General features: G+C 39.7%; 2 protein-coding genes across 2 annotated transcripts; both read left to right on the top strand.

The window, feature by feature from the left end:
- The first annotated feature begins 93,427 nt into the window (after positions 1–93,427).
- LOC145002777 (uncharacterized) lies at positions 93,428–94,498 on the top strand. The gene has a single exon (XM_078961975.1). The coding sequence runs from the start codon at positions 93,428–93,430 to the stop codon at positions 94,496–94,498; it is 1,071 nt and encodes a 356-aa protein (XP_078818101.1).
- A 61-nt stretch (positions 94,499–94,559) lies between these two features.
- Positions 94,560–95,487, top strand: LOC145002778 (uncharacterized). Its single transcript, XM_078961976.1, has 2 exons — positions 94,560–95,265; positions 95,402–95,487. The coding sequence occupies exons 1-2, from the start codon at positions 94,560–94,562 to the stop codon at positions 95,485–95,487; spliced, it is 792 nt and encodes a 263-aa protein (XP_078818102.1).
- Positions 95,488–144,179: the final 48,692 nt, after the last annotated feature.

The following is a 144,179-nucleotide window of genomic DNA, read 5'->3' on the forward strand; positions in this document are numbered from 1 at the left end:
GAATGCTCTGTAATGATTGTTGTAAAGTCTATATGACTTTGTGCATAATCATTACAAGAGGATTAATGCATACAAGTTTAGAATCTAACAGATTTCAGTAAATGGCATGAATTTGGAATTCTTGCATTTGCAGTAAGGATTTCGGAGTGTTAAAAGAGAATCATTGAATTTATGTTCAATTGATCTAGTTCACAAAGTAAAGATCATAGACAAACATAGTATGCGTACTTGGTGTATGGCATGACTAGTGTTTAGAAAAACATAGTCTACATGCTTGGAGCATGGGACAACTATTGTTTTAAATTCAAGAATAAAGTTGATAGCTGAAACAGTATACAATGAATAATGTGTAATCATATGGTGATAAATAAAAGGTGTTTTATTTATGTTAATAGGTTTTGATACCATATTGGATTCAATTATTATTGTGTTTCACTTTGCATGTTTTGACTTCCCGAATAAACTAGGTTATTCTTCCGGAATGACTAAGTTATTCAAACCATCCACAGTCGGCCATATGTTGGAAGTAGATATGAATTAAGACTGTCATGGGTTGGCTTGTAGAGGTCTAAGGTGTTGGACAAAGGGCTACAACACTCATGAGTGCTCATAAGTTCTAAGTATTGGATTCAACCCGTGCTCATTGGAATCACTTCATGGATTTTATCACGAGTGATCATGAGATGATAATATCTTATATTCTTCAAACCTAGAGATATGAGTTGTTACTATGAGTTGGTTGTACATTGATTGCACGAAAACGCATTTGGTAACTCGGTGCTATAAAACGTGCCTTTGTGTATGATTCAACAAGTAGTAGAACAAGCCATATGAGTCGAAGTTTATCCATTCCTTTTACCGTCGGGATAAAAGCGATATTTGTGGGCCCCTCGATGATTTGATGATGACAAATGGAAGTGCTCGGCCGGGCCAGGACTGATTTGATTTGTTCAATTAGTCAGTCGTCATAAATTGGAAATCAGGAAACAACAAATGGACAGAGAGAATGATTATAATCCATGTCTCAATCCATATGATATCTAGAATGGAGGAATATATGATCCCTTATCTAATGGACAAGTTCGTTGACAAGATCAGAGTTCGACAGCAGCCTTAAGAGCTATGATTGCCAGTTAGGTTTGATGTCATACACAATAATAGTTTTATACTTATCCAATTGGGAGACTGTTGGATTAATGTATAAGTTCATAACTATATTTGGTATGTACTTGACCCAACCCGGCATGGTCCATTTGGGTTGCACTTCACCGACACAATTTATATGGATAATCTTTTGAGAATAGTATGTTGTTGATTAATATTAATATATTATAAGTTCTAATATATTATTATGGAATCATATTATTTAATTAGTATTGATCAAGAATTAATTTATAATTAATTAAGTGATCAAAAGGAACTAATTAAATATGGACTCTTATATATATGGAATGGTCCAAGTTCATTTAGGTTGGGCTAAGCTTTCATGGATAGTCCATGGAGTGTTTAACCCATGGATCCTAGGAAATGAAAGGTCATGGGTATTAGGGTTTAACCCTAATCCTCCACACTATATAAAGATATCCTTGGTTGGTGAAATTGGCACTAGTGTGGGTACACTATGAAGGGCTAGCCAATTTCACTAGAGAGAACCAAGTATCCATATTATCTAAAGTCTTCCAAGTTGTTTTGGTGATTTGTGATTCCACTTGAGGCTTCCACACTATTGGGGCTAAGCTCTTAAAGCTTGAAGACATCAAGCTACATCAAAAGGTATGGCATCTAACTAGTATTTTGTAGTACAAGTGCTTCATAATATGCTAGTTAGGATTAAAGCCTTGGAAAGTTCTTATTTGCATGTATAATAGAGAAAACATAGATCCAAGGTTTATAGGGTTGCATGTACACCATAGGAGTGTTAGAATGCTCAAAACCCAACACTTGTGTCGTAACTTCTTAGTCTTACGGTCAACAATTGCCTCAGGCTCTTCGATCACCCTCTTATTCTCTTCCATCCTTAACTCCGAGATTGGAATTATGTCGAGAACTTCTCCCATGAATTTCCTCAAGTAACACACATGGAAGGTGTTATGAATACCATCGAGTTCTTTGGGAAATTCTAGCTTGTAAGATTGGTTCCCAATCTTCTTAAGAACTTTGAATGGTCCAATAAACCTTGGACTCAACTTTCCTCGTTTCCCGAATCGTATAAGTCCCTTCCACGGTGAGACTTTAAGCAGAACCGAATCCCCAACTTCGAAGGTTATCGGTCGTATTTTCTTGTCAACATAGCTCTTCTGACGGTCCTGGGCTGCTAACATCCTTTCCCTAATCACCTTCAACTTCTCAGCAGTCCCACGGACTATCTCGGGGCCCATAAACTGCTTCTCTCCAGCTTCAAGCGAACAAGACGGTGTACGAAACTTCTATCCAGACAAGGCTTGATAAGGTTCCATCTTGATGCTCGAGTGGAAACTGTTGTTGTAGGAAAATTCTACCAGAGGTAAGTGCTCGTCCCAATTCCCTTGGAACTCAAGGGTACATGCTCTTAGCATATCTTCCAGTGTTTGAATCATTCTTTCGCTCTGACCATCAGTTTGCGGATGATAAGTAGTACTCAAACACAACTTTGTACCCAACTCCTCTTGTAGACTCCTCCAAAACCTCGATGTGAAACGACTATCACGATCTGATACAATCGTAAGAGGTACACCGTGAAGTCTTATAGTTTCCTTCACGTAAGCATTTGCGAGCTTATCCATAGACCACTTCTCTTTGGCTTCTATGAAGTGTGCACTCTTAGTGAAACGATCCACGACTACCCAAATCATGTCGTGTCCGTTCTTCGTCCTGGGTTGTTTAGTCACAAAATCCATGGTGATGTCTTCCCATTTACCCATGGGTACAGGAAAAGGTTATAAACTCCCATATGGTTTCTGATGTTGTGCCTTAACTCTCGCACATGTTACACACTCAGCCACATACTTCGCAACATCGAGCTTCATCGTCGGCCACCAGTAGTAGGGTTTTAAGTCCCTGTACATCTTAGTGCTACCGGGATGAATTCAGTACATGGTCTTGTGTGCTTCTTCCATAAGAAGATCTCTTATTCCTCCCGTATTAGGTACCCAAATCCGATCTTGGAATACCTTCAATCCTCGACTGTTTGCACCGAACACTAACGTTTTGCCCAAACGTTCTTCCTTTCGGTCATTCTTCTCTAAAGCTTCTTCTTGAGCTTTCCTGATACTTTCCACAATCGTCAAGACGACTTCAATTCTCAATGCTCTTGGCCTTTTCCTTTCAAGGTTGACTTTCCGACTGATAGCATCAACAACAACATTTGCTTTACCTGGGTGGTAAAGTATTTCACAGTCATAGTCCTTCAGTAGTTCTAGCCAGCATCGTTGCCTCATGTTTAATTCTTTCTTATTAAAGAGATACTGGAGACTCTTATGATCAGTGAAAAGCTTGCACTTCGTGCCGTAGAGGTAATGCCTCCATATCATTAAGGCAAATACTACCACTGCCAACTCCAGATCATGAGTGGGGTAGTTCTTTTCATGCTCTTTCAATTGTAGAGATGTGTATGCTATCACCTTTTCTCTTTGGTTCAGAACACAACCCAACCCGACTCTAGATGCATCACTGTAAACCGCAAAGTCTTCAACTCCATGGGTAGAGAAAGTATCGGTGCTTCACATCACTTATTCTTTAGCTTCTCGAATGCCTCATCATGTTTCTCATTCCACTATATGTAGCTCCTTTGTGAGTCAAAGCTGTCACTGGATCAATTATCAAAGAAAAACCTTGGATAAGTCCTCGGTAATATCTGGCTAATCCTAGAAAGCTTCGAATCTCCGTGGGACTCTTTGGACATTCCTACTTCATTACAACTTCGATTTTTGTTGGGTTAACCATTATTCCCTCCTGGTTAACCACATGACCCAAGAATTGGACTTCTTGGATCCAAAAATCACACTTGGAGAACTTAGCGTAAAGCTTCTCCATCCTTAAAACTTCCAACACTTCCCGTAGATGCTTGCCATGCTCCTCTTGGCTTTTTGAGTAGACCAGAATGTCGTCGATGAACACTATCACAAATTTATCGAGCAATGGTTTACAAACCCTGTTCATCAAATCCATGAATGCTGCAGGAGCATTGGTTAGTCCTGATGGGTTTTGAGCATTCTAACACTTCCTAAGTGTACATGCAACCCTAATAACCTTGGATCTATGTTTGTCTAATTATCATGCAAAGTTGAATTCCAAGGTTATATTCCTATCTAGCATACATGGGCAACAATTTTAACTTAAAGTATAGATAGAATAACTTACCTTGTTGTTTGTGTTCCTTGAAACCTTGTGAGCCTAGCACCCCAAGTGTGATGCCTCAAATGCTTCACACAACACCAAATGCTCTTGGAAGAACTTATGAGAGAACACACACTTCTCAAAATCGGCCAAGCCCTCTTGTTTCTTAGTGTAGCCGATTTTAGGTAGAGAACATGTTTCTTATATAGTGTTGACACATCTAGGGTTACACCCTAATGTGTCATGACTTTTTATTTCCATGACCCATAGGTTTGTAACTCCCATGGAGCATCCATGGAGCATCCTATGGGTGGAACCCAACTTGATAGTCCATGGAGCCTTTTAGCCCACTATACAAGATATGGATGATTTACATAATCAACCCATATATTTAATTAGTTATCTTTTGATCACATAATTAATTCTAAATTAATTCTTGATCAAACTAATCAAATAATATTATTAATATATTAGAACTTATAATATATTAATAATCTCCAAGTGTTATTTCTCTCATTTAGTCTATCCAATTGCATGATGCCATGCAACCCAAATGGACCATGCCGGGTCGGGTCAAGTACATACCAGAAATAGTTATGGACTTAGACACCTTATCCAACAGTCTCCCACTTGGATAAATCTAATAACTATTACTGCAAATATGACTTTAGGAACCGATCGGCAATCGTAGCTCTTTACAAGGTTTCTCGAAACTGAGAAGATGATGGTACGCCATTTAAGATAAGTGATCATATAATCCTCTGTTCAAGATATCAGTCGGACAAATACATGGAACAATGTCTTACTTATTGTCCAACAGTTTGTTTCCCGATTTTCGATTTGTTTGACAAAGAACTTCATTGAACACATCAATTTAGTTCTGACCGGGCCCGGTACATAGGTCAAAACAAAATCATCGAGCGGCCCAGATATCAGCTTCTAATCCAAGAAGGAACAGATAAACTTTGACTCATATGTTTGTTCTACTACTCATTGAATTACACACAAGAGCGCGATTTATAACATTGAGTTACCAATGCATTTTTCGTACAATCATTGCATAACCAACTTGTAAGTAACAAATCATATCTCTAGGTTTAAAGACTTATATGATATTACCGTCTCACGATCACTCGAGATAGAATTCCATGAAGTGATTCCAGTGAGCGTGGGTTGAGTCCAATGCTCAGAACTTATGAGCACTCATGATTGTTGTAGCCTTGTCCAAGACCTCTACAACCAAACATGACAGTCTTGATTCATATCTACTTCCGACATATGACCGACTGTGGAGGTTTGAATAATATGTTATACCAAACAAAATTATTCTGGAAGTCAAAACATGCAAAAGAAATATAGTAAACGATCGACAAGAGATAGCAACACTTTACTCATAAATAAAACACTTTTATTCATCATCAGATGTCAATTACACTTTACAAATTTCGAGGTTATCTAACTACTAAATCTAATATCATCCTTCAGCCCTATGCTCCGAGCATGCTGGAGATGCTTAACCCGAGTCAGTCCCTTCGTGAGGGGATCTGCCGGATTCTCATCTGATGATACCCTCTTTGCCACGAGGAGTCCTTCTTCGATCCGATGTCTGATGAAATGGTATTTTCTGTCGATGTGTCTGGATCTCCCGTGATCCCTTGGTTCCTTGGCTAAGGCAACAGCACTTTCACTATCACAGAAAATTTCCATTGGCTCTTTAATAGCTGATACAACTCCAAGGTCTCCAATGAAGTTCCTCAGCCATAACGCCTCCTTTGCCGCCTCGCTAGCTGCAATATACTCTGATTCACAAGTAGAATCTGCCACTGTCTCTTGCTTGGAACTCTTCCAAGAAATTGCTCCTCCATTTAGGGTAAAGACCCAGCCCGACTGAGAGCGGAAGTTATCCCTATTAGTCTGGAAGCTAGCATCACTATACCTTACAACTCTCGAGTCATCACTCCCACCGAGGGTAAGGACCCAGTCCTTAGTCCTTCGTAGGTACTTGAGAATATTCTTTACCGCAGTCCAGTGTGCCTTGCCAGGGTTCCCCTGAAACCTGCTAACCATGTTCAGGGCAAAAGCTACATCAGGTCGAGTACACGTCATAGCATACATGATCGATCCTACAGCCGAAGCATAAGGTACTCGACTCATTTGTGCTATCTCAGCCTCAGTGCTAGGGCTTTGTGTCTTACTCAGTTTGGCGTTACTCTGGATGGGCAACTCTCCTTTCTTGGAGTCTTGCATACTGAATCTCTTCAACACCTTATCCAAGTAGGTACTTTGACTAAGTCCAATTAGTCTTTTACTCCGATCTCTCAAGATCCTTATCCCTAAAGTATAGGCAGCTTCACCAAGGTCCTTCATAGCGAAACACTTTCCAAGCCAGGACTTTACTTCCTGCAGGGTTGGAATGTCGTTTCCTATGGGTAGTATGTCATCCACATACAATACCAAAAAGCTAACTATACTCCCACTAGCCTTGACATACACACAAGATTCATCTTCACTCCTAGAAAAGCCAAATTCCTTGACCTTTTCATCAAAGCAAAGAATCCATCTGTGAGGTGCTTGCTTTAATCCATAAATGGACTTCTCAAGCTTACACACTCTATTAGGGTACTCGTTGCTGACAAAACCCTCTGGCTGACTCATGTAAACATCTTCAGCCAACTTTCCATTAGGAAAGCGGGTTTGACATCCATTTGCCAAATTTCATAGTAATGAAATGCGGCTATGGCTAATAGAACCCGAATAGACTTAATCTTGGCTACCGGAGAAAAGGTCTCATCATAATCCACTCCAGGAATTTGAGAGAAGCCCTTTGCAACCAGTCTAGCCTTATAAGTGTGTACTTTACCATCCATGTTGGTCTTCTTCTTGAAGACCCATTTGCACCCTACAGTCTTTCGACCTGGTACATTCTCAACCAAGTTCCAAACTTGATTGTCATACATGGATTGTATCTCGCTATCCATAGCCTCTTTCCATTTAGCAGACTCGGGGCCTGCCATGGCTTCCTCGTAGCTGTTAGGGTCATCTTGACTTACTAGTGTTCCATCACTAATAATTGTCTCACCTTCTTCAGTAATATGGAATCCATAGTAATGCTCAGGTGCATTTCTAACTCTCGTGGAACGCCTCAGAGGTACAGATTCGTCAATTGGCTCAACAGGAGTTTCCTCCTCAGGTTGAGGGCTAGAGTTTGAAGTTCCATCACCACTTGACTCTTGAATTTCTTCAAGATCAATTTGCCTCCCACTGTCTCCTTGGCTTATAACCTCTCTTTCTCGAAAGACTCCTCTTCTTGCTACAAAGACCACATTGTCACTAGGTCTGTAGAAGAGGTAACCAAAGGATTGTTGTGGGTAGCCGATGAAAATACACCTCTCGCTTCGAGGTTCGAGCTTATCATGAGTCTTGCGTCTCACGAAAGCCTCGCAACCCCAAATCTTGATGTGGTCTAGTTTAGGTACTTTACCAGTCCACATCTCGTGAGGAGTTTTGGCAACTTTCTTTGTAGGGACTAGATTAAGGATATGGGCGGCAGTCTCTAAGGCATACCCCCAGAATGAGATTGGTAGCGAAGCTCGACTCATCATGGAACGAACCATGTCCAACAAGGTTCGATTACGCCTCTCAGCCACACCATTCAACTGCGGTGTGCTGGGAGGTGTCATTTGTGAGACAATCCCACATTCCCTTAGATAGTCGAGGAACTCTGAACTAAGATACTCACCACCCCGATCGGATCGAAGCATCTTAATGTTCCTGCCCAATTGATTCTCGACTTCCTGTTTAAATTCCTTAAACTTCTCGAAAGTCTCTGACTTATGCTTGATTAAGTAGACATATCCATATTTACTGTAATCATCAGTAGAAGTCAAATAATAACGATTAGCATCCCTTGTGGCATGTTTGAATGGTCCACACACATCCGTGTGTATAAGGTCCAACAAACCTTCACCCCTTTCACACGAGCCAGTGAAGGGTGACTTTGTCATTTTTCCAAGTAAGCATGATTCACAACTATCATTTGACTTTAGGTCAAACGACTCCAAGACTCCATCTTTTTGGAGTTGGCCTATGCGTTTCTTGCTTATATATCCAAGACGACAATGCCATAATGATGCTTTATCCAAGTTATTATTATTAGTAGAATCAATACACAAAACATTATTTCCTAAGTTATCTACAACAGACACAGCTTCATACACACCATCACAAGGTAATGCTTTAAAATAAAGAACATTATTAAAGAAAGCATCAATAGAACCAACTTCATTATTAAATGAAAAGCTAAACCCTTGTTTGTACAAAGCATGAAAGGAAATAATATTTCTTGCCATTCCTGGCGAGTAACAACACTTATTCAAATCTAAACTAAACCCACTACTTAGCGATAAAGTATAAACTCCTATCTTGGTGACAGGTGTAACTTTCCTATTCCCCATGATTAAGTTTATTCTTCCTTGCTCCACATTCTCACTTCTTCCTAGTCCCTGCAAGTCACAACAAATATGAATACCGCAACCGGTATCATGGACCCAAGATTTCGAATGGGGTGAGTTATTAGAAATGATAGTGTAAATACCTGCATGGTTGGGTTTGACTTTCCCATCCTTCACATCCTGCTGGTACTTTGGGCAGTTCCGCTTCTAATGAGCTTTTTCATGGCAATAGAAGCATTCAGCCTCTTTTGGGTCAGAAGAAGGAGTAATGAAACCTTTCTTGGTTCCACTTGAAGAAGAGCCATCAAGGGTCCGAGCCTTGGTACCCTTCGAAGATCTCTTTCTCTTCCTCCCTCGACTTTGCCCGATTGCCAAAACCGGAGTTGAGTTTGGAGTAGGAGTGATAGCAACCGACTTCCCCTTAAGACCTGTTTCTGAGGTCTTGAGAAGTCCCTGAAGTTTGCTGAGGGTGACCTCTTCCTTGTTCATGTGATATGTCATGCGGAATTGATCATAGCACGATGGTAAGGAGTGCAAAATGATATCTATTGCAAGCTCCTCAGGGAAGTTCACATTAAGCTTCAGCAAACGATCCACATACCTTTGCATTTTTTGCATGTGGCTCGTGACGGAATCTCCGTCCTTCATCATGGTTGTTATCATGGAGCAGATGATTTCGTACCTCTCTTGTCGTGCACTTTGATAGTATCTTTCCATCAAATCTTGGTGCATTTCATAAGGGTAGAAATCCTCATAGGACTTTTGGAGTTCTGCTGTCATTGTGGCCAACATGATGCAAGCCACCTTGGTTGCATCTCTTTCATGAGTATGAAAGTCAGCGATCTCCTGGGGAGTTGCAGTGGACTCATCAATTTCCTTAAGCTCCTTGTCAAGGACATATTCTTTGTCCTCGTAGCGGGTAATCATCCTGATGTTTCTGATCCATTCATTAAAGTTGGATCCATCAAAGGTGACTTTCCCACACAAACTCATAACCATTAGGATTCGAGCCAGAAGCATTATTTGAAGACATCTGAAAGAGAAGAACAAGTTTAGTTTAGATTTAAGAGAGTCCTTAATAAAACACCCAAATGTAATATTAAGGCTAGGATCCCATCACAATATAATATAACTTAGAAGAGGTATGCCGTAATCTAAGCTATACTATATTTGAAAGGTAAGTGAATGACGATTCACCAATTTCCACCACGAAAACCGAAATATTAGATATTAGGTTTTATTGGATTTTTAGAAATTCCTAGTTCTTTGAGATTCAATGAACTTTTCAAAGGCATGTTTCAATCTCAAGAGTGCCCTCCAAGTTTTGTGACTGGGATACCGAGGATCACAAAACGAGGTGTGAAGTAACCATGCAAATCAGTAGGTACCCTTAAAGTTTATCACTCAATCGATGTGCCGGTAAACCACACACGCTCCACCGATACTATAATAAACCTTAAGTCACCCTTTACCTACCTTGTTAAGTCCAAGTTAGTGTGCCGGTTAACCACACACGCTCCACCAACGACTTAGACAAAGTGTAAAGTGTAATTTCATGGATTAGCACCTTATTCACATTTTCCTAAAGTAACTAAGATTGGGAATTTAATAAAACATTTAGTTACTTTATTATATTCATCATACTTTGAATGAGAATTTATAAGTCCTTGTCTTACCCGTTCGGCTAACGACCCTCCACCAGTCAAGCAAGCGGTGGGTGAGAGTAGACACCCATTAAGTCACCATTTTATAGGCAACAACCTTATACCCACCTTATAGACCGGCTTCATGAATGAGGCGTACTAGCGGTAAGACGACTTTATTCTTATACATATATATATATATATATATATATATATATATATATATATATATATATATATATATATATATAATTATTAAATCATCATAATATAAGTATAAGGGTTGAATTTTAACTTTTAAAATTCTAGGGGTTGGAACTTAAAGTTTTAACTTAACTTTACTTGTTCCAAAACTTGAGGGCAAGTTTTGTAACTTTCAAAACTTTTCATTTCTTGTAACTTATGAGTTTAATAGAGTAATAAAATGAAGACTCTTCATTTTTCTAACTCTTGTGTTTTTAATGGTTTTAATTCAAGTGTGACTCTTGGTTTTCCATAACTTAAGGATAAGTTATGGACTCCATTAAAACACATTATGATCAAGAATTAATCTACCACATAGGTTACAAATAATTCCTATGATCATCTAAAACATCATAAGAACAAGAACATGAATATGAACACAATCAAAAATTACATTTAAAACTTTGTAATTTTGATAACTAGTTGTTGTAAATGAATTAGCAAAGACATTACACCACCAAAAACAAGTTTTCAATTACCAAAACAATTTAGGGTAATGTTTCTAATTCATTTCCAGCAACTAAATCGAAATTCTGCAATCAGTCGACCCTACTCGCCGAGTGCATGAACTCACTCGCCGAGTTGGTTGAAGATACTCATGAAATCGACGAGTCCCCCCTATAGACTCGACGAGTCCATTCGCAGACAACAAGATTTCCGATTCTTTTTTCAACTTTTAAGCACAAATAAGAGCAAACAAGCCTAGGCTCTGATACCACTGATGGGTTTTGAGCATTCTAACACTTCCTAAGTGTACATGCAACCCTAATAACCTTGGATCTATGTTTGTCTAATTATCATGCAAAGTTGAATTCCAAGGTTATATTCCTATCTGGCATACATGGGGAACAATTTTAACTTAAAGTATAGATAGAATAACTTACCTTGTTGTTGTTTGTGTTCCTTGAAACCTTGTGAGCCTAGCACCCCAAGTGTGATGCCTCAAATGCTTCACACAACACCAAATGCTCTTGGAAGAACTTATGAGAGAACACACACTTCTCAAAATCGGCCAAGCCCTCTTGTTTCTTAGTGTAGTCGATTTTAGGTAGAGAACATGTTTCTTATATAGTGTTGACACATCTAGGGTTACACCCTAATGTGTCATGACTTTTTATTTCCATGACCCATGGGTTTGTAACTCCCATGGAGCATCCATGGAGCATCCTATGGGTGGAACCCAACTTGATAGTCCATGGAGCCTTTTAGCCCACTATACAAGATATGGATGATTTACATAATCAACCCGTATATTTAATTAGTTATCTTTTGATCACATAATTAATTCTTGATCAAACTAATCAAATAATATTATTAATATATTAGAACTTATAATATATTAATAATCTCCAAGTGTTATTTCTCTCATTTAGTCTATCCAATTGCATGATGCCATGCAACCCAAATGGACCATGCCGGGTCGGGTCAAGTACATACCAGAAATAGTTATGGACTTAGACACCTTATCCAACAGTCCAAATAACATAACCAAGAACTTGTAGTGTCCATATCTCGTTCTAAATGAAGTCTTCTCAATATCCTGCTCTCTTACCTTCAGTTGATGATATCCTGACCTAAGATCGATCTTGGAGAAGTAGCTCAGACCTTGCAGCTGATCGAATAGGTCATCAATCCTCGGTAATGGATACTTGTTCTTCACTGTTTCCTTGTTCAGCTCTCGGTAGTCTATACACATTCTCATACTTCCGTCCTTTTTCTTCATGAATAACACCGGAGCTCCCCAGGGTGATGAACTAGGTCGAATGAAACCGTTATCCAACAGCTCCTGAAGTTGCGTCATAAGCTCCTTCATCTCTGTCGGTGCTAATCGGTAAGGTGCTTTTGCTATCGGTGTTGTACCTGTTAACAAGTCTATCCGAAACTCTACTTGCCTATCAGGTGGTAACTCGGGAAGATCTTCGGGAAAGAATTCTGGGTAATCACATACAACCGGTATATTCTGCACCTCTTTCTTTTCTTTCTTAGCATCGATTACGAATGCCAAGTATGATGCACATCCTTTGGACACACATTTCCTGGCTTTCATCAGGGAGATGATTCCAGAATTCACTCTGCGTTTGTCCCCGTACACCATAAATGATTCCTTTTCGGGTGGGTTTACCCTTACTATCTTCTTTCGGCATAATATCTCAGCATCGTTGGCGCTAAGCCAATCCATACCCAAAACAGTGTCCAAACCGTTTACATTATGGGTAATAGTTCTTCATGGAATTCGTTTCTGTTTAGGTCGATGATGATGTTCCTAAAAAGAATACTAATAGGTATGAATTTGCCACTGGAAACTTCTAAAATCAAGGCATTATCAAGTTTTTCTACAGGCAATGCTAATTTCCCACTAAATTTATGCGATACAAAGGAGTAGTTGGCTCCGGAATCAAATAGTATATCTGCAGTCAAACCATTTACAAGAAAGGTACCTGAAGAGACGTCTGCTTCCTCCTTTGCGACCTCGAGCATCATTTGGAAGGCTCTCGCCTTTGGCTTCGGTGGTATGTTGGGTCTTCCTGTCTCCTTCTTCTTCGGGCAATCCTTTGAAATGTGCCCCTACTCGTTGCACTCATAACAGACCTTCTTAGTGAACGTGCATTCGTTGGCATAGTGCCCAGGCTTTCCATATTTGAAAGAAGTGACCCCTCCGTCACACTTCCCAGAGTGCTTCTTCTTGCACTTGTTGCACCACTTCACTTCTGGTCCTCCTCCCCTCAAACCAGATTTCGAGAATTTACTCTTCTTACCGGACCTCGAGGATCCGTCAAATTTCCTTTTCTCTCCCACCTCCGCTCTCTCCAGACCCTTCTCTCGTATCTGGGTCTCCACATTCTTTGCATCCCAGATGGCGGCTTTTAGAGTGGTAGTTTGCTTGACCATTGGATCGAAGTCCGCTGGTAATCCAAGGGCAAATTTGTTAACCTTGGAGAGTTCAGTTGGGACGAGGTGAGGAACAAGCTTCATTTTCTCAGTAAAGCTTGCAGTGTATTCAGTAACGCTCATTCTTCCCTTCTTCAGATTCTAGAACTCATTGTTGATCTCCAGAAGATCCTGCTCAGGCAGTATTGCATCTTCAACTGTACCAGAAAATCCTCCCACGACATCTTGCTTGTTTCACCTTTGGGTATTGAATCAGCTAGTAGCTTCCACCAACTTAGTACTCCAGATTTCAACAGAGGAACCGCGAGAGCGGTCTTCTGCCTGTTGCTACACTCGCAACTGTCAAACATTGTCTCCATCTCAGAGATCCAGTTCATGACTTCCATCGGTGTCGGGCTTCCAGATAGACTCGGTGGTTTGGATGCCATGAAATCCTTGTATTTTCATCCACGTCCGTTGTTTCCTCCATCCTGGTGGTTTTTCCTAACTATCAGTGGGTTTGCTTGACCAACAGTACCACTGCAGTTTCCTTCCTCAGTCTGCCCTTCGTTCAACTCGGGTTGTTCGATCTGAATAGTTGCTTCCTCTTGATTTTGTTGGAGCAAACACATGGTTTCCTCCATTTGACGATCCAACATCGCCTGGATCATCACTTGCACTCCGTCCATCGTTATTGGACCGGTAGCGGCTTCCACAACTGGTATTTGCTCAATCATTGGGGGTTGGTTTCTGTTCCCATTTGCATTCACGTTTCCGCTACGAGTCCTTTCCATCTTGATCTATACACCGAATAAGGTGAATTTAGATATTTATTTAGGACTGATGTTCAAATCATCCTTATCTCTCCGAAATGTTTACATGCTAGTTCTAATATCGTAGTCGTCCGTTGAGAATCCTAAACACATAAGGTTTCCAGATCTGGTCGGCAATAAACCATAGTTCCGAATAAATAACAGCATATAAGGCACAAAGTATTTAGCACATAAAAGCATTTTAGGCATAATTCCTAAAATAAGCTAGTGCTCACACCTCACAATCATTGCATAGCATTCTAAGTTTAAGTCTATAAATCCTACAAATTCCTAGTTCGCTTAAACTAATGCTCTGATACCAACTATGACATCCCCAAAATCATGGCTAGAAAAGATCGATTTTGTTTATGCTTTGTTTAAAAATCAGAGTAACATTTTAAATAAAAGGGTTGCGGAATTTGTCCCAAAACAAAATATGATAAAGATTTATCAAAAGCATTTCCATGGAAATGTATTTCATTAAAAGACTTGGGATGTCATGTTCGATACAGATCAAAAGTATAAACAATACAATATAATCCTTACTACATTATTTCGTATCTACAGGCCTATATCCGTAATCCCTCATCCAAAATATAACATCTATGCTCATGCGCCACTACCTGTAATTCAAGAAACTGAGTGGGTTAGTCTTGGGAGCCCGGTGAGCACATAGGGATTTCAACCTACAATAAATAAGTTTATTAATTTCATCAATCAATAATAACCCGATTACCCGTTCCCGTTATCCTCACTTTACGTCCCTAAACACCTATCATAAGGGACCTAGCCTAAGGATCATCATGGAGATGGACACCACTGATAAGGGGGTTCCTTAGCAATAAATGTCCTAAAGGCAACCATGTGGTGGATGGAGTACACCGGTGAACACATCGTTCACAAACACCTACATCTTGCGAGCCTGCCAATGTTCCACTGGACTGTCTAGAAGAGTCTGTGTTCGTCATCTATATTCCGCTAGATGACTGGATCAACAACAACAACATCGAGGCATCTCATCATTTTATAACACATCGTCTTATTACATCTACCCATGTTTTACCCCAACATTTTTGTAGATATAAAATACATATACAGTTTAAATAATTTAAAACTTGTATAAAAACATTCATCCTGCATAGATAGCAAGTTACAGATAATATGCACACATAGCACGTAATATATAAAATACTTCATATCTATGTGTAAGATGAAAGTGACTATGCACTCACCTAAAAAGGTGGTGATTCCAAACTCAGACAACGCTTCGCTTTTTAAAAAGAATTTCCTTCGACGAAACCTAGTATTATTACCACTAGAGTTTAGTCTATTATTCGCCGAGACTAATTAATAGTCTAGCTATTATTACTATTATATAGGCGTTAAAAAATAGTTATATAAACCATAATAATAGCTCAAGTATTTATTATAAGTTCCTAATAACGTTACTATAATCAAATAAAAGCTATATTAAAAATAGCGTAGGCGTAGCTCACTTACAGAGAGTTTTATAGAAAACCAGGCTTTGCTTGGAGCAGCATTTCTAAGCCGAAAAGCTCTTCTTCTTGGAGCCATCAAGCACTCCGGGGCTTCCGCTTCGTGCTAGGGAGGTTCCCTAGGCTTTTCGGAGGATTTCGGGGCTAGAGAGAGGTTTTAGAGAGAGAGTAAAGAGAAGAAAGAATGGGAAAGGTGTGAAGAAAATGAGGGTGGGAGAGGTGGTATTTATAGGGTGAAATGTGGCTAAACTTGGTGCCACATGTCACCATCTGGTGGCAAGCCTTGGGGAGAAAGCAATGACTAAGATTGTGTCACGTCACCCATTTTCGCATAGTACACTTACGACTTCTAAAATCCGTACCTTTCACATACGAGCTCCGTTTTTGAAGTTCTTTATATCCACGCATAGGTAAAAATAATATCTACAACTTTCATTTTGACTCCGTTGGATAATTCTTGACCGATCTTAAATTTAACAGTACGAGGAGATTATACTGTTAAATGTCTGCGTAAAATTCATAACTTCTACATACGAACTCTGTTTTCGTCTGTCTTTTTACCGTTGAGTTCCTATTAATGAGATATTAAATTCTTATTTAAGTCGCGTAAGCCAAAAACCGCTCGAACTAAAATTCGAGTTTCGGATCGTGCACTGCTAAGCCGAATCTTAGAAAAATCGTATATTCCTCATACGAAGTCAGATTTGGGCGTTCTTTTTATGGATGTTCTCGGTTTAACATATGCTACAACTTTGGTTTAGATCACTAAGGCTAAAAATTCCTTCATCGTAAATTCACTATTTACGTCTCCCGGTGCCGTGCCGGTTTTGCTGTAAAACTTCGGCGCGCCATAACTTCTTCGTTATAATTTGGATTTTGGCTTTCTCTATATCCCCAGAATCCTTGTTTCTACCACTACAAGTTTATATAAAGATATCGGGTTTATCTCATACTTTAATTTTGATGCTTATTTTTATTCTTTATTAATTATATATTTATAATTAAATAATAAACACATAATTCACATAATACTCAAATATTTCGTCTTTATTACTTCAAAAAGAGTTAGAATAGTTGATCTAGACTATTACATTGTCAAAAATGATTAGCCCTGAAACCCGGGCGTTACAAAGTACTAGTACATAAATTTGGAAAAATCGACATTTATAAGGCCTACAGTACATCAGTATAACGACCCTCCGTACAACGTGATCACTTAGACGTATGTCGGTCCTACATAATATAGAAAAGGGTAGCACAAATGCATACTCATGAACCTAGTCTATAAAAAGTGGTGAGTACAATGAATCCTACTCTCGACGAGTAGCCCACTGTGGTCCCTACGATGAATTAGAGGCGCCCTGCAGCTCAGCCAATCGATGCTTGGTGGTGAGTACTCTCTTCTTGAGAGCCACAGGTCTCTGCTGATATTCCATTACCTTCACTCACGCGATAGTAAGGTCCTCGATAAGTTGGTCCATGGGATTGTAATCCCTCTCAAGGTCTCGAGTCCGCGTGTCTGTGACCTCTACAACAACTCTCATCTCCAAAACACAGTTGGCTGTTGTGTGCGTCTGATCACCAATGTCCGAAATCCACCGGATCATGACGGGAAGGGATTGGTCAGCGGGTCCTCCATCTCTGAGGTCATAAAATCCTCGCTCCATACCAAAAGGTGGGAAATGCCTCTGATGTCGGCTCCATCTCTCGAGGTCGTCTGCCTAACGGGCTGTAGGGCCATTATATTCCCAACGATGTGTAGGTACTCTAGCCATGTGAGGAGGATCTATGACTTCGGACTACGTGTCCGACTCATCCACCTCCTCCTCATCCTCTTCTTCCTCTACTTCCTCCTCAAATTCTTCCTTCGGCTCTTCCTCTAGGATTTCCTTGGGATCCTCCTCAATCCATCTCCCGTTCCCCTGGTTGGGGAAGTAAGGATCTCCGGGAAGGTGGAATCCTGCCATGGAATCTGTACTAGAATATAAGAATAAGAAAATGCATGAAAGATTCATAAAATGCGAAAATACTCTTATGGTATTTTATTTCTTTATGTTTTGTCCTGAGATCCTTTTTGGTTTAAAATTGGTAAGTTTTGTATTTGTTGTCCACCCTGACCCCTCATAAACACATGTTGGTCATATTTTGAATAAATATATTTGATCAGGCTATATTTATCCCATATATGATTACATAACTATCTAGGTTTAATCACACTGTCCAATTCCTCTAAAAACTTTTCATTTGTTTCTTGTTATGACACTATTCCTAATGTGCATGGATGTATGTATACTTTTAAAAATAATTATACTTCTTAAAGTATACTTTTTGTCAGAGTGTTTTAGTCCCATTATATTTATAGTTGTATATATCTTGTATGGTAAGATATACTAGTTCACTATAAACAATGCTCTGATATCAATCTTGTAACACTGTAAATTTCAAAACAATTTTTTCGCATTTTATAAAAACATTATTCATTTAATATTCGTAAAAATACCCATGTTTTAAATACAATTCATGTCATACAAAAATCCCAAGATCTCATATCATAAAATCCCGTGTGTGTGTGTACTGATCAAGCCGGCGCCTTCCCACGGTCGTCACTAGTACCTGAAACAAATAACACCAGACACTGTAAGCACAAAGCTTAGCGAGTTCCCCAAAATACCAAATATAACACATATTAGCCACTCCAGGCTATAACTCTGTGGGTCCGTGCACCCAAACTCTGTGAACCCTCAGGTTCTAACTCTGTAAACATGTACAACATCTCCAATGGTTAAGGATATTCTGTTTCTTCTGGCAGGGATAGGTTAGGTGTGATGCATAAGTCTTACTTCAACGCTTGGAATGATGTATCTCACTTTTTACTTCAACAAATAGGGTACACCTTTCTGTGTTGGAGTGGTTAAGAGTTTGATGATTTTGGATGAAATTTCTGAATTGGTTTGCAATAATAGCCGGCGAAACCCAAGAATTGATAGGTTTTCTATAGGTGTCTTCAGTGTCGACCAATTCTCTATTGCTTCGACCTTATAAAGATCCACGTGTGTGTCTTCATCGTTCACTACATGACCAAAGGGAGAATGGTTTGACCGAAGGATATCAATACAAACTCTTAGTGATCCTATCGAGTCTTGAATACTGTCTTGGAAACATTATTCTCGTGAACTCGTAGCTGATGATGTCTTGACCTAAGGTCCATCTTTGAGGAGTATCTAGCTCCTAAATTTTATTGAAGAAGTCATCTACTCGGGAAAGAGGATATCGGATTTGACGGTCAACTCATTAAGTCGACTGGATGACTCCTGCATTTCTGCTGGGGAAAAAATGGTACGGAGATTTGGCTGCGAAGGTAGTTCCAGGGATTAAGTCGATACAAGACTCGACTTGACGTTCGGAAGGAATTCTCAGGAGCTCTTTGGGAAGATATCAGGAATACTACAGTTTTCGGGGATGCTCTAGAGGTCTTTAACTTCTTGTTTCTTGCTGATTGCATGGACTAGGAATACCTAACACTCCGTTTTGCATTAGTTTTCGAGTTTTGATACAGGAAATGATGCGAAGATTTGAGCTAAGCTTGACACCATATATCATGAGGGTCCGATCAGAGAGGAAATTGAGACGAATAGCTTTTCATAACAAAGTGTATCAGTATGATCATGACTCAACTAATACATGCCAAAGATATTAGCAAAGCTCTTTATTGAAACTAACATCAGGTCAATGAGGAAAGAATGATTACTCGAGGTAAGGATACAATTTAGAGATAAGTCGTTAGTGCATGCATTCTCACCTGTAACCATACTGATGGTAAATGTTTTGGTTATTAGACGAGGGCTATGTTTACGAAGATATTTGAATGAATGACTAATAAAACTTTCTTGATACTAGATTCGAAAAGGATGTGAGCATAAGAATTGTCGAAAAGAAATATACCCGCGGCGGTGGTGGGATCAGCGGTTGCCTCCTCTTGCCTTATAGCTAAAACCATCTCGGCGTTGTTGATGTTGTTGGTGGTTGTTTCTTTTGGGCAGTTTCACTTTAAATGACCGATCTCTCCACAACCATAGCAAGCTCGAGCAATACTCGATCCGGAAGCTTGATTGATTAGTGGGGCTAGTTTTCTGCAGGTTCGAGCGGAGTGGCCCTTTTTGCCACATCTTTTGCAAATCAACTCACGACATGGGCCAAGAATACGATGGTGATAACTGCACCTGTTGCACCAAGGGTGATTGCCAGCATACCCGGTGATCGCTGCTTGAGCTGTAGGCGCAACAACTGGAGTAGTGGTAGCTTGAACTGTAGACACAGCAACAGGAGTAGCGGCAGCTTGAACTGCTATAGTTTCATGCCTTTTGGAGGGTCCTTGGGAATTCTGACCCTTTCGTTTTTTCCAGAAAACCTTCTTACTCTTATTACGCTCGTTCTGATGCTCTTGAACATTTTCATGGTTTTGTGGGGTTGGTGATACTTCCTGATCCACTGAACTTGTTAGAGCACAAATATGTCACTATGGTAGTCACTGCAGCAAAAATAGCCAAGTGGAACATCACAGGGTCAATCGAGAAGGAGGTGGCGACGGAGGGTTGTTGTTACTTGAACTGGATCCTTTCTTCGAAGAAATTTTGATCGAAAGTGATTAGGAAAAAGAGGATGGTAAGTCCTCTGCATTAAATCAAGAGATATGAAACAAGGGATATATCTTTAAGACAAACATATAATTCTATTAAGCGATAGAGCATGAATGAATTATCAAGGCATATAAACTATCGCTAAAGGAATGATCGAGGGGCATCGCTTGAATGAGAATTTTCTACAACAAAGCTGGATCTAGAAATACTCCCATAGTATTTCATGATTTGTTGCAACGACGACTCGTTGTTTGGGGTATTTGAGTAAGTCTTAGGCATGCTGAACACCACAGTCACTCCCAGGCACATGTTGGCCGTGTCTCGAATGAATATAGTTGATCGGGCTATATTGACCCTAGACACGACTACATAGCTGCCTAGGTTTAAGCGCAACATACAACACCCATTTACTTATGTTTTATTCTACTTGTAGTTACGGATCTCGGTGGTTAGGTATACTTGTATGTTTTTTAAAATACTTATATTTTGAAGTATACTTTTAGTTCAGAGCACTTAGGCCCCTTAATGTTTATAGTCTTATACCATGTAACGTTTGGTATACTCAGTTCACTATAAACAAGGTATCTCATACCAATCTGTCACACCCTGAAACCGAAGGAGGAAACATCGCGGGGCGGAGGTGACTTCATGTGAATATCATAACTAATGTACATAGTAAGCGAAGTAAAACACAAAACATTACATTACATAGATTTCATTACATCTATTGAAAAGTAAAGTGTTACAAGTTTTCATAGATAGACAAGTTAAACAAAAGAAAGACGTGACTTCAATTAGCTCCATTTTCTACAAAAGGATGCAGGGTACCTGTTTAAGTAGAACCTGAGAATACAAGCATTTTAAAAATCAGCATAAAGCTGGTGAGTTCATAAGCGGTTTGTTTTTATGAAAATGTACAAGATTCCTTTTGGTTTCTGAAAATGTTACGACCCAAGAAAAATCACATATTTTCTTAAAAGTAATGTTTAGTTGTTCAGTTATGTTACACTGTTTTGGTTACGAAATTTTCCTAATGTGAAAGATGTGTACTGAAAACCTGATTAACCTTGTGAAGTGTGTGTTTGTTTACCAACCCAAAAATGTAATGTAAAAGATGTATACTGAAAGTCTGATTATTATAGTAAACTAATTCTTATGCTTATTAATTTACTATATCCATTATTACTAAAAAGTAAATTTATGTTATCCAAATTGCGAGTTCTATAACCATACTATAGACTAGATATGGCAAAGGAAGGCGAATATCACTATGACTTTTGTCACCCTTGAACCTTTCGGTTCGGCTGTAGCTAGCAGCCAGGTGCGGGATAGTCAGTCCCGTATAGATCTATACACTCAAGTCACGCTCTCTACCTAAGAGATTTTGGTTACAGAGGCGGTCCTCCACTCGCGTATCTCTGTGGAGTGTTCTCCGAGGACGTGTCTCCAAGTTATAGGAATAACAAATCTACAAAGACGATCCTCCACTCGCGTATCTTTGTGGAGTGTTACCGAGGACAAAATGATATACTAAGCTTCTAGTTCAATTTTCAAAGATTATGTTTTTAACTATTATAATGTGGAAAACCATTTGTGAAAATATAAGGTATAACAATTTATAACATTTTTCACACATACTATGATAATGAAATCTGCAAGTTCAAACGGTTATCTGATATGATTAATAGTGTTAAAAACATATGTAGTATTAAACACAACACATATAAAATAAGTTTTGAGTAAAAGTATTACTTGTACTTTGCTTGTATTCCCCCCCCCCCCCTGAAAACAGTGAAAAACATTGAAAAAGGATAGGGGTATGAACTCACCGGACGAGAAATGTGTCGACGCGGATGATAAACGTCGGATCAAGGCTTGAAAACATGCGAGGTTCCTATGTAATGTTAAATGATACAGAAATGTATCTAATTAGACTTTAAAACAGTAATCTCATACGATTATCAACTCCAAGATGCAAAAACACTTCAAATTAAGTGTTTGGAGTGACCCGGGTGACGTTTATGGACATGAATGGCTAGGATATGGAGCTTACTCTTCAAGAGTAAAATCTAAGGAGTGTTCATGGCCCTAAACACCACATCCCCATGAGTTTACAACCATAAACTCATGGTGGGGTGTTCTTATGTGCTAAATGGCCTTAAATCAATTTTGGGGTGATGTTAGGTTTGGTTTTAGGGCATTATCAAGGAATTAACTCAACCATATGGACTAATTGATGAGTTTACGGTAGTAAACTAAGTGTTTACGGCCGTAAACTCTCACCCACATCATTCTTAAATGTTTTGAAGGTCAATGATTTATCACAAGTGATTCTACTCAATTTTACAAGCCAAAGGGTGAGTTTAGGGCATCAAACAACCCATTTATAGGAGTTTACGGACCAGGAACCCATTCGTGGGGGGTTTACGGCCGTGAACTTCTTATGGAGTTGTTTTAATCAAGTTTAAGGTTCCTAACTTGCTTGTGGTTGCATCTAGACTTTATTCCAGGGCTTGTGAGGTGTGTAAGTTGCATTTTAACACCCAAAAAGGAGTTTACTCGCCATGAAAGGGTGTTTATGGCCCAAGCTTGTTCCTGGGTAGTAAACTCATGTTTACTCCCCAAATGTTGAGTTTAAGGTGTCCTAAGTCCAATCCAATAAGTCCTTAAGCCATATCTAAGCTCCAATGGTGATTTAGTAGGGTTTTGAGGCTCAAATACACCATTTATATGTGTTCACGGCCCAAGAGTGTTCTAGGGCCGTAAACACATGTTTGAGGTCCTAATTCATGAATTGAACTCGAAATTGAAGGCTAAGAATGATGTACTAGAAGCTAGGATGGTTACCTTGGTGTTTTGAAGCTTGAAATGGATGATTTTTAGACCTAAATCTTTGATTAAGGAGAGAGGTTAGAGAGAGAGAGTGAAAAGGCTCCAAATGAGTCTTAATTCACTTTAAGTATGGTTTGAATTTGATACACGGTGGAATTCTACCCGATACTGATGTTAACCGAGGCTTTTGGTCGTTCCCGATTAAGTTGTCGTTACCCGATATGGTCGAAACTAAATTTTTTCTAATTACTACTTTGGGACGTTTTCACATGTTTCCAACATGTTTGGATACTTACAAGGTCAAAATAAAAGTCTTAACTTAATTGACCTAATTCAAAGATGAAATCGGAACAATTCGCTTAAGACGAGTTTTACGGAATGGGTTGCGGCGATGGAAAAACTTCGGTTTGTCACACATCAGGTCTTGAAATCAAATTCTTAATACAAAATGTGACCTTTTCTCTACTCCAAGTTGGTATCTTCTTTCATATGAAGGATATCTCAAGATGGTATCACCCTTCTTAAAATCAATTTTAGCTATACCAAAAGTATCATCACTAAACTCTTCTTTCTGCAAACTAACTAGTTGTTTTGGCTTAGTAACTCTCATGTCATCAATCTAAATCTCCTTTTGATCCATAGAATTATGAATCAATACTTGCACTATTTTGGACAAACCACCATAGAAACGAACCACAACATCTTCTTGTCCCTCTACATAGCCATTCACAAGTTGGTAATCTTCCACAACAACCATTTTCCATAATTGATCATGAAAGATGCACCATATGGCCTTGGGTTATGAATTCCACCCATGTGTAATTATTTTTAGATGGTTAGCTAATACGTGCTCCTCTTTTGACCTATGCCACAAGCCATGCTTCAAACCTCCTATTTTTTGTTTTAACACTTATGAAAAGTGCAAATCATGGATGTAAGTATCTTTATGAGATAGGGTGTTGCTCAAAATGATCATCTCTTGGTCAATGTTCTTGAATTTGAAAAGGTAAAGGAAAATTGTCCATGTTAATGTAGGAGCAGTGATGCTTGAATAATTATGCGCTAGTTTATCCTACTGATGTAACTAATTATTACATAAAGTAGTGTACCTTCTTGAAAATAGCATAGCACAATAGACATGTATCGAACATAGGAAACGAAATGCTTAGCTGCGTTTTTATTTGCTACTAACTAAATTACTAATAAATTTATAAAAAGTGTTTTCTCTAGTTTTGCAAGACTAGAAACTTAATTAACTAAACTAAACTAACTAACTATCAACTATTAAGGCAAATATTAAAACTAAAAGCAAGAAACACAAAAGACAATTTAAACCAGATTAATTGAGAGTGTTTCGTTTAGCTTCGATTTACGTGCTATTATGGTTGATTTATGGAAGTGTAATGGATTATTATTTCTGTAACATCCGGATTTCCAAGTACGTTATTTATTCATTATTTTGGAGATTCTGAGAGAGACTCGGCGAGTCGATGCTTAAACTCACCGAGTAGAGTCGCGAATTTCCATCCGGGTTAATGACCGGACTCGGCGAGTCGACTAGTGGACTCGATGAGTCCACGCTGTTTAATGAAACCCTAATTTCTGGGGATCGAGACCTATTTAAAGGCCCTTATGGCCTTCATTTGCGGCTACCAGTTGATAGAGAGAAACCCCAGAGTGCGTGAACATTTTGAGAGAGAGAGAGAGAAAGCCATTTTTGATCCTTTTGTGGGTGTTTTTTGCAAGAAGAAGGTGGCCAAGGCAAGAGGAAACTGAAGAGGGTGCTAATCTGTGGTTTTTAGAGCTTAGGTACTTCATCTTGAGGTAAATATTCGATCCTTTTTAAGTTTTGGTGTAAGTTTTGAGAGTTAGGGTTTCTAGCCCCTTTTAGAGTATGATTTGTGAAGCAAATGGTCCCTTCTTGTGTTGAGGCCTCGAATCTGGATCCAAAGACGTCCAAAGACCTTAAATCCTTGATCTTTATTGAGTGTCTTTGAGAGATATGAGTTTTGGCTGGCATGTTGAGGCCATTTCTGATGGATTTTGAGCATTCTAACACTTCCTAAGTGTACATGCAACCCTAATAACCTTGGATCTATGTTTGTCTAATTATCATGCAAAGTTGAATTCCAAGGTTATATTCCTATCTAGCATACATGGGGAACAATTTTAACTTAAAGTATAGATAGAATAACTTACCTTGTTGTTGTTTGTGTTCCTTGAAACCTTGTGAGCCTAGCACCCCAAGTGTGATGCCTCAAATGCTTCACACAACACCAAATGCTCTTGGAAGAACTTATGAGAGAACACACACTTCTCAAAAATCGGCCAAGCCCTCTTGTTTCTTAGTGTAGCTGATTTTAGGTAGAGAACATGTTTCTTATATAGTGTTGACACATCTAGGGTTACACCCTAATGTGTCATGACTCTTCATTTTCATGACCCATGGGTTTGTAACTCCCATGGAGCATCCTATGGGTGGAACCCAACTTGCTAGTCCATGGAGCCTTTTAGCCCACTATACAAGATATGGATGATTTACATAATCAACCCATATATTTAATTAGTTATCTTTTGATCACATAATTAATTCTAAATTAATTCTTGATCAAACTAATTAAATAATATTATTAATATATTAGAATTTATAATATATTAATAATCTCCAAGTGTTACTTCTCTCATTTAGTCTATCCAATTGCACGGTGCCATGCAACCCAAATGGACCATGCCGGGTCGGGTCAAGTACATACCAGAAATAGTTATGGACTTAGACACCTTATCCAACAGTCTCCCACTTGGATAAGTCTAATAACTATTACTGCAAATATGACTTCAGGAACCGATCGGCAATCGTAGCTCTTTACAAGGTTTCTCGAAACTGAGAAGATGATGGTACGCCATTTAAGATAAGTGATCATATAATCCTCTGTTCTAGATATCAGTCGGACAAATACATGGAACAATGTCTTACTTATTGTCCAACAGTTTGTTTCCCGATTTCCGATTTGTTTGACAAAGAACTTCATTGAACACATCAATTTAGTTCTGACCGGGCCCGGTACATAGGTCAAAACATTATCATCGAGGGGCCTAGATATCAGCTTCTAATCCAAGAAGGAACAGATAAACTTCGACTCATATGTTTGTTCTACTACTCATTGAATTACACACAAGAGCGCGATTTATAACATCGAGTTACCAATGCGTTTTTCGTACAATCAATGCATAACCAACTTGTAAGTAACAAATCATATCTCTAGGTTTGAAGACTTATACGATATTACCGTCTCACGATCACTCGAGATAGAATTCCATGAAGTGATTCCAGTGAGCGTGGGTTGAGTCCAATGCTCAGAACTTTTGAGCACTCATGATTGTTGTAGCCTTGTCCAAGACCTCTACAACCAAACATGACAGTCTTGATTTATACCTACTTCTAACATATGACCGACTGTGGAGGTTTGAATAATATGTTATACCAAACAAAAATTATTCTGGAAGTCAAAACATGCAAAAGAAATATAGTAAATGATCGACAAGAGATAGCAAGACTTTACTCATAAATAAAACATTTTTATTCATCATCAGATGTAAATTACACTTTACAAATTTCGAGGTTATCTAACTACTAAATCTAATATCATCCTTCAGCCCTATGCTCCGAGCATGCTGGAGATGCTTAACCCGAGTTAGTCCCTTCGTGAGGGGATCTGCCGGATTCTCATCTGATGATACCCTCTTTGCCACGAGGAGTCCTTCTTCAATCCGATGTCTGATAAAATGGTATTTTCTGTCGATGTGTCTGGATCTCCCGTGATCCCTTGGTTCCTTGGCTAAGGCAACAACACTTTCACTATCACAGAAAATTTCCATTGGCTCTTTAATAGCTGGTACAACTCCAAGGTCTCCAATGAAGTTCCTCAACCATAACGCCTCCTTTGCCGCCTCGCTAGCTGCAATATACTCTAATTCACAAGTAGAATCTGCCACTGTCTCTTGCTTGGAACTCTTCCAAGAAATTGCTCCTCCATTTAGGGTAAAGACCCAGCCCGACTGAGAGCGGAAGTTATCCCTATCAGTCTGGAAGCTAGCATCACTATACCCTACAACTCTCAAGTCATCACTCCCACCGAGGGTAAGGACCCAGTCCTTAGTCCTTCGTAGGTACTTGAGAATATTCTTTACCGCAGTCCAGTGTGCCTTGCCAGGGTTCCCCTGAAACCTGCTAACCATGCTCAGGGCAAAAGCTACATCAGGTCGAGTACACGTCATAGCATACATGATCGATCCTACAGCCGAAGCATAAGGAACTCGACTCATTTGTGCTATCTCAGCCTCAGTGCTAGGGCTTTGTGTCTTACTTAGTTTGGCGTTACTCTGGATGGGCAACTCTCCTTTCTTGGAGTCATGCATGCTGAATCTCTTCAGCACCTTATCCAAGTAGGTACTTTGACTAAGTCCAATTAGTCTTTTACTCCGATCTCTCAAGATCCTTATCCCTAAAATATAGGCAGCTTCACCAAGGTCCTTCATAGCGAAACACTTTCCAAGCCAGGACTTTACTTCCTGCAGGGTTGGAATGTCGTTTCCTATGAGTAGTATGTCATCCACATACAATACCAAAAAGCTAACTATACTCCCACTAGCCTTGACATACACACAAGATTCATCTTCACTCCTAGAAAAGCCAAATTCCTTGACCTTTTCATCAAAGCAAAGATTCCATATGCGAGGTGCTTGCTTTAATCCATAAATGGACTTCTCAAGCTTACACACTCTATTGGGGTACTCGTTGCTGACAAAACCCTCTGGCTGACTCATGTAAACATCTTCAGCCAACTTTCCATTAAGGAAAGCGGTTTTGACATCCATTTGCCAAATTTCATAGTCATGAAATGCGGCTATGGCTAACAGAACCCGAATAGACTTAATCTTGGCTACCGGAGAAAAGGTCTCATCATAATCCACTCCAGGAATTTGAGAGAAGCCCTTTGCAACCAGTCTAGCCTTATAAGTGTGTACTTTACCATACATGTCGGTCTTCTTCTTGAAGACCCATTTGCACCCTACAGTCTTTCGACCTGGTGCATTCTCAACCAAGTTCCAAACTTGATTGTCATACATGGATTGTATCTCGCTATCCATAGCCTCTTTCCATTTAGCAGACTCGGGGCCTGCCATGGCTTCCTCGTAGCTGTTAGGGTCATCTTGACTTACTAGTGTTCCATCACTAATAATTGTCTCACCTTCTTCAGTAATATGGAATCCATAGTAATGCTTAGGTGCATTTCTAACTCTCGTGGAACGCCTCAGAGGTACAGATTCGTCAATTGGCTCAACAGGAGTTTCCTCCTCAGGTTGAGGGCTAGAGTTTGAAGTTCCATCACCACTTGACTCTTGAATTTCTTCAAGATCAATTTGCCTCCCACTGTCTCCTTGGCTTATAACCTCTCTTTCTCGAAAGACTCCTCTTCTTGCTACAAAGACCACATTGTCACTAGGTCTGTAGAAGAGGTAACCAAAGGATTGTTGTGGGTAGCCGATGAAAATACACCTCTCGCTTCGAGGTTCGAGCTTATCATGAGTCTTGCGTCTCACGAAAGCCTCGCAACCCCAAATCTTGATGTGGTCTAGTTTAGGTACTTTACCAGTCCACATCTCGTGAGGAGTTTTGGCAACTTTCTTTGTAGGGACTAGATTAAGGATATGGGCGGCAGTCTCTAAGGCATACCCCCAGAATGAGATTGGTAGCGAAGCTCAACTCATCATGGAACGAACCATGTCCAACAAGGTTCGATTACGCCTCTCAGCCACACCATTCAACTGCGGTGTGCTGGGAGGTGTCAATTGTGAGACAATCCCACATTCCCTTAGATAGTCGAGGAACTCTGAACTAAGATACTCACCACCCCGATTGGATTGAAGCATCTTAATGTTCCTGCCCAATTGATTCTCGACTTCCTGTTTAAATTCCTTAAACTTCTCGAAAGTCTCTGACTTATGCTTGATTAAGTAGACATATCCATATCTACTGTAATCATCAGTAAAAGTCAAATAATAACGATTAGCATCCCTTGTGGCATGTTTGAATGGTCCACACACATCCGTGTGTATAAGGTCCAGCAAACCTTCACCCCTTTCACACGAGCCAGTGAAGGGTGACTTTGTCATTTTTCCAAGTAAGCATGATTCGCAACTATCATTTGACTTTAGGTCAAACGACTCCAAGACTCCATATTTTTGGAGTTGGCCTATGCGTTTCTTGCTTATATGTCCAAGACGACAATGCCATAATGATGCTTTATCCAAGTTATTATTATTAGTAGAATCAATACACAAAACATTATTTCCTAAGTTATCTACAACAGACACAGCTTCATATACACCATCACAAGGTAATGCTTTAAAATAAAGAACATTATTAAAGAAAGCATCAATAGAACCAACTTCATTATTAAATGAAAAGCTAAACCCTTGTTTGTACAAAGCATGAAAGGAAATAATATTTCTTGCCATTCCTGGCGAGTAACAACACTTATTCAAATCTAAACTAAACCCACTACTTAGCGATAAAGTATAAACTCCTATCTTGGTGACAGGTGAAGCTTTCCTGTTCCCCATGGTCAAGTTTATTCTTCCTTGCTCCACATTCTCACTTCTTCTTAGTCCCTGCAAGTCACAACAAATATGAATACCACAACCGGTATCAAGGACCCAAGATTTAGAATGGGGTGAGTTATTAGAAATGATAGTGTAAATACCTGCATGGTTGGGTTTGACTTTCCCATCCTTCACATCCTGCTGGTACTTTGGGCAGTTCCGCTTCCAATGAGCTTTTTCATGGCAATAGAAGCATTCAGCCTCTTTTGGTTTAGAAGAAGGAGTAATGAAACCTTTCTTGGTTCCACTTGAAGAAGAGCCATCAAAGGTCCGAGCCTTGGTACCCTTCGAAGATCTCTTTCTCTTCCTCCCTCGACTTTGCCCGATTGCCAAAACCGGAGTTGAGTTTGGAGTAGGAGTGATAGCAACCGACTTCCCCTTAAGACCTGTTTCTGCGGTCTTGAGAAGTCCCTGAGGTTTGCTGAGGGTGACCTCTTCCTTGTTCATGTGATATGTCATGCGGAATTGATCATAGCACGATGGTAAGGAGTGCAAAATGATATCTATTGCAAGCTCCTCAGGGAAGTTCACATTAAGCTTCAGCAAACGATCCACATACCTTTGCATTTTCTGCATGTGGCTCGTGACGGAATCTCCGTCCTTCATCATGGTTGTTATCATGGAGCAGATGATTTCGTACCTCTCTTGTCGTGCACTTTGATGGTATCTTTCCATCAAATCTTGGTGCATTTCATAAGGGTAGAAATCCTAATAAGACTTTTGGAGTTCAGCTGTCATTGTGGCCAACATGATGCAAGCCACCTTGGTTGCATCTCTTTCATGAGTATGAAAGTTAGCGATCTCCTAGGGAGTTGCAGTGGACTCATCAATTTCCTTAAGCTCCTTGTCAAGGACATATTCTTTGTCCTCGTAGCGGGTAATCATCCTGATGTTTCTGATCCATTCATTGAAGTTGGATCCATCAAAGGTGACTTTCCCACACAGACTCATAAGAGTAAAGGAGCCATTAGGATTCGAGCCAGAAGCATTATTTGAAGACATCTGAAAGAGAAGAACAAGTTTAGTATAGATTTAAGAGAGTCCTTAATAAAACACCCAAATGTAATATTAAGGCTAGGATCCAATCACAATATAATATAACTTAGAAGAGGTATGCCGTAATCTAAGCTATACTATATTTGAAAGGTAGGTGAATGACGATTCACCAATTTCCACCACGAAAACCGAAATATTAGATATTAGGTTTTGTGACAACCCGAAATTTCCATTTGTACGAACATTATCTATTCAATAGGAGCTAGTCCAATTTCTATAAATTTCAGACTTGTCCGAACAAGTTTGTGTACATTAGGGTTTACGTTTCTGGACGTATCCGGAGAATGGATGCTCCTATAATCGTGAAACTTGAACATTGTAAGTTCCACAATGTGATAGTCCGACTTCCGGAATAAAAATATTTTCTGTCAAAATATTCCAGGACTATAAATAGTTTTCTGAACTAAATTAATTCATTATTTACAATTCCAACTAGAGAAAAGCCAATTCTCTCTGACGGATCTTCGGGTTTTCATCCCGGATTGTGAGTCTACTTTCCTAAACATGTTTTAATACTTGTTATATGCTTTATAACATCATTTATATGTCCAAAATCAACAAAGTTAGAGGAGTTTACGGCCAAAGAACTCTTGGGCCGTAAACCCCTTTTTAAGGGACAAAATTGCCCTAACTTGCCTCCTTGAACCTTAGGACTTTAACCACTAGTACTTGTGCTTGTTTTGGACTTGAAAACACTTCAAAATGATAGACTTTTAGGAGTTTACGGCCAAGGAAAGGATCTTGGGCCGTAAACCCCTCTTTCTTGGGTTAAAAATCATTCCAAGCACACCTTAGGCCTTAAGACAATTTACCTTGCATACTTGGGACTAGAATGGAGAGTATAACACATCAAAACCACTCCTTGAAAGGAGTTTACGGCCAATGAACATATCTTGGGCCGTAAACTCCAAGTGATGCCCTAAATGTGTGCATCTTGTCCCCATTAGCCTTAGATAAATTCATGGAAGCCATCCTTGATGTTTAAGAGCCTCAAATCAATTAAAATCCAAGAGTTTACGGCCGTAAACTCTAGGGTGAGAGGACTTTAGGCCGAAAACTCCACTATGGAGTATACTAGAGCCTTAAACTACTTCATGTGTTATTCCAACGAAGCTAGGAGTGTTCTAGGATCAAGATAGCACCATAAAACAACCAAAACCACCCTTTGAGGAGTTCACGGCCATAAACCCATGAGTTTACAGTCGTAAACTCCAAGGTGTGGGGTCTGTTGGGTGGTGAACTCCTATACAAGGCCATTTGATGTTTCAAACCCTTTTGCCTTGTCCCGTAGCCACTTAGATGCAACCATTTGAACCCTAAACACTCATAAAAGTGTTTACATGTTTCCTAAGTGTCTTAACTTATTAATTTAAGTTATTATTTGTCTAATTAGTTATATATATGCTTATTATATGATAACTAGGCTCGAACGTGTGAACAAGTCTCCGTTTGACACTTAGCACGGTACCCGATACATCAATTCAAACGACTCACCACAAGTGAGTTCATACCCTTTGAATCAACCTTTGAAATGATTTTAAATGTTTTAAATACTTTATGGGAGGGATACAAGTCAAATACTTATAGTTATTGCTTCAATCACATGTGATTGCATTTAATCACATGTGATTAATAACTGGGAAAACAACGATTTTTACTACTGTTCAAACTGTTTCACTTCAAATGTTTTACAAACTCTTTCTACTTATCAAATACTTTTATTAAACTTTGTTTTACTTCTTATAAATTGCATGCCCATATATGTATATATATAAGTAATGCTTAAAAGGCTTAGGAAGGCCATCCGCCCTATTTCCTTTTCGCGCACTGAGATGTGGTCTGGTGGGACTTCCGGTGACCATCCGAAGGTCGTTTCAACATTAGTTATATATCATATATACATGTATAGACATAAAAGTACTTCCATGTTCATATTTATCAGTACATCAATAGTTAGTTACCATCGGGGTAACACAATACATATACATATACTAGAAACAATACATATACATATACTAGAAACAATACATATACAATGATACTAGAAACAATACATATACATATACTAGAAACAATACATATACAATGATGCTAGAAACAATACATATACATATACTAGCAACAATACATATACAATGATACTAGAAACAATACATATACAATGATACTAGAAACAATACATATACATATACTAGAAACAATACATATACAATGATGCTAGAAACAATACATATACATATGCTAGAAACAATACATATACAATGATGCTAGAAACAATACATATACAATGATGCTAGAAACAATGCATATACATATACTAGAACAAGAAGCAGTACATATACATGAATACTTTATTATTGTGATTTAAATCGGAGCATGACTTAACTGTCATGGCTCGAGTTGTAGCCAGAATTCTCTTGAAGGGAGAGCGTGAGTTTGCGTATAGATCTATACTGGATTGACAATCCTACACCTTGCTGCTAGCTACAGCCGGACCTGCAGGTCTGCGGGTGCCAAACGTCATTCCGTTATTACGACCATTCATTTGTCGTTGTTACTAGTCGATAGTATGGTGCAATTTATCACATAATGCCTTAATATAAATCCGGTTTAAGGTAGTTAGTACCACAGTAGTTCTTATAATACAAGGCTACAGTACTACATTAATTTACCCATTACATATTTTTAGTGATAACCTCACTTAAACGTTTATGTACAAACTATATTTTGTTAAATGATAGTTACATTTGGGAAATTACACACTTTTACATCAAACGAACATACCAAAACAGTTAAGCCTTGGTAGAAGGCTTCTTTAATAGAAAATATAGGTTTTTCTGAGAGATTCAAACTTTTACAAACAATTGCAAACTTTTACATACATTTTACAAACTTATACTTGATACATGTTCAAACATTTTTGAATGACAAATACAGACACTAAAATACTTATGAACTCACCAGCTTAATGCTGATAAACTCTTTCAAAATAACTTGTATTCTCAGGTCGTCAGTAGACAGGTACCGAGGCCAGCTTTTGAGAAGATGGAGCGCATTCAAGACTCATCTTATTATTTTGATATACGTTATTTTTGGTGTCTACAATGTACAGAACACACTTGTATTAAAATTATATATTTAATGCAATGGATGATGTTGTTTGCTTATTTACATTTACTGTGTTGTGATACTTACATGACGTCCTCCGCCCCAGAACGTTTCCGCCGTTCTTGGTTTTGGGGTGTGACAGATTGGTATCAGAGCATTGTTTATAGTGAATCAAGTATATCAACCCATAAAAGATATACTAAACTATAAACCCATTTGGGATTAAAACACTCTGACCAAGAGTCTATACTTAAAATACTAAAATATTTAATTAAGTATACTAGTCTACATTCATACTAAAACCAGTGTCACAACGACAAGAACAGAAGTATTACGATTGTTAAATATCACAGGTAAGCTCGGGGATATATGGTCAGTCCTGGGAATGGCATAGCCTGATCAACTATGCTGGTCCGAGGAGTGATTAGCATATGCCCTAGAATGGTTGTGATGTGTTAACAAGTCTAAAAACTTACCAACAATACCACAAGAAGATTCAATAGAACCTAAACTTAAAATACTATAGGTGTATTTTGTACTACCAACTACTTGTATACTATATCTTTATACCTCTCCTCTCGCGTAGATTTTAATGGCTGGATTCCATCACGGCGACCCGTACTTTCCAAATGAAGGCAACGCAGGATGGCTCGAAGCAGAGTCTGACGATGAACACCCAATCCCGTTGGATGATCATCAAGCTAAAGGCTTCTCAGATGGATCAGACTCTGAGCCTGAAGTCAACAACCTACCTCCCGTAGGTCAAGCCCCGAACAACAACCCTCGACCAGCTTTTCTAGGTCCCACTCCCTTATGGGTAGATAACTTGAATCGCTGGAGTGACGAACAGGGTCAACCCTTACCATACTTTGGGGACCGAACCTTTTACAACGTCAGCGATGGCGGCTCTGCTGACCGAGCTCTACCTGTCCTTATCCGTAGGATATCTCGTAATGTCGAGCAAGGTCGAGCAGCCATCGACCGGGTCGTGGAGATTGATGCCAACACTGGTGTCAACACAGTCCGCATTCGCCTTCTCGAAGAAGATATGGAACGGACCCGGAGAACCAATGAAACTCTGCAACAACGTCTGGTTGCCTCTCAAGCTGAGGTCATGGAACTTTGAGCTCGTCAAAGGGCTCATGAACGACACCTTCAAGAGGTGGTACGTCAAATGAGAGACCTCAGGGTTCTCCCGAGGAATACTCATCGCCGTTAAATGATGTCTAGTACATCATTATCTTTTGGGTTAAGGATTTGTCTTTTAACATCTGTGCTCTAAGTAGCACTTATCTGTAAAATATTCCTAACTTTCAGTACTCTAATTAGGAATCTAGGAACTGTCAAACTTTCCGTATGGTATGATGTAAGACCTACTGTTAGGTCAATTTTCATTGAACTCGTTACATCAGTAATACCAGTATTATTGACAACTACCTACTCTGTGGGATAAATCTTTACATTTGGATTTCCCTACACATCTTTCTAGTTGTGAACACAAACACTTATTCAATTGTTGGGCTATGGTTAGTTAGTCCATGTGTCATTCGCACATTACTCACAAATTGATTCTTACCACTTTTCTCATCTTTATAAACTTATAGTTGAAAGATGCCTCCTCGTAAATCTCCCAGGACTAGGAATAATCTTGTACCTCCACCGCCTCCTCCACCTGCGGTCATCGATACTGTAGCTCTGAACGCTGCCGTAGCTGCAGCAGTGGCAACTGCCATGGCTCAGTATCACTCATCAGATGCTAGCAGAGGTGGAACCCCGGTTAACTCCATTCCGGTTGAAACTCCTATGTGCTCGAGAGAGTGCTCTTACAAGGATTTCACCAACTGTAAGCCGAAACCCTTTCATGGGACCCGCGGAGTCATTGCTCTTTCGCAATGGTTCGAGAAGACTGAATCGGTCTTCGAAATTTGTTCTTGCCCTGCTGCGTGCAAAGTTAAATATGCCGCATGCACCTTCGAAGGGAAGGCACTGGCGTGGTGGAACAGCCACGTTAAATCTCTAACTCTCGTCGTGGCCAACGACATAGGCTGGGATACGATGAAGGACCTCATGATTGAGGAATACTGCCCGAGGGGCGAGATCCAGAAATTGGAACAGGAGCTTTGGAGCCTGACCATGAAGGGCACCAACATTATCGCTTACACTGCCCGGTTTAGCGAACTGGTGGCCCTCTGCCCTAACATGGTTCCCACTGAAGGGAAGAAGATTGAAAGGTATGTATGGGGGCTAGTGCCTCCTTACCAGGGGAATGTCTTAGCATCCAACCCTGCTACCTTCGACAGTGCCAAGCGACTGGCACAGCGGCTCATTGACCATGGTGTCAAAACCCCTACAACCACAACAACCCTAGCCATCTCAGAACCATCCAAACCCGCTGACTCCAAGCGGAAGTTCTAGGATGACAAGAAAAGGCAGCGAGCTGCCAAGAAGCAGCAAATTGTGGCTGTACATGCCGCAGTAACCCCTGCTACTACTGCACCAACGAAGCAGTATGCTGGAAGTTTGCCGAAGTGCAACAAATGCAACTTCCACCACAACGGCCCCTGCCGTGAAATGCAGTGCTCTAACTGCAACAGGAAAGGACACACCATCCGTTTCTGTAAATTCCCGGTGCAACCGATCACGCAAGTCCCTGGCTCTAGCGCGAGCCCAACTTGCTATGGATGTGGCGAAACAGGCTACTATAAGAGGGACTACCCCAAAGCGAGAAATGCTGGAGGACCAGGGAGGGTACTAGCTATAGGCCACGGGGAAGTAGTCGCTGACCCGACAGTGGTGACTGGTACGTTCCTCCTTGATAACTCCTATGCATGCATTCTGTTCGATAGTGGAACGGAGCGAAGCTTCGTAAACCACAAATTTGCTCGCATGCTTAAACCACAACCACACGCACTTAAAGAACAATTCACAGTAGAAATGGCTAACGGCAAAACAGAAAATACCAGTAGCATATACTTGGGATGTATCCTAACCCTAGATAACCATTCATTCCCAATCGACCTCATGCCGGTCTCAATAAAAAGTTTCGACGTCATCATCGGCATGGATTGGTTGAGCCTTCATCGCGCCGACATCATGTGCTTCGAGAAAGCAGTCCGACTAAACCTTCCGTCTAACGAAACTCTTATAGTCTACGGCGACAAACCTGGTGCGAGTCTTCGCATTATATCAAGTATTCAAGCACAGAAATATCTGCGCAAAGAATACCACGCATTCCTTGCTCACGTCGTCGACACAAACCTCGAAACGAAAGAACTCAAGAACATTCCAGTAGTGAGCGACTTTCTCGACATTTTCCCAGAAGAACTACCTGGATTACTTCCGCAACGACAGGTCGAGTTCCGTATCGACTTAGTTCCAGGAGCTACCCCAGTAGCCAAGTCGCCCTACCGATTAGCACCAGCAGAGATGCAGGAATTATCTGGTCAACTTAACGAACTACTCAGCAAGGGCTTCATAAGACCAAGCTTCTCACCTTGGGGAGCACCGGTCTTGTTCGTTAAGAAGAAAGATGGATCATTCCGTATGTGTATCGACTACAGAGAACTCAACAAACTGACGGTCAAAAATCGTTATCCTCTACCTCGCATAGACGATCTATTTGACCAACTGCAAGGGGCGAACTATTTCTCCAAAATTGATCTAAGATCCGGATATCACCAGTTACGAGTGCTAGAGGAGGATGTTCCAAAGACAGCCTTCCGAACTCGTTACGGACACTACGAGTTCGTGGTGATGCCATTCGGATTGACCAACGCGCCAGCAGTTTTCATGGACCTGATGAACAGAGTATGCCGACCTTACTTGGATCAGTTCGTCATCGTTTTCATTGATGACATCCTGATCTACTCCCGAAGTAAGGAAGAGCATGGCGATCACCTCCGACTAGTTTTAGGAACTTTACGAATGGAGAAACTCTATGCGAAGTTCTCGAAATGTGAATTTTGGATCCGAAGAGTCGAATTCTTAGAACACGTGCTAAGCGAAGAGGGAATCCACGTGGACCCATCCAAAATTAAAGCCATTGAGAACTGGTCAGCACCGAAGACGCCGACAGAAATTCGTCAATTTCTAGGTCTTGCTGGTTACTACCGCAGATTCATTCAAAACTTCTCCCGAATAGCGAAACCTCTTACAACCCTGACCCAGAAAGGCGTGGCCTTTGACTGGGAAGAGAAACAAGAAAGAGCGTTCCAAACGCTCAAACGAGCCTTGTGCACCGCGCCAATACTATCTCTCCCCAAAGGGATAGAAGACTTCGTGGTCTATTGCGATGCATCGAACCAAGGGCTCGAGTGTGTTCTGATGCAACGAGGTAAGGTCATCGCCTACGCCTCCCGACAGTTGAAGACACACGAAGTTAACTATACGACACACGATCTTGAACTGGGAGCAGTGGTGTTTGCTCTGAAGATCTGGAGACATTACTTGTATGGAACGAAGAGCACTATCTTTACCGACCACAAGAGTTTACAACACATATTCGATCAGAAGGAGCTCAACATGAGACAACGACGGTGGGTCGAGCTACTCAGTGATTATGAGTGCGATATTCGTTATCATCCGAGTAAAGCCAACGTAGTAGCAGACGCCCTGAGTCGGAAAGAATATTCTGGTCGCAAGGTCAAGTCATTATCAATAACCATCCATTCACACTTGTCTAACCAAATTCAGGTGGCCCAACTTGAAGCCATGAAACCTGAAAATGTGACGAGTGAATCCCTTAGAGGAATGGACAAGAGTTTAGAAGCCAAGGGTGACGGAGCCTTATACTTCATGGATCGGATCTGGACACCGAAACACGGTGGTTTCCGAAACTTAGTCATGACCGAGGCGCACAACACTCGGTATTCCGTCCACCCAGGTTCAGATAAGATGTATCTGGATCTTAAAAAGCTATACTGGTGGCCTAATATGAAAGCAGAGATTGCTACCTTCGTAAGTAAATGCCTTACTTGCGCAAAGGTAAAGGTCGAGTACCAGAAGCCCTCTGGTTTACTGCAACAACCAGAGATTCCAGAATGGAAGTGGGAGCGGATCACTATGGACTTCATAACCAAGTTGCCCAAGACAACGGGTGGACTTGATACCATATGGGTCATCGTTGATAGATTGACCAAGTCTGCACACTTCCTGCCTATCAAAGAAACCGACAAGATGGAGAAACTTATGAGAACATACATTAGGGAAATCGTACGACTACATGGTGTACCTATATCCATTATCTCCGATCGACATAGTAGGTTCACCTCAAGATTCTGGCAAACAGTGCAACATTCCCTAGGAACAAGGCTGGACATGAGCACAGCCTACCATCCACAGACTGACGGACAGAGTGAGAGGACGATCCAGACTTTAGAAGATATGTTGCGTGCTTGTGTAATTGACTTTGGAAAAGCGTGGGATACTCATTTACCCCTTGTCGAATTTTCCTACAACAACAGTTATCACACGAGCATAAAAGCAGCACCATTTGAAGCTCTCTACGGCCGAAAGTGCAGATCCCCTCTGTGCTGGGCTGAGGTGGGTGATACCCAATTAGCTAGAGGGCAAGCTTCCGACAATACTCTCACTGGTCCGGAAATCATTCGGGAAACGATAGAGAATATCGTTCAGATTCGTGAACGGTTGAAAGCCTCTAGAGACCGACAAAAGAGCTACGCTGATAAACGCAGAAAACCTTTGGAATTTCAGGTGGGAGACCGAGTCCTTCTCAAAGTCTCACCCTGGAAAGGCTTGATACGCTTCGGTAAGCGTGGGAAGCTTAATCCTAGGTACATAGGGCCTTTCGAGATTCTCGCAAGAGTCGGCCCCGTAGCTTACAAACTTGATCTACCCGACACACTTCGTAACGTACATCCTACATTCCACGTATCTAACTTGAAAAAGTGTCTGTCCGACGAGACTCTCGTAATCCCACTCGACGAGATCGTGATCAACGAGAGCCTCAACTTCGTGGAAGAACCTGTAGAGATCATGGACCGTGAGGTCAAGCAGACGAAGCAAAGCCGTATCCTTATCGTGAAGGTTCGCTGGAACGCCAAGCAAGGACCATAATTCACTTGGGAACGCGAGGATCAGATGAAACTGAAATATCCTCATCTTTTCGCCTAGTTATTTGTAACTTCTTATTTGCTTAAATTCTAATTTCGGGACGAAATTCCTTCTAACGGGGGGATGATGTGACAACCCGAAATTTCCATTTGTACGAACATTATCTATTCAATAGGAGCTAGTCCAATTTCTATAAATTTCAGACTTGTCCGAACAAGTTTGTGTACATTAGGGTTTACGTTTCTGGACGTATCCGGAGAATGGATGCTCCTGTAATCGTGAAACTTGAACATTGTAAGTTTCACAATGTGATAGTCCGACTTCCGGAATAAAAATATTTTCTGTCAAAATATTCCAGGACTATAAATAGCTTTCTGAACTAAATTAATTCATTATTTACAATTCCAACTAGAGAAAAGCCAATTCTCTCTGACGGATCTTCGGGTTTTCATCCCGGATTGTGAGTCTACTTTCCTAAACGTGTTTTAATACTTGTTATATGCTTTATAACATCATTTATATGTCCAAAATCAACAAAGTTAGAGGAGTTTACGGCCAAAGAACTCTTGGGCCGTAAACCCCTTTTTAAGGGACAAAATTGCCCTAACTTGCCTCCTTGAACCTTAGGACTTTAACCACTAGTACTTGTGCTTGTTTTGGACTTGAAAACACTTCAAAATGATAGACTTTTAGGAGTTTACGGCCAAGGAAAGGATCTTGGGCCGTAAACCCCTCTTTCTTGGGTTAAAAATCATTCCAAGCACACCTTAGGCCTTAAGACAATTTACCTTGCATACTTGGGACTAGAATGGAGAGTAGAACACATCAAAACCACTCCTTGAAAGGAGTTTACGGCCAGTGAACATATCTTGGGCCGTAAACTCCAAGTGATGCCCTAAATGTGTGCATCTTGTCCCCATTAGCCTTAGATAAATTCATGGAAGCCATCCTTGATGTTTAAGAGCCTCAAATCAATTAAAATCCAAGAGTTTACGGCCGTAAACTCTAGGGTGAGAGGACTTTAGGCCGAAAACTCCACTATGGAGTATACTAGAGCCTTAAACTACTTCATGTGTTATTCCAACAAAGCTAGGAGTGTTCTAGGATCAAGATAGCACCATAAAACAACCAAAACCACCCTTTGAGGAGTTCACGGCCATAAACCCATGAGTTTATGGCCGTAAACTCCAAGGTGTGGGGTTTGTTGGGTGGTGAACTCCTATACAAGGCCATTTGATGTTTCAAACCCTTTTACCTTGTCCCGTAGCCACTTAGATGCAACCATTTGAACCCTAAACACTCATAAAAGTGTTTACATGTTTCCTAAGTGTCTTAACTTATTAATTTAAGTTATTATTTGTCTAATTAGTTATATATATGCTTATTATATGATAACTAGGCTCGAACGTGTGAACAAGTCTCCGTTTGACACTTAGCACGGTACCCGATACATCAATTCAAACGACTCACCACAAGTGAGTTCATACCCCTTGAATCAACCTTTGAAATGATTTTAAATGTTTTAAATACTTTATGGGGGGGGGGATACAAGTCAAATACTTATAGTTATTGCTTCAATTACATGTGATTGCATTTAATCACATGTGATTAATAACTGGGAAAACAACGATTTTTACTACTGTTCAAAGTGTTTTATCAAATTGTTTCACTTCAAATGTTTTACAAACTCATTCTACTTATCAAATACTTTTATTAAACTTTGTTTTACTTCTTATAAATTGCATGCCCATATATGTATATATATATATATATAAGTAATGCTTAAAAGGCTTAGGAAGGCCATCCGCCCTATTTCCTTTTCGCGCACTGAGATGTGGTCTGGTGGGACTTTGGGTGACCATCCGAAGGTCGTTTCAACATTAGTTATATATCATATATACATGTATAGACATAAAAGTACTTCCATGTTCATATTTATCAGTATATCAATAGTTAGTTACCATCGGGGTAACACAATACATATACATATACTAGAAACAATACATATACATATATACTAGAAACAATACATATACAATGATACTAGAAACAATACATATACATATACTAGAAACAATACATATACAATAATGCTAGAAACAATACATATACATATACTAGAAACAATACATATACAATGATACTAGAAACAATACATATACAATGATACTAGAAACAATACATATACATATACTAGAAACAATACATATACAATGATGCTAGAAACAATACATATACATATGCTAGAAACAATACATATACAATGATGCTAGAAACAATACATATACAATGATGCTAGAAACAATGCATATACATATACTAGAACAAGAAGCAGTACATATACATGAATACTTTATTATTGTGATTTAAATCGGAGCATGACTTAACTGTCATGGCTCGAGTTGTAGCCAGAATTCTCTTGAAGGGAGAGCGTGAGTTTGCGTATAGATCTATACTGGATTGACAATCCTACACCTTGCTGCTAGCTACAGCCGGACCTGCAGGTCTGCGGGTGCCAAACGTCATTCCGTTATTACGACCATTCATTTGTCGTTGTTACTAGTCAATAGTATGGTGCAATTTATCACGTAATGCCTTAATATAAATCCGGTTTAAGGTAGTTAGTACCACAGTAGTTCTTATAATACAAGGCTACAGTACTACATTAATTTACCCATTACATATTTTTAGTGATAACCTCACTTAAACGTTTATGTACAAACTATATTTTGTTAAATGATAGTTACATTTGGGAAATTACACACTTTTACATCAAACGAACATACCAAAATAGTTAAGCCTTGGTAGAAGGCTTCTTTAATAGAAAATATAGGTTTTTCTGAGAGATTCAAACTTTTACAAACAATTGCAAACTTTTACATACATTTTACAAACTTATACTTGATACATGTTCAAACATTTTTGAATGACAAATACAGACAATAAAATACTTATGAACTCACCAGCTTAATGCTGATAAACTCTTTCAAAATAACTTGTATTCTCAAGTCGTCAGTAGACAGGTACCGAGGCCAGCTTTTGAGAAGATGGAGCGCATTCAAGACTCATCTTATTATTTTGATATACGTTATTTTTGGTGTCTACAATGTACAGAACACACTTGTATTGAAATTATACATTTAATGAAATGGATGATGTTGTTTGCTTATTTACATTTACTGTGTTGTGATACTTACATGACGTCCTCCGCCCCAGAACGTTTCCGCCGTTCTTGGTTTTGGGGTGTGACAGGTTTTATTGGATTTTTAGAAATTCCTAGATTCTTTGAGATTCAATGAACTTTTCAAAGGCATGTTTCAATCTCGAGGGTGCCCTCCAAGTTTTGTGACTGGGATACCGAGGATCACAAAACGAGGTGTGAAGTAACCATGCAAATCACTTGGTACCCTTAAAGTTTATCACTCAATCGATGTGCCGGTAAACCACACACGCTCCACCGATACTATAATAAACCTTAAGTCACCCTTTACCTACCTTGTTAAGTCCAAGTTAGTGTGCCGGTTAACCACACACGCTCCACCAACGACTTAGACAAAGTGTAAAGTGTAATTTCATGGATTAGCACCTTATTCACATTTGCCTAAAGTAACTAAGATTGGGAATTTAATAAAACATTTTAGTTACTTTATAATATTCATCATACTTTGAATGAGAGTTTATATGTCCTTGTCTTACCCGTTCGGCTAACGACCCTCCACCAGTCAAGCAAGCGGTGGGTGAGAGTAGACACCCATTAAGTCACCATTTTATAGGCAACAACCTTATACCCACCTTATAGACCGGCTTCGTGAATGTGGCGTACTAACGGTAAGACGACTTTATTCTTATACATATATATAATTATTAAATCATCATAATATAAGTATAAGGGTTGAATTTTAACTTTTAAAATTCTAGGGGTTGGAACTTAAAGTTTTAACTTAACTTTTCTTGTTCCAAAACTTGAGGGCAAGTTTTGTAACTTTCAAAACTTTTCATTTCTTGTAACTTATGAGTTTAATAGAGTAATAAAATGAAGACTCTTCATTTTTCTAACTCTTGTGTTTGTTTTAATGGTTTTAATTCAAGTGTGACTCTTGGTTTTCCATAACTTGAGGACAAGTTATGGACTCCATTAAAACACATTATGATCAAGAATTAATCCACCACATAGGTTACAAATAATTCCTATGATCATCTAAAACATCATAAGAACAAGAACATGAATATGAACACAATCAAAAATTACATTTAAAACTTTGTAATTTTGATAACTAGTTGTTGTAAATGAATTAGCAAAGACATTTCACCACCAAAAACAAGTTTTCAATTACCAAAACAGTTTAGGGTAATGTTTCTAATTCATTCCCAGCAACTAAATCGAAATTCTGCAATCAGTCGACCCTACTCACCGAGTGCATGAACTCACTCGCCGAGTTGGTTGAAGATACTCATGAACTCGACGAGTCCCCCCTATAGACTCGACGAGTCCATTCGCAGACAGCAAGATTTTCGATTCTTTTTCAACTTTTAAGCACAAATAAAAAGCAAACAAGCCTAGGCTCTGATACCACTGATGGCTTTTGAGCATTCTAACACTTCCTAAGTGTACATGCAACCCTAATAACCTTGGATCTATGTTTGTCTAATTATCATGCAAAGTTGAATTCCAAGGTTATATTCCTATCTAGCATACATGGGGAAAATTTTTAACTTAAAGTATAGATAGAATAACTTACCTTGTTGTTGTTTGTGTTCCTTGAAACCTTGTGAGCCTAGCACCCCAAGTGTGATGCCTCAAATGCTTCACACAACACCAAATGCTCTTGGAAGAACTTATGAGAGAACACACACTTCTCAAAAATCGGCCAAGCCCTCTTGTTTCTTAGTGTAGCCGATTTTAGGTAGAGAACATGTTTCTTATATAGTGTTGACACATCTAGGGTTACACCCTAATGTGTCATGACTCTTCATTTTCATGACCCATGGGTTTGTAACTCCCATGGAGCATCCATGGAGCATCCTATGGGTGGAACCCAACTTGATAGTCCATGGAGCCTTTTAGCCCACTATACAAGATATGGATGATTTACATAATCAACCCATATATTTAATTAGTTATCTTTTGATCACATAATTAATTCTAAATTAATTCTTGATCAAACTAATTAAATAATATTATTAATATAGTAGAACTTATAATATATTAATAATCTCCAAGTGTTATTTCTCTCATTTAGTCTATCCAATTGCACGGTGCCATGCAACCCAAATGGATCATGCCGGGTCGGGTCAAGTACATACCAGAAATAGTTATGGAATTAGACACCTTATCCAACAATTTCATCAAATAGAGTCATAGGGTCTTTGCATGGGAATCAAAATCCAAACTGTACGTGTTTATTATGATCAATGAGGGCAGATATATGGGTTAGAGGAACAGATCTAACCTCAGGAGGTCATTTCTAAATAAGCACCACATGAACTCTCCGAGTCCCAAGAACAGACTCGGCGAGTAGGGCTACGATTTCCCGTAAGTCACTCAGTGAGTCACTTGTCGAGTTGGGGAAATGACTCGATGAGTTAGAAGGGGGTAAAGGATTACAGGTGGAACTCGCCGAGTTCATAATTGAACTCGACGAGTTGAGTTGGTGTGGCCCCATGATTCATGCCAATTGTAACCCATCGAGCAGGGGAAAGGCTCGACGTGTCATGAGAGGCTAGAGAGATAGTGGACACGTGTATACTCGCCGAGTCGCCCAAGTGGACTCGATGAGCCAGGTCAAAGTTTGATCGTTGACTTTGTTGACTTTTAGGGATTGGTCAACAATGGGGACTTTGAGTCAAGAGAGGGGTAAAATAGTCTTGTACCCTTCTGAGGGGGGCTAAGAGAGTGTTGGGTCTAGTCTCGAGAGATATATTTATGAGCGTATTTACTTTATGTGGTTAGGCAGAGGCTAGACTATACTGCTACCGAGTCAGGGATTTACCGAGACATCTGAGGTGAGTCTTCTCACTATACTTACCTTGAGTGGTAATTAGAGTTATGTGACAGAGTTATTGCATGCCATTTATGTGATGTGTTGCACTGCATTATTTCTATGCGAATTATGCCGTGTGTATACCAGAGTATATCAGAGTGAGAACTGGAAGGTTCACAAAGCTAGGACCAAAGGGTCCACATTGTTAGGGCCCAAGTGCCCGCAGAGTTATAGCCTCGAGTGGCTTGTATGAGATATGTGTGGTATTTTGGGGAACTCACTAAGCTTCGTGCTTACAGTGTTTTGTGTTATGTGTTACAGGTACTAGTGAGGAGCGCGGGAAGGCGCCGACATGATTCGTACACACCCATTGGAGTTTATTATAATATGATCTTGGGATTTTGTATTAAGATAATATTGATACGTTGTTTATGAAAGTAATTATGAATGAATTATTATGTTTTCGAAAAGCGAAAAATTGGTTGAAATTTTATGGTGTTACAAGTTGGTATCAGAGCCTTGGTTTGAGGGAATCAGATGCAACTACAGGCTTATCTGAACTCAAACTGAGGATTTGAGAAAATTTAGATAACAAAACAATTTTGAAAGAGTAAAAAGAGTTTTGAGACAAACAGAGCAGAGCCGTGTGTATGATCAGCGAGCGCCCGAACTGTGATTTCCCAAATTACCCTCCCGATAAGTGTTATAAGATATGTTATGCTATGCTATATGATGAGTTATGATATACACGCTAGAGTAGCCTAGGTATTCTTATTAGGACTAGAGTGGTTTGATATGTGATGCCTTAGTCTAGGAGTTTTGCTGCTAGGAATGCTCAAGAGTGTTTAGATAGCAATGAGGAGTTTATGAGAGATTTGCTAGTGAGTAGCATATGTTTAAAAAGAGTAGAGTACTTGGGATTTGGGACTATGGGAGGGAGACTTGGGATGGATGCTGATGCGGTGTGGACGGTAGTATTGGGCCCGTACTACTGAAGACACTAGGTCAGTGTGCAGACCAAGTAACAATCTTGGAGTACTAAGGAACAAGTAGGGTGGAGTCATCGAGTGTAGGTATACTCGAGCGAGTCTCTAATATTTTTATGTCGTATTTCAAAGGGAGATCATGGTTAGGATGTGCCACACACCAGGGAGTAGCAGTACTAGTGATGAGGAGATCCATAGGATCCTTCACGAGGAGGTGGCTGCGGCCATCAGGGCAGAGATACCAAAGATGTTTGGGTCTATCAAGACCACACTGATAGAGACATTTGACGAGAGATACACTGCTCTTTCTGAGGCTATGGTTTTTGTGGCCACTGCAGCCATGGTAGCAACTAGGCCTTAGGGTGGTGATGCGTTGCTATTGCGGGAGTTCAGCAACACAGCCACTGGAGTTTGATGGGACTCAGGACCCGACTGTAGCGATAAGGTGGATTTTAGACATCGAGGGGTGTTTCTTTACTTGCTCATCTCCAGAGCATTTGAGAGTCCGGTTCGCGTTGAACCAACATCGCTTGGGAGCGAAGGACTGGTGGAAGTTTGTGATGATGCATTACTCTACTGATGAGCTTTGCAGTGACCTGGGAGAGGTTCACTACTATGTTCCGAGAGGAGTACGTTCCCCAGGTAGAGAGGGAGCATTTGGCCTAGGAGTTTTTGACCCTCAAGCAGGGTACTGAGTTTGTTACAGTGATTATGAGGATGTTCCATGAGCGGGCGATGTTCTGCCCAGAGCACGTGTCCTCCGAGCAGGCACGTATGAGCCATTATTTAAGCATTTTGAGGAGAGATATACGAGATTTCATGGTGAACTCGACGTGCCGGACATATGCTGAGCTTCAGGAAAATGCCCGGAAGAGGGAGGTAGAGTTGGAGACCTAGGCTAGGGAGGAGGCTGAGTCTCAGGGGAGATATCAGCGACCGACACAGTCTCAAGTGGCAGCCAAGCAGGCCAAGCCCGCTGATTCAAGATCTGGGAGTCAGAAGGGTCGTGCTTGCGGCAAGTGCGACAAGAGCCACGATGGGGTATGTAGAGCGGGGTCTTGCTACAAATGTCGCAAGGAGGGGCATATAGCCAAGGCTTGCCCCAAGGGGTTTGCAGTATGTTCTCACTGCAACCAGACCGGACACCGGAAGGCAGAGTGTCCACAGTTGCGAGGGATAGCTCAGGGAGCATCTCAGGGATCTGCCCCTACTACAGTGAGAGCTACAGATAGTCCGGCCCATAAAGGCCGAGGCACCGAAGGCACGAGGGAGAGCCTTCCAGTTGACTACGGAAGAGGTCCGCGCAGCGCCCGATGTCATGACTGGTATGTATTCTTTCATGTATTTACTTTTATGTTGACATATTGTGCTTATATTATGATATGCGTAGGTACTTTTCTTGTGAGTTTTGTACCTGCCTTGGTGTTATTTGACTCGGGTGCAAGTCGGTCTTTTTTATCTTTGGCTTTTAGTCAGCACATCAGTATTAGTCGAGATGCATTGAGTCGGCCCCTGAGAGTTTCCATAGCTGACGAGAGAGTGGTGAATGCCATCGAGGTGATCCGTGGGTGTGTACTTGAGATTTTCGGCGTTGAGTTTCCGATCGATTTAGTTCCTATTGCGATAGGAGATGTCTGTGTCATCGTGGGTATGGACTGGATGAGCAACTTTGGAGCGGTTATTGACTGCGAGAGACAACTGGTGGCTATACGAGACCCTAGTGGGGGAGTTCTTACGGAGTACGATGAGGGTACGCATTCTGGGTCAGCATTTTGTTCAGCCGCTAGAGCGAGACAGAGTCTACAGCAGGGCGGTCCGGGATTTGTAGCATATGTGATGGATATGAGGGTTGATTCAGAGAGACCGAGGTCAGTTTATGAGGTTCTGATAGTGCGTGAGTTCCCAGATGTATTTCCGGAAGAGTTACCGGGTGTGCCTCCCGAGAGGCAGGTTGAGTTCAGTATCGATTTGGTTCCGAAGGCTGCGCCTATTGCCAAGGCGCCCTATCGCCTTGCGTCTCCAGAGATGCATGAGTTATCCTCACAGCCTCAGGAGCTGCTGGGGAAGGGGTTTATGTCACAACCCCAAACCGGAACGGCAGAAACGTTCGGGGGCAGATGACTTCATGTGGTAACGTAACAAATGAATACATACTAAAGAAAGCAATACAACCATCATATATATAATTGAAAGTTTACATTGTTTAAAAGAGTACATGTTCAAAACCAATTACAATATGATGTCAAAATATGGATTTAAACTAGTGCCGCAGCGTTCCTTCTTCAAAAGCTATTTAGTACCTGTATTTACTGAGTCCCTGGGACATACAAGTAGTTTTGAAAGAGTAGATCAGCATTTAAGCTGGTGAGTTTCATAAGTATTTAATGATAGTATGTGTATGAAAATGAAATGGTTCGTTTTTGTTTGTTAGTCTCTAGAAAATCCCATATTTCCTACTGGTATAAACGTAGCGTTAAATCAAGAACAATATATGTTAAAAAGTTGATGTTTTCCTATCTAAGAGTAGTGGTTAGAAGTTTTAAACTTATATCACAATTGGGTTTTTCATGCATAAAGCAAACGAATTTATGTACGTAAAAAAAACCTCCATTACATCTGAAAAACCCCGTAAATCAATGTGTTTTTAATACTCTATGTGAGTTTTATAACCATGCTATTGACAAGGAATGCCTATATACAACGTTCTTCAGGCGTTGGAATGTTCTGGCGTTTCTCAACCCAAATGGTGTACTGTAGCTAACAGTCAGGGTGCGGGGTTGTCAATCCCGTATAGATCTATACACAAACACCATGCTCCCCTTCTAAGGGATTCTGGTATATAATACAGGACTTGAAATGTGTACTCGAGCGTACGTGAAGTTTAATGTCTCACAAAACTTAGTATAAAACAGATTTACGTGTGAAAATGTTCGTTTGTTATTGTATATGAAAGTAGCTTCTTGAAATAGTATTTCAATATATGTAAAAGTTCGTAGTATTCACGTAAAACTATACCTATTATAGTTTCCTAAAAGTGCGTTTCGTTTGTATAATAAACCCTACTGAAAATGTTTACTTGTTATGAAAAGTATAGTTTTTGTTGTGCCAAAGCCGACACACATAAATATAGTATAACCAGAGTGTCTGATTTACATAAATACATAAATCATTTCTTATTTGAAAAGATAAAATGTTATCATGTTATAATTTGCATATTAAAGTTTCCCTATAATAGTTATAAATCACATATGATTCCGTTGATAAAACGCGTATAATGAAACTTTAGATAACACACAATAATAATCGAGTGTTTTAATTGTATCCCCCCCCCCTTAAAAGCATATAAAAGTACTTATAAAACATTTAAATGTGTGAATTATATGGGTATGAACTCACTTGAAAGATCGGAGAAGGCGGGATGAAAACCGGATAGAATTTCGACTCGAGAAAGCAGATTTTCTCGGGATTCTCGGGAATCTCGGGAGCACAAACGATCCTTGGGACTTGAGTAATGTGACCGGGACTTCGGGATAGCACGGCCACGAAAAACGAGGCAAAAACGCAAGAACGATGAGAGAGAATGGCCCTTATCTTCGGAACCCTCGCATCCCTTTTATAGGGAGTTTGAACTGCCTCCGTCCGCTTGGCATACGGGCGTATGCTGGGCGTACTTGTGCGTCACGCATGCGTGCATCCTTGACTGCCTCGGACCTCCGGATGGGACTGGACGTAGCTTTGCATAGGGTACGACGTGGATGATTCGAGGCCAAGGCCTTGAGTACGCTGGGCCTACCCGTGTACGCTGGGCGTACTCGGCGTGACTCAGCCTTCGGATAATACTGAAATTTTCATTAAAAGTTATATATTTAATATTTAATAAACTTCAAAAATTCATATCTTCTTCATACGAACTCCGTTTTCGATGTTCTTTATATCCACGCATAGGTGAGACTATATTCTACAACTTTCGTTTAGATTCCGTCGGCAAATTTTGAAATTATTTTTATTATTTATTTTTAAAAGGTCGTGGTAAGAAAATTTCTTTAAAAATTCATAACTTCATTATCTGACGTCTATTTTTGCCAGACTTTTTACTGTTGAAAAACCATTGTCGAGACCTTCGATTCTCATTTAGGTCATTCTAGTCAAAAGTTGCTTGATCTCTTTTTCGAGTTTTTAGTTGTCCGTTGCTAAGCCGAACTTGGAAAATTCATAACTTTCTTATACGAAGTCAGATTTGGGCGTTCTTTTTACGTACGATCACGGTTTATTGACATCTAACATAATAGGTAATTTAATTAGTGATTTTTGGATACTTTATTTTCGAAGTTAATTTCATTATAACGAGAGTGGTTACAATACTTGACTTTTTAAGTCGTTTACGTAGAGTTGAAATATCGGGTTGTCACGTCATCCCCCTGTTAGAGGGAATTTCGTCCCGAAATTTAAAGTAAGAAAGATACAAGTGAATCAGAGAAAAAGTTGTGGGTACTTTTGTTTCACCTGATCTTCGCATTCCCATGTGAATTCAGGTCCTCGCTTGGCGTTCCAGCAAACTTTCACGATGGGTATGCGACTTTGTTTCGTTTGTTTGACCTCTCGGTCCATGATTTCTACCGGTTCTTCCACGAAGTTGAGGCTCTCATTGATCTCGATCTTGTCGAGTGGGATAACAAGAGTCTCATCGGACATACACTTTTTCAAGTTCGATACGTGGAAGGTTGGGTGTATGTTACTAAGTTCACGTGGTAGATTAAGTTTCTAAGCTACAGGGCCGATTCTGGCGAGAATCTCGAAAGGCCCTATGTACCTTGGATTTAGCTTTCCATGCTTTCCAAAGCGTATTAAGCCTTTCCACGATGAGACTTTCAGTAAAACGCGATCTCCTACTTGGAATTCCAAAGGTTTTCTCCGTTGGTTAGCGTAGGTTTTCTGTCGGTCTCTAGATGCTTTCAACCGTTCACGAATCTGAACGATCTTCTATGTCGTTTCTCGTATGATTTCCGGACCGGTGAGAGTGTTTTCAGTATCTCGTCGTTTAGATAATTGTGTGTCGCCAACTTCGATCCAGCACAGAGGGGATCTGCACTTGCGGCCATAGAGGGCTTCAAATGGAGCAGCCTTTATGATCGTATGATAACTATTGTTGTATAAAAATTCGACAAGAGGTAAATGGATATCCCATGCCTTTCCAAAGTCAATCACATAGGCTCTCAGCATATCTTCCAAAGTTTGTATCGTTCTCTCACTTTTCCCATCTGTTTGTGGATGGTAGGCTGTACTCATGTTTAGTCTAGTCCCTAGGGAACTTTGTAGTGACTGCCAGAACCTTAATGTAAATCTACTATCTCTATTGGAGATAATGGACATCAGAACCCCATGTAATCGCACTATTTCCCTTATGTAAGTTCTTGTAAGTCTTTCCATCTCGTCAGTCTCCTTGATTGGTAGAAAATGCGCGGATTTGGTCCACCCGTTGTCTCGGGCAACTTGGTTATGAAATCCATAGTAATCCGTTCCCATTTCCATTCCGGTATCTCTGGTTCTTGTAGTAATCCTGAAGGTTTTTGGTACTCGACCTTAACCTTAGCGCAAGTAAGACATTTACTTACGAAGGTAGCAATCTCTGCTTTCATGTTAGGCCACTAGTACAGTTTCCTAAGATCCAGATACATTTTATCTAAACCTTGGTGAACGGAATACCTCGTGTTGTGTGCTTCGGTCATAACCACGCCTCTAAACCACCATGTCTCGGTGTCCAGATACGGTCCATGAGATAATAGGCTCCACCACCCTTGATTTCTAGATTCTTTTCCATTCCTCTCAGGGATTCACCCGTCACATGCTCGGGTTGTAAAGCTTCCAGTTGAGCCTCCTTAATTTGTGTGGATAAGTGGGAATGGATGGTCATATTTAGAGATTTGACTCTCCGACCAGTGTATTCTTTTCGACTGAGGGCGTCAGCTACCACATTGGCCTTGCCAGGATGATAACACATCTCGCATTCATAATCATTGAGTAACTCGACCCATCGTCATTGTCGCATGTTATTATCATAAATCATTGAGTAACTCGACCCATCGTCATCGTCATTAATAGTATAGCTATTATTATTATTATATAAGCGTTAAATAACACTCAATATAACTCATAATAATATCCCAATCAATTATTTTAAGGCCTTAATAATGTTACTATAATTAATTAGAAGCTATATTAAAACTAGCGTAGGCGTAGCTCACTTATAGCGGGTTTTTCGCAAAACCGGGCTTCGCTGGAGCAGCGTTTCCCTAGCTGAAATGCTCTTTTCTCGGAGCCGTCGGGTGCTCCGGAGCTTCCGCCTCGTGCTAGGGAGTTACCCTAGGCTTTAGGGGGTTAGGGAGGCTTAGTGAGAGAGTTTAGAGAGAGAAAGAAGGGCTTGAAGGTGTGAGAATGAATGGAACCCGGCACCTCTATTTATAGGGGAGAAATATGATGGACTTGCCGAGTCTGAGTCATGACTCGCCGAGTTGGTGCATGTGGCACCCTTCTGGTGGTGCCACGTGTCCAATTCTGGTGGTGCCACGTCACCCCCTATCGCGTATCAGCCTTCAAACTTAGAAAAATAATAACTTTTGCATACGAGGTCTGTTTTCGACGTTCTTTATATCCACGCGTAGGTAAAATCAAGATTTACAACTTTCGTTTAGACTCCGTCGGCTAATTCTCGACCGATCTCAAATTTAACAGTAGGAGGCGTTTAGACTATTAAATGACCGCGAAGAATTCATAACTCCTTCATACGGACTCCGTTTTCGTCTATCTTTTTACCGTTAAGTTCCTATTAATGAGATCTTCAACTCTCATTTAGGTCGCGTAAGCCAAAAACCGCTTGAACTAAAATTCAAGTTTCGGGCCGTGCACTACAAAGCCGAATCTTAGAAAAATCATAACTTCCTCATACGAAGTCAGATTTGGGCGTTCTTTTTATCGACGCTCTTAGTTTGACATATTCTACGACTTTCATTTAGATTGCTAAGGCTAAATCTCGCTCTATCGTAAATTCACTATTTACGCTTCCCGGTGCCATGCTGGTTCCGTCGCGAAACTTCGACGGGTCATAACTTCTTCGTTATAACTCGGATTTCCGCGTTCTTTATATGTATGGAAACCTCATGACATATATTACAACTTGGTTGAAATTATTTATTCTAAATAATATTTTGTCGAAAAGTCGTTTTTTGACCCCTATTACCTCTAATTTGACTAGCCCGGATTTGCGGGCGTTACAATTATATCCCCCTTAGGATGATTACATCCCGGAATCATCAACGAAACAGGGTCGTATAATGACTCCATGCGTTATCTCTTCATCCTAGGTAATAATTATAACTTCTACATTCCTTCAAGTTTATCTCTTAATCTCATTGACTGTAAGAGTATTCGATCGTGCACCTGCTCTCTACCACATGCTAGATTCCCAATTATGACCTTCAAGTCACAATCTCAATCCTTACTCGATACAAACTTGAGATGATTTCTTTTATTACTACTATGGATCGATGTGTCATATTCTAATGACCTATCATCGTATGTTGCAACACTTAGACTTAGGTCTCTTAGAGTTAAACAAGCTATGCCTTCCTTAATGTTCTAATGTGATATAATCACACTCTAACATTTGGCATTTCTAGCTACCAACTTCTTTAACAACGAGTGCGATACTTCTATTGATCGCTTTGATTTCAACCGTTTGGTTTAAGTCGGACGCTACATCAAACTTGGTTCTCTAAACCACGTAACCTACTCATCGTAGTCGGACTCAATGGGATATGACCACTAGGGTCGGGATAACAACAATCTTCTTAGTCATTACCGAAAGGATGGTAACGACACACTAGAATAAAACAAAATCAATTACTAGCTTCTTGGTAACCTTGTGACTTTCCCTGATCCAAGTGTGAGTCATATGCTTCCGGTAGTATAGGCCTCTACTACCATTCACACATACTCATACTCGTCCCAAGTATTGTCCCGCAGTTTCTCCAAGTCACCATACAAGAAAAACAACTTAACACATCAGATAACAAAACAAAGGTTTTATATTATTTCTTGAAACGATTACATAGGTGTTCAAGTTCACCCTAGGCTATGCCTCTAATAGGCTACATCATACAATACTATGGCTACTGCATAACTTGATCTTCGGATATGAAGTCCTCATCCTTGATTCCTCGCATGGTTTTCTGCTTCGTCGAGGATCATGTGAAATGCCCTTGGCCTTGGTGGCGTTTCTGGTCTTGCTGCTTTATTTTTCTTTGGGCAGTTCTTTGAAATATGCCCATCATTTCCACATTCGTAGCACTTCTTGTTGTTGAATGTACAATCTCTGGAATAGTGACCGGTCCTACCACACTTATAGCACGTCACTTCTCCATCGCATCTTCCGAAGTGCTTCTTCTTGCGCTTCTCACACCACTTGGCTTCATTCCTTCAGTCGTCCAGGTTAGACTTCGAGAACTTTCCCTTATTATCAGGTCTTGAGGATCCTTCCAACTTCCTCTTCTCACCAACTTCAAATTTCTCCAGACCCTTTTCTCTTATTTGGGTCTCAACATTCTTGGCTGCCCAGATGGCGGCTTTCAAAGTGGTTGCTTGTTTGACCATTGGACCAAAGTCTGCTGGTAATCCGTGGGCAAACTTATTGACCTTGGAGAGTTCAGTTGGAACTAAATAAGGAACAAGCTTCATTTTCTCCGTAAAACTTGCAGCATACTCGATGACACTCATCTTTCCCTTCTTTAGATTCTGAAACTCGTTGTTGATTTCCAGAAGATCCTATTTAGAGCAGTACTGCATTTTTAGCTGCACCAGAAAATCCTCCCATGACATTTTGCTCGCTTCTCCTTTGGGCATCGAATCAGCTAGTAGCTTCCACCAGCTTAGTACTCCAGATTTCAACAGAGGAACCGCGAGAGCGGTCTTTTTCCTGTTGTTACACTCACAACTCTCAAACATCGTCTCCATCTCGGAGATCCAGTTTATGACTTCTACCGGCGTCGGGCTTCCAGATAGACTCAGTGGTTTGGACGCCATGAAATCCTTGTATTTGCATCCATGTCCATCATTTCCTCCATCCTGGTGGTTTTGCCTAACTATTGTTGGGTTGGCTTGACCAACAGTCCCACTGTAGTTTCCCTCTTCAGTCTGCCCTTCGTTCAACTCGGGCTGTTCGATCCGAATGGTCGCTTCCTCTCGATTTTGCTGGAGCAAACGCCTAGTTTCCTCCATTTGACGATCCAACATCGCTTGGATCATCGCTTGCACTCCGGCCATTGAGATTGGCTCAGCAGCGGCTTCCATCACCGATATTTGCTCAATCACTAGGGTTTGGTTTTTGTTCCCATTTTCATTCACGTTTCCACTACGGGTTCTTGCCATCTTGATCTATACACCGAATAAGGTGAATCTAGATCTTTACATAGGATTGACGGTTAAATCATCCTTATCACTCAGAAACGTTTATATGCTAGTTCTAATATCGTAGTCGTACGTTTAGAATCCTAAACACACAAGGTTTCCAGATCCGGTCGGCAACAAACCATAGATCTGAACAACTAACAACATATCAGGCACAAGTATTTAGCACATAAAAGCATTTTAGGCATAATTCCTAAAATAAGCTAGTGCTCACACCTTACAATCATCGCTTAGCATTCTAAGTTTAAGTCTACAAATAAATCCATATTCCTAGTTCGCTTTAACTAATGCTCTGATACCAACTGTGACATCCCCAAAATCACGGCCAGAAAAGACCGATTTTGTTTATGCTTTATAAAAATCAGAGTACTTCATTTTATAAAAAGGTTGCGGAATTTGTTCCCAGAAAAACACGATAAATACGTTATTAAAACATTTTTGAAGAAACATATTTTTATTCATCTTAAAACGTTTGGGATGTCATCTTTAATACAGAAACATAAGCATAAACAGAACATACAATTATTTACACTAGTGATCTACATCTCTTTAAATCTCTCAGTGTAATGTCACTTCATATCGCCACCTGTGATGTAAATAAACTGAGTGGGTCAAGTTGGGAAACCTGGTGAGTACATAGGGTTTTCTACCCATAATAATATAGTTATTATGTTTAAACAATCAAACAATCAACCCAATTACCCATCCCCATTATCTTCTTTTAGTCTTCCCTAAAGATATTATCTCAAGGGTCATCTCATATATCATATTTACTTCTCATCTCCTTACATCGTATTTCCTTATATGATTGTTCCTACGAACTTTACCTAAGGATCATCACCTACATTGCATAGACAATACTAATCCGGGGATTACTCCCTCAATATGTGTCTAGCAAGAGTTAGGGTATCATCGCATGATTACGCAGCCACAACATCGCCTGGACTTGTAAATGATGATAAGGGTTAGTCTATCATCACATGAATACGTAGCCACAACATCGCCTGGACTCGTAATTCATAATAAGGGTTAGACTATCATAGCATGAATACGTAGTTACAACATCGCCTGAACTCTTAATTCATCACCTACAGGTTACTAGCCTGCTGGTGTTTCCACGGGGTTGTCTATGATAGTCCGTGGTTGCCATCTATAGTCTGGTAGATGACTACATCTCCAAATTGTCGGACAAGGTTGTAGTATCCTACATCACCGATTCATAATCACCTATCATCATCACCTTCCTATCATCACCTATCTCTCATTATTTTATTTCATCACCTACCAACTATTTCATCTACCCATGTTTTATCCCCTCATATTTGTAGATATAAAATAACTATACAATTTAAATCATTTAAAACATGTATAAATCATTCATCCAGCGTATACAACAAGTATTCAAACAATATGCACACATAGCACGTAATTTATATTAAAATACTTCATATCTATGTGTAAGATGAAAGGGACTATGCACTCACCTGATAGGTGGTGACTCAACACTCGGACAGCGCTTCGATACTCTCAACACAATTTCCTTCGATAAAACCTAGTATCAACACCACTAAGGTTTAGTCTAACGATAACCACGACTAATTAATAGTATAGCTATTATTATTATTATATAAGCGTTAAATAACACTCAATATAACTCATAATAATAGCCCAATCAATTATTTTAAGGCCTTAATAATGTTACTATAATTAATTAGAAGCTATATTAAAACTAGCGTAGGCGTAGCTCACTTACAGCGGGTTTTTCGCAAAACCGGGCTTCACTGGAGCAGCGTTTCCCTAGCTGAAATGCTCTTTTCTCGGAGCCGTCGGGCGCTCCGGAGCTTCCGCCTCGTGCTAGGGAGTTACCCTAGGCTTTAGGGGGTTAGGGAGGCTTAGTGAGAGAGTTTAGAGAGAGAAAGAAGGGCTTGAAGGTGTGAGAATGAATGGAACCCGGAACCTCTATTTATAGGGGAGAAATATGATGGACTTGCCGAGTCTGAGTCATGACTCGCCGAGTTGGTGCATGTGGCACCCTTCTGGTGGTGCCACGTGTCCAATTCTGGTGGTGCCACGTCACCCCCTATCGCGTATCAGCCTTCAAACTTAGAAAAATAATAACTTTCGCATACGAGGTCTGTTTTCGACGTTCTTTATATCCACGCGTAGGTAAAATCAAGATCTACAACTTTCGTTTAGACTCCGTCGGCTAATTCTCGACCGATCTCAAATTTAACAGTAGGAGGCGTTTAGACTATTAAATTACCGCGAAGAATTCATAACTCCTTCATATGGACTCCGTTTTTGTCTGTCTTTTTACCGTTGAGTTCCTATTAATGAGATCTTCAACTCTCATTTAGGTCGCGTAAGCCAAAAACCGCTCGAACTAAAATTCGAGTTTCGAGCCGTGCACTGCAAAGCCGAATCTTAGAAAAATCATAACTTCCTCATACGAAGTCAGATTTGGGCGTTCTTTTTATCAACACTCTTAGTTTGACATATTCTACGACTTTCATTTAGATTGCTAAGGCTAAATCTTGCTCTATCATAAATTCACTATTTACGCTTCCCGGTGCCGTGCCGGTTCCGTCGCGAAACTTCGACGGGTCATAACTTCTTCGTTATAACTCGGATTTCGGCGTTCTTTATATGTACGGAAACCTCGTGACATATACTACAACTTGGTTAAGATTATTTATTCTGAATAATCTTTTGTCGAAAAGTCGTTTTTGACCCCTATTGCCTCTAATTTGACTAGCCCCGATTTGCAGGCGTTACAGCCTGCCAGCGTTCCACTGGACTGTCTAGAAGAGTCTGTGGTCGTCATCTATACTCCGCTAGATGACTGGATCAAGAACAACAACATCGAGGCCTCTCATCATTTTATCACACATCGTATTATTACATCTACCCATGTTTTACCCCAACATTTTTGTAGATATGAAATACATATACAGTTTAAATCATTTAAAACTTGTATAAAAAGATTCATTCAGCATAGATAGCAAGTATACAGATAATATGCACACATAGCACGTAATATATAAAATACTTCATATCTATGTGTAAGATGAAAGTGACTATGCACTCACCTGAAAAGGTGGTGATTCCAAACTCAGACAACGCTTCGCTTCTTAAAAAGAATTTCCTTCGACGAAACCTAGTATTATTACCACTAGAGTTTAGTCTATTATTTGCCGAGACTAATTAATAGTCTAGCTATTATTACTATTATATAAGCATTAAAAAAAAATACTTATATAACCCATAATAATAGCCCAAGTATTTATTATAAGTTCCTAATAACGTTACTATAATTAAATAAAAGCTATATTAAAAATAGCGTGGGCGTAGCTCACTTACAACGGGTTTTATAGAAAACCAGGCTTTGCTTGGAGCAGCGTTTCCGAGCCGAAAAGCTCTTCTTCTTTGAGCGACCGAGCACTCCGGGGCTTCCACCTCGTGCTAGGGAGGTTCCCTAGGCTTTTCGGGGGATTTCGGGGCTAGAGAGAGGTTCTAGAGAGAGAGTAAAAAGAAGAAAGAATGAGAATGGTGTGAAGAAAATAAGGGTGGGAGAGGTGGTATTTATAGGGTGAAATGTGGCTGAACTTGGTGCTACATATCACCATCTGGTGGCAAGCCTTGGGGAGAAAGCAATGGCCAAGATTGTGCCACGTCACCCATTTTCGCACAGTACACTTACGACTTCTAAAATTCATAACTTTCACATAAGAGCTCCGTTTCTAACGTTATTTATATCCACGTGTAGGTAAAAATAAAATCTACAACTTTCATTTTGACTCCGTTGGCTAATTCTCGACCGATCTTAAATTTAACAGTACGAGGAGATTATACTGTTAAATGTCCGCGTAAAATTCATAACTTCTACATACGGACTCTGTTTTCATCTGTCTTTTTACTGTTGAGTTCCTATTAATGAGATATTTAATTCTCATTTAGGTCGCATAAGCCAAAAACCGCTCGAACTAAAATTCGAGTTTCGGGCGTGCACTACTAAGCCGAATCTTAGAAAAATCATATCTTCCTCATACGAAGCCAGATTGGGGCATTCTTTTTATGGATGTTCTTGTTTTAACATATGCTATAACTTTGGTTTAGATCACTAAGGCTGAAAAGTCCTTCATCGCAAATTCACTATTTACATCTCTCGGTGTCGTGCCAGTTTCGCCGTAAAACTTCGGCGAGCTATAACTTCTTTGTTATAATTCGGATTTTGGCGTTCTCTATATCCCCGGAATCCTTGTTTCGACCACTACAAGTTTTTATAAAGATATTGGGCTTATATCATACTTTAATTTTGATGCTTATTTTTATTCTTTATTAATTATACATTTATAATTACATAATAAGCACATAAATACACATAATTCACATAATACTCAAATATTTCATCTTTATTACTTCAAAAAGAGTTACAATAGTTGACCTAGACTATTACATTGTCAAAAATGCTTAGCCCTGAAACCCGGGCATTACAATTCTCTCCCCCTTAGGATAATTCCGTCCTGGAATCATGCATCAGCAAACATATGAGGATAACGACTCATCATATCATCCTCTGTTTGCCAAGTGAGATTCAGCCCATTCGAATGTTTCCATCAGACTAGCACTAAGTCTACCATCTTGTTGTTGGATTAATGTCTAAGTTCATAACTATATTTGGTATGTACTTGACCCGACCCGACATGGTCCATTTGGGTTGCACTTCACCGACACAATTTATATGGATAATCTTTTGATAATAGTATGTTGGTGATTAATATTAATATATTATAAGTTATAATATATTATTATGGAATCATATTATTTAATTAGTATTGATCAAGAATTAATTTATAATTAATTAAGTGATCAAAAGGAACTAATTAAATATGGACTCTTATATATATATGGAATGGGCCAAGTTCATTTAGGTTGGGCTAAGCTTTCATGGATAGTCCATGGAGTGTTTAACCCATGGATCCTAGGAAATGAAAGGTCATGGGTATTAGGGTTTAACCCTAATCCTCCACACTATATAAAGATGTCCTTGGTTGGTGAAATTGGCACTAGTGTGGGTACACTATGAAGGGCTAGCCAATTTCACTAGAGAGAACCAAGTATCCATATTCTCTAAAGTCTCCAAGGTGTTTTGGTGATTTGTGATTCCACTTGAGGCTTCCACACTATTGGGGCTAAGCTCTTAAAGCTTGAAGACATCAAGCTACATCAAAAGGTATGTCATCTAACTAGTACTTTGTAGTACAAGTGCTTCATAATATGCTAGTTAGGATTAAAGCCTTGGAAAGTTCTTATTTGCATGTATAATAGAGAAAACATAGATCCAAGGTTTATAGGGTTGCATGTACACCATAGGAGTGTTAGAATGCTCAAAACCCAACAGTGGTATCAGAGCCAGGTTTGTTTTCTTGTTATACTTGCAAAACTGCTTTAAAAAATCGAAATTGTTGCTGTCTGATCATCAGACTCGGCGAGTCCATCAGGAGACTCGGAGAGTCCATGCCTGAAAAATGATCAAAACGATCCAACTCGCCGAGTTGGAACCCAAGACATCATATTTTCGAGGTTTTTGGCTAGAAATGGACTAGGAACATTACCCTAAATTGTTTTTGAACTTATAAACTTGTTTTTGATGTGGTAATGTTCATGCTAATCCAATTTCAAAGATAATTGTCAATAGATTCATGTTTTGAATTAGTTTAGTGATTAGGCTAATTACATGAAAAAGTTTGATTTGAATTATCTTGTTCTTATGAGTTGCTTAGATTAATAGTAAAGTTGAGTGAAATAGTTGTTTTCAATCCAAATTAATCTAAGAGGTGATTCTAAAATGTGTTTTTGTAACTTGTCCTCAAGTTATATGAAAAGTCACATTTAAGTTTCATAAAACTCATAAAAGTTGGCAAAGGTTACAAAAATGAAGAGTCTTGTCTCATTGAATGGTTTTATGACTCCATAACTTGTCCTCAAGTTATGGAAGTTCAAGAGTCACTTCATTAAGTAATAAAATGTGTAACCTTAATTAATTAATTAATTCCATAAGTTACAAAATAAAGATAAGTTAATTCTTTTATTAGTTTAAAGTCTTCCATAACTTGTCCTTAAGTTATGGAAGTTGAAGAGTTTTTGCATTCAAACTACTTTAAACACATAAGTTATGAAATTAATTAGTTTTGAATAATTTCAAAACTTACCCTCAAGTTTTGGAATTTGAAAAGTGTTCTCTTATGAATACTTTAAATTCCAAGTCAGCCCTTAGAATTTTAAAAGTTAAAATTCAACCCTTATACTTTATAATATTATAAGTTAATAATATATATATATATATATATATATATATATATATATATATATATATATATATATATATATATATATATGTATGTATGTATAAGAGTAAAGTCAGTCTTACCACTAGTACGCCTCATTCACGAAGCCGGTCTTTAAGGTGGGTATAAGGTTGTTGCCTATAAAATGGCAACTTAATGGGTGTCCACTCTCACCCACCGCTTGCTTGACTGGTGGAGGGTCGTTAGCTGAACGGGTTTGACAGGACTATAATTCTCCCTTCATTAAAAGTATTAATGATAAATACTAAGTAACTAAACTCTTAAAAAAAATACCCAATCTTAGTTACTTAGGAAAAATGTGAATAAGGTGCTAATCAATGAAATTACACTTTGTACTTTGTTTAAGTCTGTTAGTGGAGCGTGTGTGGTTAACCGGCACACTAACTCGTATTTAACAAGGTAGGCAAAGGGTAACTTAATGTGTATCATAGTATCGATGGAGCGTGTGTGGTTAACCGACAAATCGATTGAGGGGTAAACACTTAAGGGTACCAGGTAATTTGCATGGTTACTTCACACGTTGTTTTGTGATCCTCGACATCCCAGTTACAAAACCTGAAGGGCACACTCGAGATTGAAACATGCCATTGAACAGTTCAATGAATCTCAAAGATCTAGGATTTTCAAAACCAATTAAAACCTAATAATACATTTCGTTTATCTTGGTGGAAATTGGTGAATCGTCATTCACCTACCTTCAAATATTTTATAGCTTGGATTACGGCATACCTCTTCTAAGTTATAAAATAGTTTGTTGGGTCCTAGCCTTAATATTTCATATTGGGTGTCATATTAAGGACTTTAAATCAACTATCTTGAATATCTCCCATAACATGTCTGGTTTAGACATTTATGATCTTCCCAAATCTCTTGAAACAAGCTTTCCTAAATGAAGATGATGTCCCTTGGAAATCATACTTCTTTCTCCTCCTCCAATTATTCTCCCTAAACCACAAGTTCTTGAAAAAGTTTAAGGTCAGTCTAGCCCTATTGGCAAGGCAAGGTCTAGGTGTGGTCACATCTTGGAGATGTAGTCACATATTGACAAGCCGGGAGAGTTGGGTGTCAAAGTCTTGAGAAAGTTGGTGGTTCAATCACTTTCTAAGTCACATAGTGAGTTCCTTTGGGACACCTATGAAATAGACTATGACAAGACCCTTAATGATCTTAACTATTTGTTAAGATCAACTTCCTTAAAACTTGATGGACATTGACAATAGTGACACAGGAAATCCAGAAAAGCATTCTCTTCCTAGTGGAAAGGGATCGGCCATAGTCAACTCGGTTGACCAAATGGTAAAGTGATGCGTGTATGGGCTTGATTTAGTGAGTAGGGTAGTGTTTAGGTAAATTAAGAGAGAATAGCAACCACAAATGATATGTGAATGGAAAGAAATAGATAGATTAGTATAGTAACAACTCAAGACCTATTAAGTTGTATACCGATGAAAACAATCCAAGACCTATTGGATTGAGTTCGTATCAAGTCAAGAACACGTCCCAACAAGATAATTTGAGAATTATAACAATAATTCAAGGTGAAAATAATGGTTCTTTGATTAAAATTCGTGTATTACTTTTTCCATGCATAATTTGGCTTTATATGAAGCCTTTATTACAAATTTGGTGGTTACAAGCCAACCAACCAATTATTCATTAAAACTAGTAAATAGAAATTAAGGTAACTCTTGAAAGAACACAAAAAAAAGGTCCATGAGACTTGTGAATGAAAAAAAAACGGCTATGCTTGCTTAAGGAGCCATAAGAAGCATTAAGGAGTCATTATAAGCATTAAAGTGTAACCCTAATCCACCAAAGAGTGTCAAAAACGGCTAGGAGGCTTTATGAAGCAAATAGTAACGTTTTTAGCACTTATGAAGCCTTAAAAATGTTGCCCTAGTCTTCATGCAACCTTAATTGAATTTGTGGGTTACCATGCACAACCCAACCATTGAGCCCAAACCACCTTCTAGCCCACTAGTAATCACTAATCCATCACATTTTGGGCTTTCATGATCCATGCATGGATCATCCTTTCCCCCTTTGAAAGGAATTGACCTCAATTCATCAAGTCCATCATCATCAAGATAAGGTGAAAGATCTCCCACATTAAAGGTAGCATGCACTCCATGGTCTCCTCCCAAATCTACCTTATAAGCATTATCATTGACACGTGACACCACTCTGTAAGGACCTTCAGCTCTTGGCATCAACTTGTTTTTTCTTTTGTTAGGAAAACGTTCTTTCCTCATATACACCCACACCAAGTCACCATCTTGAAAGACACGTGGTTTCCTATGCTTGTTTGACTTCTGTTTGTACATCTCATTCACAGCTTCAATCTTCTCACGAACTTGTTGGTGTAGTTTCATCATGGCCTTCAACTTGTCATTAGCATCCTTGTGAACCAATTCATCCTTTGGTAATGGAATCAAATCCAAAGGCATGTAAGGATTCACACCATACACCACCTCAAAAGGAGAGTGACCTGTAGCATAAGTAGGAGAACGATTATAGGCAAATTCAGCATGTGCAAGTTTGATGTCCCAATCTTTTTGAGTTTTGCTAACCAACCCTCTCAACAAAGCACCCAAAGTTCTATTAGTAACCTCCGTTTGCCCATCCGTTTGTGGATGATGGGATGTACTAAAAAGTAACTTAGTACCCACTTTCCTCCATAAAGTGTTCCAAAAGTAACTTAGAAATTTGGAATCCCTATCAGAAACAATTGTTTTAGGAATACCATGCAAACGAACCACCTCTTTAAAATACAAATCAGCCACATTAGATGCATCATTGGTTTTATGACATGGCACAAAGTGAGCCATTTTTGAAAACCTATCCACCACCACCATAATGGAATCCTTCCCCCTTTGAGTTCTAGGCAAAGCCATAATGAAATCCATGGACACATCTTCCCAAGGACAAATAGGAACCGGCAAAGGAGTGTAAACACCATGCTTGAAAGTTGTTTTCGCCATATGACATGTAACACACTTGCCCACTATGTTGGTTACATCCCCCAACATCTTCGGCCAAAAGAAATGTTCTTTAAGCACCTGCAAAGTTTTGGTAATGCCAAAATGACCAGCCAAACCACCGCCATGAGCTTCACGAATCAACAACTCCCGTATTGCATGTTTTGGGACACAAAGGCGATTGCCTTTGAATAGAAAGCCATCTTGAATTACAAATTCACCATTAGGACCACCTGCACATTTCAAAAACATATCTCCAAAGTCCATATCAGATTGATAATGGTCCTTTAGAGTTTCAAATCCCAAGAAACGAATATCCAAAGTCACCAACAATGAGTAACGCCTCGAGAGTGCATCAGCCACCACATTGCTTTTACCATCCTTGTATTTGCATGAGAAATGAAAGGATTGCAAGAACTCCACCCACTTTGCATGTCTTGTGCTCAACTTTTGTTGCCCATTGATGTACTTCAAGGATTCATGATTAGAATGCAAAATAAAATGATTTGCACGCAAATAATGACTCCAATGATCTAAAGCACGAACAATAGCATAAAACTCCTTATCATAAGTGCAATAATTCAAACGAGCACCACCCAACTTTTCAGAAAAATAAGCAATAGGACGTTTGGATTGGATCAAAACAGCCCCAATACCAACTCCACTTGCATCACACTCCACTTCAAATGGCTGAGAAAATCTGGAAGAGCTAAAATAGGAGCATCACACAATAATGCCTTGAGTTTCTCAAATGCCTTTTGAGCTTCTTCTCCCCATGCAAAGACTCCTTTCTTCAAACAACCTGTCATGGGACTTGCAATGGTGCTAAAATCACGAACAAATCTTCTATAGAAAGAAGCAAGACCATGAAATGATCTAACTTCAGAAATATTAGTAGGAATAGGCCATGACTTGATTGCTTCAGTCTTGGATGGGTCTACGGACACGCCATTTTTTGAAACCACAAAACCCAAAAATGCCACTTCTTCCACTAAAAACGAACATTTTTCTTGCTTTCCATAGAGTTTTTGAGCTCTAAGCGTCTTGAAAACCTGTTTTAAGTGCACCAAATGATCCTCCAAGCTCTTGCTATATACCAAGATATCATCAAGGTACACAACCACAAACCTGCCCAAAAAAGATTTTAGCACTTCATTCATTAGTCGCATGAAAGTGCTAGGTGCGTTAGTTAGACCGAAAGGCATTACGGTCCATTCATACAAGCCATGTTTAGTTTTAAAGGCTGTTTTCCATTCATCCCCTTCACGCATACGAATTTGATGGTAACCACTTCTCAAATCAATTTTTGAGAACACAATAGAACCATGCAACTCGTCCAACAAATCATCAACTCTAGGAATAGGAAATCGGTATTTTATGGTGATGTTATTAACGGCCCTACTATCAACACACATCCTCCAAGAACCATCTTTTTTTGGAACCAACAAAACTGGAACAGCACAAGGACTTAGGCTTTCACGAACATAACCCATTTTCATGAGTTCATCAATTTGTTTTTGCAACTCTTTTGTCACCTCCGGATTACATCTATAGGCAGCTTTATTGGGCAAAGGAGCACCCGGAATAAGGTCAATTTGGTGTTCGATACCACGGATTGGAGGCAAACCCGGTGGTAATTCGCTTGGAAACACATCTTGAAACTCCAAAAGCAAATCAGCAATAGTGTTTTCTCCATGCACCATCTTCTCCACCTTTGCATGCTCTTTGGCCACAAGCATGTAGATAACATCACCTTTGTCAAGAACTTGCTCCACCTCCATGGATTCTTCAACCTTTTCTTCAACAATTTTGTTTGTAACAATAAAAACGATTTCTTTCACAGTTGTTTCAACAATTTTGTTTCCCACCACGAAATTTATTTCTTCTTCAATTTCTTCATGGTCGTCTTCCCCATCAGTGGCATAGAAAGGGTTAGAGTGTTCAACAATTTCTTCCCCAGTCACTAAATTAATTCTTTCAACAAATTCCCCTTCCCCATCGGTGTCGTAGAAGGGACCGAAATCTTCTTCCTCCTCTTCTTCAATTTCCTCTTCCTCCTTAATGTCTTCTTCATCATATAACTTGCGCAACATTTTTGGACAACAAATTCTGAACAGGAAGTGAAATCAAACAAACTTAGCAGGGATTTTTGTTAAATAAGAACACAACAACACCCAATCGAAACTGGGCTCTGATACCACTTATGATGCGTGTATGGGCTTGATTTAGTGAGTAGGGTAGTGTTTAGGTAAATTAAGAGAGAATAGCAACCACAAATGATATGTGAATGGAAAGAAATAGATAGATTAGTATAGTAACAACTCAAGACCTATTAAGTTGTATACCGATGAAAACAATCCAAGACCTATTGGATTGAGTTCGTATCGAGTCAAGAACACGTCCCAACAAGATAATTTGAGAATTATAACAATAATTCAAGGTGAAAATAATGGTTCTTTGATTAAAATTCGTGTATTACTTTTTCCATGCATAATTTGGCTTTATATGAAGCCTTTATTACAAATTTGGTGGTTACAAGCCAACCAACCAATTATTCATTAAAACTAGTAAATAGAAATTAAGGTAACTCTTGAAAGAACACAAAAAAAACGTCCATGAGACTTGTGAATGAAAAAAAAACGGCTATGCTTGCTTAAGGAGCCATAAGAAGCATTAAGGAGTCATTATAAGCATTAAAGTGTAACCCTAATCCACCAAAGAGTGTCAAAAACGGCTAGGAGGCTTTATGGAGCAAATAGTAACGTTTTTAGCACTTATGAAGCCTTAAAAATGTTGCCCTAGTCTTCATGCAACCTTAATTGAATTTGTGGGTTACCATGCACAACCCAACCATTGAGCCCAAACCACCTTCTAGCCCACTAGTAATCACTAATCCATCACATTTTGGGCTTTCATGATCCATGCATGGATCATAAAGAGAAAAGCTAAGTCTGTGATAGTCTCGTGTACCATTATCAAAGGGTCCATATGTTTATATTGCCAAAGGAAGAGGCATTGGTTGCGAAGCTGTCAAGTTTACCTAAGGATGTTAAAGTCAATAAGTTTGACTCTACTTCAGGTAAAGTCCACTATCTAACTCTGTTAAGTTTCTATTCTGAGATTCTGGATACATGATGAGACTGGGTCACATGGTGATGTTTAAGAATCAAAGAAAAGTGAAGAAACTTAAAGAAAGAATATGTTGAATCTGATCGCGTAGATGGATTTCTATAAAGTAGTTTGAAGATCGGATTCTTGAGCTACTTCTTAGGAGTTACGAGATATTGCTTAGGAATAGATAACAACAAGTTTTCATATGAATTGTAAGGACAAGTTCTTCTGCAAAGTTTTTAAAATAAAAGGAAAAAATTTGATTTTATTTATTTTAAGATATCCTTACAATGGCATTTGAGGAAAAATTGTTGCTTATAAAGATTCCATTAAGAGCAAGAGTGGAAATATGAATTTGATTCTTTCATTTGTGGTAGTGTCTAGATTTACCAAATAAGGAAAGATTCTCATCACCCAAGTTTCATTTGGACCGGGACTTGGAATCATGATGAATGAGAACTTTCAAGTATTGGAAAATTAAGACTAATTACTTGCTCACATGGATGTGTGAGTCAAGTGAAGGACTAAGGGATCGAGTACACATTCTTGTGCACTGGTCAAGTCCACCACAAAAGATTGTTAAAACTATTCATCATAGTTTACTAAAGCTCAGTAAATATGATTATACTTACAAGCTTAAGTGTAATTCTGAGACATTGGAAAAAAGGTTCCAATGTATGATAGAGCGAATAAGAAGAATCAAATTAGGAAGACGGATAAAAGTTTCTCAAATCTGAAAAGATGGGAGAGAACTTTAGTATCAGTTTTGTGATCATATTAATGATTAAGAAACCATATCAAAGTTAGTTCTCTAAGGAAATCTTAGTGCATTCTTATGACTAAGAAGAGGGATCTTGAATTGTTGAAATGGTTAAATCAGATGAGTCATACTTCGTTCTAATACAAGTCTTAGAGTCATACTCCAAGATTGTAACTTGAGTGACATGTCTTAAAGAAGGTTTAAAACACTTGTCAAATGTAAGAGTAACAGTTTGCTACCCTTGTACATTTGAAATTGGTAAGTTGTGATGTTTTGGATAAAACAAACACCAACTTAGGCCAATTGTGTGAAGTGTTTGTCTTGATTAGAATCCACACTATCTCTTGGATATTTGACAAGAAAGTCTTATAGGTCAACAGGATAGTGGGAGTCTTAAAGGTCTTGAAAGTCTCAAGAACTAATCAAGAATAGAACCTGAAGTTCTTTACTAGCACACGACTTGCGGTTAATAAGCTATCGTGTTGACATATTCTGTGCCCATTCCAGTTAAAGTTGGCTTTGCATATGAGTTCTTAGAGTTCTCAATTTGTTGCACAACAACTTGGAAGCAATGGTAGGCCCTTAAGCTGCCAGGTGGCAAGAAATTAAGATTGATTTCAATCCATATGGTTTTGGAGTTGTCATTATCCTTGTCTTGCGATTATGGTTTTGACAAATTCATATGGATAAGAACACATACACCATTAAATCTAAGTGTCATAAGATTTCTCTCCGATTCATGAAAATGATGGTGAGGAAACACTTTCACTAAGTAGATTTTAGCTAGATAGCAATTGTGATATTTGCATTCTCAAAGTCGTTAGTAGAGCGTGTGTGGTTTACCGGCACACTAACCTGGACTTGTGAGAAGTAGCAAAAAGGTCTAACCATTATGATTACGGCATCCCTCTTCATAATTGTTTAGACACACAAGTGTGCTATCTAAGGGAAGGTGTATGGTTTTGATAAAGTTTTATCAAAACAATCTAGTATCAGAAATCTGAACTTTGGTAAGAAAGTTAGCTGATTTTTGAGTACATGTCAAAACTAGTGGGAGCATAAGTGTTACGCTAATAATCATCATGTTAGTGGGAGCATGATAATTATGATAAGTATTGCATGTTAGCAATGTTAATTATATAAAACAAAAGGTTTCAATTGGGAAAGAGTTGTTTGTTATAATTAAGGGAGAGGAAATTATACTTCATCTCAAATCTATAAGCTTAGATCGTGAGGTTTTAATCATTTAGTCAAGGATATATATATATATATATATATATATATATATATATATATATATATATATATATATATATATATATATATATATATATATATATATGAATTTCATGTTGGAATGGCTCAACATAAGGAAATTCTGTATATGGGTCCATTATTTGCGTTCTAAAATTCGATTATGATTACAGCATCCCTTTTCATAATCTGAATTATGAGAACTTGGCAAATTGAAAAGGAAATATTATGGCAAAAGACTGGTTTAGTCTTTATATGAGACATCATGAATCGTGTCCCATATGCTTCGGATATAGGATCGATTACATGTGCTATATTCATCCTTTTTAAATTTTTCCAAATGCCTGGGGCATTAAGAAGGGAAAAGGTTTAGAATTGGATATGACTAAAAGGATTAAACAATTGTCGAGGACAATCTAAGATTTACCAAAGATTGGTTGCTCAAGGACAGTTGGAAGTATAGTGATAATTCTGGAAGGACCATATTGACATAATCTGTAAGGAGGCAACTCTTGTTCAGAAGTGATAGTCAAAATGGAATCTGGAAATGTTTCAAAGTTAGAAATTTTTCAATCTGTGTAAGATTAAGGAAACTTAATGCAAGAAGGATGTTTCCAAGGAGTTGATCTCTTTTGGAATGCTCTGTAATGATTGTTGTAAAGTCTATATGACTTTGTGCATAATCATTACAAGAGGATTAATGCGTGGAATCTAACAGATTTCAGTAAATGGCATGAATTTGGAATTCTTGCATTTGCAGTAAGGATTTCGGAGTGTTAAAAGAGAATCATTGAAGTTATGTTCAATTGATCTAGTTCACAAAGTAAAGATCATAGACAAACATAGTATGCGTACTTGGTGTATGGCATGACTAGTGTTTAGAAAAACATAGTGTACATGCTTGGAGCATGGGACAACTATTGTTTTAAATTCAAGAATAAAGTTGATAGCTGAAACAGTATACAATGAATAATGTGTAATCATATGGTGATAAATAAAAGGTGTTTTATTTATGTTAATAGGTTTTGATACCATATTGGATTCAATTATTATTGTGTTTCACTTTGCATGTTTTGACTTCCCGAATAAACTAGGTTATTCTTCCGGAATGACTAAGTTATTCAAACCATCCACAGTCGGCCATATGTTGGAAGTAGATATGAATTAAGACTGTCATGGGTTGGCTTGTAGAGGTCTAAGGTGTTGGACAAAGGGCTACAACACTCATGAGTGCTCATAAGTTCTAAGTATTGGATTCAACCCGTGCTCATTGGAATCACTTCATGGATTTTATCACGAGTGATCATGAGATGATAATATCTTATATTCTTCAAACCTAGAGATATGAGTTGTTACTATGAGTTGGTTGTACATTGATTGCACGAAAACGCATTTGGTAACTCGGTGCTATAAAACGTGCCTTTGTGTATGATTCAACAAGTAGTAGAACAAGCCATATGAGTCGAAGTTTGTCCATTCCTTTTACCATCGGGATAAAAGCGATATTTGTGGGCCCCTCGATGATTTTATGATGACAAATGGAAGTGCTCGGCCGGGCCAGGACTGATTTGATTTGTTCAATTAGTCAGTCGTCATAAATCGCAAATCAGGAAACAACAAATGGACAGAGAGAATGATTATAATCCATGTCTCAATCCATATGATATCTAGAATGGAGGAATATATGATCCCTTATCTAATGGACAAGTTCGTTGACAAGATCAGAGTTCGACAGCAGCCTTAAGAGCTATGATTGCCAGTTAGGTTTGATGTCATACGCAATAATAGTTTTATACTTATCCAATTGGGAGACTGTTGGATTAATGTCTAAGTTCATAACTATATTTGGTATGTACTTGACCCAACCCGGCATGGTCCATTTGGGTTGCACTTCACCGACACAATTTATATGGATAATCTTTTGAGAATAGTATGTTGTTGATTAATATTAATATATTATAAGTTCTAATATATTATTATGGAATCATATTATTTAATTAGTATTGATCAAGAATTAATTTATAATTAATTAAGTGATCAAAAGGAACTAATTAAATATGGACTCTTATATATATGGAATGGTCCAAGTTCATTTAGGTTGGGCTAAGCTTTCATGGATAGTCCATGGAGTGTTTAACCCATGGATCCTAGGAAATGAAAGGTAATGGGTATTAGGGTTTAACCCTAATCCTCCACGCTATATAAAGATATCCTTGGTTGGTGAAATTGGCACTAGTGTGGGTACACTATGAAGGGCTAGCCAATTTCACTAGAGAGAACCAAGTATCCATATTATCTAAAGTCTTCCAAGTTGTTTTGGTGATTTGTGATTCCACTTGAGGCTTCCACACTATTGGGGCTAAGCTCTTAAAGCTTGAAGACATCAAGCTACATCAAAAGGTATGGCATCTAACTAGTACTTTGTAGTACAAGTGCTTCATAATATGCTAGTTAGGATTAAAGCCTTGGAAAGTTCTTATTTGCATGTATAATAGAGAAAACATAGATCCAAGGTTTATAGGGTTGCATCTACACCATAGGAGTGTTAGAATGCTCAAAACCCAACACTTGTGTCGTAACTTCTTAGTCTTACGGTCAACAATTGCCTCAGGCTCTTCGATCACCCTCTTATTCTCTTCCATCCTTAACTCCGAGATTGGAATTATGTCGAGAACTTCTCCCATGAATTTCCTCAAGTAACACACATGGAAGGTGTTATGAATACCATCGAGTTCTTTGGGAAATTCTAGCTTGTAAGATTGGTTCCCAATCTTCTTAAGAACTTTGAATGGTCCAATAAACCTTGGACTCAACTTTCCTCGTTTCCCGAATCGTATAAGTCCCTTCCACGGTGAGACTTTAAGCAGAACTGAATCCCCAACTTCGAAGGTTATCGGTCGTATTTTCTTGTCAACATAGCTCTTCTGACGGTCCTGGGCTGCTAACATCCTTTCCCTAATCACCTTCAACTTCTCAGCAGTCCCACGGACTATCTCGGGGCCCATAAACTGCTTCTCTCCAGCTTCAAGCAAACAAGACGGTGTACGAAACTTCTATCCAGACAAGGCTTGATAAGGTTCCATCTTGATGCTCGAGTGGAAACTGTTGTTGTAGGAAAATTCTACCAGAGGTAAGTGCTCGTCCCAATTCCCTTGGAACTCAAGGGTACATGCTCTTAGCATATCTTCCAGTGTTTGAATCATTCTTTCGCTCTGACCATCAGTTTGCGGATGATAAGCAGTACTCAAACACAACTTTGTACCCAACTCCTCTTGTAGACTCCTCCAAAACCTCGACGTGAAACGACTATCACGATTTGATACAATCGTAAGAGGTACACCGTGAAGTCTTATAGTTTCCTTCACGTAAGCATTTGCGAGCTTATCCATAGACCACTTCTCTTTGGCTTCTATGAAGTGTGCACTCTTAGTGAAACGATCCACGACTACCCAAATCATGTCGTGTCCGTTCTTCGTCCTGGGTTGTTTAGTCACAAAATCCATGGTGATGTCTTCCCATTTACCCATGGGTACAGGAAAAGGTTATAAACTCCCATATGGTTTCTGATGTTGTGCCTTAACTCTCGCACATGTTACACACTCGGCCACATACTTCGCAACATCGAGCTTCATCGTCGGCCACCAGTAGTAGGGTTTTAAGTCCCTGTACATCTTAGTGCTACCGGGATGAATTGAGTACATGGTCTTGTGTGCTTCTTCCATAAGAAGATCTCTTATTCCTCCCGTATTAGGTACCCAAATCCGATCTTGGAATACCTTCAATCCTCGACTGTTTGCACCGAACACTAACGTTTTGCCCAAACGTTCTTCCTTTCGGTCATTCTTCTCTAAAGCTTCTTCTTGAGCTTTCCTGATACTTTCCACAATCGTCGAGACGACTTCAATTCTCAATGCTCTTGGCCTTTTCCTTTCAAGGTTGACTTTCCGACTGATAGCATTAGCAACAACATTTGCTTTACCTGGGTGGTAAAGTATTTCACAGTCATAGTCCTTCAATAGTTCTAGCCAGCATCGTTGCCTCATGTTTAATTCTTTCTGATTAAAGAGATACTGGAGACTCTTATGATCAGTGAAAAGCTTGCACTTCGTGCCGTAGAGGTAATGCCTCCATATCATTAAGGCAAATACTACCACTGCCAACTCCAGATCATGAATGGGGTAGTTCTTTTCATGCTCTTTCAATTGTTGAGATGCGTATGCTATCACCTTTTCTCTTTGGTTCAGAACACAACCCAACCCGACTCTAGATCCATCACTGTAAACCGCAAAGTCTTCAACTCCATGGGTAGAGAAAGTATCGGTGCTTCACATAACTTATTCTTTAGCTTCTCGAATGCCTCATCATGTTTCTCATTCCACTATATGTAGCTCCTTTGTGAGTCAAAGCTGTCACTGGATCAATTATCGAAGAAAAACCTTGGATAAGTCCTCGGTAATATCTGGCTAATCCTAGAAAGCTTCGAATCTCCGTGGGACTCTTTGGACATTCCTACTTCATTACAACTTCGATTTTTGTTGGGTTAACCATTATTCCCTCCTGGTTAACCACATGACCCAAGAATTGGACTTCTTGGATCCAAAAATCACACTTGGAGAACTTAGCGTAAAGCTTCTCCATCCTTAAAACTTCCAACACTTCCCGTAGATGCTTGCCATGCTCCTCTTGGCTTTTTGAGTAGACCAGAATGTCGTTGATGAACACTATCACAAATTTATCGAGCAATGGTTTACAAACCCTGTTCATCAAATCCATGAATGCTGCAGGAGCATTGGTTAGTCCTGATGGGTTTTGAGCATTCTAACACTTCCTAAGTGTACATGCAACCCTAATAACCTTGGATCTATGTTTGTCTAATTATCATGCAAAGTTGAATTCCAAGGTTATATTCCTATCTAGCATACATGGGGAACAATTTTAACTTAAAGTATAGATAGAATAACTTACCTTGTTGTTGTTTGTGTTCCTTGAAACCTTGTGAGCCTAGCACCCCAAGTGTGATGCCTCAAATGCTTCACACAACACCAAATGCTCTTGGAAAAACTTATGAGAGAACACACACTTCTCAGAATCGGCCAAGCCCTCTTGTTTCTTAGTGTAGCCGATTTTCGGTAGAGAACATGTTTCTTATATAGTGTTGACACATCTAGGGTTACACCCTAATGTGTCATGACTTTTTATTTCCATGACCCATGGATTTGTAACTCCCATGGAGCATCCATGGAGCATCCTATGGGTGGAACCCAACTTGATAGTCCATGGAGCCTTTTAGCCCACTATACAAGATATGGATGATTTACATAATCAACCCATATATTTAATTAGTTATCTTTTGATCACATAATTAATTCTAAATTAATTCTTGATCAAACTAATCAAATAATATTATTAATATATTAGAACTTATAATATATTAATAATCTTCAAGTGTTATTTCTCTCATTTAGTCTATCCAATTGCATGATGCCATGCAACCCAAATGGACCATGCCGGGTCGGGTCAAGTACATACCAGAAATAGTTATGGACTTAGACACCTTATCCAACAGTCTCCCATTTGGATAAATCTAATAACTATTACTGCAAATATGACTTTAGGAACCGATCGGCAATCGTAGCTCTTTACAAGGTTTCTCGAAACTAAGAAGATGATGGTACGCCATTTAAGATAAGTGATCATATAATCCTCTGTTCTAGATATCAGTCGGACAAATACATGGAACAATGTCTTACTTATTATCCAACAGTTTGTTTCCCGACTTTCGATTTGTTTGACAAAGAACTTCATTGAACACATGAATTTAGTTCTGACCGGGCCCGGTACATAGGTCAAAACAAAATCATCGAGGGGCCCAGATATCAGCTTCTAATCCAAGAAGGAACAGATAAACTTCGACTCATATGTTTGTTCTACTACTCATTGAATTACACACAAGAGCGCGATTTATAACATCGAGTTACCAATGCATTTTTCGTACAATCATTGCATAACCAACTTGTAAGTAACTAATCATATCTCTAGGTTTAAAGACTTATATGATATTACCGTCTCACGATCACTCGAGATAGAATTCCATGAAGTGATTCCAGTGAGCGTGGGTTGAGTCCAATGCTCAGAACTTATGAGCACTCATGATTGTTGTAGCCTTGTCCAAGACCTCTACAACCAAACATGATAGTCTTGATTCATATCTACTTCCGACATATGACCGACTGTGGAGGTTTGAATAATATGTTATACCAAACAAAATTATTCTGGAAGTCAAAACATGCAAAAGAAATATAGTAAACGATCGACAAGAGATAGCAACACTTTACTCATAAATAAAACACTTTTATTCATCATCAGATGTCAATTACACTTTACAAATTTCGAGGTTATCTAACTACTAAATCTAATATCATCCTTCAGCCCTATGCTCCGAGCATGCTGGAGATGCTTAACCCGAGTCAGTCCCTTCGTGAGGGGATCTGCCGGATTCTCATCTGATGATACCCTCTTTGCCACGAGGAGTCCTTCTTCGATCCGATGTCTGATGAAATGGTATTTTCTGTCGATGTGTCTGGATCTCCCGTGATCCCTTGGTTCCTTGGCTAAGGCAACAGCACTTTCACTATCACAGAAAATTTCCATTGGCTCTTTAATAGCTGATACAACTCCAAGGTCTCCAATGAAGTTCCTCAGCCATAACGCCTCCTTTGCCGCCTCGCTAGCTGCAATATACTCTGATTCACAAGTAGAATCTGCCACTGTCTCTTGCTTGGAACTCTTCCAAGAAATTGCTCCTCCATTTAGGGTAAAGACCCAGCCCGACTGAGAGCGGAAGTTATCCCTATCAGTCTGGAAGCTAGCATCACTATACCCTACAACTCTCAAGTCATCACTCCCACCGAGGGTAAGGACCCAGTCCTTAGTCCTTCGTAGGTACTTGAGAATATTCTTTACCGCAGTCCAGTGTGCCTTGCCAGGGTTCCCCTGAAACCTGCTAACCATGCTCAGGGCAAAAGCTACATCAGGTCGAGTACACGTCATAGCATACATGATCGATCCTACAGCCGAAGCATAAGGTACTCGACTCATTTGTGCTATCTCAGCCTCAGTGCTAGGGCTTTGTGTCTTACTCAGTTTGGCGTTACTCTGGATGGGCAACTCTCCTTTCTTGGAGTCTTGCATTCTGAATCTCTTCAGCACCTTATCCAAGTAGGTACTTTGACTAAGTCCAATTAGTCTTTTACTCCGATCTCTCAAGATCCTTATCCCTAAAGTATAGGCAGCTTCACCAAGGTCCTTCATAGCGAAACACTTTCCAAGCCAGGACTTTACTTCCTGCAGGGTTGGAATGTCGTTTCCTATGAGTAGTATGTCATCCACATACAATACCAAAAAGCTAACTATACTCCCACTAGCCTTGACATACACACAAGATTCATCTTCACTCCTAGAAAAGCCAAATTCCTTGACCTTTTCATCAAAGCAAAGATTCCATCTGCGAGGTGCTTGCTTTAATCCATAAATGGACTTCTCAAGCTTACACACTCTATTAGGGTACTCGTTGCTGACAAAACCCTCTGGCTGACTCATGTAAATATCTTCAGCCAACTTTCCATTAAGGAAAGCGGTTTTGACATCCATTTGCCAAATTTCATAGTAATGAAATGCGGCTATGGCTAACAGAACCCGAATAGACTTAATCTTGGCTACCGGAGAAAAGGTCTCATCATAATCCACTCCAGGAATTTGAGAGAAGCCCTTTGCAACCAGTCTAGCCTTATAAGTGTGTACTTTACCATCCATGTCGGTCTTCTTCTTGAAGACCCATTTGCACCCTACAGTCTTTCGACCTGGTGCATTCTCAACCAAGTTCCAAACTTGATTGTCATACATGGATTGTATCTCGCTATCCATAGCCTCTTTCCATTTAGCAGACTCGGGGCCTGCCATGGCTTCCTCGTAGCTGTTAGGGTCATCTTGACTTACTAGTGTCCCATCACTAATAAGTGTCTCACCTTCTGCAGTAATATGGAATCCATAGTAATGCTCAGGTGCACTCCTAACTCTCGTGGAACGCCTCAGAGGCACAGATTTGTCAATTGGCTCAACAGGAGTTTCCTCCTCAAGTTGAGGGCTAGAGTTTGAAGTTCCATCACCACTTGACTCTTGAATTTCTTCAAGATCAATTTGCCTCCCACTGTCTCCTTGGCTTATAAACTCTCTTTCTCGAAAGACTCCTCTTCTTGCTACAAAGACCACATTGTCACTAGGTCTGTAGAAGAGGTAACCAAAGGATTGTTGTGGGTAGCCGATGAAAATACACCTCTCGCTTCGAGGTTCGAGCTTATCATGAGTCTCGCATCTCACGAAAGCCTCGCAACCCCAAATCTTGATGTGGTCAAGTTTAGGTACTTTACCAGTCCACATCTCGTGAGGAGTTTTGGCAACTTTCTTTGTAGGGACTAGATTAAGGATATGGGTGGCAGTCTCTAAGGCATACCCCCAGAATGAGATTGGTAGCGAAGCTCGACTCATCATGGAACGAACCATGTCCAACAAGGTTCGATTACGCCTCTCAGCCACACCATTCAACTGCGGTGTGCTGGGAGGTGTCAATTGTGAGACAATCCCACATTCCCTTAGATAGTCGAGGAACTCTGAACTAAGATACTCACCACCCCGATCGGATCGAAGCATCTTAATGTTCCTGCCCAATTGATTCTCGACTTCCTGTTTAAATTCCTTAAACTTCTCGAAAGTCTCTGACTTATGCTTGATTAAGTAGACATATCCATATCTACTGTAATCATCAGTAAAAGTCAAATAATAACGATTAGCATCCCTTGTGGCATGTTTGAATGGTCCACACACATCCGTGTGTATAAGGTCCAACAAACCTTCACCCCTTTCACACGAGCCAGTGAAGGGTGACTTTGTCATTTTTCCAAGTAAGCATGATTCGCAACTATCATTTGACTTTAGGTCAAACGACTCCAAGACTCCATCTTTTTGGAGTTGGCCTATGCGTTTCTTGCTTATATGTCCAAGACGACAATGCCATAATGATGCTTTATCCAAGTTATTATTATTAGTAGAATCAATACACAAAACATTATTTCCTAAGTTATCTACAACAGACACAGCTTCATACACACCATCACAAGGTAATGCTTTAAAATAAAGAACATTATTAAAGAAAGCATCAATAGAACCAACTTCATTATTAAATGAAAAGCTAAACCCTTGCTTGTACAAAGCATGAAAGGAAATAATATTTCTTGCCATTCCTGGCGAGTAACAACACTTATTCAAATCTAAACTAAACCCACTACTTAGCGATAAAGTATAAACTCCTATCTTGGTGACAGGTGTAACTTTCCTATTCCCCATGATTAAGTTTATTCTTCCTTGCTCCACATTCTCACTTCTTCCTAGTCCCTGCAAGTCACAAAAAATATGAATACCGCAACCGGTATCAAGGACCCAAGATTTCGAATGGGGTGAGTTATTAGAAATGATAGTGTAAATACCTGCATGGTTGGGTTTGACTTTCCCATTCTTCACATCCTGCTGGTACTTTGGGCAGTTCCGCTTCCAATGAGCTTTTTCATGGCAATAGAAGCATTCAGCCTCTTTTGGGTCAGAAGAAGGAGTAATGAAACCTTTCTTGGTTCCACTTGAAGAAGAGCCATCAAGGGTCCGAGCCTTGGTACCCTTCGAAGATCTCTTTCTCTTCCTCCCTCGACTTTGCCCGATTGCCAAAACCGGAGTTGAGTTTGGAGTAGGAGTGATAGCAACCGACTTCCCCTTAAGACCTGTTTCTGCGGTCTTGAGAAGTCCCTGAAGTTTGCTGAGGGTGACCTCTTCCTTGTTCATGTGATATGTCATGCGGAATTGATCATAGCACGATGGTAAGGAGTGCAAAATGATATCTATTGCAAGCTCCTCAGGGAAGTTCACATTAAGCTTCAGCAAACGATCCACATACCTTTGCATTTTCTGCATGTGGCTCGTGACGGAATCTCCGTCCTTCATCATGGTTGTTATCATGGAGCAGATGATTTCGTACCTCTCTTGTCGTGCACTTTGATGGTATCTTTCCATCAAATCTTGGTGCATTTCATAAGGGTAGAAATCCTCATAGGACTTTTGGAGTTCTGCTATCATTGTGGCCAACATGATGCAAGCCACCTTGGTTGCATCTCTTTCATGAGTATGAAAGTCAGCGATCTCCTGGGGAGTTGCAGTGGACTCATCAATTTCCTTAAGCTCCTTGTCAAGGACATATTCTTTGTCCTCGTAGCGGGTAATCATCCTGATGTTTCTGATCCATTCATTGAAGTTGGATCCATCAAAGGTGACTTTCCCACACAAACTCATAAGAGTAAAGGAGCCATTAGGATTCGAGCCAGAAGCATTATTTGAAGACATCTGAAAGAGAAGAACAAGTTTAGTTTAGATTTAAGAGAGTCCTTAATAAAACACCCAAATGTAATATTAAGGCTAGGATCCAATCACAATATAATATAACTTAGAAGAGGTATGCCGTAATCTAAGCTATACTATATTTGAAAGGTAGGTGAATGACGATTCACCAATTTCCACCACGAAAACCGAAATATTAGATATTAGGTTTTATTGGATTTTTAGAAATTCCTAGTTCTTTGAGATTCAATGAACTTTTCAAAGGCATGTTTCAATCTCAAGAGTGCCCTCCAAGTTTTGTGACTGGGATACCGAGGATCACAAAACGAGGTGTGAAGTAACCATGCAAATCAGTTGGTACCCTTAAAGTTTATCACTCAATCGATGTGCCGGTAAACCACACACGCTCCACCGATACTATAATTAACCTTAAGTCACCCTTTACCTACCTTGTTAAGTCCAAGTTAGTGTGCCGGTTAACCACACACGCTCCACCAACGACTTAGACAAAGTGTAAAGTGTAATTTCATGGAGTAGCACCTTATTCACATTTTCCTAAAGTAACTAAGATTGGGAATTTAATAAAACATTTAGTTACTTTATTATATTCATCATACTTTGAATGAGAATTTATAAGTCCTTGTCTTACCCGTTCGGCTAACGACCCTCCACCAGTCAAGCAGGCGGTGGGTGAGAGTAGACACCCATTAAGTCACCATTTTATAGGCAACAACCTTATACCCACCTTATAGACCGGCTTCGTGAATGAGGCGTACTAGCGGTAAGACGACTTTATTCTTATACATATATATATATATATAATTATTAAATCATCATAATATAAGTATAAGGGTTGAATTTTAACTTTTAAAATTCTAGGGGTTGGAACTTAAAGTTTTAACTTAACTTTACTTGTTCCAAAACTTGAGGGCAAGTTTTGTAACTTTCAAAACTTTTCATTTCTTGTAACTTATGAGTTTAATAGAGTAATAAAATGAAGACTCTTCATTTTTCTAACTCTTGTGTTTTTAATGGTTTTAATTCAAGTGTGACTCTTGGTTTTCCATAACTTAAGGATAAGTTATGGACTCCATTAAAACACATTATGATCAAGAATTAATCTACCACATAGGTTACAAATAATTCCTATGATCATCTAAAACATCATAAGAACAAGAACATGAATATGAACACAATCAAAAATTACATTTAAAACTTTGTAATTTTGATAACTAGTTGTTGTAAATGAATTAGCAAAGACATTACACCACCAAAAACAAGTTTTCAATTACCAAAACAATTTAGGGTAATGTTTCTAATTCATTTCCAGCAATTAAATCGAAATTCTGCAATCAGTCGACCCTACTCGCCGAGTGCATGAACTCACTCGCCGAGTTGGTTGAAGATACTCATGAAATCGACGAGTCCCCCCTATAGACTCGATGAGTCCATTCGCAGACAGCAAGATTTCCGATTCTTTTTTCAACTTTTAAGCACAAATAAGAGCAAACAAGCCTAGGCTCTGATACCACTGATGGGTTTTGAGCATTCTAACTCTTCCTAAGTATACATGCAACCCTAATAACCCTGGATCTATGTTTGTCTAATTATCATGCAAAGTTGAATTCCAAGGTTATATTCCTATCTGGCATACATGGGGAACAATTTTAACTTAAAATATAGATAGAATAACTTACCTTGTTGTTGTTTGTGTTCCTTGAAACCTTGTGAGCCTAGCACCCCAAGTGTGATGCCTCAAATGCTTCACACAACACCAAATGCTCTTGGAAGAACTTATGAGAGAACACACACTTCTCAAAATCGGCCAAGCCCTCTTGTTTCTTAGTGTAGTCGATTTTAGGTAGAGAACATGTTTCTTATATAGTGTTGACACATCTAGGGTTACACCCTAATGTGTCATGACTTTTTATTTCCATGACCCATGGGTTTGTAACTCCCATGGAGCATCCATGGAGCATCCTATGGGTGGAACCCAACTTGATAGTCCATGGAGCCTTTTAGCCCACTATACAAGATATGGATGATTTACATAATCAACCCATATATTTAATTAGTTATCTTTTGATCACATAATTAATTCTAAATTAATTCTTGATCAAACTAATCAAATAATATTATTAATATATTAGAACTTATAATATATTAATAATCTCCAAGTGTTATTTCTCTCATTTAGTCTATCCAATTGCATGATGCCATGCAACCCAAATGGACCATGCCGGGTCGGGTCAAGTACATACCAGAAATAGTTATGGACTTAGACACCTTATCCAACAGTCCAAATAACATAACCAAGAACTTGTAGTGTCCATATCCCGTTCTAAATGAAGTCTTCTCAATATCCTGCTCTCTTACCTTCAGTTGATGATATCCTGACCTAAGATCGATCTTTGAGAAGTAGCTCAGACCTTGCAGCTGATCGAATAGGTCATCAATCCTCGGTAATGGATACTTGTTCTTCACTGTTTCCTTGTTCAGCTCTCGGTAGTCTATACACATTCTCATACTTCCGTCCTTTTTCTTCATGAATAACACCGGAGCTCCCCAGGGTGATGAACTAGGTCGAATGAAACCGTTGTCCAACAGCTCCTGAAGTTGCGTCATAAGCTCCTTCATCTCTGTCGGTGCTAATCGGTAAGGTGCTTTTGCTATCGGTGTTGTACCTGTTAACAAGTCTATCCGAAACTCTACTTGCCTATCAGGTGGTAACTCGGGAAGATCTTCGGGAAAGAATTCTGGGTAATCACATACAACCGGTATATTCTGCACCTCTTTCTTTTCTTTCTTAGCATCGATTACGAATGCCAAGTATGATGCACATCCTTTGGACAAACATTTCCTGGCTTTCATCAGGGAGATGATTCCAGAATTCACTCTGCGTTTGTCCCCGTACACCATAAATGATTCCTTTTCGGGTGGGTTTACCCTTACTATCTTCTTTCGGCATAATATCTCAGCATCGTTGGCGCTAAGCCAATCCATACCCAAAACAGTGTCCAAACCGTTTACATTATGGGTAATAGTTCTTCATGGAATTCGTTTCTGTTTAGGTCGATGATGATGTTCCTAAAAAGAATACTAATAGGTATGAATTTGCCACTGGAAACTTCTAAAATCAAGGCATTATCAAGTTTTTCTACAGGCAATGCTAATTTCCCACTAAATTTATGCGATACAAAGGAGTAGTTGGCTCCGGAATCAAATAGTATATCTGCAGTCAAACCATTTCAAGAAAGGTACCTGAAGAGACGTCTGCTTCCTCCTTTGCAACCTCGAGCGTCATTTGGAAGGCTCTCGCCTTTGGCTTCGGTGGTATGTTGGGTCTTCCTGTCTCCTTCTTCTTCGGGCAATCCTTTGAAATGTGCCCCTACTCGTTGCACTCATAACAGACCTTCTTAGTGAACGTGCATTCGTTGGCATAGTGCTCAGGCTTTCCATATTTGAAAGAAGTGACCCCTCCGTCACACTTCCCAGAGTGCTTCTTCTTGCACTTGTTGCACCACTTCACTTCTGGTCCTCCTCCTCTCAAACCAGATTTCGAGAATTTACTCTTCTTACCGGACCTCGAGGATCCGTCAAATTTCCTTTTCTCTCCCACCTCCGCTCTCTCCAGACCCTTCTCTCGTATCTGGGTCTCCACATTCTTTGCATCCCAGATGGCGGCTTTTAGAGTGGTAGTTTGCTTGACCATTGGATCGAAGTCCGCTGGTAATCCAAGGGCAAATTTGTTAACCTTGGAGAGTTCAGTTGGGACGAGGTGAGGAACAAGCTTCATTTTCTCAGTAAAGCTTGCAGCGTATTCAGTAACGCTCATTCTTCCCTTCTTCAGATTCTAGAACTCGTTGTTGATCTCCAGAAGATCCTGCTCAGGCAGTATTGCATCTTCAACTGTACCAGAAAATCCTCCCACGACATCTTGCTTGTTTCACCTTTGGGTATTGAATCAGCTAGTAGCTTCCACCAACTTAGTACTCCAGATTTCAACAGAGGAACCGCGAGAGCGGTCTTCTGCCTGTTGCTACACTCGCAACTCTCAAACATTGTCTCCATCTCAAAGATCCAGTTCATGACTTCCATCGGTGTCGGGCTTCCAGATAGACTCGGTGGTTTGGATGCCATGAAATCCTTGTATTTTCATCCACGTCCGTCGTTTCCTCCATCCTGGTGGTTTTTCCTAACTATCAGTGGGTTTGCTTGACCAACAGTACCACTGCAGTTTCCTTCCTCAGTCTGCCCTTCGTTCAACTCGGGTTGTTCGATCTGAATAGTTGCTTCCTCTCGATTTTGTTGGAGCAAACACATGGTTTCCTCCATTTGACGATCCAACATCGCCTGGATCATCACTTGCACTCCGTCCATCGTTATTGGACCGGTAGCGGCTTCCACAACTGGTATTTGCTCAATCATTGGGGGTTGGTTTCTGTTCCCATTTGCATTCACGTTTCCGCTACGAGTCCTTTCCATCTTGATCTATACACCGAATAAGGTGAATTTAGATATTTATTTAGGACTGATGTTCAAATCATCCTTATCTCTCTGAAATGTTTACATGCTAGTTCTAATATCGTAGTCGTCCGTTGAGAATCCTAAACACATAAGGTTTCCAGATCCGGTCGGCAATAAACCATAGTTCCGAATAAATAACAGCATATAAGGCACAAAGCATTTAGCACATAAAAGCATTTTAGGCATAATTCCTAAAATAAGCTAGTGCTCACACCTCACAATCATTGCATAGCATTCTAAGTTTAAGTCTATAAATCCTACAAATTCCTAGTTCGCTTAAACTAATGCTCTGATACCAACTATGACATCCCCAAAATCACGGCTAGAAAAGATCGATTTTGTTTATGCTTTGTTTAAAAATCAGAGTAACATTTTAAATAAAAGGGTTGCGGAATTTGTCCCAAAACAAAATATGATAAAGATTTATCAAAAGCATTTCCATGGAAATGTATTTCATTAAAAGACTTGGGATGTCATGTTCGATACAGATCAAAAGTATAAACAATACAATATAATCCTTACTACATTATTTCGTATCTACAGGCCTATATCCGTAATCCCTCATCCAAAACATCACATCTATGCTCATGCGCCACTACCTGTAATGCAAGAAACTGAGTGGGTCAGTCTTGGGAGCCTGGTGAGCACATAAGGATTTCAACCTACAATAAATAAGTTTATTAATTTCATCAATCAACAATAACCCAATTACCCGTTCCCGTTATCCTCACTTTACGTCCCTAAACACCTATCATAAGGGACCTAGCCTAAGGATCATCATGGAGATGGACACCACTGATAAGGGGGTTCCTTAGCAATAAATGTCCTAAAGGCAACCATGTGGTGGATGGAGTACACCAGTGAACACATCGTTCACAAACACCTACATCTTGCGAGCTTGCCAATATTCCACTGGACTGTCTAGAAGAGTCTGTGTTCGTCATCTATAGTCCGCTAGATGACTGGATCAACAACAACAACATCGAGGCATCTCATCATTTTATAACACATCGTCTTATTACATCTACCCATGTTTTACCCCAACATTTTTGTAGATATAAAATACATATACAGTTTAAATAATTTAAAACTTGTATAAAAACATTCATCCTGCATAGATAGCAAGTTACAGATAATATGCACACATAGCATGTAATATATAAAATACTTCATATCTATGTGTAAGATGAAAGTGACTATGCACTCACCTAAAAAGGTGGTGATTCCGAACTCAGACAACGCTTCACTTTTTAAAAAGAATTTCCTTCGACGAAACCTAGTATTATTACCACTAGAGTTTAGTCTATTATTCGCCGAGACTAATTAATAGTCTAGCTATTATTACTATTATATAGGCGTTAAAAAATAGTTATATAAACCATAATAATAGCTCAAGTATTTATTATAAGTTCCTAATAACGTTACTATAATCAAATAAAAGCTATATTAAAAATAGCGTAGGCGTAGCTCACTTACAGAGTTTTATAGAAAACCAGGCTTTGCTTGGAGCAGCATTTCTAAGCCGAAAAGCTCTTCTTCTTGGAGCCATCGAGCACTCCGGGGCTTCCGCTTCGTGCTAGGGAGGTTCCCTAGGCTTTTCGGAGGATTTCGGGGCTAGAGAGAGGTTTTAGAGAGAGAGTAAAGAGAAGAAAGAATGGGAAAGGTGTGAAGAAAATGAGGGTGGGAGAGGTGGTATTTATAGGGTGAAATGTGGCTAAACTTGGTGCCACATGTCACGTCACCCATTTTCGCATAGTACACTTACGACTTCTAAAATCCGTACCTTTCACATACGAGCTCCGTTTTTGAAGTTCTTTATATCCACGCATAGGTAAAAATAATATCTACAACTTTTATTTTGACTCCGTTGGATAATTCTTGACCGATCTTAAATTTAACAGTACGAGGAGATTATACTGTTAAATGTCTGCGTAAAATTCATAACTTCTACATACAAACTCTGTTTTCGTCTATCTTTTTACCGTTGAGTTCCTATTAATGAGATATTAAATTCTTATTTAAGTCGCGTAAGCCAAAAACCGCTCGAACTAAAATTCGAGTTTCGGATCGTGCACTGCTAAGCCGAATCTTAGAAAAATCATATATTCCTCATACGAAGTCAGATTTGGGCGTTCTTTTTATGGATGTTCTCGGTTTAACATATTCTACAACTTTGGTTTAGATCACTAAGGCTAAAAATTCCTTCATCATAAATTCACTATTTACGTCTCCCGGTGCCGTGCCGGTTTTGCTGTAAAACTTCGGCGCGCCATAACTTCTTCGTTATAATTTGGATTTTGGCTTTCTCTATATCCCCAGAATCCTTGTTTCTACCACTACAAGTTTATATAAAGATATCGGGTTTATCTCATACTTTAATTTTGATGCTTATTTTTATTCTTTATTAATTATATATTTATAATTAAATAATAAACACATAAATACACATAATTCACATAATACTCAAATATTTCATCTTTATTACTTCAAAAAGAGTTAGAATAGTTGATCTAGACTATTACATTGTCAAAAATGATTAGCCCTGAAACCCGGGCGTTACAAAGTACTAGTACATAAATTTGGAAAAATCGACATTTATAAGGCCTACAGTACATCAGTATAACAACCCTCCGTACAACGTGATCACTTAGACGTATGTCGGTCCTACATAATATAGAAAAGGGTAGCACAAATGCATACTCATGAACCTAGTCTATAAAAAGTGGTGAGTACAATGAATCCTACTCTCGACGAGTAGCCCACTGTGGTCCTTACGATGAATTAGAGGCGCCCTGCAGCTCAGCCAATCGATGCTTGGTGGTGAGTACTCTCTTCTTGAGAGCCACAGGTCTCTGCTGATATTCCATTACCTTCACTCACGCGATAGTAAGGTCCTCGATAAGTTGGTCCATGGGATTGTAATCCCTCTCAAGGTCTCGAGTCCGCGTGTCTGTGACCTCTACAACAACTCTCATCTCCAAAACACAGTTGGCTGTTGTGTGCGTCTGATCACCAATGTCCGAAATCCACCGGATCATGACGGGAAGGGATTGGTCAGCGGGTCCTCCATCTCTGAGGTCATAAAATCCTCGCTCCATACCAAAAGGTGGGAAATGCCTCTGATGTCGGCTCCATCTCTCGAGGTCGTCTGCCTAACGGGCTGTAGGGCCATTATATTCCCAACGATGTGTAGGTACTCTATCCATGTAAGGAGGATCTATGACTTCGGACTACGTGTCCAACTCATCCACCTCCTCCTCATCCTCCTCTTCCTCTACTTCGTCCTCAAATTCTTCCTTCGGCTCTTCCTCTAGGATTTCCTTGGGATCCTCCTCAATCCATCTCCCGTTCCCCTGGTTGGGGAAGTAAGGATCTCCGGGAAGGTGGAATCCTGCCATGGAATCTGTACTAGAATATAAGAATAAGAAAATGCATGAAAGATTCATAAAATGCGAAAATACTTTTATGGTATTTTATTTCTTTATGTTTTGTCCTGAGATCCTTTTTGGTTTAAAATTGGTAAGTTTTGTATTTGTTGTCCACCCCGACCCCTCATAAACACATGTTGGTCATATTTTGAATAAATATATTTGATCAGGCTATATTTATCCCATATATGATTACATAACTATCTAGGTTTAATCACACTCTCCAATTCCTCTAAAAACTTTTCATTTGTTTCTTGTTATGACACTATTCCTAATGTGCCTGTATGTATACTTTTAAAAATAATTATACTTCTTAAAGTATACTTTTTGTCAGAGTGTTTTAGTCCCATTATATTTATAGTTGTATATATCTTGTATGGTAAGATATACTAGTTCACTATAAACAATGCTCTGATATCAATCTTGTAACACCGTAAATTTCAAAACAATTTTTTCGCATTTTATAAAAACATTATTCATTTAATATTCGTAAAAATACCCATGTTTTAAATACAATTCATGTCATACAAAAATCCCAAGATCTCATATCATAAAATCCCGTGTGTGTGTACTGATCAAGCCAGCGCCTTCCCACGGTCGTCACTAGTACCTGAAACAAATAACACCAGACACTGTAAGCACAAAGCTTAGCGAGTTCCCCAAAATACCAAATATAACACATATTAGCCACTCCAGGCTATAACTCTGTGGGTCCGTGCACCCAAACTCTGTGAACCCTCAGGTTCTAACTCTGTAAACATGTACAACATCTCCAATGGTTAAGGATATTCTGTTTCTTCTGGCAGGGATAGGTTAGGTGTGATGCATAAGTCTTACTTCAACGCTTGGAATGATGTATCTCACTTTTTACTTCAACAAATAGGGTACACCTTTCTGTGTTGGAGTGGTTAAGAGTTTGATGATTTTGGATGAAATTTCTGAATTGGTTTGCAATAATAGCCGGCGAAACCCAAGAATTGATAGGTTTTCTATGGGTGTCATCAGTGTCGACCAATTCTCTATTGCTTCGACCTTATAAAGATCCATGTGTGTGTCTTCATCGTTCACTACATGACCAAAGGGAGAATGGTTTGACCGAAGGATATCAATACAAACTCTTAGTGATCCTATCGAGTCTTGAATACTGTCTTGGAAACATTATTCTCGTGAACTCGTAGCTGATGATGTCTTGACCTAAGGTCCATCTTTGAGGAGTATCTAGCTCCTAAATTTTATCGAAGAAGTCATCTACTCGGGAAAGAGGATATCGGATTTGACGGTCAACTCATTAAGTCGACTGGATGACTCCTGCATTTCTGCTGGGGAAAAAATGGTACGGAGATTTGGCTGCGAAGGTAATTCCAGGGATTAAGTCGATACAAGACTCGACTTGATGTTCGGAAGGAATTCTCGGGAGCTCTTTGGGAAGATATCAGGAATACTACAGTTTTCGGGGATGCTCTAGAGGTCTTTAACTTCTTGTTTCTTGCTGATTGCATGGACTAGGAATACCTAACACTCCGTTTTACATTAGTTTTCGAGTTTTGATACAGGAAATGATGCGAAGATTTGAGCTAAGCTTGACACCATATATCATGAGGGTCCGATCAGAGAGGAAATTGAGACGAATAGCTTTTCATAAAAAAGTGTATCAGTATGATCATGACTCAACTAATACATGCCAAAGATATTAGCAAAGCTCTTTATTGAAACTAACATCAGGTCAATGAGGAAAGAATGATTACTCGAGGTAAGGATACAATTTAGAGATAAGTCGTTAGTGCATGCATTCTCACCTGTAACCATACTGACGGTAAATGTTTTGGTTATTAGACGAGGGCTATGTTTACGAAGATATTTGAATGAATGACTAATAAAACTTTCTTGATACTAGATTCGAAAAGGATGTGAGCATAAGAATTGTCGAAAAGAAATATACCCGCGACGGTGGTGGGATCAGCGGTTGCCTCCTCTTGCCTTATAGCTAAAACCATCTCGGCGTTGTTGATGTTGTTGGTGGTTGTTTCTTTTGGGCAGTTTCGCTTTAAATGACCGATCTCTCCACAACCATAGCAAGCTCGAGCAATACTCGATCCGGAAGCTTGATTGATTAGTGGGGCTAGTTTTCTGCAGGTTCGAGCGGAGTGGCCCTTTTTGCCACATCTTTTGCAAATCAACTCACAACATGGGCCAAGAATACGATGGTGATAACTGCACCTGTTGCACCAAGGGTGATTGCCAGCATACCCGGTGATAGCTGCTTGAGCTGTAGGCGCAACAACTGGAGTAGTGGTAGCTTGAACTGTAGACACAACAACAGGAGTAGCGGCAGCTTGAACTGCTATAGTTTCATGCCTCTTGGAGGGTCCTTGGGAATTCTGACCCTTTCGTTTTTTCCAGAAAACCTTCTTACTCTTATTACGCTCGTTCTGATGCTCTTGAACATTTTCATGGTTTTGTGGGGTTGGTGATACTTCCTGATCCACTGAACTTGTTAGAGCACAAATATGTCACTATGGTAGTCACTGCAGCAAAAATAGCCAAGTGGAACATCACAGGGTCAATCGAGAAGGAGGTGGCGACGGAGGGTTGTTGTTACTTGAACTGGATCCTTTCTTCGAAGAAATTTCGATCGAAAGTGATTAGGAAAAAGAGGATGGTAAGTCCTCTGCATTAAATCAAGAGATATGAAACAAGGGATATATCTTTAAGACAAACATATAATTCTATTAAGCGATAGAGCATGAATGAATTATCAAGGCATATAAACTATCGCTAAAGGAATGATCGAGGGGCATCGCTTGAATGAGAATTTTCTACAACAAAGCTGGATCTAGAAATACTCTCATAGTATTTCATGATTTGTTGCAACGACGGCTCGTTGTTTGGGGTATTTGAGTAAGTCTTAGGCATGCTGAACACCACAGTCACTCCCAGGCACATGTTGGCCGTGTCTCGAATGAATATAGTTGATCGGGCTATATTGACCCTAGACACGACTACATAGCTGCCTAGGTTTAAGCGCAGCATACAACACCCATTTACTTATGTTTTATTCTACTTGTAGTTACGGATCTCGGTGGTTAGGTATACTTGTATGTTTTTGAAAATACTTATATTTTGAAGTATACTTTTAGTTCAGAGCACTTAGGCCCCTTAATGTTTATAGTCTTATACCATGTAACGTTTGGTATACTGATCCATGCATGGATCATGAAAGCCCAAAATGTGATGGATTAGTGATTACTAGTGGGCTAGAAGGTGGTTTGGGCTCAATGGTTGGGTTGTGCATGGTAACCCACAAATTCAATTAAGGTTGCATGAAGACTAGGGCAACATTTTTAAGGCTTCATAAGTGCTAAAAACGTTACTATTTGCTTCATAAAGCCTCCTAGCCGTTTTGACACTCTTTGGTGGATTAGGGTTACACTTTAATGCTTATAATGACTCCTTAATGCTTCTTATGGCTCCTTAAGCAAGCATAGCCGTTTTTTTTTCATTCACAAGTCTCATGGACGTTTTTTTTTGTGTTCTTTCAAGAGTTACCTTAATTTCTATTTACTAGTTTTAATGAATAATTGGTTGGTTGGCTTGTAACCACCAAATTTGTAATAAAGGCTTCATATAAAGCCAAATTATGCATGGAAAAAGTAATGCACGAATTTTAATCAAAGAACCATTATTTTCACCTTGAATTATTGTTATAATTCTCAAATTATCTTGTTGGGACGTGTTCTTGACTTGATACGAACTCAATCCAATAGGTCTTGGATTGTTTTCATCGGTATACAACTTAATAGGTCTTGAGTTGTTACTATACTAATCTATCTATTTCTTTCCATTCACATATCATTTGTGGTTGCTATTCTCTCTTAATTTACCTAAACACTACCCTACTCACTAAATCAAGCCCATACACGCATCATAAGTGGTATCAGAGCGCAGAATGGATTTTGATGATCCAGAGTTCCTACAAAATCTTCGAGAAGCATTAAGAAACATCCAAGAAGGTGGAAATCGAAGGCAACCCCGCCGTGGTGAACATAGGGTTGTGGAAGAATTCAAGGTGTCTGAATTGCCTGACTTTGTTGGTGGAACTGATCCTGAACGCTACTTGGAGTGGGAAAGGAAGATTGAAAGAATGTTCGAGTTCAAAGAAGTGGATGATGAAAAAAGCTGCAAGTATGCCATTCTCAAGCTAAGTGGTGGTGCTTCATTGTGGTTTGAAGGGCTTAAGGCCAAGAGAACCCGTGAAGGCAAAGAAAAAATTTGTTCTTGGCTTTCTCTAAAACGAAAGCTAAGAAAGAGATATGTTCCTTCTACTCATAGAATGGCCACTTACAAGAAGATTGCTGATTTGAGGCAAGGAAAAATGAGTGTTGGAGAATACATTGATGAATTTGAGAAGTTGTCCTTGATGGGGGATATTGAAGAAATTGAAGAACAAAAAATGACTCGTTTTCTAAAAGGGTTGAACTACAACATTGCCAATGTTGTGGAGTTGTATCCTTATGCTGATTTTGGAACTCTTTGTGGTTTGTGTTTGAAGTTGGAGGGGCAAACCAAAGCACGTTATGGTGGGAGTTCAAGTTCAAGTCTTGAAAGTCCCAAGTCAAAGTCGTGGTCCAAGCCCGAGTCTAGCAATAGACAAAATTCTGTTTCTACTCCTTCTGGTTCTAGTAGTGTTCCCGTTGCTCCTAAACTTACTAGTGGTACCAAAGAAACTAGTTTGGCGAAAATTAGATGTTTCAAGTGTCAAGGTTTTGGTCATTACCAAAATGCTTGTCCAAACAAAAGGGTGGTGACTTTAAGGGAGGCCATTGAATGTCGTGAAGAGTTGGAGGAAGAAGAGAGGTTGGCGGGTATTTTTTATGATACACAACAAGAAGAGGAAGCAGAGGAGGAGGTAGAGTATGAAGCACCGGTGTATGATACAGTTTTGGTGCTTAGAACCCTTAAAACTCAAGGGGTTCAAACCGTGGCTGATATGGATCAACGAGACCAATTGTTTGGTTAGTGACAAGTGGTGTAGTTTGATTATTGATGGTGGAAGTTGTACTAATGTTGCTTCTAATGAAATGGTGACCAAATTGGGTTTGTCTACAACAAACCACCCAAAACCATATGTTCTTCATTGGTTGGATGATGGAAGCAAAATAAAGGTGACAAAACAGGTTAGAGTTGGTCTAACTATGGGGTCTTATGAAGATGAAGTGTTGTGTGATGTTATTCCTATGGATGCATGTCATATTTTGTTGGGGCGTCCTTGGCAATTTGATAGGGACGTGTTACATAGAGGGAGGAGCAATGAATATGAGTTGAAACACAATAATAAAAAAATTGTGTTAAAACCCATGTCCCCAACGGCCATAAGGTCCATGAATTCTAAACAAGTAAAAAAACCTAATCTTTCTATGTTTGCTAGTGAAAGGGAGGTGGAGCAAGTTCTTGACAAAGGTGATGTTATCTACATGCTTGTGGCCAAAGAGCATGCAAAGGTGGAGAAGATGGTGCATGGAGAAAACACTATTGCTGATTTGCTTTTGGAGTTTCAAGATGTGTTTCCAAGCGAATTACCACCGGGTTTGCCTCCAATCCGTGGTATCGAACACCAAATTGACCTTATTCCGGGTGCTCCTTTGCCCAATAAAGCTGCCTATAGATGTAATCCGGAGGTGACAAAAGAGTTGCAAAAACAAATTGATGAACTCATGAAAATGGGTTATGTTCGTGAAAGCCTAAGTCCTTGTGCTGTTCCAGTTTTGTTGGTTCCAAAAAAAGATGGTTCTTGGAGGATGTGTGTTGATAGTAGGGCCGTTAATAACATCACCATAAAATACCGATTTCCTATTCCTAGAGTTGATGATTTGTTGGACGAGTTGCATGGTTCTATTGTGTTCTCAAAAATTGATTTGAGAAGTGGTTACCATCAAATTCGTATGCGTGAAGGGGATGAATGGAAAACAGCCTTTAAAACTAAACATGGCTTGTATGAATGGACCGTAATGCCTTTCGGTCTAACTAACGCACCTAGCACTTTCATGCGACTAATGAATGAAGTGCTAAAATCTTTTTTGGGCAGGTTTGTGGTTGTGTACCTTGATGATATCTTGGAATATAGCAAGAGCTTGGAGGATCATTTGGTGCACTTAAAACAGGTTTTCAAGACGCTTAGAGCTCAAAAACTCTATGGAAAGCAAGAAAAATGTTCGTTTTTAGTGGAAGAAGTGGCATTTTTGGGTTTTGTGGTTTCAAAAAATGGCGTGTCCGTAGACCCATCCAAGACTGAAGCAATCAAGTCATGGCCTATTCCTACTAATATTTCTGAAGTTAGATCATTTCATGGTCTTGCTTCTTTCTATAGAAGATTTGTTCGTGATTTTAGCACCATTGCAAGTCCCATAACAGGTTGTTTGAAGAAAGGAGTCTTTGCATGGGGAGAAGAAGCTCAAAAGGCATTTGAGAAACTCAAGGCATTGTTGTGTGATGCTCCTATTTTGGCTCTTCCTGATTTTTCTCAACCATTTGAAGTGGAGTGTGATGCAAGTGGAGTTGGTATTGGGGCTGTTTTGATCCAATCCAAACGTCCTATTGCTTATTTTTCTGAAAAGTTGGGTGGTGCTCGTTTGAATTATTGCACTTATGATAAGGAGTTTTATGCTATTGTTCGTGCTTTAGATCATTGGAGTCATTATTTGCGTGCAAATCATTTTATTTTGCATTCTGATCATGAATCCTTGAAGTACATCAATGGGCAACAAAAGTTGAGCACAAGACATGCAAAGTGGGTGGAGTTCTTGCAATCCTTTCATTTCTCATGCAAATACAAGGATGGTAAAAGCAATGTGGTGGCTGATGCACTCTCGAGGCGTTACTCATTGTTGGTGACTTTGGATGTTCGTTTCTTGGGATTTGAAACTCTAAAGGACCATTATCAATATGATATGGACTTTGGAGATATGTTTTTGAAATGTGCAGGTGGTCCTAATGGTGAATTTGTGATTCAAGATGGCTTTCTATTCAAAGGAAATCGCCTTTGTGTCCCAAAACATGCAATACGGGAGTTGTTGATTCGTGAAGCTCATGGCGGTGGTTTGGCTGGTCATTTTGGCATTACCAAAACTTTGCAGGTGCTTAAAGAACATTTCTTTTGGCCGAAGATGTTGGGGGATGTAACCAACATAGTGGGCAAGTGTGTTACATGTCATATGGCGAAAACAACTTTCAAGCATGGTGTTTACACTCCTTTGCCGGTTCCTATTTGTCCTTGGGAAGATGTGTCCATGGATTTCATTATGGCTTTGCCTAGAACTCAAAGGGGGAAGGATTCCATTATGGTGGTGGTGGATAGGTTTTCAAAAATGGCTCACTTTGTGCCATGTCATAAAACCAATGATGCATCTAATGTGGCTGATTTGTATTTTAAAGAGGTGGTTCGTTTGCATGGTATTCCTAAAACAATTGTTTCTGATAGGGATTCCAAATTTCTAAGTTACTTTTGGAACACTTTATGGAGGAAAGTGGGTACTAAGTTACTTTTTAGTACATCCCATCATCCACAAACGGATGGGCAAACGGAGGTTACTAATAGAACTTTGGGTGCTTTGTTGAGAGGGTTGGTTAGCAAAACTCAAAAAGATTGGGACATCAAACTTGCACATGCTGAATTTGCCTATAATCGTTCTCCTACTTATGCTACAGGTCGCTCTCCTTTTGAGGTGGTGTATGGTGTGAATCCTTACATGCCTTTGGATTTGATTCCATTACCAAAGGATGAATTGGTTCACAAGGATGCTAATGACAAGTTGAAGGCCATGATGAAACTACACCAACAAGTTCGTGAGAAGATTGAAGCTGTGAATGAGATGTACAAACAGAAGTCAAACAAGCATAGGAAACCACGTGTTTTTCAAGATGGTGACTTGGTGTGGGTGTATATGAGGAAAGAACGTTTTCCTAACAAAAGGAAAAACAAGTTGATGCCAAGAGCTGAAGGTCCTTACAGAGTGGTGTCACGTGTCAATGATAATGCTTATAAGGTAGATTTGGGAGGAGACCATGGAGTGCATGCTACCTTTAATGTGGGAGATCTTTCACCTTATCTTGATGATGATGGACTTGATGAATTGAGGTCAATTCCTTTCAAAGGGGGAAGGGATGATCCATGCATGGATCATGAAAGCCCAAAATGTGATGGATTAGTGATTACTAGTGGGCTAGAAGGTGGTTTGGGCTCAATGGTTGGGTTGTGCATGGTAACCCACAAATTCAATTAAGGTTGCATGAAGACTAGGGCAACATTTTTAAGGCTTCATAAGTGCTAAAAACGTTACTATTTGCTTCATAAAGCCTCCTAGCCGTTTTTGACACTCTTTGGTGGATTAGGGTTACACTTTAATGCTTATAATGACTCCTTAATGCTTCTTATGGCTCCTTAAGCAAGCATAGCCGTTTTTTTTTCATTCACAAGTCTCATGGATGTTTTTTTTGTGTTCTTTCAAGAGTTACCTTAATTTCTATTTACTAGTTTTAATGAATAATTGGTTGGTTGGCTTGTAACCACCAAATTTGTAATAAAGGCTTCATATAAAGCCAAATTATGCATGGAAAAAGTAATGCACGAATTTTAATCAAAGAACCATTATTTTCACCTTGAATTATTGTTATAATTCTCAAATTATCTTGTTGGGACGTGTTCTTGACTTGATACGAACTCAATCCAATAGGTCTTGGATTGTTTTCATCGGTATACAACTTAATAGGTCTTGAGTTGTTACTATACTAATCTATCTATTTCTTTCCATTCACATATCATTTGTGGTTGCTATTCTCTCTTAATTTACCTAAACACTACCCTACTCACTAAATCAAGCCCATACACGCATCATATACTCAGTTCACTATAAACAAGGTATCTCATACCAATCTGTCACACCCCGAAACCGAAGGCAGAAACATCGCGGGGCGGAGGTGACTTCATGTGAATATCATAACTAATGTACATAGTAAGCGAAGTAAAACACAAAACATTACATTACATAGATTTCATTACATCTGTTGAAAAGTAAAGTGTTACAAGTTTTCATAGATAGACAAGTTAAACAAAAGAAAAACGTGACTTCAGTTAGCTCCATTTTCTACAAAAGGATGTAGGGTACCTGTTTAAGTAGAACCTGAGAATACAAGCATTTTAAAAATCAGCATAAAGCTGGTGAGTTCATAAGCGGTTTGTTTTTATGAAAATGTACAAGATTCCTTTTGGTTTCTGAAAATGTTACGACCCAAGAAAAATCACATATTTTCTTAAAAGTAATGTTTAGTTGTTCAGTTATGTTACACTGTTTTGGTTACGAAATTTTCCTAATGTGAAAGATGTGTACTGAAAACCTGATTAACCTTGTGAAGTGTGTGTTTGTTTACCAACCCAAAAATGTAATGTAAAAGATGTATACTGAAAGTCTGATTATTATAGTAAACTAATTCTTATGCTTATTAATTTACTATATCCATTATTACTAAAAAGTAAATTTATGTTATCCAAATTGCAAGTTCTATAACCATACTATAGACTAGATATGGCAAAGGAAGGCGAATATCACTATGACTTTTGTCACCCTTGAACCTTTCGGTTCGGCTATAGCTAGCAGCCAGGTGCGGGATAGTCAGTCCCGTATAGATCTATACACTCAAGTCACGCTCTCTACCTAAGAGATTTTGGTTACAGAGGCGGTCCTCCACTCGCGTATCTCTGTGGAGTGTTCTCCGAGGACGTGTCTCCAAGTTATAGGAATAACAAATCTACAAAGACGATCCTCCACTCGCGTATCTTTGTGGAGTGTTACCGAGGACAAAATGATATACTAAGCTTCTAGTTCAATTTTCAAAGATTATGTTTTTAACTATTATAATGTGGAAAACCATTTGTGAAAATATAAGGTATAACAATTTATAACATTTTTCACACATACTATGATAATGAAATCTGCAAGTTCAAACGGTTATCTGATATGATTAACAGTGTTAAAAACATATGTAGTATTAAACACAACACATATAAAATAAGTTTTGAGTAAAAGTATTACTTGTACTTTGCTTGTATTCCCCCCCCCCCCCCCCCCCTGAAAACAGTGAAAAACATTGAAAAAGGATAGGGGTATGAACTCACCGGATGAGAAATGTGTCGACGCGGATGATAAACGTCGGATCAAGGCTTGAAAACATGCGAGGTTCCTATGTAATGTTAAATGATACAGAAATGTATCTAATTAGACTTTAAAACAGTAATCTCATACGATTATCAACTCCAAGATGCGAAAACACTTCAAATTAAGTGTTTGGAGTGACCCGGGTGACGTTTATGGACATGAATGGCTAGGATATGGAGCTTACTCTTCAAGAGTAAAATCTAAGGAGTGTTCATGGCCCTAAACACCACATCCCCATGAGTTTACGACCATAAACTCATGGTGGGGTGTTCTTATGTGCTAAATGGCCTTAAATCAATTTTGGGGTGATGTTAGGTTTGGTTTTAGGGCATTATCAAGGAATTAACTCAACCATATGGACTAATTGATGAGTTTACAGTAGTAAACTAAGTGTTTACGACCGTAAACTCTCACCCACATCATTCTTAAATGTTTTGAAGGTCAATGATTTATCACAAGTGATTCTACTCAATTTTACAAGCCAAAGGGTGAGTTTAGGGCATCAAACAACCCATTTATAGGAGTTTACGGACCAGGAACCCATTCGTGGGGGGTTTACGGCCGTGAACTTCTTATGGAGTTGTTTTAATCAAGTTTAAGGTTCCTAACTTGCTTGTGGTTGCATCTAGACTTTATTCCGGGGCTTGTGAGGTGTGTAAGTTGCATTTTAACACCCAAAAAGGAGTTTACTCGCCATGAAAGGGTGTTTATGGCCCAAGCTTGTTCCTGGGTAGTAAACTCATGTTTACTCCCCAAATGTTGAGTTTAAGGTGTCCTAAGTCCAATCCAATAAGTCCTTAAGCCATATCTAAGCTCCAATGGTGATTTAGTAGGGTTTTGAGGCTCAAATACACCATTTATATGTGTTCACGGCCCAAGAGTGTTCTAGGGCCGTAAACACATGTTTGAGGTCCTAATTCATGAATTGAACTCGAAATTGAAGGCTAAGAATGATGTACAAGAAGCTAGGATGGTTACCTTGGTGTTTTGAAGCTTGAAATGGATGATTTTTAGACCTAAATCTTTGATTAAGGAGAGAGGTTAGAGAGAGAGAGTGAAAAGGCTCCAAATGAGTCTTAATTCACTTTAAGTATGGTTTGAATTTGATACACGGTGGAATTCTACCCGATACTAATGTTAACCGAGGCTTTTGGTCGTACCCGATTAAGTTGTCGTCACCCGATATGGTCGAAACTAAATTTTTTCTAATTACTACTTTGGGACGTTTTCACATGTTTCCAACATGTTTGGATACTTACAAGGTCAAAATAAAATTCTTAACTTAATTGACCTAATTCAAAGATGAAATCGGAACAATTCGCTTAAGACGAGTTTTACGGAATGGGTTGCGGCGATGGAAAAACTTCGGTTTGTCACACATCAGGTCTTGAAATCAAATTCTTAATACAAAATGTGACCTTTTCTCTACTCCAAGTTGGTATCTTCTTTCATATGAAGGATATCTCAAGATGGTATCACCCTTCTTAAAATCAATTTTAGCTATACCAAAAGTATCATCACTAAACTCTTCTTTCTGCAAACTAACTAGTTGTTTTGGCTTAGTAACTCTCATGTCATCAATCTAAATCTCCTTTTGATCCATAGAATTATGAATCAATACTTGCACTATTTTGGACAAACCACCATAGAAACGAACCACAACATCTTCTTGTCCCTCTACATAGCCATTCACAAGTTGGTAATCTTCCACAACAACCATTTTCCATAATTGATCATGAAAGATGCACCATATGGCCTTGGGTTATGAATTCCACCCATGTGTAATTATTTTTAGATGGTTAGCTAATACATGCTCCTCTTTTGACCTACGCCACAAGCCATGCTTCAAACCTCCTATTTTTTGTTTTAACACTTATGAAAAGTGCAAATCATGGATGTAAGTATCTTTATGAGATAGGGTGTTGCTCAAAATGATCATCCCTTGGTCAATGTTCTTGAATTTGAAAAGGTAAAGGAAAATTGTCCATGTTAATGTAGGAGCAGTGATGCTTGAATAATTATGCGCTAGTTTATCCTACTGATGTAACTAATTATTACATAAAGTAGTGTACCTTCTTGAAAATAGCATAGCACAATAAACATGTATCGAACATAGGAAACGAAATGCTTAGCTGCGTTTTTATTTGCTACTAACTAAATTACTAATAAATTTATAAAAAGTGTTTTCTCTAGTTTTGCAAGACTAGAAACTTAATTAACTAAACTAAACTAACTAACTATCAACTATTAAGGCAAATATTAAAACTAAAAGCAAGAAACACAAAAGACAATTTAAACCAGATTAATTGAGAGTGTTTCGTTTAGCTTCGATTTACGTGCTATTATGGTTGATTTATGGAAGTGTAATGGATTATTATTTCTGTAACATCCGGATTTCCAAGTACGTTATTTATTCATTATTTTGGAGATTCTGAGAGAGACTCGGCGAGTCGATGCTTAAACTCACCGAGTAGAGTCGCGAATTTCCATCCGGGTTAATGACCGGACTCGGCGAGTCGACTAGTGGACTCGATGAGTCCACGCTGTTTAATGAAACCCTAATTTCTGGGGATTGAGACCTATTTAAAGGCCCTTATGGCCTTCATTTGCGGCTACCAGTTGATAGAGAGAAACCCCAGAGTGCGTGAACATTTTGAGAGAGAGAGAGAGAGAAAGCCATTTTTGATCCTTTTGTGGGTGTTTTTTGCAAGAAGAAGGTGGCCAAGGCAAGAGGAAACTGAAGAGGGTGCTAATCTGTGGTTTATAGAGCTTAAGTACTTCATCTTGAGGTAAATATTCGATCCTTTTTAAGTTTTGGTGTAAGTTTTGAGAGTTAGGGTTTCTAGTCCCTTTTAGAGTATGATTTGTGAAGCAAATGGTCCCTTCTTGTGTTGAGGCCTCGAATCTGGATCCAAAGACGTCCAAAGACCTTAAATCCTTGATCTTTATTGAGTGTCTTTGAGAGATATGAGTTTTGGCTGGCATGTTGAGGCCATTTCTGATGGATTTTGAGCATTCTAACACTTCCTAAGTGTACATGCAACCCTAATAACCTTGGATCTATGTTTGTCTAATTATCATGCAAAGTTGAATTCCAAGGTTATATTCCTATCTAGCATACATGGGGAACAATTTTAACTTAAAGTATAGATAGAATAACTTACCTTGTTGTTGTTTGTGTTCCTTGAAACCTTGTGAGCCTAGCACCCCAAGTGTGATGCCTCAAATGCTTCACACAACACCAAATGCTCTTGGAAGAACTTATGAGAGAACACACACTTCTCAAAAATCGGCCAAGCCCTCTTGTTTCTTAGTGTAGTTGATTTTAGGTAGAGAACATGTTTCTTATATAGTGTTGACACATCTAGGGTTACACCCTAATGTGTCATGACTCTTCATTTTCATGACCCATGGGTTTGTAACTCCTATGGAGCATCCTATGGGTGGAACCCAACTTGATAGTCCATGGAGCCTTTTAGCCCACTATACAAGATATGGATGATTTACATAATCAACCCATATATTTAATTAGTTATCTTTTGATCACATAATTAATTCTAAATTAATTCTTGATCAAACTAATTAAATAATATTATTAATATATTAGAACTTATAATATATTAATAATCTCCAAGTGTTATTTCTCTCATTTAGTCTATCCAATTGCACGGTGCCATGCAACCCAAATGGACCATGCCGGGTCGGGTCAAGTACATACCAGAAATAGTTATGGACTTAGACACCTTATCCAACAGTCTCCCACTTGGATAAGTCTAATAACTATTACTGCAAATATGACTTCAGGAACCGATCGGCAATCGTAGCTCTTTACAAGGTTTCTCGAAACTGAGAAGATGATGGTACGCCATTTAAGATAAGTGATCATATAATCCTCTGTTCTAGATATCAGTCGGACAAATACATGGAACAATGTCTTACTTATTGTCCAATAGTTTGTTTCCCGATTTCCGATTTGTTTGACAAAGAACTTCATTGAACACATCAATTTAGTTCTGACCGGGCCCGGTACATAGGTCAAAACAAAATCATCGAGGGGCCCAGATATCAGCTTCTAATCCAAGAAGGAACAGATAAACTTCGACTCATATGTTTGTTCTACTACTCATTGAATTACACACAAGAGCGCGATTTATAACATCGAGTTACCAATGCGTTTTTCGTACAATCAATGCATAACCAACTTGTAAGTAACAAATCATATCTCTAGGTTTGAAGACTTATACGATATTACCGTCTCACGATCACTCGAGATAGAATTCCATGAAGTGATTCCAGTGAGCGTGGGTTGATTCCAATGCTCAGAACTTTTGAGCACTCATGATTGCTGTAGCCTTGTCCAAGACCTCTACAACCAAACATGACAGTCTTGATTCATACCTACTTCTGACATATGACCGGCTGTGGAGGTTTGAATAATATGTTATACCAAACAAAAATTATTCTGGAAGTCAAAACATGCAAAAGAAATATAGTAAATGATCGACAAGAGATAGCAACACTTTACTCATAAATAAAACATTTTTATTCATCATCAGATGTCAATTACACTTTACAAATTTCGAGGTTATCTAACTACTAAATCTAATATCATCCTTCAGCCCTATGCTCCGAGCATGCTGGAGATGCTTAACCCGAGTCAGTCCCTTCGTGAGGGGATATGCCAGATTCTCATCTGATGATACCCTCTTTGCCACGAGGAGTCCTTCTTCGATCCGATGTCTGATGAAATGGTATTTTCTGTCGATGTGTCTGGATCTCCCGTGATCCCTTGGTTCCTTGGCTAAGGCAACAGCACTTTCACTATCACAGAAAATTTCCATTGGCTCTTTAATAGCTGGTACAACTCCAAGGTCTCCAATGAAGTTCCTCAGCCATAACGCCTCCTTTGCCGCCTCGCTAGCTGCAATATACTCTAATTCACAAGTAGAATCTGCCACTGTCTCTTGCTTGGAACTCTTCCAAGAAATTGCTCCTCCATTTAGGGTAAAGACCCAGCCCGACTGAGAGCGGAAGTTATCCCTATCAGTCTAGAAGCTAGCATCACTATACCTTACAACTCTCGAGTCATCACTCCCACCGAGGGTAAGGACCCAGTCCTTAGTCCTTCGTAGGTACTTGAGAATATTCTTTACCGCAGTCCAGTGTGCCTTGCCAGGGTTCCCCTGAAACCTGCTAACCATGCTCAGGGCAAAAGCTACATCAGGTCGAGTACACGTCATAGCATACATGATCGATCCTACAGCCGAAGCATAAGGTACTCGACTCATTTGTGCTATCTCAGCCTCAGTGCTAGGGCTTTGTGTCTTACTCAGTTTGGCGTTACTCTGGATGGGCAACTCTCCTTTCTTGGAGTCTTGCATTCTGAATCTCTTCAGCACCTTATCCAAGTAGGTACTTTAACTAAGTCCAATTAGTCTTTTACTCCGATCTCTCAAGATCCTTATCCCTAAAGTATAGGCAGCTTCATCAAGGTCCTTCATAGCGAAACACTTTCCAAGCCAGGACTTTACTTCCTGCAGGGTTGGAATGTCGTTTCCTATGAGTAGTATGTCATCCACATACAATACCAAAAAGCTAACTATACTCCCACTAGCCTTGACATACACACAAGATTCATCTTCACTCCTAGAAAAGCCAAATTCCTTGACCTTTTCATCAAAGCAAAGATTCCATCTGCGAGGTGCTTGCTTTAATCCATAAATGGACTTCTCAAGCTTACACACTCTATTGGGGTACTCGTTGCTGACAAAACCCTCTGGCTGACTCATGTAAACATCTTCAGCCAACTTTCCATTAAGGAAAGCGGTTTTGACATCCATTTGCCAAATTTCATAGTCATGAAATGCGGCTATGGCTAACAGAACCCGAATAGACTTAATCTTGGCTACCGGAGAAAAGGTCTCATCATAATCCACTCCAGGAATTTGAGAGAAGCCCTTTGCAACCAGTCTAGCCTTATAAGTGTGTACTTTACCATCCATGTCGGTCTTCTTCTTGAAGACCCATTTGCACCCTACAGTCTTTCGACCTGGTGCATTCTCAACCAAGTTCCAAACTTGATTGTCATACATGGATTGTATCTCGCTATCCATAGCCTCTTTCCATTTAGCAGACTCGGGGCCTGCCATGGCTTCCTCGTAGTTGTTAGGGTCATCTTGACTTACTAGTGTTCCATCACTAATAATTGTCTCACCTTCTTCAGTAATATGGAATCCATAGTAATGCTCAGGTGCATTTCTAACTCTCGTGGAACGCCTCAGAGGTACAGATTCGTCAATTGGCTCAACAGGAGTTTCCTCCTCAGGTTGAGGGCTAGAGTTTGAAGTTCCATCACCACTTGACTCTTGAATTTCTTCAAGATCAATTTGCCTCCCACTGTCTCCTTGGCTTATAACCTCTCTTTCTCGAAAGACTCCTCTTCTTGCTACAAAGACCACATTGTCACTAGGTCTGTAGAAGAGGTAACCAAAGGATTGCTGTGGGTAGCCGATGAAAATACACCTCTCGCTTCGAGGTTCGAGCTTATCATGAGTCTCGCGTCTCACGAAAGCCTCGCAACCCCAAATCTTGATGTGGTCTAGTTTAGGTACTTTACCAGTCCACATCTCGTGAGGAGTTTTGGCAACTTTCTTTGTAGGGACTAGATTAAGGATATGGGCGGCAGTCTCTAAGGCATACCCCCAAAATGAGATTGGTAGCGAAGCTCGACTCATCATGGAACAAACCATGTCCAACAAGGTTCGATTACGCCTCTCAGCCACACCATTCAACTACGGTGTGCTGGGAGGTGTCAATTGTGAGACAATCCCACATTCCCTTAGATAGTCGAGGAACTCTGAACTAAGATACTCACCACCCCGATCGGATCGAAGCATCTTAATGTTCCTGCCCAATTGATTCTCGACTTCCTGTTTAAATTCCTTAAACTTCTCGAAAGTCTCTGACTTATGCTTGATTAAGTAGACATATCCATATCTACTGTAATCATCAGTAAAAGTCAAATAATAACGATTAGCATCCCTTGTGGCATGTTTGAATGGTCCACACACATCCGTGTGTATAAGGTCCAACAAACCTTCACCCCTTTCACACGAGCCAGTGAAGGGTGACTTTGTCATTTTTCCAAGTAAGCATGATTCGCAACTATCATTTGACTTTAGGTCAAACGACTCCAAGACTCCATCTTTTTGGAGTTGGCCTATGCGTTTCTTGCTTATATGTCCAAGACGACAATGCCATAATGATGCTTTATCCAAGTTATTATTATTAGTAGAATCAATACACAAAACATTATTTCCTAAGTTATCTACAACAGACACAGCTTCATACACACCATCACAAGGTAATGCTTTAAAATAAAGAACATTATTAAAGAAATCATCAATAGAACCAACTTCATTATTAAATGAAAAGCTAAACCCTTGCTTGTACAAAGCATGAAAGGAAATAATATTTCTTGCCATTCCTGGCGAGTAACAACACTTATTCAAATCTAAACTAAACCCACTACTTAGCGATAAAGTATAAACTCCTATCTTGGTGACAGGTGAAGCTTTCCTGTTCCCCATGATCAAGTTTATTCTTCCTTGCTCCACATTCTCACTTCTTCTTAGTCCCTGCAAGTCACAACAAATATGAATACCACAACCGATATCAAGGACCCAAGATTTAGAATGGGGTGAGTTATTAGAAATGATAGTGTAAATACCTGCATGGTTGGGTTGGACTTTCCCATCCTTCACATCCTGCTGGTACTTTGGGCAGTTCCGCTTCCAATGAGCTTTTTCATGGCAATAGAAGCATTCAGCCTCTTTTGGTTCAGAAGAAGGAGTAATGAAACCTTTCTTGGTTCCACTTGAAGAAGAGCCATCAAGGGTCCGAGCCTTGGTACCCTTCGAAGATCTCTTTCTCTTCCTCCCTCGACTTTGCCCGATTGCCAAAACCGGAGTTGAGTTTGGAGTAGGAGTGATAGCAACCGACTTCCCCTTAAGACCTGTTTCTGCGGTCTTGAGAAGTCCCTGAAGTTTGCTGAGGGTGACCTCTTCCTTGTTCATGTGATATGTCATGCGGAATTGATCATAGCACGATGGTAAGGAGTGCAAAATGATATCTATTGCAAGCTCCTCAGGGAAGTTCACATTAAGCTTCAGCAAACGATCCACATACCTTTGCATTTTCTGCATGTGGCTCGTGACGGAATCTCCGTCCTTCATCATGGTTGTTATCATGGAGCAGATGATTTCGTACCTCTCTTGTCGTGCACTTTGATGGTATCTTTCCATCAAATCTTGGTGCATTTCATAAGGGTAGAAATCCTCATAGGACTTTTGGAGTTCTGCTATCATTGTGGCCAACATGATGCAAGCCACCTTGGTTGCATCTCTTTCATGAGTATGAAAGTCAGCGATCTCCTGGGGAGTTGCAGTGGACTCATCAATTTCCTTAAGCTCCTTGTCAAGGACATATTCTTTGTCCTCGTAGCGGGTAATCATCCTGATGTTTCTGATCCATTCATTGAAGTTGGATCCATCAAAGGTGACTTTCCCACACAGACTCATAAGAGTAAAGGAGCCATTAGGATTCGAGCCAGAAGCATTATTTGAAGACATCTGAAAGAGAAGAACAAGTTTAGTATAGATTTAAGAGAGTCCTTAATAAAACACCCAAATGTAATATTAAGGCTAGGATCCAATCACAATATAATATAACTTAGAAGAGGTATGCCGTAATCTAAGCTATACTATATTTGAAAGGTAGGTGAATGACGATTCACCAATTTCCACCACGAAAACCGAAATATTAGATATTAGGTTTTGTGACAACCCGAAATTTCTATTTGTACGAACATTATCTATTAAATAGGAGCTAGTCCAATTTCTATAAATTTCAGACTTGTCCGAACAAGTTTGTGTACATTAGGGTTTACGTTTCTGGACGTATCCGGAGAATGGATGCTCCTATAATCGTGAAACTTGAACATTGTAAGTTTCACAATGTGATAGTCCGACTTCCGGAATAAAAATATTTTCTGTCAAAATATTCCAGGACTATAAATAGTTTTCTGAACTAAATTAATTCATTATTTACAATTCCAACTAGAGAAAAGCCAATTCTCTCTGACGGATCTTCGGGTTTTCATCCCGGATTGTGAGTCTACTTTCCTAAACGTGTTTTAATACTTGTTATATGCTTTATAACATCATTTATATGTCCAAAATCAACAAAGTTAGAGGAGTTTACGGCCAAAGAACTCTTGGGCCGTAAACCCCTTTTTAAGGGACAAAATTGCCCTAACTTGCCTCCTTGAACCTTAGGACTTTAACCACTAGTACTTGTGCTTGTTTTGGACTTGAAAACACTTCAAAATGATAGACTTTTAGGAGTTTACGGCCAAGGAAAGGATCTTGGGCCGTAAACCCCTCTTTCTTGGGTTAAAAATCATTCCAAGCACACCTTAGGCCTTAAGACAATTTACCTTGCATACTTGGGACTAGAATGGAGAGTAGAACACATCAAAACCACTCCTTGAAAGGAGTTTACGGCCAATGAACATATCTTGGGCCGTAAACTCCAAGTGATGCCCTAAATGTGTGCATCTTGTCCCCATTAGCCATAGATAAATTCATGGAAGCCATCCTTGATGTTTAAGAGCCTCAAATCAATTAAAATCCAAGAGTTTACGGCCGTAAACTCTAGGGTGAGAGGACTTTAGGCCGAAAACTCCACTATGGAGTATACTAGAGCCTTAAACTACTTCATGTGTTATTCCAACAAAGCTAGGAGTGTTCTAGGATCAAGATAGCACCATAAAACAACCAAAACCACCCTTTGAGGAGTTCACGGCCATAAACCCATGAGTTTACGGCCGTAAACTCCAAGGTGTGGGGTTTGTTGGGTGGTGAACTCCTATACAAGGCCATTTTATGTTTCAAACCCTTTTGCCTTGTCCCGTAGCCACTTAGATGCAACCATTTGAACCCTAAACACTCATAAAAGTGTTTACATGTTTCCTAAGTGTCTTAACTTATTAATTTAAGTTATTATTTGTCTAATTAGTTATATATATGCTTATTATATGATAACTAGGCTCGAACGTGTGAACAAGTCTCCGTTTGACACTTAGCACGGTACCCGATACATCAATTCAAACGACTCACCACAAGTGAGTTCATACCCCTTGAATCAACCTTTGAAATGATTTTAAATGTTTTAAATACTTTATGGGGGGGGGGGGATACAAGTCAAATACTTATAGTTATTGCTTCAATCACATGTGATTGCATTTAATCACATGTGATTAATAACTGGGAAAACAACGATTTTTACTACTGTTCAAACTGTTTTATCAAACTGTTTCACTTCAAATGTTTTACAAACTCTTTCTACTTATCAAATACTTTTATTAAACTTTGTTTTACTTCTTATAAATTGCATGCCCATATATGTATATATATAAGTAATGCTTAAAAGGCTTAGGAAGGCCATCCACCCTATTTCCTTTTCGCGCACTGAGATGTGGTCTGGTAGGACTTCGGGTGACCATCCGAAGGTCGTTTCAACATTAGTTATATATCATATATACATGTATAGACATAAAAGTACTTCCATGTTCATATTTATCAGTACATCAATAGTTAGTTACCATCGGGGTAACACAATACATATACATATACTAGAAACAATACATATACAATGATACTAGAAACAATACATATACATATACTAGAAACAATACATATACAATGATGCTAGAAACAATACATATACATATACTAGCAACAATACATATACAATGATACTAGAAACAATACATATACAATGATACTAGAAACAATACATATACATATACTAGAAACAATACATATACAATGATGCTAGAAACAATACATATACATATGCTAGAAACAATACATATACAATGATGCTAGAAACAATACATATACAATGATGCTAGAAACAATGCATATACATATACTAGAACAAGAAGCAGTACATATACATGAATACTTTATTATTGTGATTTAAATCGGAGCATGACTTAACTGTCATGGCTCGAGTTGTAGCCAGAATTCTCTTGAAGGGAGAGCGTGAGTTTGCGTATAGATCTATACTGGATTGACAATCCTACACCTTGCTGCTAGCTACAGCCGGACCTGCAGGTCTGCGGGTGCCAAACGTCATTCCGTTATTACGACCATTCATTTGTCGTTGTTACTAGTCGATAGTATGGTGCAATTTATCACGTAATGCCTTAATATAAATCCGGTTTAAGGTAGTTAGTACCACAGTAGTTCTTATAATACAAGGCTACAGTACTACATTAATTTACCCATTACATATTTTTAGTGATAACCTCACTTAAACGTTTATGTACAAACTATATTTTGTTAAATGATAGTTACATTTGGGAAATTACACACTTTTACATCAAACGAACATACCAAAACAGTTAAGCCTTGGTAGAAGGCTTCTTTAATAGAAAATATAGGTTTTTCTGAGAGATTCAAACTTTTACAAACAATTGCAAACTTTTACATACATTTTACAAACTTATACTTGATACATGTTCAAACATTTTTGAATGACAAATACAGACACTAAAATACTTATGAACTCACCAGCTTAATGCTGATAAACTCTTTCAAAATAACTTGTATTCTCAGGTCGTCAGTAGACAGGTACCGAGGCCAGCTTTTGAGAAGATGGAGCGCATTCAAGACTCATCTTATTATTTTGATATACGTTATTTTTGGTGTCTACAATGTACAGAACACACTTGTATTAAAATTATATATTTAATGCAATGGATGATGTTGTTTGCTTATTTACATTTACTGTGTTGTGATACTTACATGACGTCCTCCGCCCCAGAACGTTTCCGCCGTTCTTTGTTTTGGGGTGTGACAGATTGGTATCAGAGCATTGTTTATAGTGAATCAAGTATATCAACCCATAAAAGATATACTAAACTATAAATCCATTTGGGATTAAAACACTCTGACCAAGAGTCTATACTTAAAATACTAAAATATTTAATTAAGTATACTAGTCTACATTCATACTAAAACCAGTGTCACAACGACAAGAACAGAAGTATTACAATTGTTAAATATCACAGGTAAGCTCGGGGATATATGGTCAGTCCTGGGAATGGCATAGCCTGATCAACTATGCTGGTCCGAGGAGTGATTAGCATATGCCCTAGAATGGTTGTGATGTGTTAACAAGTCTAAAAACTTACCAACAATACCACAAGAAGATTCAATAGAACCTAAACTTAAAATACTATAGGTGTATTTTGTACTACCAACTACTTGTATACTATATCTTTATACCTCTCCTCTCACGTAGATTTTAATGGTTGGATTCCATCACGGCGACCCGTACTTTCCAAATGAAGGCAACGCAGGATGGCTCGAAGCAGAGTCTGACGATGAACACCCAATCCCGTTGGATGATCATCAAGCTGAAGGCTTCTCAGATGGATCAGACTCTGAGCCTGAAGTCAACAACCTACCTCCCGTAGGTCAAGCCCCGAACAACAACCCTCGACCAGCTTTTCTAGGTCCCACTCCCTTGTGGGTAGATAACTTGAATCGCTGGAGTGACGAACAGGGTCAACCCTTACCATACTTTGGGGACCGAACCTTTTACAACGTCAGCGATGGCGGCTCTGCTGACCGAGCTCTACCTGTCCTTATCCGTAGGATATCTCGTAATGTCGAGCAAGGTCGAGCAGCCATCGACCGGGTCGTGGAGATTGATGCCAACACTGGTGTCAACACAGTCCGCATTCGCCGTCTCGAAGAAGATATGGAACGGACCCGGAGAACCAATGAAACTCTGCAACAACGTCTGGTTGCCTCTCAAGCTGAGGTTATGGAACTTTGAGCTCGTCAAAGGGCTCATGAACGACACCTTCAAGAGGTGGTACGTCAAATGAGAGACCTCAGGGTTCTCCCGAGGAATACTCATCGCCGTTAGATGATGTCTAGTACATCATTATCTTTTGGGTTAAGGATTTTTCTTTTAACATCTGTGCTCTAAGTAGCACTTATCTGTAAAATATTCCTAACTTTCAGTACTCTAATTAGGAATCTAGGAACTGTCAAACTTTCCGTATGGTATGATGTAAGACCTACTGTTAGGTCAATTTTCATTGAACTCGTTACATCAGTAATACCAGTATTATTGACAACTACCTACTCTGTGGGATAAATCTTTACATTTGGATTTCCCTACACATCTTTCTAGTTGTGAACACAAACACTTATTCAATTGTTGGGCTATGGTTAGTTAGTCCATGTGTCATTCGCACATTACTCACAAATTGATTCTTACCACTTTTCTCATCTTTATAAACTTATAGTTGAAAGATGCCTCCTCGTAAATCTCCCAGGACTAGGAATAATCCTGTACCTCCACCGCCTCCTCCACCTGCGGTCATCGATACTGCAGCTCTGAACGCTGCCGTAGCTGCAGCAGTGGCAACTACCATGGCTCAGTATCACTCATCAGATGCTAGCAGAGGTGGAACCCCGGTTAACTCCATTCCGGTTGAAACTCCTGTGTGCTCGAGAGAGTGCTCTTACAAGGATTTCACCAACTGTAAGCCGAAACCCTTTCATGGGACCGGCGGAGTCATTGCTCTTTCGCAATGGTTCGAGAAGACTGAATCGGTCTTCGAAATTTGTTCTTGCCCTGCTGCGTGCAAAGTTAAATATGCCGCATGCACCTTCGAAGGGAAGGCACTGGCATGGTGGAACAGCCACGTTAAATCTCTAACTCTCATCGTGGCCAACGACATAGGCTGGGATACGATGAAGGACCTCATGATTGAGGAATACTGCCCGAGGGGCGAGATCCAGAAATTGGAACAGGAGCTTTGGAGCCTGACCATGAAGGGCACCAACATTATCGCTTACACTGCCCGGTTTAGCGAACTGGTGGCCCTCTGCCCTAACATGGTTCCCACTGAAGGGAAGAAGATTGAAAGGTATGTATGGGGGCTAGTGCCTCCTTACCAGGGGAATGTCTTAGCATCCAACCCTGCTACCTTCGACAGTGCCAAGCGACTGGCACAGCGGCTCATTGACCATGGTGTCAAAACCCCTACAACCACAACAACCCTAGCCATCTCAGAACCATCCAAACCCGCTGACTCCAAGCGGAAGTTCTGGGATGACAAGAAAAGGCAGCGAGCTGCCAAGAAGCAGCAAATTGTGGTTGTACATGCCGCAGTAACCCCTGTTGCTACTGCACCAACGAAGCAGTATGCTGGAAGTTTGCCAAAGTGCAACAAATGCAACTTCCACCACAACGGCCCCTGCCGTGAAATGCAGTGCTCTAACTGCAACAGGAAAGGACACACCGTCCGTTTCTGTAAATTCCCGACGCAACCGATCACGCAAGTCCCTGGCTCTGGCGCGAGCCCAACTTGCTATGGATGTGGCGAAACAGGCCACTATAAGAGGGACTGCCCCAAAGCGAGAAATGCTGGAGGAGCAGGGAGGGTACTAGCTATAGGCCACGGGGAAGCAGTCGCTGACCCGACAGTGGTGACTGGTACGTTCCTCCTTGATAACTCCTATGCATGCATTCTGTTCGATAGTGGAACGGAGCGAAGCTTCGTAAACCACAAATTTGCTCGCATGCTTAAACCACAACCACACGCACTTAAAGAACAATTCACAGTAGAAATGGCTAACGGCAAAACAGAAAACACCAGTAGCATATACTTGGGATGTATCCTAACCCTAGATAACCATTCATTCCCAATCGACCTCATGCCGGTCTCAATAAAAAGTTTCGACGTCATCATCGGCATGGATTGGTTGAGCCTTCATCGCGCCGACATCATGTGCTTCGAGAAAGCAGTCCGACTAAACCTTCCGTCTAACGAAACTCTTATAGTCTACGGCGACAAACCTGGTGCGAGTCTTTGCATTATATCAAGTATTCAAGCACAGAAATATCTGCGCAAAGAATACCACGCATTCCTTGCTCACGTCGTCGGCACAAACCTCGAAACGAAAGAACTCAAGAACATTACAGTAGTGAGCGACTTTCCCGACATTTTCCCAGAAGAACTACCTGGATTACCTCCGCAACGATAGGTCGAGTTCCGTATCGACTTAGTTCCAGGAGCTACCCCAGTAGCCAAGTCGCCCTACCGATTAGCACCAGCAGAGATGCAGGAATTATCTGGTCAACTTAACGAACTACTCAGCAAGGGCTTCATAAGACCAAGCTTCTCACCTTGGGGAGCACCGGTCTTGTTCGTTAAGAAGAAAGACGGATCATTCCGTATGTGTATCGACTACAGAGAACTCAACAAACTGACGGTCAAAAATCGTTATCCTCTACCTCGCATAGACGATCTATTTGACCAACTGCAAGGGGCGAACTATTTCTCCAAAATTGATCTAAGATCCGGATATCACCAGTTACGAGTGCTAGAGGAGGATGTTCCAAAGACAGCCTTCCGAACTCGTTACGGACACTACGAGTTCGTGGTGATGCCATTCGGATTGACCAACGCGCCAACAGTTTTCATGGACCTGATGAACAGAGTATGCCGACCTTACTTGGATCAGTTCGTCATCGTTTTCATTGACGACATCCTGATCTACTCCCGAAGTAAGGAAGAGCATGGCGATCACCTCCGACTAGTTTTAGGAACTTTACGAATGGAGAAACTCTATGCGAAGTTCTCGAAATGTGAATTTTGGATCCGAAGAGTCGAATTCTTAGAACACGTGCTAAGCGAAGAGGGAATCCACGTGGACCCATCCAAAATTAAAGCCATTGAGAACTGGTCAGCACCGAAGACGCCGACAGAAATTCGTCAATTTCTAGGTCTTGCTGGTTACTACCGCAGATTCATTCAAAACTTCTCCCGAATAGCGAAACCTCTTACAACCCTGACCCAGAAAGGCGTGGCCTTTGACTGGGAAGAGAAACAAGAAAGAGCGTTCCAAACGCTCAAACGAGCCTTGTGCACCGCGCCAATACTATCTCTCCCCGAAGGGATAGAAGACTTCGTGGTCTATTGCGATGCATCGAACCAAGGGCTCGGGTGTGTTCTGATGCAACGAGGTAAGGTCATCGCCTACGCCTCCCGACAGTTGAAGACACACGAAGTTAACTATACGACACACGATCTTGAACTAGGAGCAGTGGTGTTTGCTCTGAAGATCTGGAGACATTACTTGTATGGAACGAAGAGCACTATCTTTACCGACCACAAGAGTTTACAACACATATTCGATCAGAAGGAGCTCAACATGAGACAATGACGGTGGGTCGAGCTACTCAGTGATTATGAGTGCGATATTCGTTATCATCCGGGTAAAGCCAACGTAGTAGCAGACGCCCTGAGTCGGAAAGAATATTCTGGTCGCAAGGTCAAGTCATTATCAATAACCATCCATTCACACTTGTCTAACCAAATTCAGGTGGCCCAACTTGAAGCCATGAAACCTGAAAATGTGACGAGTGAATCCCTTAGAGGAATGGACAAGAGTTTAGAAGCCAAGGGTGACGGAGCCTTATACTTCATGGATCGGATCTGGACACCGAAACACGGTGGTTTCCGAAACTTAGTCATGACCGAGGCGCACAACACTCGGTATTCTGTCCACCCAGGTTCAGATAAGATGTATCTGGATCTTAAAAAGCTATACTGGTGGCCTAATATGAAAGCAGAGATTGCTACCTTCGTAAGTAAATGCCTTACTTGCGCAAAGGTAAAGGTCGAGTACCAGAAGCCCTCTGGTTTACTGCAACAACCAGAGATTCCAGAATGGAAGTGGGAGCGGATCACTATGGATTTCATAACCAAGTTGCCCAAGACAACGGGTGGACTTGATACCATATGGGTCATCGTTGATAGATTGACCAAGTCTGCACACTTCCTGCCTATCAAAGAAACCGACAAGATGGAGAAACTTACGAGAACATACATTAGGGAAATCGTACGACTACATGGTGTACCTATATCCATTATCTCCGATCGAGATAGTAGGTTCACCTCAAGATTCTGGCAAACACTGCAACATTCCCTAGGAACAACGCTGGACATGAGCACAACCTACCATCCACAGACTGACGGACAGAGTGAGAGGACGATCCAGACTTTAGAAGATATGTTGCGTGCTTGTGTAATTGACTTTGGAAAAGCGTGGGATACTCATTTACCCCTTGTCGAATTTTCCTACAACAACAGTTATCACACGAGCATAAAAGCAGCACCATTTGAAGCTCTCTACGGCCGAAAGTGCAGATCCCCTCTGTGCTGGGCTGAGGTGGGTGATACCCAATTAGCTAGAGGGCAAGCTTCTGACAGTACTCTCACTGGTCCGGAAATCATTCGGGAAACGATAGAGAATATCGTTCAGATTCGTGAACGGTTGAAAGCCTCTAGAGACCGACAAAAGAGCTACGCTGATAAACGCAGAAAACCTTTGGAATTTCAGGTGGGAGACCAAGTCCTTCTCAAAGTCTCACCCTGGAAAGGCTTGATACGCTTCGGTAAGCGTGGGAAGCTTAATCCTAGGTACATAGGGCCTTTCGAGATTCTCGCAAGAGTCGCCCCGTAGCTTACAAACTTGATCTACCCGACACACTTCGTAACGTACATCCTACATTCCACGTATCTAACTTGAAAAAGTGTATGTCCGACGAGACTCTCGTAATCCCACTCGACGAGATCGAGATCAACGAGAGCCTCAACTTCGTGGAAGAACCTGTAGAGATCATGGACCGTGAGGTCAAGCAGACGAAGCAAAGCCGTATCCTTATCGTGAAGGTTCGCTGGAACGCCAAGCGAGGACCATAATTCACTTGGGAACGCGAGGATCAGATGAAACTGAAATATCCTCATCTTTTCGCCTAGTTATTTGTAACTTCTTATTTGCTTAAATTCTAATTTCGGGACGAAATTCCTTCTAAAGGGGGGATGATGTGACAACCCAAAATTTCCATTTGTACGAACATTATCTATTCAATAGGAGCTAGTCCAATTTCTATAAATTTCAGACTTGTCCGAACAAGTTTGTGTACATTAGGGTTTACGTTTCTGGACGTATCCGGAGAATGGATGCTCCTGTAATCGTGAAACTTGAACATTGTAAGTTTCACAATGTGATAGTCCGACTTCCGGAATAAAAATATTTTCTGTCAAAATATTCCAGGACTATAAATAGCTTTCTGAACTAAATTAATTCATTATTTACAATTCCAACTAGAGAAAAGCCAATTCTCTCTGACGGATCTTCGGGTTTTCATCCCGGATTGTGAGTCTACTTTCCTAAACGTGTTTTAATACTTGTTATATGCTTTATAACATCATTTATATGTCCAAAATCAACAAAGTTAGAGGAGTTTACGGCCAAAGAACTCTTGGGCCGTAAACCCCTTTTTAAGGGACAAAATTGCCCTAACTTGCCTCCTTGAACCTTAGGACTTTAACCACTAGTACTTGTGCTTGTTTTGGACTTGAAAACACTTCAAAATGATAGACTTTTAGGAGTTTACGGCCAAGGAAAGGATCTTGGGCCGTAAACCCCTCTTTCTTGGGTTAAAAATCATTCCAAGCACACCTTAGGCCTTAAGACAATTTACCTTGCATACTTGGGACTAGAATGGAGAGTAGAACACATCAAAACCACTCCTTGAAAGGAGTTTACGGCCAATGAACATATCTTGGGCCGTAAACTCCAAGTGATGCCCTAAATGTGTGCATCTTGTCCCCATTAGCCTTAGATAAATTCATGGAAGCCATCCTTGATGTTTAAGAGCCTCAAATCAATTAAAATCCAAGAGTTTACGGCCGTAAACTCTAGGGTGAGAGGACTTTAGGCCGAAAACTCCACTATGGAGTATACTAGAGCCTTAAACTACTTCATGTGTTATTCCAACAAAGCTAGGAGTGTTCTAGGATCAAGATAGCACCATAAAACAACCAAAACCACCCTTTGAGGAGTTCACGGCCATAAACCCATGAGTTTACAGCCGTAAACTCCAAGGTGTGGGGTTTGTTGGGTGGTGAACTCCTATACAAGGCCATTTTATGTTTCAAACCCTTTTACCTTGTCCCGTAGCCACTTAGATGCAACCATTTGAACCCTAAACACTCATAAAAGTGTTTACATGTTTCCTAAGTGTCTTAACTTATTAATTTAAGTTATTATTTGTCTAATTAGTTATATATATGCTTATTATGTGATAACTAGGCTCGAACGTGTGAACAAGTCTCCGTTTGACACTTAGCACGGTACCCGATACATCAATTCAAACGACTCACCACAAGTGAGTTCATATCCCTTGAATCAACCTTTGAAATGATTTTAAATGTTTTAAATACTTTATGGGGGGGGGGGGGGGATACAAGTCAAATACTTATAGTTATTGCTTCAATCACATGTGATTGCATTTAATCACATGTGATTAATAACTGGTAAAACAACGATTTTTACTACTGTTCAAACTGTTTTATCAAACTGTTTCACTTCAAATGTTTTACAAACTCTTTCTACTTATCAAATACTTTTATTAAACTTTGTTTTACTTCTTATAAATTGCATGCCCATATATGTATATATATATATATAAGTAATGCTTAAAAGGCTTAGGAAGGTCATCCGCCCTATTTCCTTTTCGCGCACTGAGATGTGGTCTGGTGGGACTTTGGGTGACCATCCGAAGGTCGTTTCAACATTAGTTATATATCATATATACATGTATAGACATAAAAGTACTTCCATGTTCATATTTATCAGTACATCAATAGTTAGTTACCATCGGGGTAACACAATACATATATACATATACTAGAAACAATACATATACATATACTAGAAACAATACATATACAATGATACTAGAAACAATACATATACATATACTAGAAACAATACATATACAATGATGCTAGTAACAATACATATACATATACTAGAAACAATACATATACAATGATACGAGAAACAATACATATACAATGATACTAGAAACAATACATATACATATACTAGAAACAATACATATACAATGATGCTAGAAACAATACATATACATATGCTAGAAACAATACATATACAATGATGCTAGAAACAATACATATACAATGATGCTAGAAACAATGCATATACATATACTAGAACAAGAAGCAGTACATATACATGAATACTTTATTATTGTGATTTAAATCGGAGCATGACTTAACTGTCATGGCTCGAGTTGTAGCCAGAATTCTCTTGAAGGGAGAGCGTGAGTTTGCGTATAGATCTATACTGGATTGACAATCCTACACCTTGCTGCTAGCTACAGCCGGACCTGCAGGTCTGCGGGTGCCAAACGTCATTCCGTTATTACGACCATTCATTTGTCGTTGTTACTAGTCGATAGTATGGTGCAATTTATCACGTAATGCCTTAATATAAATCCGGTTTAAGGTAGTTAGTACCACAGTAGTTCTTATAATACAAGGCTACAGTACTACATTAATTTACCCATTACATATTTTTAGTGATAACCTCACTTAAACGTTTATGTACAAACTATATTTTGTTAAATGATAGTTACATTTGGGAAATTACACACTTTTACATCAAACGAACATACCAAAACAGTTAAGCCTTGGTAGAAGGCTTCTTTAATAGAAAATATAGGTTTTTCTGAGAGATTCAAACTTTTACAAACAATTGCAAACTTTTACATACATTTTACAAACTTATACTTGATACATGTTCAAACATTTTTGAATGACAAATACAGACACTAAAATACTTATGAACTCACCAGCTTAATGCTGATAAACTCTTTCAAAATAACTTGTATTCTCAGGTCGTCAGTAGACAGGTACCGAGGCCAGCTTTTGAGAAGATGGAGCGCATTCAAGACTCATCTTATTATTTTGATATACGTTATTTTTGGTGTCTACAATGTACAGAACACACTTGTATTAAAATTATATATTTAATGCAATGGATGATGTTGTTTGCTTATTTACATTTACTGTGTTGTGATACTTACATGACGTCCTCCGCCCCAGAACGTTTCCGCCGTTCTTTGTTTTGGGGTGTGACAGATTGGTATCAGAGCATTGTTTATAGTGAATCAAGTATATCAACCCATAAAAGATATACTAAACTATAAACCCATTTGGGATTAAAACACTCTGACCAAGAGTCTATACTTAAAATACTAAAATATTTAATTAAGTATACTAGTCTACATTCATACTAAAACCAGTGTCACAACGACAAGAACAGAAGTATTACAATTGTTAAATATCACAGGTAAGCTCGGGGATATATGGTCAGTCCTGGGAATGGCATAGCCTGATCAACTATGCTGGTCCGAGGAGTGATTAGCATATGCCCTAGAATGGTTGTGATGTGTTAACAAGTCTAAAAACTTACCAACAATACCACAAGAAGATTCAATAGAACCTAAACTTAAAATACTATAGGTGTATTTTGTACTACCAACTACTTGTATACTATATCTTTATACCTCTCCTCTCACGTAGATTTTAATGGTTGGATTCCATCACGGCGACCCGTACTTTCCAAATGAAGGCAACGCAGGATGGCTCGAAGCAGAGTCTGACGATGAACACCCAATCCCGTTGGATGATCATCAAGCTGAAGGCTTCTCAGATGGATCAGACTCTGAGCCTGAAGTCAACAACCTACCTCCCGTAGGTCAAGCCCCGAACAACAACCCTCGACCAGCTTTTCTAGGTCCCACTCCCTTGTGGGTAGATAACTTGAATCGCTGGAGTGACGAACAGGGTCAACCCTTACCATACTTTGGGGACCGAACCTTTTACAACGTCAGCGATGGTGGCTCTGCTGACCGAGCTCTACCTGTCCTTATCCGTAGGATATCTCGTAATGTCGAGCAAGGTCGAGCAGCCATCGACCGGGTCGTGGAGATTGATGCCAACACTGGTGTCAACACAGTCCGCATTCGCCGTCTCGAAGAAGATATGGAACGGACCCGGAGAACCAATGAAACTCTGCAACAACGTCTGGTTGCCTCTCAAGCTGAGGTTATGGAACTTTGAGCTCGTCAAAGGGCTCATGAACGACACCTTCAAGAGGTGGTACGTCAAATGAGAGACCTCAGGGTTCTCCCGAGGAATACTCATCGCCGTTAGATGATGTCTAGTACATCATTATCTTTTGGGTTAAGGATTTTTCTTTTAACATCTGTGCTCTAAGTAGCACTTATCTGTAAAATATTCCTAACTTTCAGTACTCTAATTAGGAATCTAGGAACTGTCAAACTTTCCGTATGGTATGATGTAAGACCTACTGTTAGGTCAATTTTCATTGAACTCGTTACATCAGTAATACCAGTATTATTGACAACTACCTACTCTGTGGGATAAATCTTTACATTTGCATTTCCCTACACATCTTTCTAGTTGTGAACACAAACACTTATTCAATTGTTGGGCTATGGTTAGTTAGTCCATGTGTCATTCGCACATTACTCACAAATTGATTCTTACCACTTTTCTCATCTTTATAAACTTATAGTTGAAAGATGCCTCCTCGTAAATCTCCCAGGACTAGGAATAATCCTGTACCTCCACCGCCTCCTCCACCTGCGGTCATCGATACTGCAGCTCTGAACGCTGCCGTAGCTGCAGCAGTGGCAACTACCATGGCTCAGTATCACTCATCAGATGCTAGCAGAGGTGGAACCCCGGTTAACTCCATTCCGGTTGAAACTCCTGTGTGCTCGAGAGAGTGCTCTTACAAGGATTTCACCAACTGTAAGCCGAAACCCTTTCATGGGACCGGCGGAGTCATTGCTCTTTCGCAATGGTTCGAGAAGACTGAATCGGTCTTCGAAATTTGTTCTTGCCCTGCTGCGTGCAAAGTTAAATATGCCGCATGCACCTTCGAAGGGAAGGCACTGGCGTGGTGGAACAGCCACGTTAAATCTCTAACTCTCATCGTGGCCAACGACATAGGCTGGGATACGATGAAGGACCTCATGATTGAGGAATACTGCCCGAGGGGCGAGATCCAGAAATTGGAACAGGAGCTTTGGAGCCTGACCATGAAGGGCACCAACATTATCGCTTACACTGCCCGGTTTAGCGAACTGGTGGCCCTCTGCCCTAACATGGTTCCCACTGAAGGGAAGAAGATTGAAAGGTATGTATGGGGGCTAGTGCCTCCTTACCAGGGGAATGTCTTAGCATCCAACCCTGCTACCTTCGACAGTGCCAAGCGACTGGCACAGCGGCTCATTGACCATGGTGTCAAAACCCCTACAACCACAACAACCCTAGCCATCTCAGAACCATCCAAACCCGCTGACTCCAAGCGGAAGTTCTGGGATGACAAGAAAAGGCAGCGAGCTGCCAAGAAGCAGCAAATTGTGGTTGTACATGCCGCAGTAACCCCTGTTGCTACTGCACCAACGAAGCAGTATGCTGGAAGTTTGCCAAAGTGCAACAAATGCAACTTCCACCACAACGGCCCCTGCCGTGAAATGCAGTGCTCTAACTGCAACAGGAAAGGACACACCGTCCGTTTCTGTAAATTCCCGACGCAACCGATCACGCAAGTCCCTGGCTCTGGCGCGAGCCCAACTTGCTATGGATGTGGCGAAACAGGCCACTATAAGAGGGACTGCCCCAAAGCGAGAAATGCTGGAGGAGCAGGGAGGGTACTAGCTATAGGCCACGGGGAAGCAGTCGCTGACCCGACAGTGGTGACTGGTACGTTCCTCCTTGATAACTCCTATGCATGCATTCTGTTCGATAGTGGAACGGAGCGAAGCTTCGTAAACCACAAATTTGCTCGCATGCTTAAACCACAACCACACGCACTTAAAGAACAATTCACAGTAGAAATGGCTAACGGCAAAACAGAAAACACCAGTAGCATATACTTGGGATGTATCCTAACCCTAGATAACCATTCATTCCCAATCGACCTCATGCCGGTCTCAATAAAAAGTTTCGACGTCATCATCGGCATGGATTGGTTGAGCCTTCATCGCGCCGACATCATGTGCTTCGAGAAAGCAGTCCGACTAAACCTTCCGTCTAACGAAACTCTTATAGTCTACGGCGACAAACCTGGTGCGAGTCTTTGCATTATATCAAGTATTCAAGCACAGAAATATCTGCGCAAAGAATACCACGCATTCCTTGCTCACGTCGTCGGCACAAACCTCGAAACGAAAGAACTCAAGAACATTCCAGTAGTGAGCGACTTTCCCGACATTTTCCCAGAAGAACTACCTGGATTACCTCCGCAACGATAGGTCGAGTTCCGTATCGACTTAGTTCCAGGAGCTACCCCAGTAGCCAAGTCGCCCTACCGATTAGCACCAGCAGAGATGCAGGAATTATCTGGTCAACTTAACGAACTACTCAGCAAGGGCTTCATAAGACCAAGCTTCTCACCTTGGGGAGCACCGGTCTTGTTCGTTAAGAAGAAAGACGGATCATTCCGTATGTGTATCGACTACAGAGAACTCAACAAACTGACGGTCAAAAATCGTTATCCTCTACCTCGCATAGACGATCTATTTGACCAACTGCAAGGGGCGAACTATTTCTCCAAAATTGATCTAAGATCCGGATATCACCAGTTATGAGTGCTAGAGGAGGATGTTCCAAAGACAGCCTTCCGAACTCGTTACGGACACTACGAGTTCGTGGTGAGCCATTCGGATTGACCAACGCGCCAGCAGTTTTCATGGACCTGATGAACAGAGTATGCCGACTTTACTTGGATCAGTTCGTCATCGTTTTCATTGACGACATCCTGATCTACTCCCGAAGTAAGGAAGAGCATGGCGATCACCTCCGACTAGTTTTAGGAACTTTACGAATGGAGAAACTCTATGCGAAGTTCTCGAAATGTGAATTTTGGATCCGAAAAGTCGAATTCTTAGAACACGTGCTAAGCGAAGAGGGAATCCACGTGGACCCATCCAAAATTAAAGCCATTGAGAACTGGTCAGCACCGAAGACGCCGACAGAAATTCGTCAATTTCTAGGTCTTGCTGGTTACTACCGCAGATTCATTCAAAACTTCTCCCGAATAGCGAAACCTCTTACAACCCTGACCCAGAAAGGCGTGGCCTTTGACTGGGAAGAGAAACAAGAAAGAGCGTTCCAAACGCTCAAACGAGCCTTGTGCACCGCGCCAATACTATCTCTCCCCGAAGGGATAGAAGACTTCGTGGTCTATTGCGATGCATCGAACCAAGGGCTCGGGTGTGTTCTGATGCAACGAGGTAAGGTCATCGCCTACGCCTCCCGACAGTTGAAGACACACGAAGTTAACTATACGACACACGATCTTGAACTGGGAGCAGTGGTGTTTGCTCTGAAGATCTGGAGACATTACTTGTATGGAACGAAGAACACTATCTTTACCGACCACAAGAGTTTACAACACATATTCGATCAGAAGGAGCTCAACATGAGACAATGACGGTGGGTCGAGCTACTCAGTGATTATGAGTGCGATATTCGTTATCATCCGGGTAAAGCCAACGTAGTAGCAGACGCCCTGAGTCGGAAAGAATATTCTGGTCGCAAGGTCAAGTCATTATCAATAACCATCCATTCACACTTGTCTAACCAAATTCAGGTGGCCCAACTTGAAGCCATGAAACCTGAAAATGTGACGAGTGAATCCCTTAGAGGAATGGACAAGAGTTTAGAAGCCAAGGGTGACGGAGCCTTATACTTCATGGATCGGATCTGGACACCGAAACACGGTGGTTTCCGAAACTTAGTCATGACCGAGGCGCACAACACTCGGTATTCTGTCCACCCAGGTTCAGATAAGATGTATCTGGATCTTAAAAAGCTATACTGGTGGCCTAATATGAAAGCAGAGATTGCTACCTTCGTAAGTAAATGCCTTACTTGCGCAAAGGTAAAGGTCGAGTACCAGAAGCCCTCTGGTTTACTGCAACAACCAGAGATTCCAGAATGGAAGTGGGAGCGGATCACTATGGATTTCATAACCAAGTTGCCCAAGACAACGGGTGGACTTGATACCATATGGGTCATCTTTGATAGATTGACCAAGTCTGCACACTTCCTGCCTATCAAAGAAACCGACAAGATGGAGAAACTTACGAGAACATACATTAGGGAAATCGTACGACTACATGGTGTACCTATATCCATTATCTCCGATCGAGATAGTAGGTTCACCTCAAGATTCTGGCAAACACTGCAACATTCCCTAGGAACAACGCTGGACATGAGCACAACCTACCATCCACAGACTGACGGACAGAGTGAGAGGACGATCCAGACTTTAGAAGATATGTTGCGTGCTTGTGTAATTGACTTTGGAAAAGCGTGGGATACTCATTTACCCCTTGTCGAATTTTCCTACAACAACAATTATCACACGAGCATAAAAGCAGCACCATTTGAAGCTCTCTACGGCCGAAAGTGCAGATCCCCTCTGTGCTGGGCTGAGGTGGGTGATACCCAATTAGCTAGAGGGCAAGCTTCCGACAGTACTCTCACTGGTCCGGAAATCATTCGGGAAACGATAGAGAATATCGTTCAGATTCGTGAACGGTTGAAAGCCTCTAGAGACCGACAAAAGAGCTACGCTGATAAACGCAGAAAACCTTTGGAATTTCAGGTGGGAGACCAAGTCCTTCTCAAAGTCTCACCCTGGAAAGGCTTGATACGCTTCGGTAAGCGTGGGAAGCTTAATCCTAGGTACATAGGGCCTTTCGAGATTCTCGCAAGAGTCGGCCCCGTAGCTTACAAACTTGATCTACCCGACACACTTCGTAACGTACATCCTACATTCCACGTATCTAACTTGAAAAAGTGTCTGTCCGACGAGACTCTCGTAATCCCACTCGACGAGATCGAGATCAACGAGAGCCTCAACTTCGTGGAAGAACCTGTAGAGATCATGGACCGTGAGGTCAAGCAGACGAAGCAAAGCCGTATCCTTATCGTGAAGGTTCGCTGGAACGCCAAGCGAGGACCATAATTCACTTGGGAACGCGAGGATCAGATGAAACTGAAATATCCTCATCTTTTCGCCTAGTTATTTGTAACTTCTTATTTGCTTAAATTCTAATTTCGGGACGAAATTCCTTCTAAAGGGGGGATGATGTGACAACCCAAAATTTCCATTTGTACGAACATTATCTATTCAATAGGAGCTAGTCCAATTTCTATAAATTTCAGACTTGTCCGAACAAGTTTGTGTACATTAGGGTTTACGTTTCTGGACGTATCCGGAGAATGGATGCTCCTGTAATCGTGAAACTTGAACATTGTAAGTTTCACAATGTGATAGTCCGACTTCCGGAATAAAAATATTTTCTGTCAAAATATTCCAGGACTATAAATAGCTTTCTGAACTAAATTAATTCATTATTTACAATTCCAACTAGAGAAAAGCCAATTCTCTCTGACGGATCTTCGGGTTTTCATCCCGGATTGTGAGTCTACTTTCCTAAACGTGTTTTAATACTTGTTATATGCTTTATAACATCATTTATATGTCCAAAATCAACAAAGTTAGAGGAGTTTACGGCCAAAGAACTCTTGGGCCGTAAACCCCTTTTTAAGGGACAAAATTGCCCTAACTTGCCTCCTTGAACCTTAGGACTTTAACCACTAGTACTTGTGCTTGTTTTGGACTTGAAAACACTTCAAAATGATAGACTTTTAGGAGTTTACGGCCAAGGAAAGGATCTTGGGCCGTAAACCCCTCTTTCTTGGGTTAAAAATCATTCCAAGCACACCTTAGGCCTTAAGACAATTTACCTTGCATACTTGGGACTAGAATGGAGAGTAGAACACATCAAAACCACTCCTTGAAAGGAGTTTACGGCCAATGAACATATCTTGGGCCGTAAACTCCAAGTGATGCCCTAAATGTGTGCATCTTGTCCCCATTAGCCTTAGATAAATTCATGGAAGCCATCCTTGATGTTTAAGAGCCTCAAATCAATTAAAATCCAAGAGTTTACGGCCGTAAACTCTAGGGTGAGAGGACTTTAGGCCGAAAACTCCACTATGGAGTATACTAGAGCCTTAAACTACTTCATGTGTTATTCCAACAAAGCTAGGAGTGTTCTAGGATCAAGATAGCACCATAAAACAACCAAAACCACCCTTTGAGGAGTTCACGGCCATAAACCCATGAGTTTACGGCCGTAAACTCCAAGGTGTGGGGTTTGTTGGGTGGTGAACTCCTATACAAGGCCATTTGATGTTTCAAACCCTTTTACCTTGTCCCGTAGCCACTTAGATGCAACCATTTGAACCCTAAACACTCATAAAAGTGTTTACATGTTTCCTAAGTGTCTTAACTTATTAATTTAAGTTATTATTTGTCTAATTAGTTATATATATGCTTATTATGTGATAACTAGGCTCGAACGTGTGAACAAGTCTCCGTTTGACACTTAGCACGGTACCCGATACATCAATTCAAACGACTCACCACAAGTGAGTTTATATCCCTTGAATCAACCTTTGAAATGATTTTAAATGTTTTAAATACTTTATGGGGGGGGGGGGGGGATACAAGTCAAATACTTATAGTTATTGCTTCAATCACATGTGATTGCATTTAATCACATGTGATTAATAACTGGTAAAACAACGATTTTTACTACTGTTCAAACTGTTTTATCAAACTGTTTCACTTCAAATGTTTTACAAACTCTTTCTACTTATCAAATACTTTTATTAAACTTTGTTTTACTTCTTATAAATTGCATGCCCATATATGTATATATATATAAGTAATGCTTAAAAGGCTTAGGAAGGTCATCCGCCCTATTTCCTTTTCGCGCACTGAGATGTGGTCTGGTGGGACTTTGGGTGACCATCCGAAGGTCGTTTCAACATTAGTTATATATCATATATACATGTATAGACATAAAAGTACTTCCATGTTCATATTTATCAGTACATCAATAGTTAGTTACCATCGGGGTAACACAATACATATATACATATACTAGAAACAATACATATACAATGATACTAGAAACAATACATATACATATACTAGAAACAATACATATACAATGATGCTAGTAACAATACATATACATATACTAGAAACAATACATATACAATGATACGAGAAACAATACATATACAATGATACTAGAAACAATACATATACATATACTAGAAACAATACATATACAATGATGCTAGAAACAATACATATACATATGCTAGAAACAATACATATACAATGATGCTAGAAACAATACATATACAATGATGCTAGAAACAATGCATATACATATACTAGAACAAGAAGCAGTACATATACATGAATACTTTATTATTGTGATTTAAATCGGAGCATGACTTAACTGTCATGGCTCGAGTTGTAGCCAGAATTCTCTTGAAGGGAGAGCGTGAGTTTGCGTATAGATCTATACTGGATTGACAATCCTACACCTTGCTGCTAGCTACAGCCGGACCTGCAGGTCTGCGGGTGCCAAACGTCATTCCGTTATTACGACCATTCATTTGTCGTTGTTACTAGTCGATAGTATGGTGCAATTTATCACGTAATGCCTTAATATAAATCCGGTTTAAGGTAGTTAGTACCACAGTAGTTCTTATAATACAAGGCTACAGTACTACATTAATTTACCCATTACATATTTTTAGTGATAACCTCACTTAAACGTTTATGTACAAACTATATTTTGTTAAATGATAGTTACATTTGGGAAATTACACACTTTTACATCAAACGAACATACCAAAACAGTTAAGCCTTGGTAGAAGGCTTCTTTAATAGAAAATATAGGTTTTTCTGAGAGATTCAAACTTTTACAAACAATTGCAAACTTTTACATACATTTTACAAACTTATACTTGATACATGTTCAAACATTTTTGAATGACAAATACAGACACTAAAATACTTATGAACTCACCAGCTTAATGCTGATAAACTCTTTCAAAATAACTTGTATTCTCAGGTCGTCAGTAGACAGGTACCGAGGCCAGCTTTTGAGAAGATGGAGCGCATTCAAGACTCATCTTATTATTTTGATATACGTTATTTTTGGTGTCTACAATGTACAGAACACACTTGTATTGAAATTATACATTTAATGCAATGGATGATGTTGTTTTCTTATTTACATTTACTGTGTTGTGATACTTACATGACGTCCTCCGCCCCAGAACGTTTCCGCCGTTCTTGGTTTTGGGGTGTGACAGGTTTTATTGGATTTTTAGAAATTCCTAGATTCTTTGAGATTCAATGAACTTTTCAAAGGCATGTTTCAATCTCGAGGGTGCCCTCCAAGTTTTGTGACTGGGATACCGAGGATCACAAAACGAGGTGTGAAGTAACCATGCAAATCACTTGGTACCCTTAAAGTTTATCACTCAATCGATGTGCCGGTAAACCACACACGCTCCACCGATACTATAATAAACCTTAAGTCACCCTTTACCTACCTTGTTAAGTCCAAGTTAGTGTGCCGGTTAACCACACACGCTCCACCAACGACTTAGACAAAGTGTAAAGTGTAATTTCATGGATTAGCACCTTATTCACATTTTCCTAAAGTAACTAAGATTGGGAATTTAATAAAACATTTTAGTTACTTTATAATATTCATCATACTTTGAATGAGAGTTTATATGTCCTTGTCTTACCCGTTCGGCTAACGACCCTCCACCAGTCAAGCAAGCGGTGGGTGAGAGTAGACACCCATTAAGTCACCATTTTATAGGCAACAACCTTATACCCACCTTATAGACCGGCTTCGTGAATGTGGCGTACTAACGGTAAGACAACTTTATTCTTATACATATATATAATTATTAAATCATCATAATATAAGTATAAGGGTTGAATTTTCACTTTTAAAATTCTAGGGGTTGGAACTTAAAGTTTTAACTTAACTTTTCTTGTTCCAAAACTTGAGGGCAAGTTTTGTAACTTTCAAAACTTTTCATTTCTTGTAACTTATGAGTTTAATAGAGTAATAAAATGAAGACTCTTCATTTTTCTAACTCTTGTGTTTGTTTTAATGGTTTTAATTCAAATGTGACTCTTGGTTTTCCATAACTTGAGGACAAGTTATGGACTCCATTAAAACACATTATGATCAAGAATTAATCCACCACATAGGTTACAAATAATTCCTATGATCATCTAAAACATCATAAGAACAAGAACATGAATATGAACACAATCAAAAATTACATTTAAAACTTTGTAATTTTGATAACTAGTTGTTGTAAATGAATTAGCAAAGACATTACACCACCAAAAACAAGTTTTCAATTACCAAAACAGTTTAGGGTAATGTTTCTAATTCATTTCCAGCAACTAAATCGAAATTCTGCAATCAGTCGACCCTACTCGCCGAGTGCATGAACTCACTCGCCGAGTTGGTTGAAGATACTCATGAACTCGATGAGTCCCCCCTATAGACTCGACGAGTCCATTCGCAGACAGCAAGATTTTCGATTCTTTTTCAACTTTTAAGCACAAATAAAAAGCAAACAAGCCTAGGCTCTAATACCACTGATGGCTTTTGAGCATTCTAACACTTCCTAAGTGTACATGCAACCCTAATAACCTTGGATCTATGTTTGTCTAATTATCATGCAAAGTTGAATTCCAAGGTTATATTCCTATCTAGCATACATGGGGAAAAATTTTAACTTAAAGTATAGATAGAATAACTTACCTTGTTGTTGTTTGTGTTCCTTGAAACCTTGTGAGCCTAGCACCCCAAGTGTGATGCCTCAAATGCTTCACACAACACAAAATGCTCTTGGAAGAACTTATGAGAGAACACACACTTCTCAAAAATCGGCCAAGCCCTCTTGTTTCTTAGTGTAGTTGATTTTAGGTAGAGAACATGTTTCTTATATAGTGTTGACACATCTAGGGTTACACCCTAATGTGTCATGACTCTTCATTTTCATGACCCATGGGTTTGTAACTCCCATGGAGCATCCATGGAGCATCCTATGGGTGGAACCCAACTTGATAGTCCATGGAGCCTTTTAGCCCACTATACAAGATATGGATGATTTACATAATCAACCCATATATTTAATTAGTTATCTTTTGATCACATAATTAATTCTAAATTAATTCTTGATCAAACTAATTAAATAATATTATTAATATATTAGAACTTATAATATATTAATAATCTCCAAGTGTTATTTCTCTCATTTAGTCTATCCAATTGCACGGTGCCATGCAACCCAAATGGACCATGCCGGGTCAGGTCAAGTACATACCAGAAATAGTTATGGAATTAGACACCTTATCCAACAATTTCATCAAATAGAGTCATAGGGTCTTTGCATGGGAATCAAGATCCAAACTGTACGTGTTTATTATGATCAATGAGGGTAGATATATGGGTTAGAGGAACAGATCTAACCTCAGGAGGTCATTTCTGAATAAGCACCACATGAACTCTCCGAGTCCCAAGAACAGACTCGGCGAGTAGGGCTATGGTTTCCCGTAAGTCACTCAGTGAGTCACTTGTCGAGTTGCGGGAAATGACTCGATGAGTTAGAAGGGGGTAAAGGATTACAGGTGGAACTCGCCGAGTTCATAATTGAACTCGACGAGTTGAGTTGGTGTGGCCCCATGATTCATGCCAATTGTAACCCATCAAGCAGGGGAAAGGCTCGACGTGTCATGAGAGGCTAGAGAGATAGTGGACACGTGTAGACTCGCCGAGTCGCCCAAGTGGACTCGATGAGCCAGGTCAAAGTTTGATCGTTGACTTTGTTGACTTTTAGGGATTGGTCAACAATGGGGACTTTGAGTCAAGAGAGGGGTAAAATAGTCTTGTACCCTTCTGAGGAGGGCTAAGAGAGTGTTGGGTCTAGTCTCGAGAGATATATTTATGAGCGTATTTACTTTATGTGGTTAGGCAGAGGCTAGACTATACTACTACCGAGTCAGGGATTTACCGAGACATCTGAGGTGAGTCTTCTCACTATACTTACCTTGAGTGGTAATTAGAGTTATGTGACAGAGTTATTGCATGCCATTTATGTGATGTGTTGCACTGCATTATTTCTATGCGAATTATGCCATGTGTATACCAGAGTATATCAGAGTGAGAACTGGAAGGTTCACAAAGCTAGGACCAGAGGGTCTACATTGTTAGGGCCCAAGTGCCCGCAGAGTTATAGCCTCGAGTGGCTTGTATGAGATATGTGTGGTATTTTGGGGAACTCACTAAGCTTCGTGCTTACAGTGTTTTGTGTTTTGTGTTATGTGTTACAGGTACTAGTGAGGAGCGCGGGAAGGCGCCGACATGATTCGTACACACCCATTGGAGTTTATTATAATATGATCTTGGGATTTTGTATTAAGATAATATTGATACGTTGTTTATGAAAGTAATTATGAATGAATTATTATGTTTTCGAAAAGCGAAAAATTGGTTGAAATTTTATGGTGTTACAAGTTGGTATCAGAGCCTTGGTTTGAGGGAATCAGATGCAACTTCAGGCTTATCTGAACTCAAACTGAGGATTTGAGAAAATTTAGATAACAAAACAATTTTGAAAGAGTAAAAAGAGTTTTGAGACAAACACAGCAGAGCCGTGTGTATGATCAGCGAGCGCCCGAACTGTGATTTCCCAAATTACCCTCCCGATAAGTGTTATAAGATATGTTATGCTATGCTATATGATGAGTTATGATATACACGCTAGAGTAGCCTAGGTATTCTTATTAGGACTAGAGTGGTTTGATATGTGATGCCTTAGTCTAGGAGTTTTGCTGCTAGGAATGCTCAAGAGTGTTTAGATAGCAATGAGGAGTTTATGAGAGATTTGCTAGTGAGTAGCATATGTTTAAAAAGAGTAGAGTACTTGGGATTTGGGACTCTGGGAGGGAGACTTGGGATGGATGCTGATGCGGTGTGGACGGTAGTATTGGGCCCGTACTACTGAAGACACTAGGTCAGTGTGCAGACCAAGTAACAATCTTGGAGTACTAAGGAACAAGTAGGGTGGAGTCATCGAGTGTAGGTATACTTGAGCGAGTCTCTAATATTTTTATGTCGTATTTCAGAGGGAGATCATGGTTGGGATGTGCCACACACCAGGGAGTAGCAGTACTAGTGATGAGAAGATCCATAGGATCCTTCACGAGGAGGTGGCTACGGCCATCAGGGCAGAGATACCAAAGATGTTTGGGTCTATCAAGACCACACTGATAGAGACATTTGACGAGAGATACACTGCTCTTTCTGAGGCTATGGTTTTTGTGGCCACTGCAGCCATGGTAGCAACTAGGCCTTAGGGTGGTGATGCGTTGCTATTGCGGGAGTTCAGCAACACAGCCACTGGAGTTTGATGGGACTCAGGACTCGACTGCAGCGATAAGGTGGATTTTAGACATCGAGGGGTGTTTCTTTACTTGCTCATCTCCAGAGCATCTGAGAGTCCGGTTCGCGTTGAACCAACATCGCTTGGGAGCGAAGGACTGGTGGAAGTTTGTGATGATGCATTACTCGACTGCTGAGCTTGCTGCAGTGACCTGGGAGAGGTTCACTGCTATGTTCCGAGAGGAGTACATTCCCCAGGTAGAGAGGGAGCATTTGGCCCAGGAGTTTTTGACCCTCAAGCAGGGTACTGAGTTTGTTACAGTGATTATGAGGATGTTCCATGAGCGGGCGATGTTCTGCCCAGAGCACGTGTCCTCCGAGCAGGCACGTATGAGCCATTATTTAAGCATTTTGAGGAGAGATATACGAGATTTCGTGGTGAACTCAACGTGCCGGACATATGCTGAGCTTCAGGAAAATGCCCGGAAGAGGGAGGTAGAGTTGGAGACCTAGGCTAGGGAGGAGGCTGAGTCTCAGGGGAGATATCGGCGACCGACACAGTCTCAAGCGGCAGCCAAGCAGGCCAAGCCCGCTGATTCAAGATCTGGGAGTCAGAAGGGTCGTGCTTGCGGCAAGTGCGACAAGAGCCACGATGGGGTATGTAGAGCGGGGTCTTGCTACAAATGTCGCAAGGAGGGGCATATAGCCAAGGCTTGCCCCAAGGGGTTTGCAGTATGTTCTCACTGCAACCAGACCGGACACCAGAAGGCAGAGTGTCCACAGTTGCGAGGGATAGCTCAGGGAGCATCTCAGGGATCTGCCCCTGCTGCAGTGAGAGCTACAGATAGTCCGGCCCATAAAGGCCGAGGCACCGAAGGCACGAGGGAGAGCCTTCCAATTGACTACAGAAGAGGTCCGCGCAGCGCCCGATGTCATGGCTGGTATGTATTCTTTCATGTATTTACTTTTATGTTGACATATTGTGCTTATATTATGATATGCGTAGGTACTTTTCTTGTGAGTTTTGTACCTGCCTTGGTGTTATTTGACTCGGGTGCAAGTCGGTCTTTTTTATCTTTGGCTTTTAGTCAGCACATCAGTATTAGTCGAGATGCATTGAGTCGGCCCCTGAGAGTTTCCATAGCTGACGAGAGAGTGGTGAATGCCACCGAGGTGATCCGTGGGTGTGTACTTGAGATTTTCGGCGTTGAGTTTCCGATCGATTTAGTTCCTATTGCGATAGGATATGTCTGTGTCATCGTGGGTATGGACTGGATGAGCAACTTTGGAGCGGTTATTGACTGCGAGAGACAACTGGTGGCTATACGAGACCCTAGTGGGGGAGTTCTTACGGTGTACGATGAGGGTACGCATTCTGGGTCAGCATTTTGTTCAGCCGCTAGAGCGAGACAGAGTCTACAGCAGGGCGGTCCGGGATTTGTAGCGTATGTGATGGATATGAGGGTTGATTCAGAGAGACCGAGGTCATTTTATGAGGTTCTGATAGTGCGTGAGTTCCCAGATGTATTTCCGGAAGAGTTACCGTGTGTGCCTCCCGAGAGGCAGGTTGAGTTCAGTATCGATTTGGTTCCGAAGGCTGCGCCTATCGCCTTGCGTCTCCAGAGATGCATGAGTTATCCTCACAACCTCAGGAGCTGCTGGGGAAGGGGTTTATGTCACAACCCCAAACCGGAACGGCAGAAACGTTCGGGGGCAGATGACTTCATGTGGTAACGTAACAAATGAATACATACTAAAGAAAGCAATACAACCATCATATATATAATTGAAAGTTTACATTGTTTAAAAGAGTACATGTTCAAAACCAATTACAATATGATGTCAAAATATGGATTTAAACTAGTGCCGCAACGTTCCTTCTTCAAAAGCTATTTAGTACCTGTATTTACTGAGTCCCTGGGACATACAAGTAGTTTTGAAAGAGTAGATCAGCATTTAAGCTGGTGAGTTTCATAAGTATTTAATGATAGTATTTGTATGAAAATGAAATGGTTCGTTTTTGTTTGTTAGTCTCTAGAAAATCCCATATTTCCTACTGGTATAAACGTAGCGTTAAATCAAGAACAATATATGTTAAAAAGTTGATGTTTTCCTATCTAAGAGTAGTGGTTAGAAGTTTAAACTTATATCACAATTGGGTTTTTCATGCATAAAGCAAATGAATTTATGTACGTAAAAAAAACCTCCATTACATCTGAAAAACCCCGTAAATCAATGTGTTTTTAATACTCTATGTGAGTTTTATAACCATGCTATTGACAAGGAATGCCTATATACAACGTTCTTCAGGCGTTGGAATGTTCTGGCGTTTCTCAACCCAAATGGTGTACTGTAGCTAACAGTCAGGGTGCGGGGTTGTCAATCCCGTATAGATCTATACACAAACACCATGCTCCCCTTCTAAGGGATTCTGGTATATAATACAGGACTTGAAATGTGTACTCGAGCGTACGTGAAGTTTAATGTCTCACAAAACTTAGTATAAAACAGATTTACGTGTGAAAATGTTCGTTTGTTATTGTATATTAAAGTAGCTTCTTGAAATAGTATTTCAATATATGTAAAAGTTCGTAGTATTCACGTAAAACTATACCTATTATAGTTTCCTAAAAGTGTGTTTCGTTTGTATAATAAACCCTACTGAAAATGTTTACTTGTTATGAAAAGTATAGTTTTTGTTGTGCCAAAGCCGACACACATAAATATAGTATAACCAGAGTGTCTGATTTACATAAATACATAAATCATTTCTTATTTGAAAAGATAAAATGTTATCATGTTATAATTTGCATATTAAAGTTTCCCTATAATAGTTATAAATCACATATGATTCCGTTGATAAAACGCGTATAATGAAACTTTAGATAACACACAATAATAATCGAGTGTTTTAATTGTATCCCCCCCCCCCCTTAAAAGCATATAAAAGTACTTATAAAACATTTAAATGTGTGAATTATATGGGTATGAACTCACTTGAAAGATCAGAGAAGGCGGGATGAAAACCGGATAGAATTTCGACTCGAGAAAGCAGATTTTCTCGGGATTCTCGGGAATCTCGGGAGCACAAACGATCCTCGGGACTTGAGCAATGTGACCGGGACTTCGGGATAGCACGGCCACGAAAAACGAGGCAAAAACGCAAGAACGATGAGAGAGAATGGCCCTTATCTTCGGAACCCTCGCATCCCTTTTATAGGGAGTTTGAACTGCCTCCGTCCACTTGGCATACGGGCGTATGCTGGGCGTACTTGTGCGTCACGCATGCGTGCATCCTCGACTGCCTCGGACCTCCGGATGGGACTGGATGTAGCTTTGCATAGGGTACGACGTGGACGATTCGAGGCCAAGGCCTTGAGTACGCTGGGCGTACCCGTGTACGCTGGGCGTACTCGGCGTGACTCAGCCTTCGGATAATACTGAAATTTTCATTAAAAGTTATATATTTAATATTTAATAAACTTCAAAAATTCATATCTTCTTCATATGAACTCCGTTTTCGATGTTCTTTATATCCACGCATAGGTGAGACTATATTCTACAACTTTCGTTTAGATTCCGTCGGCAAATTTTGAAATTATTTTTATTATTTATTTTTAAAAGGTCGTGGTAAGAAAATTTCTTTAAAAATTCATAACTTCATTATCTGACGTCTATTTTTGCCAGACTTTTTACTGTTGAAAAACCATTGTCGAGACCTTCGATTCTCATTTAGGTCATTCTGGTCAAAAGTTGCTTGATCTCTGTTTCGAGTTTTTAGTTGTCCGTTGCTAAGCCGAACTTGGAAAATTCATAACTTTCTTATACGAAGTCAGATTTGGGCGTTCTTTTTACGTACGATCACGGTTTATTGACATCTAACATAATAGGTAATTTAATTAGTGATTTTTGGATACTTTATTTTCGAAGTTAATTTCATTATAACGAGAGTGGTTACAATACTTGACTTTTTAAGTCGTTTACATAGAATTGAAATATCGGGTTGTCACGTCATCCCCCTGTTAGAGGGAATTTCGTCCCGAAATTTAAAGTAAGAAAGATACAAGTGAATCAGAGAAAAAGTTGTGGGTACTTTTGTTTCACCTGATCTTCGCATTCCCATGTGAATTCAGGTCCTCGCTTGGCGTTCCAGCAAACTTTCACGATGGGTATGCGACTTTGTTTCGTTTGTTTGACCTCTCGGTCCATGATTTCTACCGGTTCTTCCACGAAGTTGAGGCTCTCGTTGATCTCGATCTTGTCGAGTGGGATAACAAGAGTCTCATCGGACATACACTTTTTCAAGTTCGATACGTGGAAGGTTGGGTGTATGTTACTAAGTTCACGTGGTAGATTAAGTTTCTAAGCTACAGGGCCGATTCTGGCGAGAATCTCGAAAGGCCCTATGTACCTTGGATTTAGCTTTCCACGCTTTCCAAAGCGTATTAAGCCTTTCCACGATGAGACTTTCAGTAAAACGCGATCTCCTACTTGGAATTCCAAAGGTTTTCTCCGTTGGTTAGCGTAGGTTTTCTGTCGGTCTCTAGATGCTTTCAACCGTTCACGAATCTGAACGATCTTCTATGTCGTTTCTCGTATGATTTCCGATCTTCTATGTCGTTTCTCGTACTCGACCTTAACCTTAGCGCAAGTAAGACATTTACTTACGAAGGTAGCAATCTCTGCTTTCATGTTAGGCCACTAGTACAGTTTCCTAAGATCCAGATACATTTTATCTAAACCTTGGTGAACGGAATACCTCGTGTTGTGTGCTTCGGTCATGACCACGTCTCTGAACCACCATGTCTCGGTGTCCAGATACGGTCCATGAGATAATAGGCTCCACTACCCTTGATTTCTAGATTCTTTTCCATTCCTCTCAGGGATTCACCCGTCACATGCTCGGGTTGTAAAGCTTCCAGTTGAGCCTCCTTAATTTGTGTGGATAAGTGGGAATGGATGGTCATATTTAGAGATTTGACTCTCCGACCAGTGTATTCTTTTCGACTGAGGGCGTCAGCTACCACATTGGCCTTGCCAGGATGATAAAACATCTCGCATTCATAATCATTGAGTAACTCGACCCATCGTCATTGTCGCATGTTGAGCTCCTTCTGATCGAAAATGTGTTGAAGGCTCTTGTGGTCGGTGTAAATAGTACTCTTCGTTCCGTACAAGTAGTGTCTCCAGATCTTTAAAGCAAATACCACTGCTCCTAACTCAAGATCGTGTGTTGTATAGTTTACTTCGTATGTCTTAAGCTGATTGGAGGCATAAGCAATAACCTTCCCTCGTTGCATAAGAACACAACCAATCCCTTGATTTGATGCATCGCAATACACTACAAAATCTTCTATCCCTTTGGGGAGGGATAGTATCGGTGCGGTGCATAAGGCTTGTTTCAGTGTTTGGAACGCCTTCTCATGTATTGCTTCCCAGTTAAAGACCACGCGTTTCTGGGTTAATGTAGTAAGAGGTTTTGCGATGCTAGAGAAGTTCTTTATGAATCTGCGATAGTAGCCAGCTAGACCTAGAAATTGACAAATCTCTGTAGGTGTCATTGGTGCCGACCAGTTCTTAATGGCCATAATTTTGGAGGGGTCCACATATATCCCTTTTTTGCTAACAACGTGGCCCAAAAATTCGACTCTTCGAATCTAAAATTCACATTTAGAGAACTTCGCATAGAGCTTCTCCAATCGTAGTGTCTCTTAGACTCTTCGTAGGTGCTGACTATGTTCTTCCTTACTTCAGGAGTAGATAAGTATATAATCGATGAAGACGATGACGAACTGGTCCAAGTAAGGACGACACACTCTATTCATTAGGTCCATGAATACTGCTAGTACGTTGGTTAATCTGAACGGCATCACTACAAATTCGTAGTGTCCATAACGGGTTTGGAAGGCTGTCATGGGAACGTCTTCCTCTAGCACTCGTAATTGGTGATATCCGGATCGTAGATCGATCCTTGAGAAGTAGCTCTCTCCTTGAAGTTGATCAAATAGGTCGTCAATACGGGGCAGAGGGTAACGATTTTTGACAGTGAGTTTGTTCAGCTCTCGGTAGTCGATGCACATCCAGAACGATCTATCTTTCTTCTTCACAAACAAGACCGGTGCTCCCCAAGGTGAGAAACTTCGGTTGGATTAATGTCTAAGTCCATAACTATAATTGGTAAGACTTGACCCGACCCGGCATGGTCCATTTGGGTTGCATACCATCATGCACTTGGATAAACTATAATGAGAGAAATAAGACACTTATGGTTATTAATATATTATAAGTTCTAGTATATTAATAATAAGAATAATAAGATTATTTAATTAGTATTGATCAAGAATTAATCTAGGATTAATTAAGTGATCAAAAGAAGACTAATTAAATATATGGGTTGATTGTGTAAATCATCCATACTTGTATAGTGGGCTAATGCTCCATGGATAATCAAGTTGGGCTAAAACCCATAGGATGGTCCATGGATGCTCCATGGTTTATTTGAACCCATGGATCCAAGGAAATGGAAAGCCATGACAATTAAGGATTTACCCTAATTGTAACACTATATAAAGATCTTATTCTTGACAAAAATCGGCCACTAGAGAAAGTGAAGAAGAGGGCTAGCCGATTTCATGAAGTGTAGAACTCTCTCAAGTTATTCTAAGTGTTTTGATGATTGTGATTCCATTTGAGGCTTCCACACTATTGGGGCTAGGCACTCAAGCTTCATGAAGACTTTCTACATCAAAGAGGTATGTATTCTATCTTGTTACACTCATTGTTTTGTATGCTAGATTAGGATAATACCTTGGATGTTCTTATTTGCATGTATAATAGAGAAAAAATAGATCCAAGGTATTTAGGGTTGCATGTACACTTAGGAGTGTTAGAATGCTCAAAACCCAACAATGGTATCAGAGCCAAGGCTTGTTTTCTTGTTATACCTGCAAAACTGCTTAGAAAATCGAAAGGGTTGCTGTTTGATCATCAGACTCGGCGAGTCCATGCCTAAAAATTGATCAAAACGATCCAACTCGCCGAGTTGGTTCATGCACTCGACGAGTTGGACCCCAGACATCATATTTTTGAAGTTTTTGGCTAAAAATGGACTAGGAACATTACCCTAAGTTGTTTTTGAACTTATAAACTTGTTTTTTAATGTGGTAATGTTCATGCTAATCCATTTTCAAAGATAATTGTCAATAGATTCATGTTTTGTATTAGTTTAAGGTTTAGACTAATTACATGAAGAAGTTTGATTTGAATTATCTTGTTCTTATGAGTTGCTTAGATTAATAGAAAAGTTAATTGAAATAGTTGTTTTCAATCCATTTTAATCTAAGAGTTGTGTATAAAATGTGTTTGTGTAACTTGTCCTCCACTTACATGAAGAGTCACATTAAAGACTCATAAAATTCATAAAAGTTGGTAATGGTTACAAAATGAAGAGTCTTGTGTCATTGAATTTTTTTTATATGACTCCATAACTTGTCCTCAAGTTATGGAAGTTCAAGAGTCACTTCATTAAAGAGTAAAAGTGTAACCTTAATTAATTCCATAAGTTATAAAAATAAAGAAAAGTTAATTCTTTTATTAGTTTAAAGTCTTCCATAAGTTATGGAACTTGAAGAGTTTTTTGGATTAAAGCTACTTTAAACACATAAGTTATCGAATTAATTAGTTTTGAATAGTTTCAAAACTTGCCCTCAAGTTTTGGAATTTGAAAAGTTTTCTCTTATGAATATTTAATTCCAAGTTAGCCCTTTGAATTTTAAAAGAGTTAAAATTCAACACTTATACTATTTATAACATTAATGGTTAATTATTATATATATGTATAAGAACAAGTCGTTTTACCGCTAGTACGCCTCATTCACGAAGCCGGTCTATAAGGTGGGTATAAGGTTGTTGCCTATAAAATGGCAACTTAATGGGTGTCCACTCTCACCCACCGCTTGCTTGACTGGTGGAGGGTCGTTAGCCGAACGGGTAGGACAATGACTTTAAATTCTCCCTTCATTAAAAGTATTAATGATAAATACTAAGTAACTAAAATCTTAATAATTCCCAATCTTAGTTACTTTAGAAAAAATGTAAATTTGGTGCTAGCCCATGGAATTCACACTTTGTACCTTACCAAGTTGTTGGTGGAGCGTGTGTGGTTAACCGGCACACTAACTTGGACTAGTAAGGACCACGAAGGGTGACTTAATGTTTGTCATAGATCAATGGAGCGTGTGTGGTTAAGCGGCACATTGATTAGGTGATAATATTAAGGGTACCAAGTTAATTGGTATGGTTATTCACACCTTGTTTTGTGATCCTCGGCATCCCAGTCACAAAATTTGAGAGGGCACACTCGAGATTGAAACATGCCACTGAAAGGTTCAATGAATCTCAAAAGATTTAGGAATTTCAAATCCAATTAAAACCTAATAAATCATTTCGTTTTTCATGGTGGAAATTGGTGAATCGTCATTCGCCTACCTTCAAATATTTTATAGCTTGGATTACGGCATCCCTCTTCCAAATTATAAAATATTGTGTTGGGTCCTAGCCTTAATATTTCATATTGGGTGTCATATTAAGGACTTTAAATCAACTATCTTGAATATCTCCCAAAACATGTATGGTTTAGACATTTATGATCTTCCCAAATCTCTTGAAACTGGCTTTCCTAAATGAAGATGATGTTCCAATGGAAATCATACTTCTTTCACCTCCTCCAATTATTCTCCCTACCCCACAAGTTCTTGAAAAGTTTAAGGTCACTCGAGCCCTATTGGAAAGTAAAGGTCTTGGTGTGGTCACATCTTGGAGATGTAGTCACATATTGACAAGCCGGGAGAGTTGGGTGTCAAAGTCTTGAGAAAGTTGGTGGTTCAATCACTTTCTAAGTCACATAGTGAGTTCTTTTGGAACACCTATGAAAAAGACTATGACAAGACCCTTAATGATTTTATCTATTTGTTAAGATCAACTTCCTCAAAACTTGATGGACATTGACAATAGTGACACAGGAAATCCAGAAAAGCATTCTCTTCCCAATGGAAAGGGACCGGCCATAGTCAACTCGGTTGACCAAATGGTAAAGAGAAAAGCTAAGTCTGTGATAGTCCCGTGTACCATTATCAAAGGGTCCATATGTTTATATTGTCAAAGAAAGGGGCATTGGTTGCAAAGCTGCCATAATTTACCTAAGGACGTTAAAGTCGATAAGTTTGGCTCTACTTCAGGTAAAGTCCACTAACTAACTTTGCTAAGTTTCTATTCTGAGATTCTTGATACATGATGTGACTAGGTCACATGGTGATGTTTTAAGAATCAAAGAAAAGGTAAAGAAACTTAAAGAAAGAATATGTTGAATCTGATCGCGTAGATGGATTTCTATCGCGTAGTTTGAAGATCGGATTCTTGAGCTACTTCTTAGGAGTTAAAATATATTACTTAGGAATAGATAACAACAAGGTTTTCATGTGGATTGTAAGGATAAGTTTTTCCGCAAAGTTTTAAAATAAAAGGTAAAAAAAATGGGGTTTTAATTTTGTTTATTTTAAAAATATCCTTACAATGGCATCTGTAAAAAATTGTTGCTTATATGTTTCCAGTAATAGCAATATTGGAAAGTGGATTTGATTCTTTCATTTGTGGAAGTGTCTGAATTTACCAAATGAAGAAAGTTTTCATCACCCAAGTTTCAATTGGACAGAAACTTGGAATCATACAAGTTGTATTGTATGATGAATGAGAATTTTCATCTTTGAAAAATTAAGACTAATTCTTTGATCACATGTATATGTGAGTCAATTGAAGGACTAAGGAATGAGGTACACTGGGTATGCACTGGTCAAGGTCCACCACAAAGATTGATTTGTCATGATTTACTAAAGATTAGAAAATATGATTATACTTATAAGGTTAAGTATAATTCTGTAACATTGGAAAGGATACAATGTATGACAAAACAAATGAGAAGAATCAAATTAGGCAGAAAGATAAAAGTTTCTCAAATCTGAAAGGATGGGAGAGTACTTTAGTATCATATTTCATGATCATCTTAATGATTATGAAACCATATCACAAATTCATACTCTAAGGACGTCTTAGTGCATTGTT

The sequence above is a fragment of the Lactuca saligna genome, chromosome 6 (assembly GCF_052625555.1).
Source record: "Lactuca saligna cultivar CGN05327 chromosome 6, ASM5262555v1, whole genome shotgun sequence".
In the NCBI taxonomy this organism is placed as follows: Eukaryota; Viridiplantae; Streptophyta; class Magnoliopsida; order Asterales; family Asteraceae; genus Lactuca; species Lactuca saligna.

Bases quoted from the DNA above. Each gene is read 5' to 3' on its own strand.
- LOC145002777 (XM_078961975.1), top strand. From the start codon at position 93,428: ATGGATTTTGATGATCCAGAGTTCCTACAAAATCTTCGAGAAGCATTA.
- LOC145002778 (XM_078961976.1), top strand. From the start codon at position 94,560: ATGGTGACCAAATTGGGTTTGTCTACAACAAACCACCCAAAACCATAT. The intron at 95,266-95,401 runs GTTCTTGGAGGA...TGATTTGAGAAG, and splicing joins GTTGGTTCCAAAAAAAGATG to TGGTTACCATCAAATTCGTA.